The 144,179-nt window shown below is 39.6% G+C and overlaps 1 protein-coding gene across 1 annotated transcript; it reads left to right on the top strand.

Annotated features, from left to right (window-relative positions):
- The first annotated feature begins 32,592 nt into the window (after window positions 1-32,592).
- Window positions 32,593-101,030, top strand: LOC126482324 (U1 small nuclear ribonucleoprotein 70 kDa). Its single transcript, XM_050106370.1, has 10 exons — window positions 32,593-32,893; window positions 32,988-33,105; window positions 45,995-46,059; window positions 63,104-63,166; window positions 88,213-88,294; window positions 93,684-93,785; window positions 95,308-95,539; window positions 95,616-95,852; window positions 100,597-100,658; window positions 100,754-101,030. The coding sequence occupies exons 1-10, from the start codon at window positions 32,750-32,752 to the stop codon at window positions 100,903-100,905; spliced, it is 1,257 nt and encodes a 418-aa protein (XP_049962327.1). The 5' UTR covers window positions 32,593-32,749; the 3' UTR covers window positions 100,906-101,030.
- Window positions 101,031-144,179: the final 43,149 nt, after the last annotated feature.

Raw genomic sequence — 144,179 nt, forward strand, 5'->3', positions numbered from 1 at the left:
CATTTCTGCATGTGCTGAACCATCTTCTGTATGCGTGCATTGTAGAACTCTTCTGCTGCAGTACAAAGGCAGCTTAAAAGTTCTTCTTTCAGTTTCTCTCTGGTTGTGAAATGAGTCCCACCCAGGTGTTTCTTCAGTTCGAGGAAGAGATGGAAGTCACTTGAGGATTTGTCTGGGCTGTATGGCGGGTGTGGTACAGTATGCTGTTCAAATTTGTTGATGAAATTGATCGTGACACAGTTGATGTGCGGACGTGCGTTGTCCTGATCGGAACGCATTCCCTTTATCAACGTGCATCTCCTCTTGTTTTGGATCGCGCGGCGAATGTTCAACGTTTCACAGTAGCGGTCCACATTGATTGTTGTACAGGCAGGCAGGAATTCACACAACAATAACCCCTTCCTGTCCCAAAAACATTCGCCATCACTTTGCCAACAGACAGTGTTTGTTTAAACTTTCGCATCTTCAGCAATGTTGGATGTTTCCACTAACAGGATTTTTTTTTTCTTTCCAGTGCTGTGTAGTGGATCCAGGTCTCGTCCCAAGTGACAATAGAGTCCAAGAATTCCTCACCATCAGTTGCATAGGCCTGAAGAAATTTGTGGGCCAGTCCCACACCTTTCCGTTTATGGTCTTCCGAAAGCATTCTCTGGACCCACCTTGCACAAACCTTGGCTTATCCTAAATTATCTCTCAAAATTTTGTCAATGCTGGTCTTGTTGACATTAGGGATCATCCCGCAGAGCTCCCGAACCGTCACCTTCGATCTTCCAGAATTGCTTCTTCCTCTTTCACAACCTTTTCTTCCAAAACCGATGGCCGTCCAGAACACTGTTCGTAATGAACGCCTGTACCTCTGTCTTTGAATTCTCTGAACCATTTGTGCACATGCTGTACACTCATACCAGTTTCTCCATAGACTTCACACAGGTGGGAATGAATGTCTTTTTCGTACACTAAAAACGAATCACAGACTGTAATTTGCACATGGCGTGAGACGTGAGTGAGAGCTCAATCTCTAGCGTCGCAGACAGTTCGCCGGGGCGGGAAATGAGAGAGGAGGAACCAAGCTACACGCCAGTGTTGTCGGATTCCCAGTAACAGAGTTAATCAGGACTGCAAGTCCTTGGGTAGCTTATTTTACAGACAACCCTCTTACCAAAGCATCGTTTAATAAATGTAGGACCTGCCGAGGTGGCGCAGTAGTTAGCACACTAGACCCGGGAGGACGACGGTTCAATCTCGCGTCCGGCTATCCGGAGTTAGGTTTTCCGTGATTTCCCTAAATCGCTCCAGGCAAATGCCAGGATGGTTCCTTTGAAAGGGCACGGCCGACTTCCTTCCCTAATGCGATGAGAACGATGACCTCGCTGTCTGGTCTCCTCCCCCAAAACAGCCCAACCCAATAAATGTTGGAGATAACTTTCTGCAAGTGAAGTCACGTATTTGGTTCCTAGGAATGATACCAGACAATTAACGTACCTGGGCGGCGCGTATTAGCACCATACTTGAAACTCGTGATTTATTTATTTCGAGTCAAAAACATTACAACAATATTTACAATATATACAATATAACAAATCAGGTCAAATCATAAAAGAACAGACTAAACGGTATTAGCCCAAAATTGTGCAACGGCAGCAGCATTGTCTGAAACATCAACAAGCTCTTGTGTGGAACATGATACAGGACATCTAGGACAGTTAATTAAATGTTTGGTTGTCTGTTCTTCTCCGCAGTCACACAAGGTGGAAGATTCCTTCATGAAGCCCCATTTAAGCAGATTGTCCTTAGTTCGTCCGACGCCACTCCTGAGCCGATTTAGAGACTTCCACACTGTCCAGACTTGATTTCCACCAGGAGGAAGGGTCTCAGAAGGAGTCATCCAATCGTTACTGTCAGATTTTGCTGTCCACTGAGATAGTCTGGCTGCTCCAGTCCGACCGGTGAGGGGTGTAGTAGTTCTCATGAAGCTCCTCCTAGATTTGAGTCTACTAATTGGTAGCTGGTATCCATGTAGCAGGTGATCGGTGTTATGATCTGCTTTATGTCTCTCAAGTTTGGCTGCGACTTCACGCCTTATGTCTGGAGGAGCAATACCTGCTAGTTTATGGAGTTTATCAATAGGTGTAGCTTTGAGGCATCCCGTTACTGTCCTGCAGGTTTCGTTCAGGGCCACATCAACCTGCTTTGCATGAGATGACTTGTACCATACAGGACATGCGTATTCAGCTGCGGAATAACACAAGGCCAAGGCTGATGTTCTTAGTAGTTTGGGATCTGCACCCCAAACGCTGCCAGTGAGCTTCCGCAGGATGTTGTTACGAGCAGCAACTTTCTGCTTGGTGTTAGTGCAGTGTTTTCTGTAGGTCAACGTTCGATCTAAGGTGACACCCAGATATTTGGGGTAGAAACAATGTTCAAGCTCTTGATCTTCCCAAAACACTGTAAGTTTTCTATAGGCCTCTCGATTGCGTAGGTGGAAAGCACAAACTTGAGTTTTAGCAGGGTTCGGTCTTAAGTTATTGACTCTGTAGTACTCAGATAGGTCCTTGAGAGCAACAGTAAGCTGGTTTTCTACTGTGTCAAAATCTCTGGCTTGTGTGACTAAGGCAAGATCATCTGCATAGATGAAACTCTTTGTAAGAGAAGGTTGAGGCTGGTCATTTGTAAATATGTTGAACAATATGGGGGAAAGGACACTACCCTGAGGCAAGCCATTCCTTTGACTTCTCCATCTACTCTTTCTTCCTTGGAACTCCACATAGAATCGCCGGTTTTCCAAAAGTATCTGCACAGTTCTGGTGAAATTAATGTCTCTAGTGATGTAATAGACTTTGTGCAATAATTGTCGATGTTGAATGGTGTCATATGCTGCTGTGAGGTCCACGAAGACAGCCCCGGAAATGTATCCTTTCTCATATCCCTCTTCAATATGTTCAGTCAGGTTAAGGACTTGTGCTGTACAATTCTTTCCAGGTCGGAAACCTGCTTGTTGAGGTATGAGTTGTTTTTCAACAATGGGAGTGAGTCTATTTAGCAACATTCTTTCATAGATTTTATACAAATGGCAAAGGAGCGAAATCGGTCGGTAGTTCTTGGGATCAGCTGCACCCTTTCCAGGTTTTAGTAAGGGAATAACTTTAGTTTTCCTCCAGATGGCAGGGATCTGTTTCCGCTTCAGACAACCATTATAGAATTGCAGAAGCCATCTTTCCGTGATAGGACCAAAACGTTTAATTTGCTCAATCATTAGGTCGTCTAGACCAGGCGCTTTACCATTTTTGCATTTCTGAATTGCGGTTCTGAGTTCTTGTAAGATGAAGTCATTTGATATATGGTTGTTTTCACGTTCAGGATCTCTTTTGAGTTTTGTTCTATCTTTAGAACAATTGACCCTTCCATTCTGAACTAGATGATGAGCAATTTGATCTGGTGCAATGTTTGCATGGCCATGATTGTGGACAGGGTCGTTGTTCAGGCGTCGCAGCAACTGCCAGGCTTTCTGACTGCTTTTAGACATATCAAGGTTCTCGAGTAGCTCTATCCATCGTTCTTTTTTGGATTTGGCTAAGGCTGAGGATAAATTTTGGCCAGCAGTTAAGGTTTCAATGCTGTAAGGATTATCATTGAAAAGTTGGATATAGTTATGTAGATGCTTCACGGATTCTTCTGTCAAGCCAGGTATGTAGTTAACTCGACAGCCTCTGGGAGTTGAGAGTCTTGAGCATCTTTTCACGGCTTCTACAAACTCATCATAGTTGGAAACTGAGGGTTCTATGCGTGAAACTTCTGAGTCAAGGAGATCAGCAAACTTCTGCCAGTCTGCTTTCTTGAAATTGTATCGCCTTCGGAATGATGTGATTCTAGGAGTAATGGCTGCAAACACTTGGCAGCCTATGGGGCGGTGTTGAGTATTTGGTATCGGATTTAGAACAGTTTTTCTGCATTGGTGAGCTATGTTCTCGCTAACAAAAATTAAGTCGGGGTTATACCCACGTTTCCAACGCCCACTGTTAAAAGATGGTGGGAGTTTATTATCATGGACAAGATTAAGATGGTTGGTATCAGCCCAAGTCAAAACTGCTTCACCATTACTGTCGTCCTCAGCATAACCCCAAACACTGCTATGACTATTGAAATCTCCAACAATAAAGTGAGCTTGTTGATTGGTGTAGTTGTCTGTAGGTGAAAATTGGAAATCTGCTCCTGGGGGTTTGTAAATTGACGACACAATACAACCATTCAGTTCTACAGACAGTATTTCAATATTGTTGAATTCTGTAAGTGAGGTAGAGAGAACAGCTATATCGTTCCTCACAAAGATAGCACTGCCATATTGTCTATGGGGTCGCTCAACTGCCAGTTTCATCCCAGATGCTTAATATAGTTAGATCTGTCTCTGCTGCGTGTTGGGGGCCTATCCATCAGTGTTGCTACTCTTGTACGTCCTCCCATTTGATACAGACTAGGTTCAAATGATTACTCTACAAACATTCACAGAGCAGATTATTAGAGAAATTAGATAGATTCTAATACTGCTGCGTGCACACCTGTTTCTGGCAGATGAAATCTACACAAACCAATACTCTATTGATTGAAGCACATTCCTGTATATGCCATCCTATACATCAGATACTAAGATCTTGCCGTGTACCGGGTACCCCATGGAAAATTGGGCATAACACCCTATGATTTCATTTTGGCACACAATGAACCTGCAAGTATGTACAGCGAAATTGCTTTTACCTCACAGTTTATTGTGTCTTCATATGGTACCTCGTTTTCACAGACTGTATCTTGCTCCACATGATGGAAAAGCTGCCTTTTTGGAGGTAATTAAAGCACTGCACGTATATGTTCAGACACTACAGGCAAAAATAAAAAAGAACGCACGATTTTCAATCCCCAGGTTCGTATATTACAAACATTTCAGTTCCCAGCAACTATCTCGATTTTTTTGGCTGACTCTATCGCAGTCTTGAAAGCAAAACAGTGTTGCATAAATCTGAAATATTCCCCTTTGTAGCTCTATAAGATTCCAGCACTATGGGTCAGCTGTATAATTTCGGGATAAATGCATGAACAGTTAACCGGGATTGTGAGTTTCATGATGCCATTTTATTCCTTAGTAAGTTATTCTTGGAACAGCATTCCCGTCCAATTACGTTGGCACCAACGACAGAGTGTGCTGGGTATTTTTGCACTCATCGTTCATATTTATAATATGAAGACGATCTCTGAAACCTAGCAGCCTTGTTGACAGCTTTCAACTGAGAAGTGCAAAAGGCTGCTGGCGAAAAAACTAGCCATCTATGCTGCTGCGACTGTAACGTTGACAAAGAGACGTTTACGAAATCGCATTACATTATTGGTTGAGATAGGTACACATAGCTGCTGCATCCAGCCCACTGTAGCCGTCAGGGATCAACTTACTCAACAATAGTTGACAAACGCAGAAACAGCGTGATTAGTATGAGGGACAAGCTTTCCAGATTGCAAAACTATTCGCTTGAGGATACTTTGAGACTGGCAGATGCTGCAAACGAGTTCAAGAGGATACCAGCAAACATAAAAACTGAAGTGGTCTCATGTAATGAAAAGATTAATGCAAAACATTTAACTAAGCTTGTAAGCTATTTTTAGGGATTACTGAAGAATGGGATACAACCCATCGGCTTTGACTAATACGTCAGATTCAACAGCAAAGACGAATGATGAGAAACAAAGGAAAGCAGGGTAAAGAAAACAGATGGTAGACGTACACTATGTGATCAAAAGTGTCCGGACACCCCCAAAAACATACGTTTTTCATATTAGGTGCGTTGTGCTGCCACCTACTGCCAGGTACTCCATATCAGCGACCTCAGTAGTCATTAGACATCATGAGAGAGCAGGATGGGGCGCTCCGCAGAACTCACGGACTTCGAACGTGGTCGAGGGATTGGATGTCACTTGTGTCATACCTCTGTAAGCGAGGTTTCCACTCTCCTAAACATCCCTAGGTCCACTGTTTCCGATGTGATATTGAAGTGGAAATGTGACGGAACACGTACAGCACAAAAGCATACAGACCGACCTCGTCTGTTGACTGACAGGGACTGCCGACAGTTGAAGAGGGTCGTAATATGTAATAGGCAGACATCTATCCAGACCACCACATAGGAATTCCAAACTGCATCAGGATACACTGCAAATACTATGACAGGCGAGAGGTCAGAAAACTTCGATTTCATGGTCGAGTGGCTGTTCATAAGCCACACATCACGCCGGTAAATGCCAAACGACGCCTCGCTTGGTGTAAGGAGCGTAAACATTGGACGACTGAACAGTGGAAAAACGTTGTGTTGAGTGACGAATCACGCTACACAATGTGGCGATCGGATGACAGGGTGTTAGTATGGTGAATGCCCGGTGAAAGTCATCTGCCAGCGTGTGTAGTGCCAACAGTAAAATTCGGAGGCCGTGGTGTTATGGTGTGTTCGTGACGGGGCTTGCACCCCTTGTTGTTTTGCGTGGCACTATCACAGCACCGGGCTACATTGATGTTTTAATCACCTTTTTGCTTCCCACTTTTGAAAAGCGATAATGGGATGGCGATTGCATCTTTCTACATGATCGAGCACCTGTTTATAATGCACGGTCTGTGGCGGTGTGGTTACACGACAATAACACCCCTGTAATGGACTGGCCTGCGCGCAGTCCTGACCTGAATCCTATAGAACACCATTGCGATGTTTCGGAACGCCGACTTCGTGCCAGGCCTCACCGACCGACATCTATATTTCACCTCAGTGCAATACTCCGTGAAGAATGGGCTGCCATTCCCCAAGAAACCTGACTGAACGTATGCCTGCGAGAGTGAAAGCTGTCATCAAGGCTAAGGGTGGGCCAGCATAATTTGAATTCCAGCATTACCGATGGAGGGCGCCACGAACTTGTAAGTCAGTTTCAGCCAGGTGTCCGGATACTTTTGATCACATAGTGTACATTCATATTGCGAACATAATGTTTATTATATCGCTTCTTTGAGTCCTAATATCCTATTCTTCAGTTGGCCCATATAGCTGCCTGAAGAATGGGACACTAGTGCAAAAAAAGAATGAAAGGGAAAAAAAGGTACAGAAGCAACATTAGCATCGAGTACCTCAGTTGACACGGTGTCGTGGGGTTTCCTACTGTGGGGTTTCCTACGAGCAGTGGCGCACTAAACCTGTCAGAGGCCCGCAGCGGCAAAACAAATTGAGGCTCCCCTTGCTGCCCCCTCGCACCCTCCTCACCACACAGGTAATCTCGTTGCTATTATTAATAGCTATGTTCCCCTTATACTACAGAAATCATTACATGATTTCTGTTGTTCGAATCTATTATTTATGTTTCGCAACTAAGTCGTCATAGAGCGATTGGGGTGTATAAAAATGGTTCCCTATTTCGCAAATCAAGAGGAAGGTCACTGTCTACATGAAACTTCGATCAGTGCTTGGTGGAGGGTACTTTAGTTACGGGTTTCAACAAAAGCCACAGTGTTGCATCGATCTTGATGGAATTTTGTACATTTGATCTTCAAAACAGGGAGAACCTCGCCGTCTACGTGAAATTTCATACTGTGTATGGCGGAGGGTACCTTATAACAGAATTACACACCGTTTGACTCATCAGCTTGGGAGTTGGCTAATGTATGTATGTTTTCGTGGTGAAGGCATTTATACAAGCCAATGTATGCTGGATGGCGGAGGGTTGGCCTACCTTTAAACAAATTCAACGTAGTTTCGTCAATCAGCATGAAAGTTGGCAGACATACGTATTTTTGCATAGATGGGGAAAGAGGAGATGGCGTAACGGAGGCGGACGTGGAGATATACGGAGAGAGGTGAACAGGGGCGGGGAGGGGGGAGGAGGTGCATCCAGAGAAGTGAGAGAAGCAGATTAAAAGAGAGAGGGAGCAGCAGGTAAACAGAGAAAGAGGGAAAGTGGTGAATGACTAATGGAACACTGTAATAAATACATAAATTAGGGGCGTTCTTGTGAATTTGATGTACTATTAGAAAAAGCGGAGGAGGAGGTGGACAGAGACGGGAAGATGGATGGAGAAGGAGAGAAGGATGGAGAGGAGGAGGAAGTGTGAGAGAGAGGGGCAGATGGAGGAGATGGAAAGAGAGACGGATGAGAGGAAGGAGAAGGTGGATAGAGAGAAGAAATAGGACTAAATGGTCAAGAGAGATGAGGGAAAAGGGAATGAACTGACATAAAACTGGGATGAATAAATATCCGGGCAACGCCGGGTTCACTGTTAGTAATTAGATAAAGATTTACGCGACAACAGGCATGTTCATCTGAAAGAAATTACAGAATATTTTCCTATGGTTAGATGCGGCGTATAAAGTCTCGATAACTAGTATTGTTCTTGATGTCCACAGATGATAAAATTCGTTGCTTAATATAGATGATTCCACCAAAGTTCGTCTAGTTGAAATTTCATCTTTATAAAACGAACTACATAATAATCAGCTGAAAAATGCTCCTATTGGAGCAGAATAAAGGCAAATATGATAGTGTTTAAAAGACTCTGACAGAAAAGTGGGCAACCCGCTGTCTGAGTCCTCATTCCGCCTTCCTCACCAAAAATTCTGGAAGCTTCACAGGACGAGTGACCATACTATATAAGAAATTTACCAAGTAAAATGTCAGTTTTGTTGAGTTAAAAATTCAATAAATAGCAGATTTTGTATTAGAACTTTAGAAATACCGTTAAAAGCGTACTTTTGTGAATAAGATCCGCCAAATGCATATAATTAGTTTCGTATGACATATATGACGAAACTCCAGAATCGGCAAGTTAGCTTTGCGAAATTATTGATACTGGTAAAATGTGTGTTGTATTTACACATACCGTTTTGAAACAACAATATTTTTAAGCAAATCACAGAATTTTTCACACAGAACACCACGGTAAATTTTTTATCATCCAACTTTTCGAATCTCTAGACCCCCTCCGTGGAGACGCTCGTGTTTCCGTCTACAAATAAATGTCGTAACCGTGAACTTTCCGACTGATATGAAAATAAAAACATCCCTTCAGATTTTATCCAGGCTTAGGACCGGCTATACACGTAGTACATAGGCATGTCTAAATGTTTTTTTTTCATATTTATATATTTTTGTTGTTATTGTTGTTGTTTATTTTTTGTTGTTATTGTTGTTGTTCAACATTACAGTAGCAAATTGATAACCTCTTTTTCTTAGCAATCGTAATTTCTTATTTAATTTTTTGTAAAAAGGCTAGAGATTTTAAACACCTTTTTAAATCTCCAGAGTCTTCATATGTTTTCATAATGTCTTTTAATTTTTTTTCAAGATCTATATACCTTTTCTTTCTTTTTTGAAGAGGTAGGCCAATGGAACCTTTTTGAATTTCAAAAATAGCATTCACTGCCTCCTCCTTCAGCTTCTGAATCAGAAAGTACACATTTGGATGTTTCTGATTTATTGAGGAGTTCAGTTTTTTATGCCAACCTTCGACAGCATTCGTCGTTCTGTGTCGTTGGTTAAAAACATTCCACATTTCAATAGGTACATTAGAATTTTCCATCCACTGATCAACCATATAGTCTGTAAACGCTGCGATCTTCGCTCAATTGGGCATTTGTTCCATTATTAAAATTCACGCTCCATCGACAGTGTTAAGTGGAAGAAGTGACACTGCAGCACACATGTGACAAAACAATCGGACTTCCTCCCTGTCCCAGTAGTCTTCCGTTAATCAAAGTTCCTGTATCTTCTTCCACAGACACTGGTTAATGTGAAAATTACAACCGGAAAGTTGTGTTTCAGATAACACTAAATTCATTGCTTTAATTGTAGCCATTTCAAAATCTAGCACTGCAGTTTTTGGTGACCACCCAGGCATCTTAGATTTCAATCCAGAAAAAAGCCTTTCATATGAATTTTTGGCTTTTACCTGGCAGCAAAGCAAATAAAACAGGAAATATCTTAGTTGCCTCTTCTATACTTCCGATGTCTACATGGATTGTGTACAATTGTCAAATGTCCCATCCATAAGCACAGTTCCATTGTCACAAAGGATTTTCTCTGCTTCTTCACAAGCAAATACTAGAAGTATCTTGCCTGGAACAGAGCCATCATCAATCTGCAAAAAACTATACCTTCCGTTAATTTCAAAAGGTCTTCGCTAGGGTGAATTTCCGAACTAGAGCCAGGGTTCTGGATTGTCCCAATAGCTCCTCTTCTCGCCTTACACAATTGAGTCTTGGAGCTGTCATAATTCTGAATATATGCCACGAATTCTAATCCTTTATTTTTCAAATCTTGAAATTCCTGCTTAAAAATTTGGGCTACAGTCACTGTCTTTTCTTCACGAACTCTTTTTCTGCAATTATGTAGTCTTTTCTTTATCTCAACATCTGTTTTGTCAGGCGGACAAGAACGTTGCTCTTGAGCAACGATTTCACCATTTGCAATTGTTAAACGGCCTTTGCACCTACTCCATTCATAATTGACGCACATACAGTTCGAATATTCTTCATTTTTCCTATAAATACGGTAGCGATGACCATCCTTGGTAAGACACGGCCTCCCTGTCATTGTTATTATCACTTCCATCGTGTACACTGCATAGAACAGAAGTTGTATGGAAAAACGCACGGAACGAAAGCTATCGACGAAGACACTGTCTGAGAAACGGTTACAACACCTGCACTGAGGGTGAGCGACTGGGGTAGACAAGCAGTGGGCGAGGCTCAGTTCGCAAACATCTCGTCAGGGAACCGGTTGTTCGGGACAGCTTCGATACCTGATGCACCCTTGTAGAAAACCCCACGATTTGAAACCCCACGTAGCCGTTGAGGCATATGAATTGTATCCCAAACTTCAGCTGATCTGTATACGTTAACTGCAATATGAGATACAAATTTAACGTACGTCGACCTTTTCGTCTTCTCTTGCACTAGTATCCTATTCTTCAGTTGGCCTATGTAGAAGTATGGGATACAAATGTTAGATGTGTTGATTGTTTCGTCTCTGCTACTACAAAAGTTCGCATCGTGTAGGAAGGCGGCCCAATTTCCAGACTTCTGCGCATCCCCTTCCACTAGCCACGGGTAGCCAATAACATTCATTCTCTTTCCGAGTGGCTAGCAGCGAGTTGCAGCTGCAGAGCAAGAATCTCCCTCCTATATGCTGCACTGTTGCCGCACTTCGCGACAACCGAATTATTCCTTCAACTGTCAGTTTTTTTTTCTTTTTTTTTTTCTTGCAGCAGTGTAGCTGTGAATATGTATCTGTAAATGTTTAAGTGCGATTTTAGAAAAAAATTCAAGTGATGGTAGTAAATGTGAAGTGATTCACAAGCAAACGAGGGGGATTATTTACCGCGTTCATAACTTTTTCAAACGTGAATTTGAAAGCAGGTCTCGTACTGTTGACTTTTGAAGACACGAAAACGGACTCCAGAACCATGTGGTGTCGGCAGGAGGACTGTGAACGATGGTGTCAGCGCTGTAGGAACCGTTGAAGACGTTGGTTTCGTATCGCCTGGAAATTATCGAAATCGCAAGGAACCTGTAACACAAATGGATGGTTTTAACAACGGTGTTTTAAAGTGCTCCATGTGAATGGTGAATGCCTGACATCACAAAAACGTGTTACAGCTGTGCAGGAGAAAATTGGCTACAATGATAAGTGCTTCGTCAATGTAAAGAATTTTAAAAGACATTGGTTCCAGATATGTTAAAAAGAGCGTTTTTAGTTCAAAGTAGTGACAGATGCAGCACGAACTGCATCCCATATGAAGATTCGAGGTACAATGAAACATGGCTCAATTATAATCATTCCAGGAAGGTCATCTTGAAAATGAGTGATGATACTGGCGGTTTAAAGTTCTCATAGGAATAGGTTCTCGGATAATTATTCTGTATGCTGACTCTTTTTCTGGTTTTGTTTCTGAGAATAGACTTGTATTTACGTGTAACATAAAGAGCAGTGACTACCTTTCGAAAACGAATGATGTCAGCTTCATGACGTTATTCGCAATTCTTGTCACACCTTGCTTCAAAATCGGTCATTGCCAGTTATACTTCAACTATTACAGAGAAAACGCCAAGTACAAACACCAGAAAAGTGGATATTTTTCCTGGCTTAAAAATAAAAATATTAATCACAATGTAAACCAGACTCGTGCTGATCTCCTGCAACTACTTAATTTATACAAGTCATGTGACAGAACATACAAACTTGACTTCCTTGCACGTGAATGGGGTCACACAGTTTTTCGTTTACCCATGTGTCACTGTCAGTGTAGCCCCATACCACTATGTGGTAGACAAAAACAAAACATTCAGTATAACATACACTGAATCGCTTGTGCATCTGTAGCGTAGGCACAGTCTGCGTGGCATGCTGAAAATCTTCAGAAATAAGAATTTGACAGGGAACCTATCATCGTAAATTTACAGTCAGATTGTTCAGAAACAGACTCATATAGAAGTGATGATGATATTACGATGTCGACTTTGGAGCAAAGTAATAATATTTCTTAGTTTTAAAGGCTCATGGTTTAAACAATGCTTTTGTCCCACCATGTTGTATGCTCTTACAACACACGAGAGTGCTGCTGGATAAATTCGTTAAGTCCGATTTTTCCACATGTGAATCCCTGTCATTTTCAAGGCACAAACTGGATAAGGCCCTAAATGACATCAACTGTCGAGATATCGGAGATTTTTGATTTTCGATGGTATCGGTCAGCACCCCCTGGGGTTATTTGCAGATGATGGTTAACTGTTTGCTTGTTCAATGGCTTATAAATGAGGTCTCTCACTGTAATGTCGAACGAGTTAATTTATGCTCATACTGCCCTTTAAAAGCGAAAAATCTCACAATTTACTGATCATTTTTACGATAGTCTTTTACGTCAGTCTTTTCTACCACCAATTCTTTTTTATGTGCAGTGATTCCACTACACGCAACAAGCGGCTACACGGGTACCAGGGGTTGTGTGGCGTGGGCTGGGCGGTTTTTTAGGTTAGATGGCCTTGGGCAAGTACAGAAAGTGCAACAGCCTCAACGGGTGCGGGGCAAAGTCAGGACATGCGGAGACCAAGCAGCAATCGGTATTGTAATTGTAAACTGTCGAAGCTGCGTTGGTAAAGTACCGGAACTTCAAGCGCTGATAGAAAGCACCGAAGCTGAAATCGTTATAGGTACATAAAGCTGGCTGAAGCCAGAGATCAATTCTGCCGAAATTTTTACAAAGGTACAGACGGTGTTTAGAAAGGATAGATCGCATGCAACCGGTGGTGGAGTGTTCGTCGCTGTTAGTCGTAGTTTATCATGTAGTGAAGTAGAAGTGGATAGTTCCTGTGAATTATTATGGGTGGAGGTTACACTCAACAACCGAGCTAGGTTAATAATTGGCTCCTTTTACCGACCGCACGACTCAGCAGCATTAGTGGCAGAACAACTGAGAGAAAATTTGAAATACATTTCACATCGATTTTCTCAGCATGTTATAGTCTTAGGTGGAGATTTCAATTTACCAGATATAGACTGGGACACTCAGATGTTTAGGACGGGTGGTAGGGACAGAGCATCGAGGGACATTATACTGAGTGCACTATCCGAAAATTACCTCGAGCAATTAAACAGAGAACCGACTCGTGGAGATAACATCTTGGACCTACTGATAACAAACAGACCCGAACTTTTCGACTCTGTAAGTGCAGAACAGGGAATCAGTGATCATAAGGTCGTTGCAGCATCCCTGAATATGGAAGTTAATAGGAATATAAAAAAAGGGAGGAAGGTTTATCTGTTTAGCAAGAGTAATAGAAGGAAGATTTCAAACTACCTAACAGATCAAAACGAAAATTTCTGTTCCTACACTGACAATGTTGAGTGTTTACGGAAAAAGTTCAAGGCAATCGTAAAATGCGTTTTAGACAGGTACGTGCCGAGTAAAACTGTGAGGGACGGGAAAAACCCACGGTGGTACAACAACAAAGTTAGGAAACTACTACGAAAGCAAAGAGAGCTTCACTCCAAGTTTAAACGCAGCCAAAACCTCTCAGACAAACAGAAGCTAAACGATGTCAAAGTTAGCGTAAGGAGGGCTACGCGTGAAGCGTTCAGTCAATTCGAAAGTAAAATTCTATGTACCGACTTGACAGAAAATCCTAGGAAGTTCTGGTCTTACGTTAAATCAGTAAGTGGCTCGAAACAGCATATCCAGACACTGCGGGATGATGATGACATTGAAACAGAGGATGACACATGTAAAGCTCAAATACTAAACACATTTTTCCAAAGCTGTTTCACAGAGGAAGAACGCACTGCAGTTCCTTCTCTAAATCCTCGCACAAACGAAAAAATGGCTGACATCGAAATAAGTGTCCAAGGAATAGAAAAGCAACTGGAATCACTCAACAGAGGAAAGTCCACTGGACCTGACGGGATACCAATTCGATTCTACACAGAGTACGCGAAAGAATTTGCCCCCCTTCTAACAGCCGTGTACCGCAAGTCTCTAGAGGAACGGAAGGTTCCAAATGATTGGAAAAGAGCACAGGTAGTCCCAGTCTTCAAGAAGGGTCGTCGAGCAGATGCGCAAAATTATAGACTATATCTCTGACGTCGATCTGTTGCTCGAGTATCATGTCGTTTTTGGAAACCCAGAATCTACTATGTAGGAATCAACATGGATTCCGGAAACAGCGATCGTGTGAGACCCAACTCGCTTTATTTGTTCATGAGACCCAGAAAATATTAGATACAGGCTCCCAGGTAGATGCTATTTTTCTTGACTTCCGGAAGGCGTTCGATACAGTTCCGCACTGTCGCATGATAAACAAAGTAAGAGCCTACGGAATATCAGACCAGCTGTGTGGCTGGATTGAAGAGTTTTTAGCAAACAGAACACAGCATGTTGTTATCAATGGAGAGACGTCTACAGACGTTAAAGTAACCTCAGGTGTGCCACAGGGGAGTGTTATGGGACCATTGCTTTTCACAATATATATAAATGACCTAGTAGATAGTGTCGGAAGTTCCATGCGGATTTTCGCGGATGATGCTGTAGTATACAGAGAAGTTGCAGCATTAGAAAACTGTAGCGAAATGCAGGAAGATCTGCAGCGGATAGGCACTTGGTGCAGGGAGTGGCAACTGACCCTTAACATAGACAAATGTAATGTATTGCGAATACATAGAAAGAAGGATCCTTTATTGTATGATTATATGATAGCGGAACAAACACTGGTAGCAGTTACTTCTGTAAAATATCTGGGAGTATGCGTGCGGAACGATTTGAAGTGGAATGATCATATAAAATTAATTGTTGGTAAGGCGGGTACCAGGTTGAGATTCATTGGGAGAGTCCTTAGAAAATGTAGTCCATCAACAAAGGAGGTGGCTTACAAAACACTCGTTTGACCTATACTTGAGTATTGCTCATCACTGTGGGATCCGTACCAGATCGGGTTGACGGAGGAGATAGAGAAGATCCAAAGAAGAGCAACGCGTTTCGTCACAGGGTTATTTGGTAATCGTGATAGCGTTACGGAGATGTTTAACAAACTCAAGTGGCAGACTCTGCAAGAGAGGCGCTCTGCATCACGGTGTAGCTTGCTCGCCAGGTTTCGAGAGGGTGCGTTTCTGGATGAGGTATCGAATATATTGCTTCCCCCTACTTATACCTCCCGAGGTGATCACGAATGTAAAATTAGAGACATTAGAGCGCGCACGGAGGCTTTCAGACAGTCGTTCTTTCCACGAACCACACGCGACTGGAACAGGAGAGGGAGGTAATGACAGTGGCACGTAAAGTGCCCTCCACCACACACCGTTGGGTGGCTTGCGGAGTATAAATGTAGATGTTGAACTGTAGTCAAACACTTCCACACACAGACACCTTACACATTTCAAAAAATTATATGGAGTAGAAGTAGTTTCAAGCAAATATAATGATTTCAGTTTGCCAGCCGGAGTGGCCAAGCGGTTCTAGGCGCTACAGTCTGGAACCGCGCGACCGCTACGGTCGCAGGCTCGAATCCTGCTTCGGGCATGTGTGTGATGTCCTTAGGTTAGTTAGGTTTAAGTAGTTCTAAGTTCTAGGGGACTGATGACCTCAGAAGTCGAGTCCCATAGTGCTCAGAGCCATTTGAACCATTTTTTGATTTTGGTTTGTGCTTGAAGTTAATTTTGTTGTAGATTAAATTTTCGCTTATGATACAGTTCATATCGCAGTAAATGATAATTATTGCGAGCAGTTTCAATGACCTTGTCGTTGGATAATTGTCATTTCGAGAAAAATTGTACTTCACGTTTTTACAAAGCTGTATCAACTACTCTCGCCTCCCGTCGTCACACAGAGTAAATCTGTGGAGCAGTGGACTGTGGTGTGCATACTGTAAGATCTTCAGTACACGCACCATCAGATTATTTGACTTGTCGCTCTAGCAAAGTAGGCGAGTGTCAGCAATATGTCTCGTGGTCTTATCGTGGCGTGTTTATTTTCTGCCGTTAGGTCAGACGATAGAAATGCCACTTGCACGCTTAGAGTAGCAGATTGACGGTGACCAACTTTAAACAGAACTTGATTAATTTTCACACACATTTATTAAAATAATAAAAAACGTAGACATTATGTAACTTGATTCTGGATGCTGTTTACAATTGACAATCTGAAGTTCCTTTGGTCTTGGTACGTTAATCTTATTCTCACATATCTCTGATACTGGACAAAGTGTCTATACATTTATCTTCATGGCTATGTACAGGAATACGGTAATCTTATTAGGCGCAAACTGAAACTTGACTACAGACTAATGCAGACTGACTAATCGGAGGTCTGTACAGTCGTTATAATACCTCGTGCGTTCAGGTATCACAGCGTGAGTGTGATCCCCGAGGAGAAAAGGTTCTACTTTAGCAGCAATCTCATTGGCTGCGTTACGTATTAATACGCGGATCGGTGGAAACAGAATTTGGTCCGCCTCTAAGACAGCGCCATCTCGTAGTGCGGAGACGGACGAGCGCTGCGCCTGCACTGTTGTGCTTAGTGGGGCGTGCTCTAGTGGGAAAGTTGTGTACGTGCTGACTACGCGGAACTATGTACACAACATGGACACAATTTCGTCAAGATGTCAATTAATATTTCTCTTGTGACGATTGATCGAAATTGGTTTTATAATTTACTATTCCCCTCATAGATTTGAAGTTTTTACTATGTACCATAGGCAAACAAGCCTGACTGTTGTCCACAGCAACACAGTTCGGCAACGTGGACTTTGTTTGCCAGCTCCTCTGCTGCCGCGCGTGAGCAGTTCTCACTCCCCACCCTTCTGCACTACCTTCCTTCTCTGCCTCTATGCACAGAAGGGCCGTGTGATATTGTTTGTGAACTGATACTGTCGCATATTTTTTCCATCCTTTATTCAGAAATTTAGAAAGTTCTCTTACTGCTGAAACAACAAATACCTGATCCTTTAACTTATTTCAAGATAGATCATTACGTTATACATAAAAATAGGGCCAACTGAAGAACGGGATGCAATGCATCAGCTTCGACCAATGACATCATAGTTTACTCATAGATATTAATGTCTTTATTTTCGAACCATGGATAATAAATTAGTTATCTTCTGTGGTGAGGTGTCATTATTGTAAACTGAAATATATAGATGTGTTCCTAAAAGAAAGGGCTAGACACTGTATACGACTTTTGTCACTTATTAATTTAAATCATTTGTTTGTTCCAATTCATTTGGTACTTGCTTTTATTCTTAGTGAGTTTGAGATATTTTGGAAGAATTGTTTTTCATTCTGGACAATTTTTACATTTAAATTTTAGTTTGTGGGTATGGATTCATCTATTCCTATGGATATGGAAGACTTGAAGCAGGGTTCATCAATTGCAGTATGGAATATCAATTTTACAGTTGTCTCTTTTTTTCGTCTTCGCTAGCACTAGTATTACTATGATATTTTTCAGTCGATACTAGTACTATCGAAGGTGAAAACAGATGTACGAAAAATTTGTATCCCGAACTTCAATTGACCTATATAAATCAATGAAGAATAGGATACTAGTGCTAGCAAAGACTAAAAAAGCGACATATCTAACACTGGCTCCCTGTACCTCATTTGAACTACGAAGGTTCTGTCCTTCAGTTGACCTACATAGGTCAGCTGAAGTATGGGATACAAATTTTATGTATACGGAGTTTTTCGCCTTCTCTAAAACTAGTATCCTATTCTTCAGTTGACCTACATAGATCAACTCAAGTTCAGAATACAGATTTTACTGTTGTATTTTTTCTACCATCACTAGTAGTACTTTGATAATTTTCAGTCAAGACTATTAGTATTGAAAGTGAAAAAAAGTGTCTCCCATGTTGCAGTTGACCTATATAGGTCAACTGAAGTATGGGATACAAATTTCATGTAAGTCCTTTTTTCGCCTTTGTGTAGTTCAACTGAGGTACAGAATGCCAATGTTACTTATGTCGATTTTTTTCGTCTTCGCTAGCATTAGTATCCTATTTTTCAGTTGAACTAGAAGACGCACTTAAATATTATACCCAGGGAACATAGCAGAGGCTACAGACTGGTGGTGGCCTGTATGTGGAACATAAGTTCCAAGCTGTGATCACTAAAATACACAACTGGCTTAAGTTGTCAAAGAAACGATGCCATAGTCAGTTAGATTCAGATGCTACATTTTTAGGTAAGATGATTTTCCATCAAATGTATCTGTTTGGTAGATGAATTGTAAGTAGGCACATACTATAGTAGCAATATTGAAATGCAATATACTTTGAGAAATAGACGATCTTTTCAGAGTGTCCAACAAACTGTGACAACATAGTCATCATGGAGATTGATTTGACTGACAGTTCTGAGATGAGTTATTCAGTGGTCAGCCTGCTGCTGTATTTATATCTTAAACAATTAATTCATTATAGCAGTAATCAGTGTTCTACAGAAATTGCATTTGTGAATTACTGAAAACTGTTTGCACTTCCTCTTTTGCAGTTCTTGGGCATAAGCAAATTCTGTTTCTATGATTTAAAGGTTATTAAAAATTATCTGGGGGGGGGGCATATATGGAGAATAAGTTGCCAACTTTTATTATGAACAGCCATAATCATCTATATAGTACTGGGGTAGAAATGTAGCTGTGGTAACATTCAAACTGGAGGGCATTGTTATTGTATCTCAGATAAACATTTGAGTAACAGTAACTATTTAATACATAATTTTGGCTTGCACAGTCTTCTCTAGCAGCTATATGTAGTCTGAGAGGAACTAAGTGGAGATGTAATACCTTCACCGTGGGTTTCCTTGTTTTGTACAAGTGTTTCAGCATAAAACTGTCAATTTTGTCTTCAGAATAAAAATACCTAGTCTCAAGCAAGAAAGAATTACCAGAGTTGCAGATGCTGTTATTTCAAAAATAGAATGACAATTACCAGAGAAGGGAGCTAGAACTTTATTGGAAAAAAATAGCGAATAAGTCAAAACTGGCATTAACAAAGAAAAATTAATACAAATTATTTCAGAATAAAACGTATGAATCCATACACTTTCATTTATTTTATCTTCATTTAGTTACAACAGAGAACTGAAATAATTAACAACACCGTCTCTTGTGCATGTTTCCCTATCCCGTAATCAATACCAATGAGATATCCTTTAAACAAAAGGAAATCACTAGAGGCAAAGAAGCTGAGTGTCAGTACTAGATGATTCATTTGTGGAACACGCTCATTTGTGAAGGAAAGAAGGAATTACATGAAACAATTTGTGTTATGTTTCAAAAGAATTTTAAAAATATAGCTTGCCAATGACTTCTTCCACAAGTTATGATTACATAAATTCAATAACTGCAGAGTGCTGTTAGCTGAATGATAAATACCGATACTTTCATAACACAGAGATGACTATTATTTTATGATGAAAATGGATGTAGTTATGTGGATATTACAAATAATTGAGGAACACAGCAGCTGTATTCTGAAGCAGAAGAAAGATCTTCTTTTTCTTTTCTTAAAGAAAGAAAAGAAAAGAGGAAGTACTGACTTTCCTGTTAGTTTCGTTGTGTTAGATGTAGCTTGATTAAGCACTAATAGGTTACATGTCCAGAGATGCATGCAAGATTAGACTGGCTGGCTGTGTGAGAGGCAGGCGCTTAAATACATGATCAGGGGCACCGCTATTAACCGTTAGGACCACGTGTTCCACTGTGACGCCCTCGCACTAAACGCGGGCAAGGAGGCATGTGCTGCTACAGCTTACAGCGCTATGGTGCAGAGGCCTCTAGGGGTCTTCGACCTTCATGCCGTCTGGCGCAGATTCAAATTCCGTGGTGCGCAGTACCAGAGGCTCCTAACACTTGGTTTAAGAATTGTGAAAGAAAATAGTATATGTGGAAGTAGCCTGGAGACACTGGAAGGTTTCAGATAGATTATATAATGGTGAGACAAAGATTTAGGAACCAGATTATAAATTTTAAGAGATTCCAGAGGCAGATGTAAACTCTGACCACAATCTGTTGCTTATGAACTGTAGATTAAAACTGAAGAAACTGCAAAAAGGTGAGAATTTAAGAATATGGGACGTGGATAAACTGAAAGAACCGGAGGTTGTAGAGACTTTGAGAGAGAGCATTAGGGAATGATTGACAAGCATGGGGAAAAGAAATACACTCTTCATCAAGAATGGGTAACATTAAAAGATGATAGTGAAGGCAGCATAGGCTGAAGTAGGTAAAAAGACGAGGGCTAGTAGAAATCCTGGGGTAACAGAGGAGGTATTCAATTTAATTGATGAAAGGAGAAAATATAAAAATTCACTAAATGAAGCAGGCAAAAAGAAATAAAACGTTTCAAAAATGAGATCGACAGGAAGTGCAGAATGACTAAGCAGGGATGGCTGGAGGACAAATGTAAGGATGTAGAAGCATATATCACTAGGGGTAAGGTAGATATTGCCTACAGGAAAATTAAAGAGATTTTTGGAGAAAAGAGAACAACTTGTATAAAAATCAAAAGCTCAGATGGAAAACTAGATCTAAGCAAAGAAGGGAAAGCAGAAAGGTGGAAGGAGTATACAGAGGCTCTATGCAAGGGCGATGTACTGGAGGACAATACTATGAAAATGCAAGAGGACATAGATGAAGATGAAATGAGAGATATGATACTGCATGAAGAGTTTGACAGAGCATCGTAAGACCTGTGTTGAAACAAGGCCCCGGGAGTAGGCAACATTCCATCAGAACTACTGACAGCTTTGGGAGAGCCAGTCATGGCAAAACTCTACCATGTTGTGAGCAAGATATATCAGACAGGCGACATACCCTCAGACTTCATGAAGAATATAATACTTCCAATCCCAAAGAAAGCAGGTGTTGACAGATGTGAAAATTACCAAACTATCAGTTTAATAAGGCCCCGGTTGTAGACAACATTCGATTAGAACTGCTGATAGCAGGGGTCAAAAACAGGGAACGAAAGGCTGTCGCATTAAATCAGGTGATGCTGAGGGAATTAGATTAGGAAATGAGACACTTAAAGCAGTAGATGAGTTTTGCTATTTGGGGGTGCAAAATGATTGATGATGGTCGAAGTAGAGAGGATATAAAATGTAGACTGCCAATGACCAGGGAAGCCTTTCTGAAGAAGAGAAATTTGTTAACATTGAGTATAGATTTAAGTGTCAGGAAGTCTTTTCTGAAAGTATTTGTATGGAGTGTAGCCATGTATGGAAGTGAAACATGGACGATACATACTTTAGACGCGAAGGGAATAGAGGTTTTCGAAATATAGTGCTAGAGAAGAATACTGAAGATTAGATGGATAGATCACATAACTAATGACGAGGTACTGAATAGAATTGGGGAGAAGAAGAATTTGTGGCACAACTATACTAGAAGAAGAGATCAGTTCAAGGGATCACCAGTTTAGTTTTTCAGAGCAGTGTGAAGAGTAAAAATCATAGAGGGAGACCAAGATACGATACACTAAGCAGAGTCAGAAGGATGTAGGTTGCAGTAGGTGTTTGGAGATATAGAAACTTGCACAGGATAGGGTGGCATGGAAAGAAGCATCAGACCAGTCTCTGGACTGAAGACCGCAACAACAACAACAACAAAAAGAATTTTGAAGTTTCCTCCCAACTTATTACTTCCTTGCCATGTGTTTCACATATCATTGGCGCAGTGCCTCTGGATGTGCAGAACTGAATACGTTGGGCCTTTTTAAAAATGAGGATGAGACAATTCGCAGAAAACCAGTCAATGATACTTTTGAGAATTTTGTTTACCATTTCTTCTTTTTCTGTATGTATGATTGGACTGATTACAATACTAGTGTCATCTGCAAAAGGAACTAATTTTGCTTGTTGTATACTAGACAGAAGATCGTTTACATACATGAGGAACTGTAATGAACCTAACGTTGAACCTTTGGGAACCCCATATATGATATCTCCCCAATCGGAATTATGACCCTGGACTATGTTCCTTGGATTACTAAGTACAATTTTCTGCATTCTTTTGGTTAGATTTGACATAATTCATTGGTTGGCTATACCATCAGTCCTACAGAATGTTAAATTATCTAGGAGCATAGTGTGATTCATGCAATCAAATGCCTTAGAGAGGTCACAGAAATACCAGCCAGTGATATTTTATTATTTAATGCTTGTAAAATTTGTTGAGTGAACGAATAAATAGCATTCTCAGTAGAGCAACCTTTGAAACCCTAGCTGTGATTTGGTAAGGATACTATTGTTGCTAGAATATGTCACATTTTCAAAACTTTTGGAGAATGATGTCAGCATTGAAACAGGTTAGTAGTTATTAGCATCTCTCTTATCAGCTTTCTTATAAAGGTGAGTAACAATAGCACATTTCAGTCTCTCTGGGAAAATGCATTGAGTTAGTGATGCATTACATATTTCAGGAATATTGGGCTTACTACAGTGGAATGAATTTTTAGTACACTATTGGAAAAATCATCAAAACCAAATGAGCTTTTATTTTTGAGAAAATGTATAATTTCCTTAATTTCAGACAGAGAAGTTGGTGATACATCCATATTATAAAATTTTATGAAAGTTGCATTTTCGATGTACTGCTGTGATTGTACTTTTGAACTGTTTGTCCCTATGCTTCCTACTGTATTTAATAAATATTTATTAAATGCATTTGCTACCTCTGACTCATCATTTATAGCCCTTCCATTCAGTTCAATAGTGCATTGTGTTGTTCTCTGGCTGGTTGTCCTGTCTCTCACTTCAATACATTCCATATTGCCTTAAGTCTATTGTCATAAGTACTGATTTCTGACAATATGTGCATGTTCTTTGATTTTTAATAACCTTTTGTTGTAAGTTTGAGTATCTATTGTAGTGTGCAACTACTGCAGGATCCCTACTTGTTCTTGCCAAAAGATACATTTCCCTATTTTCCTTTCACAAGATACTTTAATCCCTCTAGTGAGCCATTGTTTCTTACCTGGCTGTTTAGTGCCCTTCCTGACTATCTTATACAGAAAGCTATTTTCAAATAATAATATGAATTTACTGTGGAATAGATTAAATTTAGTGTTAACATTTCTTCATTACAAATTACATCCTATGTCATCTCCTGTACACTATTCCTAAAATCATTTGTCCTGGAGCCATTAATTATTTTAACTGATTTCCATTGAGGAGTGTCCACAGTGTCAGACGCTATGTTATTCATACTACTAACTGTGCATCATTATGAGAGAGAGCATTTGTTACTAGGTCAACAGTTATTTTCTTATTTTGAGATGGAAAGTTGTTCTCTCAATGGGAAATAAGAATGAACACGATTTTCTGCTATAAATGCAATGTGGCTGAGTTATTTGTTACATCAGTATTCTATCCAACGTTTTGCTACACAAAAAATCGTAATGTTGTTGTCTTATACTGAAAACTGTGTTGATACAAATGATGGTGTCCAAGACTGGTGTTTTTTTTCGTTTGCTTCGATCTATTTTGGTGCTGTCTATTAAATAAAACCAAGTAGTTCTTTCTAATACTACAGCAATTGTAGCCCTTACCTGATAAATGAGACTCTTTTGGCATGCATGGTCATTTCAAGCACCAAGTTTATATAAATAACACAATGGTACATCGTTCAAGAAATACCGACATCAACTGCGTATTACATATTACTACAAATAAACAGAATATGTTGAAAAACACCGAAGCAGTCTAACCTTTCCCTCATATGCTCCAGTTTCTCACTTGAGAGATCTTAAAGACAAAGTATATTCCCTTTGAAGCATCTATTTCCCCAATGTTGTTCTTGTTCTTGAAGATAGTGCAAATAGATATAGGCCGATTGTATGTGCATGCTAAATCAGCAACGCTCACACCACATTCGCGTTTTTCAACGATTTCACATTTCATTTCTAAGGTAATTTACTTTTTCTTGTGGTTGTCTTCTTGCGGTTTTATCTTCAGGAACATTTCTATGAAGATTATTAATATTTGCACATAAAAAACACTGTGAACACAAGTTTAGAAAAATGCTTGCTCACAAGCTGCACTAAGACGGTAGCAGGAAGAGCGCTAAACTCAGACTGAGGTACATACTGAAGACATTGTTCTTATGGCGCTGCCGACAGTGAAAAGTGTTTATATTGTTGAACATTTCCCCCAACATGTATGAATGGCTGGTGACATCACACTAAATCGTCGTCACTCGTTATGCGAAATGTAGCTCGTCAAGTGAGTCATTTTTTATTACAATTTGTTTTCCTCTTTATGTGAATTGCACATTATGGGAAGTACTCTATAAGTGATGTTCCACTGTATCGACATATCACTCATAAAAGGAACACTGGACTCGCATTCGGGAGGACGACGGTTCAATCCCGCATCCGGCCATCCTGATGTAGGTTTCCCGTGATTTCCCTAAATTGCTCCAGGCAAATGCCGGGATGGTTCCTTTCAAAGGGCACGGCCGACTTCCTTCCCCGTCCTTCCCTAATCCAATGAGACCGATGACCTCGCTGTCTGGTCTCCTTCCCCCAAAGACCACCACCACCATAAAAGGATGCTCAGTACCTAGGAGATCGAATCATCTACGAGATCACAGATTAAAGGATGTGGTGATGCTCTATTCCAACCATAAATCCCATACAGACTATAGGTACAATCTATTAATGAACCCTGACAAGCTTCATCTATTTTGATTGATTGATAATTCAATCCCACGCCTGTGGTAGTTATGATACAACATATGGCGACACAAATTACATCTTATTCCAGTGCCGGACGTATCAAGAAGACAGGACCCATCTTTCTAACAGTTATCAACAACTGTAATACCTCATAGCCAAATCGGTTAAAGTCCAGTTCAGACTAGATATCAACGAACTCGAACTTCACGCAAAATCAGTGGTGAAGAGGACCTACTAGGCAGAATATCAACACAATGTCAGTTCACTTAGCCAAGTACCGAATGGTGAAAGTGAGGTTATAAGATATCATTTGTGATATGAAAGTCTGAATAATCAGAATTAAGGAACTAGTAATTGTATATTACCTGAAGGCCGAACTAAACTCCATAATGGATGTTCTTGAGGAATTTTGTATGGTTTGTATACATTTGCTAGTGCTGGATGTTCTTGAGGAATTTTGTATGGTTTGTATACATTTGCTAGTGCAGATGTATACAAACAAACCTATCAAATAACATTTATAAGGAAATACACAAAGTTCCTTCACCTGTTGTTTTTCCCTCCATACCATATAATGTCAGAAATAAGAGTACTTTTCTATTTCAGTAGAGCTGAATTGTTAATTTAATACAGATTATTTAAAGCAAATTGAATCTAAATTCTTATTAATACTCAGTGAAGAAGTCAGTTCTGGTCGTTTCCCATAAAATATTTTTCGATTACTGAAATCTTACATCTCTTGTGGAAGAACACTCATTGTTGAATATATCCAATTCTTCGTTTAACTTTAACAGTGTATCACAAAACAAAGCAATATAACAAAATAAAGACTAAGAAAACGCAGAAACATAAAGTCCACTACCATAAAACAAGCGAGTGAGTGAGTGAGTGAGTGGTTATTTGAAAATAGATTAACTTCCATTTTTAGCAGATGATAATATCGTTCCCTCCATCAAGGCTAATGTCAAAATTTATTGTCGGGAAATCTTGACCTTGGCGCCCCATCCCAATCCTTTTCATTTACAGCCTGTGCTAATGTTCGATTTGAGATGCTTGGTGGAATGTTTTGTCAACCCATTCCATGCCGTTCCGTCTCATCAAGCGAGAATCGATCTTAAAGGTGCGTGTCCTCATGAGAGAACTCAGGGTCAACTTGAGAGTTATTCTCTGTGAGATTTACTATGGGGAGTACCACACAACATCACTAGAGTAAAATCAAGTTTCTACAGGCATGAATTTTTTACACGTGCATCCCCCCACCACTCCCTTTACGTGCATGTTAGCAGTTCCACACATCAAAGTCGGAAATGCTACTTACTCGACCTTCAAGAGGGCGACAACTGAAATTATCTGTACCTGAGTTGTTCACATTTTAGTCTAAAAACTTATAGTTACACTGACGAGGAAAAAACGGACCCACAGATATTGGTTATGGAAATGGACATCTCACAGGAATGGTTTGGGAAAATCAGATACGCAAATAAGGGAGTTACCTGGCAAAAAAGACGTTTCGTTCGAAAATAATTTTCAAATGAGAAAAATTAATTTTGAAACTTTTTTGAGTCATGTATCTGGTTCAGTACAAAAGTCTAAAACAAGTGTGTGAGATGTGGTGTCAGGTCACATTTAATTACAAGTAACATTGAAATATCTGGAAATGTATTGCACACCAGTTTCTAAATTTTTATATTATTTGCAATGCACAGACGTTACATTGGGAAGTAAGATTATTTTCTACAGTTCAGCTTTGTTTTAGTTTCAGACTTAATGACTGTTCTGATAGGTCTCAGGTGGTGAAAATATACATTTGTCTTACGTGTGCAGTAGTTAGTTTTGCAACAGAACTTTGTACTGCTGCACAGAGCAGTCATTACTCAATGATAGTGCGAATACGAACACAGTTAAATTTACATTGGATTTCAAAGCAACAAATAAATTTCCATTTCATGGTAGCATTTATATTTGAAGGCTACAGCAAAAAGTTATCATCATTATGCTGAAAAATACCCTTTTAGTATTGACCGCTCTGAAATAATATGAATCTCAGCAAGTTCACACTCTGAGTTTCAACACTTTTTAATGCATTTTGTGGCTTCATACGTGCTAGAACGATATTCCTATCGCAAAGTTTAAGAACACTTTACCACTTTAGAAAGTATTTATTTACTTCGTTAAAAGAAAGCTCATTATTTTGGCATGATACTAACTTTTCAAATACATAAACAAACGATTCTCAATCTGTACTGTACAAAGAATCAGATCTGAATGAGAGCAGGTTCATTGGCAGCTGCCGTACCTTATAGGCAATCATGGCGGAAACGAAATCATACAAGAAATTAGTACCTCTTTTTTTTCTCGTAAGCTGGCATGACAGTGTGCAAATTGTGTGTTTCTACATGTAAGTTGATTTACACAAAAACTGGTATAAGAAATTCATGCCTGCAGAAACCTGGCTTAAGAACTCGCTGTAGTCCTCTCCAAACAGTGTCCACTGTTGTTGCAGTCACTAGCGATGATTAAAAGCTAGACCAAGAAAATAGAAGTGTGGATGAGCCAGCTGCACTGCAACCCTTCTCAAACGATTTTACTGAAACTAACGGGTAAAAACATGAATTCTCTCAGCCTGATTCATCAGCTTCATAATGAATTGACTATTATTTCGTTAACTGTCATAGTTGTTGTGATATTAGGAGGAGTAAGCCACCAAAAGAAATTCGAATAGTTTCCTATGGAAAATAGGGGTCACTATGAGTTAGTGTTTGGTGAATGTTAAGTCACATAGTGCTGCATACGAAATGTAACCAACATATTGAATTATTCTTTAAACTTTGGAGAAGATCTATATCTCCCTCCATTCTCGAGAAAAAGGATTGTGTGCAGTATACTTAGTTCAACCCATATCCAAATGATAAAGCGAGAATGAAATATACATAACATCATTTGTGTCTCATAAAAGTTTTAAAGTTTCTAAGCAATATTCTATGAAATAACAGCATACCAAAGGATAACATTTTTGCACATGGTTAACATGTGAAACTTCCTTACATACCATTTGTTTACTAAGAATACCCTGCCCACTTTCACAGTAATTTAAGTAAGGCTGAAATTACGTGTAATAAAGTAATTCTCGAATTAACAATTTGCTTTGAACTTTCACTGCAAAACTCGAAAATTCTTCTCCATCCTCCAGAGCCTAATTTTCTTCCTTTTGCGCATTCATCCACTGGCTTAACATACACTAGTAATGAAACCAAAAAGTGATGCAGAATGATTTTTGCGTTATCTGTGTTTTATACAAAGCAACAAATAACTTTTTGCGTGATTCTTATGACAATCTGCAACACTTTTTTATGCCTAATAAATACTGTACTATTGGTAAAAATCACAGGGATCTCAAGAATGGGATTTACCAGGCAACATAATTACAATCACTAGTTACAAGACAGACAATTTTTTATTAAGACCAACGTGAGGACAGCATAGTATCAATTTCAGTACATGGCTCAAGTTTGAAATTCATCCAATGAAATGCATATTGAATTCTGAAGTGGAATTGTCTGCAGAAGTTTCCAATGAAGCAGAAAGTTATTACATGCACACATGCGACGTTGTGGAAGCTCTAGCTTTTGTATTGTTCGCAGAGTACTGTTCATCCTCATGAGCTACACTAATTAGAGCTTTCCTTATTTCATTTTCCAGTTTTCCTCAAACACTGTCAGAGCGCAGTTTGCTTTATTTAGAGGCTACATAAATTCCAAAAGTCTCATATACATCAGGTGCACCTTTCGCTAACACTTGGAATACAGCTCTTACCACCAGGCCATTGTCTTCATCACATTTCCTTTTTTTTAACTTTATACCACATCAGCTACTCAGTATTGGTGTAACATCCTGTCATGTCCTTGGTAGTCTCTTCTGAAGTGACTTCTCATGATGCTCCAATCTGTGAACTTGTATCTGCATGAAATTGATCATCAGAGCTAGGGATGATTACAGACACATCACATTAGTATTTTGAAAATGGTATTATAGATTTGAAACAACAAATAATATGTCCTACACCACCATGGTGCAGACAAAACAAATTTTTTTCTTATTCACAAATAAGAAATGTGGGAGATAAAATCTAGACATTATTTTAATTCTACCAAGGTCAACGTTTTTTTTCTTCATTACTAACACGTCGCTTTGTGCCCCACTTCTGGTTCTTATCTGCTTAATTTTATTCAGTTATTGAACTCTTAAGATACCTTAAATGATGACAGACTAAAAGCAATATTTTGTTTCTTGACTTACCACTCTCATTATCAATCACACATTAACAGTGCCAGCAACCGTTATTTGATTTCATGTAACCATATTGTTTACAAACGTGCAACACAACTATTTAATTGTAATTCAGTTTCTATTAACAATGTATATTGATACCTAATTTCTAAAATTTTGAGGTTTTCCCTGAATGACTTATCCAGTACATAAACTCTTCAGGTCCATTTCTTCCAGAAGCTTGTATTTCTTCGTCCTGTCCCTATATTTTGAACATTTTATATCCCACAGGCATTTATTTGCTTTGTAAAGTTGTATTAGTTCCATAATTTTTTTGCCTTATTTCAGCTTCTTGCGTCACACAGCTAATAGAGAGCTAGTCGGTGAGCAGCTGTTAGATGCGTATTTACTCAGCCAGGAATCATTTCCCAGTGATATAGTATTTGGCATAATTTATATAACGAAAGTAAATAGCCCAAAATACACTGCTGTAACACAACATGGGTCACAACATACTCTCAGACCAGATGTGAGACTTACTTGATCCATCTGTTTCTATGTCGCAGGCAGCTGTGTACAGGATCAAGCTGCGTATATCAGGTCTCTGTCGATGGAGACAGCACAGAATGACTGATGTTGAGCTAAGGCAGTAGATATGGTGATGACAAGGAAATGAGACTCTGGGTTGCCTTACCAGTCTGCATTTTACTGCTTCTTCACTTGTTTGCAATGAACACTTAGTAGGGTGCAGCCACTAGTTTATAACTAGAGTATGTGTAAAACATAGCTGAGGCTTACTAGATTCTCCAGTCAATTACCAGAACAAATCGCCACCCCAGCCCATAAATTTCTTAAGACTTGGGTATACATAGCAGCATATAGTACTACAGACCAGGAACAATGGATGTGGCAGATTCTATTGCTCTAACTGAACCCTTAAGTTCAAGTACTCGTCACACTGAAACTGACATACAGACACAGGTACATGTGCACAAATGCACGATGGAAACCAGTAATTCTAATCTATAGGTACGCACAGGCAAGCTTTGCAAGTCCTTTTTATTGCACAGGCGTAGATGAGTATAGTGCCCACTCGTATGGTATCTGCTACAGGCTTCTTTATCCGAGACTAGATGAAACTCTTCTCTGTATGGAACTCTTCTGCTTGCTGGAACTCTGCCCAGCTTCACGTTTGAGTGTCTGTGTATAAGGCATTTGTGGCTGTTTGCTTACAGATGGTATGCAACTGCATCATTTTTTACTTGCAACACACACTCCAATGCATGTGTCCTCTTAATGGACTGACGAAAGCGGCTTGCACCATGCATCTCTACCTAAGTTACAAGGCTAATATTCATACTTGATTTCTTTTCTCTGGTTACCCTTCATGACACAATCATTACAATACATACACATAGAATATATAAGTATGTTTTTATGTGGATAGGATAGGTGCTCGGCAATGATATCAATAACAGAACTATCCCAGTATTTATCTGCAGTTATTAAGGAAAATTACTGAAAAACCTAAAAAAGGATTGCCAGACACAGCACACTGTATCTGCTCTAAATGAGATCAGTGTGTCAACAACTGCACTGCCTCATTCAGTTGGTTCCTAGTGTACAATGTTTTTTCATGTACACACCATTTGCTTCAGATTACTGACGTTGTAATTCACAGTTTTGCTCTTCATCACTCCACATATTAAGAGCACCTTCTGATGACTCCTGGACAATGAACATACTGCTATACCCCTTGCACCAAATGTAATACATGCAGAAAACAGGCTTTAGGCCTGCAGCTATGCTTAATACACACCTTCATATCTTCCCCTCAATCCACCTGACAAACTGAGTCAGCCTTGCATCATGACGAGCGAGATTTTGAACCCAGAGGAATAACGGGACATTACTATCATGTATTAGAGATATGGACACATGATTTGCTTGTATACACATTACCTTATTGTGACTGGATGTTTTGTTATCTCCTTCCATCATTAACCGCTACTCAGAATCCTCTAAGTAAATTTTAATTGTGTAGTATACAAGAATGTTTCAGCAACCTTCTTAAACAGATGTAATTTAGTAATTCTCTGTGACAATGGTTTGCTTTCCTTGGTAAAAGAAAATGCAGATTACCTCTTGTTCCATGAATATATAGAGAACTATTAGTGAAATAGGGCAGTTGATGTCTCACTTGGTGCAATGGTGCTGTAAGGATACTCAATTTTTTAAAGAGTTCTTTACAATGTGTCCAATGACTGTTTCTAGTTATTATTTTTACAGTCCTCTCCTGTAGTCTAAGAAGTGTCTCCAAATTTTGTGCCATCAATCCCCAAAAAGAAAACCATACTGTGAGGGCTCATATAGCCTGGTCGATCTTCAGTTTGCAGACCTATGACCTACCTTCCTTCGTGCTTCTACACCACACATCTCTCTCCTCCACTTTGATACACCACTGGAACACAATTTATCCTTTTGTACAGCTCTACTGCGTTTAGATGTGGTACATACATTTAATTTTTTTTAACTCGCTCCATTTAAAGATAAACGTTAGTTTTATACGGATAGATTAACATTTTTAATCTGCGAAACTACTAGTTGTAGAGAAAAAATGATAGGAGCTTTTTTGTAGGAATTTTAAGCCAGTTTAATTTTACACTGACAAACATTTTCCCTAGAAGCCGCGGTCCTAGAGTAATTCGAGAAAAACCATAAAAAGTTACATTTACACCCACACCCACCCCAACGCTCACACCGCACCGGTCAGGATTTTTAGTATGTCGTTCAGATCATACCTTCCTGGCACTGTACAAGAATTTGCAACTACGCTATTTTTTCTCCCTAATCCACCTGTTTTGGTCTTCGTTGATTGGGGTACTAGGTGAGAGGTACGTGCACTTGGCAACGGATATTAATGACTATTAATAACAAAAATACTGAAATCTGTTTGTAAAGTATCGCTTATTACACTGAAAAGAGTAAATGGCATAGAAATGAGATCAAGTAAGTAAATTTAAAGAAATGCTTTATATCTGTGGAAGTTATCTTTGCAATGATCGATTTCAGCGTCCTTCAGAGATCACTTAAGTGTTGGTATTCATGGATAGACGGCCATTTTCATGTTGGTGGTAGTTCAGAAGTGGTGTTTGCGAATGTGATGTTAATTTGACAATTCTACCTCTGTCGGTGAAAAACCCGTGTTCATATTAATTTGTGGTATTGTTGAGTTCGTCACATACACAGCAATGACGCAGTATTTGCCACCAAATTTGTTAGCACTCTTTGCTCCTCGTGATCCCGTCCCATATTTACCACCCGTTGATAAATTGCCACATGAGAAGAAAAACAGGGGATACATTGGCGTTGGAAATTTTTTGCAGTTTTTTGAGGTAAGGCAGTTACGCGTTCATGTAAGTAGACAGTCCTGCAAGCACTTCGGTGTTGTATCTCTCATATTTGGTGTTTTTGAAAAAAATTCCGCAGGATCCCAAAGACACCCCACCCCCTACGAGAGTGGAAACCAGAGAAGAGCGTTTGGAACGCCGGAGAAGAGAACGTGCTGAACAAGTTGCCTACAAATTAGAGCAAGAGATAGCTGTTTGTAAGTGAATATTTAAATTTGTAAATTTCATTGTGGATTTTAGGAGAGAGTATACTCAGTTTTTGTTCATGTGGAAACGTAGCCAGTAACAGATTTCTTTATTTACTTCATTCGCATGTTTTCCATAGGCCTACCCCCCTGGTTTTGATTATTCATTGCATAGCCCCACAAACGAGGGGATCCTCCTGGGAGTGGAACATGTCCGATAAACACATTCCAAAAATGTAATTAGAAAAATTTGTTTCATTAATTTTAATGATCCTTAGTCAATAAACAGTAAAATTATGTGCATGCATTAAAATTAAACTTCCACTATTTACAGATTTGAGACATAGATGTTTTCCTTACACCAATCATTCACACAGTATGTAGTTACTTGGCTGTTACAACTAAGTATTGTCAAAAATTAAAGTATAATAAATTTTCATTAAAATGGTCTAGTGCACTTGTTGAGAAATTCATGGATGGAATAGGAGTTGGCCACCGAAAATTCGTTTAAATTGTGCCTTGTCTGAAACTAAACTCTTATTGGTTACTGGTAACTTATTGGAAATATGTGTTGCTGAATACTGGACTCCTTTTTGGGCAAGAGTAAGTGATTTTAAGTCTATATATATATTTTGTTCTTATTCCTAGCATTGATACTGTGCGCTAAACAGTTAGTTGGAAAAGGAGATGTATTATTTACAACAAACTTAATTGAGGAATAAATATACTGAGAAGCTGTGGTTAGTATTCCCAGTTCTTTGAATTGGTTTAGACATGATGTTCTTGGATTTACACTACTAATTATTCTTATTGTATGCTTCTGTACTCAAAATTGTTTCTTGAGTTACCTCAGAATATGATACCATCTGACATAATGGAGTGGAAATAAGCAAAATATTGCCAGTTTTTTTATATCTATATCTCCTATGTCTAACATCATTTTCATTGCAAAAACAGGCTTGTTTAGGCACTTCAGAAGCTCGTTAGTATGTCGCTCCCAACTAAATTTATTATCAAGTTGTAATCCCAAGAATTTTACACTCTCAACTTCTCCCATTTCCATGTCCTCATATTTTATACACACACTAGAAGGAAATCTCTTGGAAGTTCTGAACTGCATACAGTGGGTCTTTTCAAAGTTTGACAGTGAATTGGCTATGAACCACTTGATAGCTGCCCTTTCTAAATGTATATTTGATTTACTGCTTATGGCAGTGTTTGTATCAATTGCAAATAAGACAAACTTGGCATCTGGTAATGTAACAGATGACAGGTCATTGATTTACACAAGAAAAACTAGTGGGCCTCGTATAGAACCTTGGGAACACCACATGTAATTTCTTCCCAGTCAGATGATGTCGGATTGCCTACTGCTGAAGTAATACGTAATGACACCCATTGTTTTCTATTAGTAAGATAAGACTGAAATCACTTTGCAGCACTACCAGTGATGTCATAATATTTTAATTTACTTAAAAGAATGCTGTGATTCACAGTCAAAAGCCTTTGATAGGTCACAGAATATGCCAGTTGCCTCTAATTTGTTGTATAATGAATGGAGGACATTTTCACTGTAAGTGTAAATAGCCTTCTCAATATCAGAACCCTTAAGAAACCCAAACTGTGACTTTGACAGTATGTTATTTTCACTAAGGTGCTTAAGTAGACATTAGAACATAACCTTTTCAAAGATATTTGAAAAAGCTGGCAAAAGTGAGATTCGTTGGTAATTTGTCGGCATTTGTTTGTCCCCCTTTCTTGTGGAGAGGTATAACTTCAGGATATTTAAGCCAGTCTGGGAATGTTCCTGTGACAAGTGATTTATTACACAAATAACTTTAGATATGACTAAACTAACATGAACACTCTTTTATTAACTTTGTTGATATGTTATCATAACCAGTAGAAATGCTTTGATTTCAAGGACTTTATGCTGGGTTCTATTTCTTTGGATGAAGTAAGTGTCAATTCCATTTTAATGAGATTGCTTGTGTGCACTGGTCTCAGATATTCCACTGCATAATTTACTGAACCTGACAACCCCATGCTATCAGTAACAGAGACAAAATACTTGTTTAAATGGTTTACAACACATGTTACCAGGGTTTCGTTTATTTTTGGAGCTATTTGTTCCTCCTCATTTCTGGTTCTACCTGTCTGACTTAACTATATCCCATATTGTTTTTATTTTATTGCTGGATGTATTTATCTTCTTCTCATGATGCAGGTGTTTGGATTTCTGGATAATTTTCAATATTTTGCAGTAACTTTTGCAATGAGCTATAATTGTAGTATCAAAGGTGTCCCTACATAAGATTGTTTCCTTTTTGTATCTCATGATATCTTTATCCCTTGTGTGATCCATGGCTTCTTGTTAGACTTCTGCTTAATTTGAGTTACCGTCAGGGGAAAAAAATTTTAAAATAAGGTGCCAACTTTATTAATGAATGTAAACATCTATCCAATTAATTTCTATGAGCAATCTCCAAAATTTATCAGTTTTTGACTGTTTTATTGACCTTCTGTACTCAGTTCTGGTAGATGTTTTACCCCGACAATTTTCAAATTTAATGTTAGGTGTTGCATGTCATGGTCAGATAGCCCATTTACTACTGGTTTGTAATGTGGCTTAGTTGCCTAGAATTGTCTATAAAGATATTATCAATGGCAGTCTTAGAACACTTGTATATCCTAGTTGGGAAATTTACAGTAGAAATTAAATTGAATGACAATGTAACTTATTTCACAACTGTTCACTGACAGTGTTTTTCAGGGCATCTATATTAAAATCACCAGCAACCATTAGTTCTTTGTTTTTTAATTTTGGGTGAGATGATAAATCATAGACTGTTTATAAACAGGTTGAAATTTCGTGAAGGTGCTCTGTGTATGGCTACTATTATAAAGGACCTATTATGAAATTCTATCTCTGTTGCACATGCTTCTAAGTGCTGCTCTAAGCAAAATTTATTAATATCAATATTCTTAAATTTAAAACTGTTTTTAACAAAGTCATTGAGTTACTAGTTTTTCTGACTTCCATTTTGTACTTGGTAAGGAAGTGATAAAATATAATTTATGCAGACTTCATCAAGATCCAGAACTACTAAACTTTTAAACTATAGAAGAATCAGTATAAAATATATCAGTATAGTAGTATCAGTATGGTGTTAGTATCATTTAAATATGTAGGCCTACTTATACTATTTACTCATTAGTAGTCTTCTTGATTTTTAGAAGCACTGCTTTTGCCTATACCCAGCAGATATTAGCTAATAAATTGGACAGTCTCTTTAGAGTAAGGCCTACATTGAGACATAAACCCAGTGTTTTAACTGTTGTGTTCATAAATTGCCATCTAACACAACACAAGAACTTATATATTATGACAGAATTTATAGTGAAACGGTAAATTGCATTTAATTTTCTAAACTTTATATTGTGATCCTGTACCATATGTGACAAGTCATGTTTTGGGCCTGTATTGAAAACTTTTTGGATTTCTTCCAAATGGTGCCAAAGAAAAGTTTTCAGTAATTTGGTGTCCAGATTGGCCAGCAGTTTTTGTTGGTTCTTTACGACTAGTGTGGTATTGTATCCACCTGAAATGCTCATTCTGGTGACGATGATTTGTAGTGTAGTTAGAGGTAGGTTATGTTGAGAGAAGAAAATTCAGTTGTGGGTAAGCAGAGTCCGTGAATGTGATTGCTAAATAAACGTTGTTGACCTGTAGCATAACTTAACGTTTATATTGATGTCACATTCAAACACCATGTTGTAAAACCTAAAAGTAGAAAACATGTCCCCCCCCCCCCCCGTCAGCTATGGTTGACATATATAGGTCAACGGAAGTGTCATATCCCAGTTTTTGTTGTTTCAGTTGTTGGTTTTGTGATGTTGATAGATGCTGTGAGTTAGGTCAGGGGAAGTGTCAGATTCCAATTTTTTTAGTAGTAAGTTTTTTGTGGTATTGACACTTGAGGTTAAGCTATATAGGTGAAGGGAAGTGACAGATTCCTGTGGATTTTGTGGGTGTATCGGAATTTGGGATTATTTATGTATTTTCTTGTGTTGTTTGGGATTGTGGTGTGTATCCCCACCCTAAAATCCCCAATTTCCCTCGCTTGTCCCATTGATTGTGATTATATTTTTGGAGGGAGATGTTATTGTCATATTTATATGTATTTTCATGTTTGTTGTGTTTATGTGGTGACGTCATAGATGCCATATTAGAGACGTTGAGAATGGTCATTTCTTGTCAAGACTTTCAGGGAGAAAGATTTCTGCTTTGTTAGCCTTTCCTTCTACCTTTCTATTTTCAAAGGTCTCTTATTATTTAACAGAATCCATTTTTCCTTGATGCTTGCTGGTTTTCTTCTGTGTTCTTTCAAAACTGAATTCACTTTGGCTGACCTCATCTAATCTCGGGTGGTAAAGAATACTGCTTTGATCTCACTGTGTCCTCCATTTCCTAAATTTAAATAAGACCAATTACAGCACTGATAAACTCTAGGTTGATAATTAACTAAAAGTAGGAGAACTGATAATTTTGACTAATGTTTTACACACAATTCTGTATTAACACCATAAAAATAAAATTGCGAAAAATTAAAAAAAATAGTGTTGAATTTAATGCACTTCAGACACTTCGAAAACCTTCCTCAAAGATAGTTATGTACAAAGGATGTCGTGCTTTGTTGCATTACAGTTTAGGTTCGAATTTAATACCTTTTGCATTTAATGATATTGTACAAATTGTCACATCTGTCAGAATCTGCTTGTCTCATCCATCAGCATATTTTCATGTACAAACAATTTGAATTAAAATATAATTTACAGAGTTCAATAGTTCTTGACCATGCCTCATTGAAAATAAACTATTTGACAGTATTCATGAAAAGCTACTCACCATATAGTGAAAATGCTGAGTCACACAACAGAAAGACTGCTAAACAAGTATTCAAATGACCTCTCTCTGGCTGACAAAACCTGCCTGCTAAAGTAACTTAGAAAACACTTGTCAATTTTAAGATTTTAGAGGTTTAGTAGAAAGCTTGCTCTACTGAAAAAGTGTAACAATGTACTGTTGGTGATAAGCAAAACAAAAAAGGTAAGTTCAATGTGTTAGGACTTCGTTGAAATTACTCAGCCACAGCTTTTAGATTTTTAAATTTTACTCACAGGCTCACGCATGGAATGCCAGATCTGTTATTAATGAATGTAATAAATTGCTTAATTCAAAAGTGTATCTAGGGTGCAGTTGAGATTCCTACCTGTATGAAGTAAGTAGAGCTACTGCAGGAGAATGTTGTATATTGCTTTAAAGCAAATCACTGTGGCATATTGTGGTGTAGTTGCTTGCCACTCTCCTTCATTCCTAATAAATTTAAAATGTGAAAGCAATGTTTTATATTGTATAATAGACAAATTAGTTAAACCTGCAAAAAGTTTTTCAATGAGAAAGTAGTTTTGGTAAGTAAACCTTTTGCTAGTGACCTGCAGTAATGTACTATTGAGCAGAGAGGTGATTAGTTACAGCTGGCAACTGCTGTTAGGTAAAACTTCTTGGGTTTTGCGTGAAAATTGACAAGGAATAGAGATGTCCTGAGTAAACACTGCTTTAATAGCAACAGTCCATACCAGCTAATGCTGGTAGTAGCAAGCGCTTTGTTTTAAACCTGATGAAGATAGCTTAATGTGGCAGACACTAATAAGAAGTTAATCCAAGAGTATCAGTTTTCTTCATTAAATAACAATCACACTTACTCCTGCAACAAAATGCTGCTTTTCTGTAATTGTTCCGTGGTTCAGGATTCTGTCTCTTTGTTGGGCAAACAGTAGTGCTGCTGTGTGTCCCATGATGATTTATTTTGTTCAAAATGAACACTTACGGTGCCAAAGCATGTGTGTTAAGACACAGCTTAAGATGCAATATAGCTGCTATTCAAGTTTGTGGCGAATTGTGACCTTCGTGTAATACATGCTGATGGAATGACAGAAATTTTTTTTCAGTTAAGTGATGTATCAGTGGGCCTCAAAAAAAAAAAAAGTGGCACCATAAAGATTTTGATATAAAAATTGATTGGAAGTTATTAGTGCCAACCATTATATTGGGGGGGGGGGGGGGGGGGGGGAGGAAAAGCCAACATGCCGCTATTGTACCTTTTTAAATTTTCACATGTTAAAAACGTTGTCTTGATCTTAAAATTCTGATGAGTTTTCTAATAGACCAGCTGCATTGTGCTGAAGTGAGAATCTTTTCATGAGTAGAAGTGTACAGTTCTTCTTTCAGTCCGATGACAATATTACCAGAGCAGTAAATAATGTCTTTACCTAAACCAGTTGGCTGTTGTAGCTTGTAAGGCTCAACGCCACTGGCCACTAGCAGACACCACTTGACTATTCATTAAGCTTCAGATGTTTGACTTGCTGTTTAACATAAACTGTGTTAGCTGATCCTCAGAATTTTAAGAGGGGCAGCTTCAAGAGAGCTGTTGTTAGGGTTATGACTTGCTCACATCCTCACATTGTCCAGACCAATGTTTCTGTAACAGCAATAGAACCATTTGTTTTCATGTTCTATGTAACAATTAACACAACTTTTGTCCAACTGAATCATGCTTGTTGAGCTTTTTCAGCTTATTTGCCAATTTTCTCCAGAGAAAGTCAGACATTTTGCAACCATTTGCTGAAGTTACATCTCTGCAAATGACACCTTCAAGCATATCTGTTACCAAAAGTGCACACAGGCATTTGCTCTCACCGTAACCTGTGTTCTCATGTTGTCTGTATAAATTACCATCCACAATTTGCTTTCATACATTGCTACATTTTGGGTAAGTACTTATAGAAGAGACTTCATTACACATTTATATTCCATTGTTACAAATTTCTCTTTCAGGCAAGCTTTTCTTGCTGCTGCTAGTCTTCTGTTCCCATTCTTTTTTATTCTTACCATCATTTATTTTGCTGGTTCATTAGCTAGACTCTTCTTATTTCATTTCCCATTCTGATTGCCTCAGAATCACCCGACTGAAGTAAAGTACACTGTTACCTTTATTTTACTTTTATTTATGTTGACCAAAAACATCTTTGTAGGACATTTCAATTAGACGCAATTGACCCTCCAGGTTCTTTGGCATCTGACAGATTACATCATTGACAAACTGCAAAGTTGTTTCTTCTCCCTGAACTTCAATTTCCTTTCAACATTGCTTGTCAGTTTCCTTCATTGCCTGCTGAGTGCAAGGAAGAGAAGAACAATCGGACCATTTTACATCCTAAATGAACTGCAGGAAAAGTTGTCACCCTTGTGGCCACTCAACTAAAATAGACCCTCAGTCCAGTTGTTAAAATTGAATTGTGAAGGCATGTCTTACATCAAAGGTTGAGTGCATTGCATTAATTGCTGAGGAGGAGTGCACTGACATCATCTGCCTTCAGGAGCTTCATATAAAAAATACCAAAGAGCTGAATAACAGGGCAAGAATTGTGGTTTGCAAGATAGCAAACTATGCCTTGTTAGCGCACATGGTTTGGCAAGCTACATAAAAGATTATCTAACTGAATGTCGTGCAGAGCCTGTGGTTTGCACTGAAGATGTCCTGGAAATCTTAACTCCAAAATATAAACATTGTTTAGTTACACAAGATGGCCTGATAACATCACCACCTCTGTGCCTCACTCTGCTGTATACATAGATGACTTCAACAGCCACCATACTGCCTGGGGATACGCATTGAACAGTGAAGGTGAGACAGTGGTGGGATGGGTGAAAGCTAACAACCTGTACCTACTATGTTATGCCAAAGGCAGCAAAACTCTCTACTTGGACCTCTTATTTCATCATTAGAGACCAGTTTGACAGCACAATACCCTTTTGCCATAAAGTGTTCGACAGTTTCCCTAAGAGTCAGAAGAAGCATGTCTGCCTCACAATAGGCCTTAAAGTGCCAGTCATTAAAACGACCAAACTAAAATGATGGAATTTTAGAAAAAATAGATTTGGACATCTTCTGTAAAGAGGTCAAATTGAACATTCAAAATGTTCCTTGTACTATAGGAAACACATTTGTAGCCATTCTGAAGGAAACAGCCGAGAAGAATATAGCTCGGGGTTTTCATAATGATTATGTGCAGAGTTGGTTGAGGTATACAGAAGTATTGCTACAGAGAGAGGAAGAAACTGGAGGTCCATGGACTGGAAACCATATAATAGAATTATTAAATTTTTAATTTTAACCAACATCCTCAGTTGCAGTGTTTACCTAGGTTTCAGTCGGAATAACCAAACCACCTTCAGAATAAAAGTAACTACCATTTGTCCATAGTGGACATCGTCAAGCTAAAACTATAAATCCATAAATTATCGTCCGGCTGTAAAAACTTATCTGAAACTGCCTCAGCCCCACTTAGCGACTGCGATGCGGCAGCCACGAGTGCTGTACTGAGTTTTTTCTTAGTGCATGTGTTCGGACTAAGTCTATTTCATACCCAGTTTAATTGTCTTGAGTGCATTCTATATAACTGTTTATTTTAATTATCATATGTCTTCTGTAATACCTATGTACGTAACATGCCTCTGCTTGGTGCTACTCGTTGTTATGTAATGTTTTGTGTATTGTAATTTTTTCCTCATGTGAAATATATTTTTAGAACTGCAAACTGACTTCTGTTCTGTTAGTAGATAATCACTTGCCAACTGTACTTTGTGATTTCAACACTGATAATTTCAGAGAGTGTGTGTGTCTGTATTTAGAAAAGTATTTTTCTAAATCTGCAAATGCTTATAAGGGCTCAGTACTACCTTGCATGTCCCTATATTTCTGCAGAACCCTAGCTCACCTTCTTAGAGGTCTGCTTCTGCAGTATGTCATTTCTTCTATTAATAGTTTCAGTGTTGCCACAAGTTCTGGAAATCAGGGAAATTTGAAAAAAATCTTGTTTGTCTCAGTAGAGGAAATGATTTGTTTACTGAGATTTCACACATTGTTCCTGGCTGGGCACAGCTGAGTATGTGCACTGCTTCCCTATGCCCTCATTATTACTGCTTCTCCCCTTCCTACCATTCCCCTCAGCTTATAGTCAGTGTTGCCACCACTTCTTGTCACTAGCCAAGCATCTGCCAACGAGAGGCAGAAAGGTGAGAGGAGTGGTCTGAATCTGATTCTTAGACTATTGACATAACAGCCAGAGACAGCAGTCATGTGAGCTCGAATTGTCTTGAGTGATTGTGTGAAAGTGTGTGTGCACTCCCGTTTTCTGACAATGCTATGGCTGAAAATTTGTGAAAGCGTGATTCATTTCTATGTGCCTGTCTGCAGATCAGTGATCATCTTTGTGGTGAGTTGCTACCTATCCTCATTAGTTTTGATTCTCAGAATATTGCGCAAGGTATTTGTTGCTGGGATTGATCACTGTGGTTTCATTTAACCATTGTGGTGTCTAACATGAATGGCTGGCCACTCCAGTGGACATCCATGATGGGTCAAAACTGCAGGCCATTTCTGTGGATATCTTTAACGAATTGGGCCTGCCGATCTGAAGCCCATCATTTCCCACAGATGTGCAGGCCCTAACTGTCGGATCTAGTGTCACCGATCGCCCGCAGGTCGAGCCTGTCTGTGTGTGGCGTAATGTGGCAGATTTTTGTCAAGGACCCAGCACTGCAATGCCCCTAAGTAGGCCAGAGGCCACAGGCAGTGGATTTCAGGAATTAAGACTGTCTCATCCCAAGTACATTGTAGAGTGCAGCATTTTATAGACATGTTCTTTATTCTAGTAAATTTTGGCACTTCGAAAGTAGTCCATACATTAGAAAGTAGGGCGATAAGAAGAAAATTGTGGCATTCACTGGTGCTTTGTATGGTATGTACACACTTTTCTTGCAAGGAAAATCACAATACCTGTAAAATGAAATGACGATTTGACACAGATGGCCAAGAGGCCCCATCCAGGGAATTTCGACCACTGGGTTGCAAGTCTTCGTTATGATGCCACATGGGCAACTTGTGTGTCAGTGATCATGAAATAACACAACGCCCAGTCCACAAGTGGAGAAAATCTCCATCTCAGCCAGGAATCAAACCTGGGCCTGCTGCATCGTAGGCAAATATGTTACCACGCAGCTAAGCAGGCGGACACCAATACCTCTAAAATAAGACGTTACACTGTGGATAATAACGAACGTAGTAGAACCAACATTTTATTTTTGGTTGCCTATAGTGCTGGTTTACGCAACTTTTCCCTGACTTATTCTCTTAAAGAGGCCTACTTTTGTCTGATATTATTTTTGAAGTCAGTGGAAGTATTTAAATCTGTCTCGCGACTCCAAGAAAGTGTGTATTTGTCACCAAATGTATTTTGTTTTATTGAAATAAAATTGCATCAGTGGTCTTAATGATACACACATACCATTTGGCTTGCTTTCTCCATCTAAATACAATTCTTTACAAAAGATTTTGATGTTAGTACTTAAGCTTTTTGTTCACTCATTTTGAAATAAAAAAGTCACTACTTTTTTGTCAACTTCCGTCTTTACTCACTCTTGATATCTCTGAATTTTACCGGGAAAAATGTTAACACTTGTCTGGAAATCAGGGAAATATCAGTGATTTCACTTGGGGAAACTTTGAGCAACCCTGAATGAATTTGTTAGTACTTCAAAATCAATAATAATTAAACTTCTGGTTTAGTGGTATTTACAAGTGCCAACACATTCCTTATTTGGAATTGGGTTTATATATCTCTTCAACCCAAATTGTTCTTCCCTGTGGTTGGCGTAGTTATTCTACTCTGTGGTAATTCCTGTGTTATGGGAACACAAAAATTACAAAACTTGCAGGCTTTATAAACAAGCTGTTAGGTTAAAATTTCACAATTAGATCTTCCTAAGCCAAGTACATGAAGAGATGAAGCTACTTAAAATTTCAGAAAAAATCGCCAGAATTTATTACAGATGTGATGCCACTTAGAATAAAAAGTGACCCAAATGAAGTAAAACATACAGAATGTTGACACGGTAAGATGTTAATAAAGCCTGACATTATTAGGAATGTAGAAAGTGTTTTTTAATAACCAAATAATACCAGAATCTTTTAATGGCTAGGTCCCAATCATGTAAGGCAACTAAAATACTACTAGTAGGTAGATTTGCTTGTAAGTAACAGCCATCCTCAGATTGTCCACATATTAATTAAAAGGCAGTTTGAACATAAATTGAATGTACCAGTGATTATGCAATGACATTCCTTTTTTTAATTCATGTTGCTTTCTACAGAAATGCCTGTCACTATATGACTACCATTACTCTTACATCTTGTTTGTTTTCCAACTACCTTTAATATGTACATGATCTGAAGATGGTTGTTACGTACAATCAGATCTAGCCAGTCATAATATTTTAATTGTCTTATGTAAATGACATCTAGGCATTAAGATTTATAAAAAAATAATTTTCATGAAGTGAACTGAGATTTTCACTTTTACTGCAATAATTATTCACTGATTCTCAACCTTTCAAAGACAGCAAAGAAATTGTCACTGTGACATTTTGATATATCCTCTCTTAAAAGGCTCCCATAGGGTCCTTCAAAAAACATAATGGCTTTGATGTATTCCAAATTACAAACTTCGTTTTAAAAACACATTAAAAGAAATACCTAAACATATTCACCTCCATTCTCTTTTGAAACGTGGAAAATGCCTGGCATTTGACCTCCTCTGCTGTGCTGGCAAGCAAGAACTCTGAAATTCACTATGACTGCCCAAAAAGACTCATTAACTCTTGGCTGCTTTCTTATTTATTGATGCACACCAATGATTTGAGGTAACCTTAAAGAAAAATCACAGGAGGTGGCCATCTTTTAGAAAACGACTGCCAGTGATGCTGTCCACACAAATCCACATACAACTGACACTTACTGTGGCTGCATTCATTTCCCTATCTTGAACCACACCAGGATTTTGGCTCCCAGAACCAGTAGTTCTGTTTATTCTCAATTCTTCCATGTTTATTCTTAATTTCCTTAAATGAAAATGGACATTGTTACTAAAGGTGATAACGCTTCTCGTAGAACTCTTATCAGGAACCTGTCAACACATTGTTGTCTTCTCATAACTAGCATCTTTCAGCTGCTGTGTTAACTGAATTCTGTGCGAATGGTAATGGAGATCATACTATGTGAGAATTTGCTGTATTGAAGCATATTCTGTGCCCAGTTCTTGAGAACAGCAAAGAGCAGACTTCACTGGATTGACAACCACACTGTCATCAATTGCTGCAGTGTTTCTCACAGATCCGTGAGAATGAGGGCACCCAGAACTTGTTACATTTCATTGTTGGACCCATAATATTGAATTTCACAATAAGTCTGTGGCCTGTTGATTCATTCGGTGCTTCATTGTGTACTAGAATAACACAAAAACTCTCACAGTTATGCAATAACTTTCTTCGTTCTAATAGTGTTCTCAATATTAGCTCATCCTGTGCAGTAGTAAACTGATCCATGGCTAGACACTATGGAGAAAGTCGGAAATTTGTGGAAATCGAAATTGATCACAACAGTGTGGTCGACTAATAAACAGAAATATAGTATACAGTTCAAAACTGATGCTATTTGTTCGGAACATTTACTTGCAAAGTATTATAATCCTTGGGCTAGAAATTTGGAAATCTTCCTGCATTTGTGTAACAAACATACGTGTTCAACCAGAAATGTCTACCAGATACCTTCGCTAAAACTACTCCACTGTGCAAATTGTATGTGTAGTCAACAAATTTTATTTGATGTGATTAAATTACTGGATTTTGTTATTTTTTAATGTTAGATGTGATCAGTTACAAATAAAATAGTGTGTGTGAAACAATTATTTTCATAACTCATTTGTGCAATTTTTTCAGGGGATCCTCACAGTATTGCTACTGCAACAGGTGATCCATTCAAGACACTATTTGTTGCGAGAATTGTAAGTACACATTTCATCAGCATTTTCATTCAGTTTCTGAAAATAAACCTCGTAGATTTGTATTTGTCTCTAACAACAGGGTTATAAACACATAATCAAATAGGGGTAATGCAGGAGTAGGTTTAATAATGAATAGGAAAATAGGAATGCGGGTAAGCTACTACAAACAGCAGAGTGAACGCATTATTGTGGCCAAGATAGATACGAAGCCCACACCTACTACAGTAGTACAAGTTTATATGCCAACTAGCTCTGCAGATGATGAAGAAATTGAAGAAATGTATGATGAAATAAAAGAAATTATTAAGATAGTGAAGGGAGACGAAAATTTAATAGTCACGGGTGACTGGAATTCATCAGTAGGAAAAGGGAGAGAAGGAAACATAGTAGGTGAATATGGATTGAGGCTTAGAAATGAAAGAGGAAGCCGCCTGGTAGAATTTTGCACAGAGCACAACATAATCATAGCTAACATTTGGTTTAAGAATCATGAAAGAAGGTTGTATACATGGAAGAACCCTGGAGATATTAAAAGGTATCAGATAGATTATATAATGGTAAGACAGAGATTTAGGAACCAGGTTTTAAATTGTAAGACATTTCCAGGGGCAGATGTGGACTCTGACCACAATCTATTGGTTATGACCTGTAGATTAAAACTGAAGAAACTGCAAAAAGGTGGGAATTTAAGGAGATAGGACCTGGATAAACTGAAAGAGCCAGAGGTTGTACAGAGTTTCAGGGAGAGCATAAGGGAACAATTGACAGGAATGGGGGAAACAAATTCAGTAGAAGAAGAATGGGTAGCTTTGAGGGATGAAGTAGCGAAGGCAGCAGAGGATCAAGTAGGTAGAAAGACGAGGGCTAGTAGAAATCCTTGGGTAACAGAAGAAATATTGAATTTAATTGATGAAAGGAGAAAATATAAAAATTCAGTAAATGCAGCAGGCAAAAAGGAATACAAACGTCTTAAAAATGAGATCGACAGGAAGTGCAAAATGGCTAAGCAGGGATGGCTAGAGGACAAATGTAAGGATGTAGAGGCTTATCTCACTAGGGGTAAGATAGATACTGCCTACAGGAAAATAAAAGATACCTTTGGAGAAAAGAGAACCACTTGTATGAACATCAAGAGCTCATATGGAAACCCAGTTCTAAGCAAAGAAGGGAAAGCAGGAAGGTGGAAGAAGTATATAGAGGATCTGTACAAGGGCGATGTACTTGAGGACAATATTATGGAAATGGAAGAGGATGTAGATGAAGATGAAATGGGAGATCTGATACTGCGTGAAGAGTTTGACAGAGCACTGAAAGACCTGAGTCGAAACAAGGCCCCCGGAGTAGACAACATTCCATTGGAACTACTGACGGTCTTGGGAGAGCCAGTCCTGACAAAACTCTACCATCTGGTGAACAAGATGTATGAAACAGGCGAAATACCCTCAGGCTTCAAGAAGAATATAATAATTCCAATCCCAAAGAAAGCAGGTGTTGACAGATGTGAAAATTACCGTACAGTCAGTTTAATAAGTCACAGCTGCAAAATACTAACACGAATCCTTTACAGACTAATGGAAAAACTAGTAGAAGCCAACCTCGGGGAAGATCAGTTTGGATTCCATAGAAACACTGGGACACGTGAGGCAATACTGACCTTACGACTTATCTTAGAAGAAAGATTAAAGAAAGGCAAACCTATGTTTCTAGCATTTGTAGACTTAGAGAAAGCTTTTGACAATGTTGAATGGAATACTCTCTTTCAGATTCTGAAGGTGGCAGGGGTAAAATACAGGGAGCGAAAGGCTATTTACAATTTGTACAGAAAGCAGATGGCAGTTATGAGTCGAGGGACATGAAAGGGAAGCAGTTGTTGGGAAGGGAGTAAGACATGGTTGTAGCCTATCCCCGATGTTATTCAATCTGTATATTGAGCAAGAGTAAAGGAAACAAAAGAAAAATTTGGAGTAGGAATTAAAATCCATGGAGAATAAATAAAAATTTTTAGGTTCACCAATGACATTGTAATTCTGTCAGAGACAGCAAAGGACCTGGAAGAGCAGATGAACAGAATGGACAGTGTCTTGAAAGGAGGATATAAGATGAACATCAACAAAAGCAAAACAAGGATAATGGAATATAGTCGAATTAAGTCGGGTGATGCTGAGGGAATTAGATTAGCAAATGAGACGCTTAAAGTAGTAAAGGAGTTTTGCTATTTGGGGAGCAAAATAACTGATGATGGTCGAAGTAGAGAAGATATAAAATGTAGACTGGCAATGGCAAGGAAAGCGTTTCTGAAGAAGAGAAATTGGTTAACATCGAGTATAGATTTAAGTGTCAAGAAGTAATTTCTGAAAGTATTTGTATGGAGTGTAGCCATGTATGGAAGTGAAACATGGACAATAACCAGTTTGGACAAGAAGAGAATAGAAGCTTTCGAAATGTGGTGCTACAGAAGAATGCTGAAGGTTAGATGGGTAGATCACATAACTAATGAGGAAGTATTGAATAGGATTGGGGAGAAGAGACGTTTGTGGCATAACTTGACCAGAAGAAGGGATCGGTTGGTAGAACATGTTCTGAGGCATCAAGGGATCACCAATTTAGTATTGGAGGGCAGTGTGGAGGGTAAAAATCGTAGAGGGAGACCAAGAGATGAATACACTAAGCAGATTCAGAAGGATGTAGGTTGCAGTAAGTACTGGGAGATGAAGAAGCTTGCACAGGATAGAGTAGCATGGGGAGCTGCATCAAACCAGTCTCAGGACTGAAGACCACAACAACAACTCTTGTTTCCAATCTCCTGATACTTGCCTCAGAAATTTCATACTGCTCAAATTGCATCAACCTGTTCTGGAAGAGTTTCACTATGCTTAGATTTTGTGTGTGGATGATTTTGAACAGTTCATGAGAATGCATTTTTTATGTTACCCAATTGTCAGCGTGTGGGGAAACTTTTTGTTACTGAAGAAGTTAGGTGAACACATTACGTAATGAACAAAAAGAATGTTACATTTTTGTCTACTCCAGACCAGAACTCTGCCAGAGTTCAACAAGAGATAATTTGGGTTAAATATGACAAGTGGTTTCTTTACCAGAAATAGATCTCTAGGCTTGTAATAAACCACCTGTTAATTTTTATTGTCTGCCTGCTTGTTTCTAACATAGAAAAATAAATGATTTATGCTGTGAGAAACCATCGACATCTGAAAATGTCTGTGGCAGAGTTCTCTGGTGTACACGCAAGTCTTCTCCTACACCAGTTTGTGAAACCTGGATCTGCTAAATAGCACAAAAATGTTTGTTTTCATTTCGTTTGAAATGTCACCCCCTTCTTCTTCACGATGGGTGAAGACTGTAAGTTTGCCAGACAAATAATGTTTTATTGTTCAATCTGTAGATATGCCTTCAGTTTCTCTCTTCTGTGTTTCTTGGGGTTACATATCTTTTTTGCCTTCCAAGCAGCATAAGTTTTTCAATTTTTTACCAAGAAAATTATAAAACTGCCTCAAAATAATTTATTCAGCTCAAAGTAAGCTACAGAACTCACTTCAAAAACTGGAGAATGTTATCAACTCAAGATGAAGATGTCTAGTTTTATTCATATGAAAACTGAGAATGTTTTTCGCATTGAGCAACATTCTCAGGTGAAGTATAATCTCTGGCTTGTTTTCTTGGGAATGTCTTCGAAGATTCTGAGAATAAATTACATTCTCTGTTTTATTCATACAACACAGTGGTTGCAGTTTATTAGTTTTGTAAACAGTCATCCCATGCATATGTGCTAGTTCATGTGCATTGTCACCTTGCTTACTTGTTTATCACGACTTAATGCTTTTATGCTATAATTGTCTTTCTTGATATCATTATGTATATTGTAGCTTCTTTTCCATTGTATTCATTAAACAATTGTTTTGACAGACAACAGCATTTTGGTTTTATTTTTTATATTTTTGACAGTCACATTTGATACGCAAGTATTCATGTGATGTCCTGACAACAATTGAACATTTTTTCATTACATGTCCCCCCCATAGCATCTGAGGTCCGCAGTTCATGGTCTGGTGGTTAGTGTTGCTGCCTCTGGATCACAAGGTCCCAGGTTTGACTCCTGGCCAGATTGGGAATTATCTCTGCCTGGGGATTGGTGTTTGTGTTGTCCTTAACCAAATGTTGGTTTCAGAACTCTGCTTTTCTAAATATGGTCATATTGGAGGTCATTATACCTTTTGCATTCTGACGACATTTGCAGACAGTTATTAGGGAAGGGTGATTTATGACCTGCAGTTTGTGGACTTTGAATTATTGGGTAACTTCACATTTTTTTCTATACACATCATTCGCTGATGTTAAAGTTGATTAGTTATGGGAAAAAGTTCTACGACTAGCTGAGGATTAAGAGTGTGACGTATGGGAGTTGGAGTCTCTGTGCCACACACAATACTATAAAACGAATATAAGCATTGGAGGTGTTTGAAGCTTCCTAAACATTGGGACCTGTGTTTGTTGCCTTTAAGTTTAGTGAGAAAAGACGTGAGGAGTCATTAAAGGTAAATGTTTTTTTATCAACACATTACTCCAAAATAATTCATTGGGAAATAATAAGTTACATGGTAAAATTCACTCTTCTTTGGACTAGGGGGTGTAAGTCCAGAAATAGGAAAAAGATAACAAACTACAAATAACAAAGTAAGCTTATTTAGGATATAGTACATTAATCAGGAGAATTCTTTACGTGCTCTAACAAGAGAGAAAAATGACTCTCATCTAGATGTTTTAGTTGTTCTAAGTGTACTGCAAAGGCATTGATTGTCTAATTTTTTAAATGCCGAACTGGTTTGTCATTAAGATTTTTCTGTTCTTAATTGCTACCCGGGTTGTTATGAAGGGGCTCATAATGTATTCCTCTGGGCAGCTGTGGTAGGCAACCTTGAAATTATTCAGCTTTGTACATGTGTATTTTCACAAGTTCTCTGCACTTTTACTTTTTGTTGTTTTTCTAAACTCTGCCAAGAATTTATCTATAGATGTATTAAAAAGGTGAGTAGAAAGGTAGTGACATTACTATGCCACAGCTCATAATTTTGAAATATCACACATTTTAAATATGTCCTCTACTGATTTCTAGCACTTTATGCTTGCTATTTGAGTTTAGAGTCCAACTTTACTGCTGTTCCATTGTTTGGAACAACTATTACGTTTTCTCTATTTGTATTTCATTGTCAAAGATAGATATATTACAGTGAAACCTTAAGAGCTGGGGAGAGGCCAACAGAGGTTAAGACCTATATCCATTGTGGGGATCTACCAGTTTATATATGTGTTACCATGGTGTAACTTACTACCTGCTGGTCATTCACAAAGTCTCTTCCCTTTTCTCCCAGTCTATTATTGAGCATTTCCTTCCATTGTAATCCTCTGAGTCATTTCCTCCCTCACTTGGTCTACCTTGTTCATGGTCTTTTTTCAGATTCTGTCCATTCCACAGTAGTAGTCTCTCTTCCCTTTCTGTTAACGTGGCCAAACAATTTTAGCCTATTTTTCTACATATTTTCTTTTATGGGTCAAAGTTGGCTGATAATGATTTTTGTATCATTATTTCTGCTTTGACAGACATTTTCCATTGGCTAATTATGTCTGGTACAAAATAATAATTTTTTAAGCTATTTTTCTATCCTTTCAGAAATTTCTACCCTGACTTCCCCTTTTTGGTTAGCCTACTTCCTAGATATTTGAAAGAATCTACTTCTTTGATAATTCTCCTGTTGCAACTTAGATCCTTCATTTTTTAATTTCCCTACTGATGTTCATTACCTCACTTTTTGTTAAGCTTTCTTCTGGTCTACTTGTTCAGTTACCCTCCACAAGTTTAGTTCTTCTAGTTTCTGCTTGTTGTCTTCCCATATCATCGTGTTGTCTGCTTATGCTATGCTTTTTGTATCACCTATTGTTGACACTTGACAAACTTTCCTTATGTTGAAACTTCCTGGCAGATTAAAACTGTGTGCCGGACCAAGACTCGAATTCGGGACCTTTGTCTTTCGCGGGCAAGTGCTCTACCAATTGAGCTACCCAAGCACGACTCACACCCCGTCCTCACAGCTTTACTTCTGCCAGTATCTCGTCCTTAAGTTGTTGTCCGTGACTGTATCAAGCACAGGTGAGAGCTCTGATTCTGAGTTTCATTCCTTTTGACAATTCCAGTCCATTGAGACCTTGCCATATATCTTCTTACAGTGTCTTAAGCCTTTTGTATATCTTAGGGTAGTTGTGCAGAGTTCAGCAATGTTGGAAAAATGCTGAAAATTAGTAAAGGCACTGTACATACAGTGTCCCATCTAAATTCCACCTTCCCCCTCGGTTGCTGTTGTCGGCTACTGCAGAAGTCAGCACTGATGCAAGCCAGGAAGGAAAGAGGTTGCTATGGCCAGTAGCAGGAATCCAAACTTATCCGTATCTAACTCTTGCAGATTAATACATCTTATTTCTAAAAAGGAAGGAAACATAACTTCACTTCTTGTTATGAGGTAGCTTGATGTGCTTCCCGTGTCTCCTACATTGAATTACTCTTACACACTATTACCACTTGCAGAATGCAGGCTAAGTATCATCAATCATCATCTTGTTACTCAGTATTGATGCTCTAGATGTCGGAGACCAAACTGAGCCTGACTAGTGATGGGTTAAGTCGGCATTGACAGGGGGTGCTGAACTCTGTCTTGCTGGAGGTGTGGGGCTGCTCAGTCTTTCCATTGGTGTGTGGGTCAGTGCCTTCTTGATGCTGCACTGATCATGTGCCATCAATGCTTTAGGACTGCGCAGTTGCTTCTTGCCTGGGAGCAATTTTGTGTGCCCTTGTGGGACGTATTGTCCTCTGATCTGTCTCGTATTGTCCTCTGATCTGTCTCGACCTATCCTTTAGACCGAAGTGCTCTGTCGACCCCATGGTTTCTTGCTGCGTGTTCCTGGCTGTCCTTGATGCATTGGTGGGCTTAGAAGTGATATGCACAGGTGGCTTCAAGGTTGACGAACAAACTGGTTTTGCATTTGCATGTGCGAGGTCAGTGAACTGTGCTCCTTGCTGAACGTATGCAGTGTATTTACTGCAGAATTGGTGGCCACCACGAGAACCCTGTCATGTTGGTTTTTGTACCAATGAGATGTTCGTAATTGACAGCGATTCTAGTAGTCTTCAGTAGGTGTTGACCAGTGTCACCCACGACACCCATTGATGGACTATCCAGTATCTCCTTTTTTTACCTTCATGAAACTGATCGGCCACCCTTGTTTGGACCCTAAGTCATGTTGGGATCTCAGGGAATGAAGATGCGGACCAGTTGCCCAAGTTGGATGCAGACTTTGGAGATGGGATACCAGATTCAGACCTTCTGTCTACACTATGCCATAAATTGTTGGAGGCTTGGACCATGATTGATGGGCCTTGGCTTCTCTGAATAAACAGTGAGGAATAAAGGGGACCAAAGCCATGTGTCAGTCGTCCCTTGGTGCTTCTCACAGGGAATCTATTGTTCAGTTTCCTCGGAGCAACTGTCAGACATCTTCAGGTAGTTAAACCTTGCTGGTGGCTCGGTACAAATGACAGTATCCGCATAACACCGCCTCGTTTCTAGAATGCGCAGGTGCGTAAATCGCACATGCGCAATGATATGCAGATAGATGGTGCCATACTCAAACCGAAAATCGCAGAGCAGCTCTCCTGTGCATGCGCTGTATGCTGCGTTTACTAAAAATGCAGCCAGACGTCGCTCACCAAAGACCGTACTAGAATAATGTTATGACGGGTCTGTTATCAAAAAATCTTGATTTTTCGCGTTGTGATTGTAATAGCAGCCAATGCAGGGTTCCAGGCTGTGCTCGCTTGAAATCCTGCATCCCTATTGGTGATTATCAGCTGTACAGATATGTATTGCTTTCTTAATGACGCAGTCCCTGAAAGATGTCGGGGATAAAACTTCCTTCTTTTCATAAATCATGCGATGTCCTGTATTCAGTGTTCTGCAATTGCCAACTTTTCCAGTTGACGAAGGTGTATATGATCCTTATGTTCATCACAGCGTTCTTGTACTGTGCAACATGTCTGGCATATATATGAGGCCCCACATTGACAAGGAATCTTGTACACACCACATTTCCTTAGGCCAAGATCATCCTTAACTGAACCCAATAGATTTCTCTGTTTTGCAGATGGTTGAAAACACACTTAATGCCATATCTTCAGAGGACTCTTCAGATTCTTTACAATGTGGCACCAAAATATGGCAAAAAGACCAAAGTGGTGAGTGTCTTCGTATCTTCATTCTGCTCCATACATTGAACTCGCTTGAGTCTGAATACATTATGCATCTGTCTCTCAGAATAACCGTTTCTTCAGAACACCTTCTCCAAATGTTGTATTTCACTCGACAGGCTTTCAGGATCAGATACCACATGTTATCTATGATCTAACGTACATAAAGCACTACCGCATTGTGCAGGATGATCGCAGCTTGTGGCCTGCAGATATAGATCTGTATGCATTGGTCTGCGGTAGACACTGTGTCCCAAGGTTCCATCTGCTTTCCTTCGTGCCGAAACATCAAGAAAGGTGAAGTGCCATATTCGTCCATTTCCATTGTGAAGTTTATATTCAGATAAAGCGAAGAAACATAGGTAGAGTATAAAGTCCTTGTAGCCGCACCACAAACGTATCATCCGCATACTGCAGAAAGCAAGAGGGTTTGAGAGTGGCTGACAGTACTGATTTTTCTTCAGTCCTCCACAAAATAATTGGCCTCCACAGGAGACAGAGGGCTCCCCATGGCGACACTGTCACTGTCCACTTGTTCAAAATATTGGTCATGAAATAAGAAGTATGTTGAATAAAGCACATGTTTAAATAATGCTACTACGTCCTCTAACTTGTTGCTAATGAGCTCCAGAGAGTCCTGCAAGGGCACCTTTGTAAATAAAGACGTCGAAACTTACTGAGACACCCAACGATTGCAATCTAAGAGTTTTCAGGTGACCTATGAAATCTTCAGAGTTTCGAATATGATGGTTGCACTTGCCTACAAGAGGTCCCAATAGTGATGTCCCTTATTTGGCAACAAAATAAGTAGGGGCTCCTATGTTACTCACAGTGGGACTTTCCGACAGAAAAGCTTGATGAGTCACATCATTCAATAGTTGACATGTGGTGAGGGCTTACAGGTCAGAAAATAAGATACAGAAAGCTGTAAAGGAACAAAGAAAGAAGTTACTGAAAGTTTGAGACTGAAGAAATTAATGTAAATTAGTCAAGTGGGTGGTGATAAAACAGTAAAATTGTATCGCCATTTCCCACTTGCATAGTTTTGAGAAACTGTTGTCGGAAGAGAATCCAAATGGCATACATACGTAGTGAAACAGGCAACAGTCACGGCTGTCATGTTGTTGAGAGTGGTCTGCAAAAGATATTGTGTGTTACCAATATACATCCTCTGTCTATGCCCTTCTCCTAACTGATAACTTGGTGACATAGAAACCCAAACAGTATTTACATAACAGCTGATACGTCATTTCACAGGAGGGGATGTTGGGAGTAAGGATGAGTGGGCATAGACAAAGGGTGTATATTGCCCAAATACAATATGCTGTTGCAGAACCTGCTCTATAACATGACAGTTGTGACCTCAGCTCCTGTTTCACCAGTTATGTCATCAGCAGGAGTGGCACCTCGCCCGACACAGTTTCTCATAACTCTGCAGATGGGAACCGGAGTTAAAACATGTCCTTGGTTTTCTTCACCCACCTGGCCTTAATTTACATTAATTTATTTGGTTTCAACTTTTTGTGTCAGTAACTATTCCTTTCATCACTCACTTTTAGTTTCCAAATCTTTTATGATCCGACCTGTCTATTCCCTCCTCCTACCCACCTCTGTCACGTCTGCTTTTCAGGTTTTTAAATCTTCGCTGGTGCAGTTCCCAACAGTCATTCCTTCTCCTCCTGTCTGGTAACTCTCCACGGCCCAAGGTTATGGGCGACCTTTCTGTAACTATCTCCATTTCCTAACCATCATCAGTTCTTTTCCTATATTCCTCTTCCTTTCCCTTCATCCTTCTGCCAGGAGAAACCAAAGGCTCCAAAAGCTAGGATATTCCATTAATTTTTGTGCGCTTTTTCTCCTGCCACCACTTGGCGAGTAGATTTTAATCATTCCAACTATATTATGACTGAGTTTTACATTTTTACCAGTGAAGGTGGTTCCTACTCCTCTGTGGTAGGGCAGGTTGGCCTTGTCACTCACTTCAAGGTTTGGAGCAGAATTTAGTTGCTTGCTCCGACTCGGCTCATGGCTGCCCTTGGTCAGTGGTCTGGCCTAGTTCCTTTCCTCCTAACATTTTTAATTCTTCTTATTCTTATTCCATCTATCATTGGTTAACTGTCTCATGGGCATTGTTCTCTTTCCTGAGATTTTGTCATAGTTTTGTTGTGGTAATTGAGGATGAGGAAACACCAGTCGAATGCAGAGGATCTCTCTCCCATCATGTAGCATGTCCTGGGGGTCTCCAGCTGCTTTCTGGGTGGAGCAACTTGCCCACCTTCACCCTCTTACCCATATTTTACTTCTGCTTATTCCATACCTTGGTTTTAAAGACCACTGGTTATAATTGGGTTCATCAGGGTTTGTTTAGTGCCCTTCCTCTCTGAGGACTCTTCCCGGCTTGACGTGTATATGTTGGAGGGATGTGGTTTGGTCACTTTAACATCAATCACTGTAGTGATAGATTTAATAAAACTGTGCGATGTTTACACTTTGAATGGTGTGCTCAGACTGCCTGTGGGCTCGTGTGCAACACAAAGATGTATGTACTATCACAAAAATTACAAAATGGTAAAATGTTGTACTATTAAATTACTCCCCGCCCCGGGTAGACAGGTAGGACACGTACGTACCCCCGGGTAACGGCGAGGCCCAGGGAGGGGTGATTACCCGAGCTGATACCTTCCGAAAGTGCGGATTGGTCCCTCCATCCATTTCTCGGGAGGTGTGACCTGAGGTGTGAACAATCACCTAAGGCGGGAGTGCCCTCAGAGAGGACCCCCACAAGGAAGGAGCGCGCCATTGGAGACACCGGTAATCATGGGGGATATTTCCGCAATGGTTTCCTCATCATCTACTCTGTCTGCTCACAAGCATAAGTTCAATGAGTCTCAGCCACAGACAGTTCTTCCATCGTTGCCACAGTTCCTTGTTGTTTCTCGGTCGGGCGAAGGTCACGACTTCTCCACGGTCAACCCTTTCATTATTCAGAAAGGAGTCGACGCAATTGCAGGTCCTGTAAAGTCTTGTTCCAGATTACGAAATGGCACCTTGTTGTTAGAAACAGTCAGTGCCCTCCAGGCACAAAAATTGCGGCGTACTTCACTGCTACACACCTTCCCTGTCCGGGTGGAAGCGCACCGCACTTTAAATTCCTCATGTGGGGTCGTTTATACACGCTCCCTCGACGGATTGTCCGACGAGGAAATTCAATACTACCTGTATGACCAGGGCATCACGGCTGTTCATTGAGTCATGAAAAGGGTTGACAAGAACATTGTTCCAACCCGCACTGTCTTCTTGACATGTGACAGAGTTCAACTCCCGTCGAACATAAAAGCGGGCTATGAGAATTTCCGTTCGCCCTTACATCCCAAACCCTACGCGTTGCTATCAGTGCCAGCGGTTCAATCATACCAGCCAGTCCTGTTCCAATCCGGCCAAATGTGTTACATGTGGCAAGGATGCCCATGAGGGTACTTGTCCACCTCCATGTCCTCGTTGCATCAACTGTATGGGTGACCACGCTGCTTCCTCTAGAGATTGCCCCATTTTTAAAGAAGAACGGCTCATTCAGGAAATCAGAGGGAAGGAAAAAATGTCAACCTTTGCTGCTCGAAAGTTATTCGCCAGTCGAAAGCCCATTGTGCCTCGCACAGGTAAATACAGCACTGTCCGTGCCTCTCCTCGGCCAACAAAGGAGGCAGCCACTCAGACTTGTGATCCCACCTTTAATGCCACGGTTATCAGATCGGCCAGCGCAAAAATCGCCCGTTCAACCTCCTCACTCTCACCTGCTCACTCTATGGCTCACCCTTCAACGGGTTCTGCTAAATCTCGAGCCCCAAAATCAGACACTCGGACTTCCAAAAAAGAGCTTACTCGTGAAGATTTTTTACGTACTCCAACATCTCAACCATCGGTTCCATCTTCATCTCAACGTTCTGTTTCCAAAAAGGCTAATAAGAAACCCAGTTCCTCTCCTTCTCCGCCACGGCGTGTCTCATCCACAGCACTGCCTGGCGGTAACCGCCCTCAGCCGTCTTCTGTGTCGCCGAGGCGCACTGCTGTTGGCCGATAAACTGGCCGGGTGCTGGTGGCAGGAGCTGCTCCCGAACAACCTATGGATCAGGGTCTTCTGCCTTCGGCTGAATGCAGTTCCACGCTGTCGATCACAAGCTCTGAGTAGTCGTTGAGTTGAGGGCAACCTTGGTCACGTTTTTCCATTTTCTGTCCACCCTATGTCCATTATCCATTGGAATATCCGCAGCATTCAAGCCAATCGGGATGAATTGTCAATCCTCTTACGATCCTACTCGCCGGTTATCTTCTGTCTTCAGCAAACAAAGGTGCGTCCCCACGACCGCTTTGTTTTCCCCCATTTTCAGTCAGTCTAATTTGATCTCCCCTCTGTTGAAGGCACTCCAGCACATTGACTACTCAAGATTCTTCTCCGTGATACTCTCCATTATCACCCAATCCCCTTAAACACTTCCTTCCAAGCTGTCACTGTCCATCTTTCCCTTTCTGGATACACCTTCTCTCTTTTGTACTGTATACATTCCGTCGTCCACACCAATGGCACTAGCTGATCTCCTTCATCTTCTTGGCCAGCTTCCGCCCCCCTATTTGCTGGTTGGGGACTTCAATCCCCACCACCCCCTTTAGGGATCTCCGCATCCTTGTCCGTGCGGCTCACTATTGATAGACATCTTCCACGAAGCGGATCTCGTTTGCCTCAACACTGGGGACCCTACGTTTTTGTCTGTCTCCACGGCAAATTTCTCTCATTTGGACCTTTCGGTCGGTACTGTTCCGCTAGCTCAGCGCTTCGAATGGTTCGATCTTGCTGATACACACTCGAGTGACCATTTTCCGTGTGTCCTTAGATTGCAGACACAGCTGCCATATATGCGCTCGAGACGCTGGAAGTTTGCCCAAGTTGACTGGACACTTTTTTCGTCTCTAGCGACATTCGATGATCGTCACTTTCTTAGCTTCGACGATGAGGTTACTCATATTACAGAAATTATTCTTACAGCTGCGGAACGTTCAATACCACGCACCTCCGACTTGCCCCGGCACCCCCCTCGGTTCCGTGGTGGAACGACACAGGCAGCGACGTGCTCTTCGCATTTTCAGACACCATCCTACTTTGGCCGACTGTATCCGCTATAAGCAGTTCCAAGCGCAATGCCGTCGCGTCATCCGCGATAGCAACAAGGCAAGCTGGGACTTCTTTACTAGCTCCTTTAACACCTTCACTCACTCCTCAGAAGTTTGGAGTCGGATTCGGCAGTTATCTGGAGCGCCTAGTTTCTCCCCGGTCTCTGGGCTGACTGTCGTGCATAATAAATTGGTGGACCCCGTCGCAATTTCTAACTCATTGGGTCAACGCTTTGCTGAGATTTCGAGCTCTTCAAATTACCCGCCAGCGTTTCTCCCGAAGAAACGTGCAGCGGAAGTGCGACCTCTTGCTTTCTCCTCTCAAAATCGCGAAAGCTATAATACTGTTTCCTTCATGCGAGAACTCCAACATGCACTCTCTTCATCTCGCTCTTCCGCCCCAGGACCGGATGGTATCCACGTACAAATGTTGCTGCATTTATCGCACCATAGTCTGCGTTACCTCCTTCGCCTTTATAATCAAATTTGGACCGACGGTACTTTTCCCAGACGATGGCAGGAAGCTATCGTCGTTCCTGTTCCGAAACCTGGAAAGGACAAACATCTCCCCTCTAGCTATCGCCCCATTTCTCTCACGAGTAGTGTATGTAAGGTTTTGGAGCATATGGTGAATTGCCGTTTAGCCTGGTGGCTGGAGTCCTGCAGTCTTTTAACACCTGCCCTATGTGGTTTCCGAAAGCATTGTTCTGCAGTTGACCATCTTGTTGCTCTCTCCACTTATATCATGAACAATTTTCTCCGGAAGCCCCAAACAGTAGCAATATTTTTTGATCTGGAGAGAGCATACAATACCTGTTGGAGGACAGGAATCCTCCGCACACTATTCTCTTGGGGCTTTCGAGGACGGTTGCCCCTTTTTCTTCGCGAATTTATGGCAGAGCGCACATTTAAAGTGCGGGTGAACACTACTCTCTCCTGTACCTTCTCCCAAGAAAACGGGGTACCCCAGGGCTCCGTGCTAAGTGTTGTACTGTTTGCCATTGCCATAAATCCAATTATGCATTGTCTTCCTGATGTGTCGGGCTCCCTCTTTGTGGACGATTTTGCAATCTACTACAGCTCTCAACGGACCAGCCTTCTTGAACGTCGTCTTCAAGGATGTCTCGATCGCCTCCACTCTTGGATTATCGAAACCGGCTTCCGCTTTTCTCCCAGTAAGACTGTTCGTGTTAATTTTTGGCGTCGTACAGAGGCCCTTCCGCCTTCCTTACATCTAGGCCCTGTCAACCTTCCGTTCGCAGACGTCGCTAAATTCTTGGGTCTTATGTTTGACAGAAAGCTGTGCTGGTCCTCCCACATTTCCTATCTTTCGGCTCACTGTTTGCGATCCCTCAAACCCCCCCCCCCCCCCCCCCCCCCCGTGTCCTGAATGGCACCTCCTGGGGAGCGGACCGAGTGGTCCTTCTCCACCTCTATAGCGCCTTAGTGTGCTTGAAATTGGACTACGGATTCATAGTTTACGCCTCTGCTCGACCGTCTATTCTTCAGTGTCTAGACTCTATCCACCACCGTTGATTACGTTTAGTATCTGGAGCTTTTTACACCAGCCCTGTGGAAAGCCTTTATGCTGAGACTGCTGAACCTCCGCTGTCCAATCGGCGGGCAGTCCTTCTGAGTCGTTATGCTAGCCATCTGTCTTCCATGCCTGCAAATCCGGCCCATGACATTTTTTCGACACCTCCTTGGATTTAGGGTATGCTGGCAGCCCTTCCTCCCTACTACCACTGGGAGTCCGCTTCTGTCAACTGCTCCATTCTCTTTCCTTCCACTTTCCTAAAACTTTGACAACTTGGGGTACAGCACCCCCTTGGCTCCGGCCCCGGATCTGCCTACTCCGTGACCTTTGTCAGTTTCCCAAGAATTGTACCCCTTCTCTTGTTTATCGTCGGGCATTTGCTGCTCTATGTGCACAAATGAAGGATGTCACATTTGTTTACACTGATGGCTCAAAAACATCGTTAGGTGTTGGGAGTGCCTATATTGTTGGCGACACCCCAAATCGATTTTGGCTTTCCGACCAGTGTTCGGTTTATACTGCGGAGCTTTACGCTGTTCTCCAGGCTGCCAATACATCCGTTGCCATCATCGGATACAGTATGTTATCTGCTCAGACTCTCAGCTCTCTCCTCAGTCTCCAAGCTCTCTACCCAGTCTACCGGATTCAGGACTGCCTCCACTTGCTCCACTTAAGGGGCGCCTCTGTGGCGTTCCTATGGATCCCAGGACATGTTGGTATTTGTGGAAATGAGGTGGCCGATATAGCGGCCAAGGCTGCAGTCTCTCTTCTTCAGCCAGCTATTCGCATGATTCCCTTCGCCGATCTGCGGAGTGTTTTATGTTGTCGTGTTGCTCTTTTATGGCATGCACATTGGTCAACACTTCCCAATAATAAATTGCGGGATGTGAAAGCTCTTCCCTGTGCTTGGACCTCTTCCTCTCGAACGTGTCGTCGGGAGGAGGTAATTTTAACTAGACTCCGGATAGGACACTGTCTTTTTAGCCATCAATATCTTTTAAGCAGCGATCCTCCCCCACTCTGTCCCCACTGCTCTCAACTGTGGACGGTGAGACACCTTTTACTTGCATGCCCCTATTTTACTCCATTACACGCCCGCCTACAGCTGTCGCCTGATATATCATCCATTTTAGCAGATGACACGCGCTCAGCCGATCGCGTTCTCGAGTTTATTAGTGCCAGTGAGATGACGTCAGTCATTTGAAGCTCTTTTTGGGGACAAACAACCCTCTTTTATAGTTGTTTTTTAAGCTTTCCTTCTGTTTTTGGTTTCCCCTTTTTTTGAGTTTTGCTCCCATTGCTGCTGGTTTCCAGTTACGTTTTTTAGCTTTTCCTAAGTCACAGACCGGGCGCTAATGACCATAGCAGTTTTGCACCCAAAACCATAACAAGAAAAGGCACTGAATTTTTGAAAGGATGCCATCTATTGACTGGAATATTCTGAAGTACAAAAATTTTGATTATGAATAACTTCTGAACTGTTAGGTTTCAGAAAAAGTAAAACCTTGGTTGAAAGAGAATGTGGACTTCAAAGTAACATGTGTGAATCTAGAAACAGACTATTTTCGGTGGGTTGGACTTTTGACAAGTATCAGTTTACATGTATAGTAAACTGAGTAATTCTTAGAGTAAAAGGTTTCATTGTGAACTATTTACGTTGTTACAAGCAGACTGTAAATCATGTTGTGATTAATAAAATTTAGTGAAATATTGCATGAATAACAATATGGCAATTTCATGTACACACACTACATGCAGTACTAATGAAAAGATGGTGAATGAATGAAAAAAACATTATTAGCATGAGGAATGGGATAAAAACAAGTAGGAATACTCAGACATTGCTCCTTCAGGGGGCTAATGTGAGAGTTTTTTGCTGTATTAATCGTAGTGGTGATTTTGTTTTTTCTCATGTACAAAACTGAAGTAAAATTTCAGTTTTAGTGGAGATTAAGATTCTTTGTTAACACTAATGTATAAAACTCAAATCACTTTGTCCTAATATTGTAAAATTTATTTATTTTTTTTTTTTCTAGAATTATGATTCATCTGAGTCTAAGCTCCGCCGAGAATTTGAAGTTTATGGACCTATTAAAAAGGTAAGTGGAAGGGCAGTGTAACATTGACACATCACAATGCCACAGCTTATTATTTTGGAGCATCATAGGTGTGTGTGTGTGTGTGTGTGTGTGTGTGTGTGTGTGTTTTGTAGCACATTTCTTGTTTTGGGGAAACCTATTTTGTCTGGTGTCAGGGGGTGTCAAATGCAAAAGGGTAATGGTCTATTGACGGCAGTTCAAACATAAGGCAAATGATGGTACTCCTTAAGGAAATGACAGCAAGTGACAGGAAAAGACACCAGGTGCACTCACTGTTTATGCCTGGAGCCCTCATCCAGATGTTGAAGAGGCTATTCTGACAGCCATTGAGAGAGCAGTGTGCAACATACTGCAGATTGTGGTGTGCATTGGAACAAATGATGCCTTCCGTTTGGGCTCGGAGGTCATTCTTTGGTCATTCCAGCAACTGGCAGAGAAGGTTGAGATGGCCAGCCAGCCAGCCTCCGAAGCTCACAATTTGCAGCATTGTCCCCAGAACAGAACATGACCTTCAGTTCTGAGTCGAGTGGAAGGACTGAACCAGGTACTTTGAAGGTTCTGTGACAAGGTTGGCTGCAACTTCGTGGTCTTGCACCATAGGGTTGAGAACTGTAGGATCCCCCTAAATATGTCAGGTGTGCACTACACATCAGACTGCTACTCAGGTAGCTGACTGTGCGTGGAATATGTACAAGGTTTCTTTAGATTAGGCAACTCTCCATCCAATCCAGATTGCAATAGCTGTAGGAAACCTAGAAAGATCACTGTTAAGTTCAAAAGAAAAGTCTCCTACATGTGAGTATTAAAATCCTAACAGTAAACTGCTAAGCATTCGTACTGCCAGAATTTTAAGTGCTCATGAAAAGCAGTGAAGCTCACATCATACTTGGTACAGAAGACTGGTTGAAACCTGAATTTGATGGCAGTGAGATTTTTGGGGAAAATTTAAGTGTATATCAAATAGATAGGCACAGAGAAAACATTTCATTTGTACGTAAGTTCCCCAATTGTACTGTACAACAATTAGTGGGTAAATTACAGTTTCATTAGTGGTGGGCATAAGACATCCTGTAAAACTTTACTAGATGCCTTCTCTGAAAACTACCTAGAACAGGTAGCTAGGAACCCCACTAACAATGGAAATATGTTGGATCTAATGGCAACCAATACACCTGATGTCTTTGAGGGTGTCGACATCGAAACTCGTGTCAGTGACCATGATGCTGTTGTGGTATCAATGATCACTGAAGTTCAAAGGACAACTAAAACTAGCAGAAAGATATATAAGTTCAGTAAACTAAATTAAAAATCGGTAGTGTCATATTTCAGTGAGGAACCTGAAACTTTCAGCACTGGTCAGGAGCATGGAGAGAAACTCTTGACTAAAGTTTAAAGGAATAATTTACCACGCACCAGATATGTAGAAGCCCAGTAGATCAGCAGGGGAATCTCCAAGGTATACATCACAGTGAAAAACATTTAAAGAAACAGATTACTGCACAATAGGTGTAAAACAAAGCGTAGGGCTATAGGTAGAGATGCTAAATGAAATGTATTTGGCTGTGAAGAGAGCAATGCATGATGCCTCCAATGACTACTGTAGCAGAATATTGTCAAGTGATCTTTCGCAGAACCCAAAGAAATTCTGGTCATATGTAAAGGCTAATAGTCGCACGAAAGTTGGTGTCCAGTCCCTAGTGAATGAGACAGAAAACTGAAATTGTAGGTAGCAAAGCAAAAGCTGAAATGCTTAACACCATTTTCAAATGTTCAAAGGACAACCCAGGAGAATCACCCAGATTCCTCATACCACTGAAAAGATGAATTAAATAAGTATTACTGCCAGTGGTGTTCAGAAACACAGCCTGTCAGGTTCTACACTGAATTTACTGCTGAGTTAATTATAACCTATTGTGGATCCCTCAAACAAAAAAAAAACAGTGCCCAGTTCTTGGAAAATGGCACAGGGCACTCCCAGGGCCATCTTTAACATGTTGTAGGCCCTGGGCACATTAGGATAATGGGTCCCGTATTACCTTGACAGAGCACTGTTTTGTTAGAATACACAAAAAGTAGATAAGTGAGGTTCTTTATATATTTGTATTTCTTTAGTCACATTAAATGAATAGGTAATATAATGTAATCCACAAAAGTAGCTTTTGCGTTCACAGGTTAATACTTAAAAATCTATTAATAGAAGAGGTCTCATTCTAGATTTGAGATGGGCAAAATAGTTAATCACTTCTTCAAAAGCTATTTTTTGAGCATATCACATTCTATGGACATCAGTGATAAACTAGTTCTTTCTGAAGCCTTGTACTTTTTTATTCTTTTCAAGTTGGAGGAGCATTCCGCACTGCAGTTAGTTACCGGCATGCTTAAAAAAATTCTCAGTGCGATTTCTAAATTTGTTTTTTTCAATTTTGTTTTCTTTCAAAAGATGATAAATTTCCAATATACTATTAGTTCACCATTTGCAGAGACATCGAAAACCTGTGGTGAGAGCTGCTACATTTTTTCCTTGAGGTGGGGCCTTGTAATCAGATTCCAGGTTTCTTTCTTTGGTGGACAATTTGAAATCATCAAATTTATCCCTGAGATTAATGATAAAATCATAGTGAAGCAAATAAATTAGTTACAATATGTAAGGTTATTGTTTCTTTCTGAAGATAATTACTTTGTCTATTCTTACCAATATATAACTACAAATTTCCATTAGTATGATAAATTCTAGCTTTCCCATTTTTCTGGACAGACTAAGTGCTTCATCTCTAGTGTCTCTTGCCTGTTCTGTATCTTCTGCAGTGGACATCAAAGTTTCTAATTTATGACCTTCGTGCGAGGTGCTTACTGCATCAGCCCAGGCTGACCATCTGGTTTGTGAAATACTTAAAACACTTTTTTTGAACCTAAATATTTTGTCAATATATTCCACCAGTGGGTAGAGCTCAACAAAAAGTTGTACATTTTCAGAACCATTTGAAAGAACTTTGTGTCTGATACACACCCAGCAGCTTGGACTACAAAGTTCAGTGAATGTCCCGCACATGGTACAAAGGTGGCAGATCCACATTTCTCCTTGATTCTTGCTTGTAAACGAGTATACCTCCCTAACATATTTGAAGCATTGCCTTAGCTTTGTCCTCTGCAATCTTTTATGAGAATATCATGATTCTCTAAAAAATTCAAGATGGTTTCTGCTAAATACTCAGATCTGTGGTCTTTTTTCAACGGGAACATGGTCTTTTATGTATAGAATTATAAAAGTTAGCTGGTCAACATGAGGCAGATCAGGTGTACTGTCAACACTAATGGAAAAATATTTTGCTAATATAACTTCATTTATAATTTTATAGGACCTGTTTTCTCATTACGTCAATAAACTCTTTACATTTATGATAAATAACAAGTGTTACCTTTCCAGGATTCCCAAAGTTTTGTAAGTGATCTGCAAGAAATGGATCGAATTCACTCAATAATTCCACACATCCCGAATAAGTTCCATTGTTGGGAGATCTAGGGTTTCATTGTCACTACGAAATTGAAGCCCTCTTGATGCCAAAATTTTACAACAGCTGCAATCTGTTTAAATACATGTCTCCAGTAATCCACTTCTTTTTGGTGTTGAGATAAGTCTATATCTATTCTACCAACTGCATTACTTCGTGCCAGATAATTCATCATAGATTGCCAGTGTGCTGGGCTATTTTCACGTGTTAAAATTTTGTGATTAATGTACTTACAATCATTACATCCACTTGAACAGTGTAGATTTACATCAGGAGGATTAAATTAGTAGCATGAAAAAGAAAATACATGGTTTTTGGACGACGAGTAAAAAAACTATTTTCTTTCGATGCTTTAATTGTTCTTTAATTTGCAAATAAACAATAATTTGTTGAAATACCTAGTTACTGATTTATTATGATTTTTGTAGGTTCTGGAGGCCTTGGAAAAGGCAGAATCGTTATTTTTAAAATATACAGGACCCTTACGAATCAAAATTTTGCGGTTTCTGTCTGTAAAATGTTCATGAAAATAATCAGTGGGATCGTGTGATATTCCTTCTGTGTTGGAAAACTGTTGTTCAACCAACACATTTGTCGATGTTGGTGTAATTATTGAAGTTGTTGCACATTCATCTGATTCAAGCTGTTCTCCTAAATTGGTAGAAATCTCAAATTGGTGTAGAATATGAACATTCAGAAATTCCCAAAATTAGTGATACCCAACTCATCATGTGGAAATTTATTATTTGTTGCTACTTACAGAAGTTGCTCCATTAGTAATAGTAAAATATGCTGTTAATTTTGGCAACTTTTTAATTACTTTCTTCAGATGTACAGCTTCTTTCCCTTTTTGAGGATCCACTAGGATATGACGATTTTGACATTTTGTATTATATTTCAGTATTTTTACACAAAAAACTTTCTAATACAAAACAGGTAAATGACAAATTAAAGAAAGAACACCTCAGATTACAGTTGTTAACCACTACAAACAAAAAAACATCACAGCAGCACAGACAAATAGAGGGGAATTCCCAATCGAGTCTGTTTATTTGAGGCAGTTGGTCACATTTAATTTTAAATCGCTATTTGCACCATGCAGAACTGTGCACCGTGCAAAGCTAATAAGCAAATGAGTATTGTAGTCGGTCATTATTGTCCAATTTTTAAAAATAAATTTCTCATTAATAAATACCAGTTATAGTTCGGTGATCTGGCAAGAACTAGAGGGGCCCTATTGATGCTTTGGCCCTGGGCGCATGCCCAGTGGGACAGAGGGGCCTGGTCACACCTGTCTACAAGAGTGGTAGTAGAAGTGACCTGCAAAACTACCATCCAATATCCTTGACATCTTATTTGTTGTAGACTCTTAGAACATATTGTGAGCTCAAACACAATAAGGTATCTTGAACTGAATGGCCTCAATGCCAATCGGCATAGATCTTGAAAACATCACTCATGTGAAACCCAACTTGCACTTTTCTCACTTGACCTCCTGAAAACTTTGGAGCAAGGCAGCCAGGTAGATGCAGTTATTCTTGATTTCCGAAAAGCATTTGGCTCAGTACCACACATACACGTATCAAAAGTATGAGCATATGGAGTATCAAGTGAAATTTGTGACTGGATTGAGAACTTTTTGATAGTATCTTGGATGGAGACTAATCTTCAGGTTTCACCAGAGAATGGTGTTGGGACCCTTGCTGTTCATTATATATTAATGATCTCGCAGACAATATTGATAGTAAAATCAGGCTTTTTGCAGATGACACAGTTACTTATAAAGAAGTACAACCATAGAGAAACTGCATAAGTATTCAGTCAGATTTTGTTAAGATTTCTATGTGGTGAAAAGATTGGTAACTTGCTCTAAATATTCTGGAACGTAAAATTTTGCACTTAACAAAACGAAAAATGTAGTATCCTACGACTAATATCAGCGAGTCACTGTTGGAATTTCCCCCTGTGGGTCCGGGGGTTAGAATAGGCCCAAGGTATCCCTGCCTGTCGTAAGAGACGACTAAAAGGAGTCTCTCACTTTTTGGCCCTATAAGTTCAGGTCCCATTTCATGGTGTGACCTGCCACTTTCCAAATTCTACAGAAGTGCAGGCCATATGGGGAAGGATGCCTTACATAGTACACGAGTTATCCATAGTGCCCTTAGATTTGATCTCCTGAACCTCTTGTCATGGCTCTGCATCTCCACCTGCAATTCAACTGTTTGGGGGAGGACAATTTTTGGGGTATTTCATCTTCTTCCATTGTCTCGTTTCCTCTTTCGTCCCCATGACAGTATTGGTTTTCTCTGCGCCCAATATCCAGTATGGTAGCCAGTCTGTTGTGTTGGGGCCATCATGTACCCATTTGGTGGTACCCCCGACAACACAGGGATTGCACTGCTGATGCCTGAGCTGTAAACTCCCCACGTATGCCGAGTAGTAGATGCCTGTCTTCCTTGGGCATCAGGACTCTCAGCAATGGCAATCATGCCAGGTGGCCTTTGCTGTGGCTGGGTGGTGCCCGTGGGGAGAGCCCCTGATTGGAGTGTGTGGCATCAGGGCGGATGACCCACAATGAAGCGGATTAAGTCATCTCTTGCTGGTAACTGTACAGCTCCAGCAGTCCCTAAGGAGTTAAGACCGAGTACAATGCTAACAGATATGACCCTAAATTGTTTCCCTCCCTCGCTACACCTTGGGAGGAGCGTAGGGCTACAGAAAGAAGAGCCATATGCGCCTTGGTTTTTAGTCTGTAGCAGAATGGACAGGGCCTCCTTTCTGCCTATGAAGCCTCAATTTTTTGTTGAACATCTTGAGGATAAATTTGGGGAAGTGACAAGATGAGAAGCGGCGCAGTCTTGATTCAGACAGTATCCCAGCCCAATCCCAGGCGTTACTTGATTGTGATCGGCTGGGTGATATTCCTGTTTCTGTCACTCCCTGTTAAAGCCTCAACATGGTCCAGGGGATGATTTTCCATCGTGACCTCCTCTTGCAGTCTGACGAAGAGCTCCATACCAATTTAGAACGGTGGGGTGTTCATTTCATCCTGCAGCCACTGTACTAGATGGCTGCGTGCCTTTCTGCAACGAATGTAATCTCGTAATAACTTGCTGCGTTACAAAATTCCACATGTCAAGATTGCAGATGTCCACTGCATCTAGATACTCCCTGTGCGCCTCCTCTCACTTGTATCAACTGTGGAGAGCAGCACTCCCCTGCTCATCAGCTTGCACGGTAGTTGAAGAGGAGTGGAAAATCGTGGAGTAAAAGACCGTGGACTGGTTGGCATACCAAGAGACTAAAAGTAAATTTGAACAATTGCACCTTGTTCGGTTGACATCCACATAATGCTGATCACAAGTACCAGTCGTACCACACTCTGTGCCACGAACAGTGGGCCCTCTGGGCCTCCAGAATACATCTGCCCCCTTGGTGGTAGGGGGAAAATATCCTTTCCTTGCTCCCAAGGTACCTACTTCGGGAGCAGGGGCCCTCCAAACACAGAGGACACCAGTCCCCTCCACAGCCAGAGAAGCAACAGCCTCCTCTGGCTCCTGTCGTGTGGAAGGGGTCCCTTGGGACCCTCTCCCCCAAGGTCTCCACTAATGCCACAGCGGACACTCGCAAGTGGCTAAAGAAGCCAAAAGCTGCTGGACGAAGAGCTTCATGGTCTTCCTCAATGCCTGAAGCTAATTCGGAGAAGTCCTCCAAGCAAGCTCCTAAAGAGAAGCGAGAGGCCAAGCAAACCAAGAAGACTGCTAAGAAACAGGACCCTCCAGTGGCCCCAACACCACCACCACTCCGCACCAATCCTGCACCTGCAGATGTGGTGGAGATCTGTGTCCCCTGAGGAACTGGATCTCACTGATGCCTCATCCACAATACGAAGGGATACATATACTCAATCGGTGGCAGCAGGTGATTCTGGGGCATAACCTGCCTCCTTGTATGCTTCATGCCTTCCCAGCCACACAATAACGTCATCCTCCAGTGGAATTGCTGCGGTTTTTTCCACTACCTGGCTGAACTACGGCAACTGTTCAGCTTTACACCTGCTTTCTGCATTGCCCTCCAGGAAACCTGGTACTTGGCAATGTGGACCCCTGCCATTCGCAGCTGTAGGGGATAATACAAGAATCGTAGCGACTTAATAGTGTCAGGTAGAGTTTGTGTCTGTCCTGAACTCAGTATGCAGTGAACCTGTGCACCTTCAAACACCTCTTGAAGCTGTGGCAGTCAGGATAAGGATGTTGCAGGAAATAACTGTCTGTCATGTATATCTTCCTCCAGATGGTGCAGTACCCCTGAACACATTGGCTGCACTAGTTCGTCAACTCCCTAAACCTTTCCTCTTTTTGGGAGATTTAACGAGCGTAACCCCTTGTGGTGTGCCACTGTGCTTACTGGCTGAGTTAGAGATGTCGAAACTTTCCTGTCTCAATTCAACCTCTACCTCTTAAATACTGGGACCTCCACACATTTAAGTGTGGCTCATGGCACTTACTTGGCAAATGATTCATCCCTCTGCAGCCGAGGACTTCCATCTGTCCACTGGAGAGCCCACAATGGCTTGTGTGGTGGTGACCACTTTCCCATTTTCTTGTCACTCCCCCAGTGCCATTCCCTTGAACGTCTACCAAGATGAGCTTTAAACAAGGCAGACTGGGAAGCTTTCACCGCTGAAACTCCCCCTCATGGTGCCATCACTGTTGTCGTTGATGAAGTCACTAGAATGATTGTTTCTGCATCAGAAAATGCGATCCATTGTTTGGGGTGCCCCCCAGCGAAAGTCAGTACCTTGGTAGTTGCCAGAAATCGCTGAGGCCATTAGTGTCGGTGAGCTCTATAGCAACATAAGCGGCACCATTCCCTAGAGTACCTAATAGCTTTTAAATGGCTCTGTGCCCACATTCACCAGTTTATAAAAAGGTGGAAACAGGTGTGTTGGGGTAGGTAAGTCTCGACCATTGGGTGCCATAGGTCACCTTCCCAAGTCTGAATGAAGATCAGATGTCTTTTTGGGTACCAGACCCTGACATTTGTTACTGGCATTAACATCAGTGGCGTGTTATCTACCGACGCAAATGCAATTGCCGAGCACTTTGCTGAGCAATATGCTCGAGCATCTGCTTTACAGAATCATCCCCCAGAATTTCGCACCCTCAAACGGCGGGTGGAAAGGAAAGCCCTGTCGTTTGCTGAACATCACAGTGAACCCTGTAATGCTCTAATTACAGAGTGGGAGCTCCTCAGTGTCCTTGCACATTGCCCTGACACAGCTCCTGCGTCAGATCGGATCCAAAGCCAGATGATCAAACATCTCTCGTCCAATTACAAGAGACACCCCCTTGCCATCTTCAACCAGATCCGGTGCGATGGTGTCTTTCCATCGCAATGGCAGGAGAGCACCATCTTTCCAGTGCTCAAACCCAGTGAAAACCAGCTTGATGTGGATAGCTATGGGCCCATCAGCCTCACCAACATTCTTTGTAAGCTGTTAGAACGTATGGTAAGTCAGCAGTTATTGGGGTCCTGGAGTCACGTGGCCTAATGGCTCCATGCCAGGGCGGTTTCCGCCAGGGTCACTTTACCATTGATAATCTAGTTCCCTAGAGTCTGCCATCCGAATAGCCTTTTCCAGACGTCAGCACCCAGTTGCTGTCTTTTTTTATTTACGAAAAGCTTACAACATGACCTGGCAACATCATATCCTTGCCACATTATATGAGTGGGGTCTCTGGGGCCCGCTACCGATTTTTATCCAAAATTTCCTATCGCTCTGTACTTTCCATGTCCAAGTTGGTGCCTCCTGTAGTTCTCCCCACATCCAGGAGAATGGGGTCCTGCAGGTCTTTGTATTGAGTGTACCTATATTTTTAGTGTCCATTAACGGTCTAGCAGCAGCTGTCGGGCCATCGGTCTCACTTTCACTGTATGCAGACGACTTCTGCGTTTCATACCACTCCTCCAGTATTGGTGTTGCCAAGCAGTGCCTACAGGGAGCCATCCACAATGTGCAGTCATGGGCTCTAGCCCACGGCTTCCAGTTTTCAGCCGCAAAGTCATGTGTCACGCACTTCTGTCGGTGTTATACCGTTCATCCGGAGCTGGAACTTTACCTTAATGATGATGATCCACTCATTTTAGTGGAGACATATCGATTCTTAAGACTGGTTTTCGATGCCCGATTGATGTGGCTTCCTCATCTTTGTCAGTTGAAGTGGAAGTGCTGGCAGCACCTCAATGCCCTCCACTGCCTGAGCAACATCAACTGGGGTGCAGATCGCTCTACACTGCTGCAGCTCTTTAGAGCCCTTGTTCAATCTCGCTTTGACTATGGGAGTGTGGTGTATGGTTCGGCGGCACCCTTGGCGTTGCATTTACTTGACCCAGTGCACCACTGTGGCATTAGACTGGCAACTGGAGCTTTTAGGAAGAGTGTTTTGACCAGCATCCTGGTGGAGGCCGGAGTCCCTCCATTGAAGGTTAGGTGTGCACAACTGCTTTCCAGCTATGTTGCACACATTCATAGTTCTCCTGAGCATCTGAATTACCATCTCCTTTTCCCATCCATGGTGGTTCATCTCCCGCATCGGAGACCCAGGTTAGGGCTTAAGATTGTGGTTCATGTCTGATCTCTTTCCGAACTGGAGTCCTTGCCTTTACCACCTATACTCGAGGTCCATCCACGTACACCTCCATGGTGTACTTCAAGGCCGAAGCTTCGCCTGGACCTTTTGCGTGGTCCTAAGGACTCGGTTAACCCATCAGTTCTCTCCTGTCACTTCCTCTCAATTCTTGACATGTGCCAGGACCATGAAGTGGTTTACACTGACAGCTTGATGGCCGATGGTCACGTTGGCTTCACATATGTTCATGGAGGACATATTGTACAGCACTCATTGCCAGATGACTGCAATGTTTTCACTGCAGAGCTGGCGGCTATTTCTCGTCCTCTTGAGTGCATCCGCTCATGCCCTGGCGAATTGTTTCTTCTCTGTAGTGAATCCTTGAGCAACCTACAAGCTATTAACCAGTGCAACCCCCGCCATCCTTTGGTAGTGACCATACAGGAGTCCATCTATGCCCTGGAACGGTCCAGTCATTCCGTGGTGTTTGTATGGACCCCAGGACATGTCGGAATCCCAAGAAATGAACTTGCCGACAGGCTGGACAAACAGGCTACACAGAAACCGACAGGCTGGACAAACAGGCTACACAGAAACCGCTTCTGGAGATCGGCATCCCTGTAACTGACCTGCGATCATTATTATGCCGCAAGGTTTTTCAGCTTTGGGAGACGTAATTTCATAATCTCAGTACGCGCAACAAGCTGCATATCCCTCAAGGAGACTATGAATGTGTGGAAGACCTCCATGTGGGCCTCATGCAAGGACTGTGTTGTTCTCTGCCAGCTCCCCATTGACCACACATGGCTACCTCCTCTGTCATGAGACCCACCTTGGTGTCGCTGTGACTCACATATGACTGTCGTCCACATCCTTCTAGACTGCCCACTTTCCGCCGCTCTGCAGCGGACTTTTAACCTTCCCAGCACCCTACCTTCAGTGTTGGCTACTATGCCTCAACAGCAGATTTAGTTCTACGTTTTATTTGTGCGGGAGATTTTTATCGTACCATCTAAGGATGGGCATTTAACCTTCTCTCGGAGGTCGCCACCCTCCCTCCATTTTAACTCTGTCGCACTTTCTTTGCATTTGTCTGTCTTGGTGGTCGTCTTTTCCCTACATGTGTTCATCTCGCCTTGTCTTTTTGGGGTGGACATTTTAATGTGTTGCAGAATGACTGGCTCATACTCTTTTATTATTGTGATCAGTCAGCCCAGTCCATATGCTGTGTGGTTTTAATACCTTCTTCCAGTTTTCCTTGTGGTGTATTGTAGACTCTTGAAGACAGATGTAAACTATCCTGAGAAAGTCTATTAATAAAGTTTCAAGAACTGGCTTTAAGTGATTACTCTAGGAATATACAACACCCTATGTACTGCTGAAATAGGGGTCATGAGGATAAGATTAGAATAATTGCTACATGCATAGAGGCATTCAATCATTCTTCCTTCCCATGCTCCATATGTGAATGGAACAGGAAGAAACCCCGGTAAGTGGTACAGTCAGATGTATCTTCTGCCATGCACCTCACGGTTTCCAGAGTATAGATGTAGATGTAGATCACAGTGTGCAAGCTGTAAAATACCCTGCAGTATAATAGTGTAGTTAAATGTTCAGGTTGGGGGGAGGGGGGGTTAGGTCTAGGTCCTTTATAAGTTTTTGAGACTTTGACATTTTCTTTCAAATAAGGTACCAGATACTGAAGACATCCCTCTTGTCAAGCCTGTTGGTATAGATCCATTCACTGTAATGCTTTAATTTTAATTCTGTTACTAACTTTAGTAATTTATTGTTAGAATTCATATCTTGGAAGGCAATTTTATGCTGTCATTTGCAGGAAAAGGAAAGCTTGCTTTAAATTTTACATGCATTGACAGAAAATGTAAGCTTTCTAATATTTTAGAACCTTCTCCTAGGATTGTAAATGACTTCAATTTTATTTACAATTTCCTTGAACTTTACTTAGGGTTTCTGTGTTATTGAGGCCATTATTTTATTTCAACACATCATTGTAGACTGATTCTTTCGCCTTGTTACAGTGTGTGCTCTTCTTGGATGGTTAAAACTGTTTGACTGGAACTCAAACCTAAATCCTTCATTTTCATAAGTAATGTTCCTACCAACTGAGTTATCCAGGCATGGTTTGCAACCAACCCTTGCAATTTCACTTCCACCAGGAAGTTGCATGTACAATCTTTGGGAAGGAATGTGCTTGGGGTGCAGGCATTGTAAGGACTACGTGAGGGTTTTGTGGTTGTCGTCATTGGCTGCTTGTCTTGACAACAGCTATTGAAATAACCACATTGCTTTATCTTTATGCAACACTCCTCCTTCAAAGATGAGAAGTCCGTCCAGCTGGAAATTATCTCCACGGCAAATTTCTCAAAAATTACAGCCTGGCTTCTTTTTCACTTACATGTTACACTTTCATTGCCATCCATACAGTCATGTTAGTTAACTATTGTGTAAAACTTACAAAGCTGGCAGTACAGTTTCGTCCTTTCCATTTGCACTCTGTATGTCAACAATTGTGTGTTTCATTTAATAAGTAATGTCGTCGTAATAGTCATGCCCTGTGAGGTTAGGTGGTTCACAGTGAATCTCTTATGTGGGTCGGTGTTAATGTGGAATAACTGACCTAGCCTGCAGGTGTCTGAGTGCAGGAACACAGATGCCCGTCACCCTGCCTTGCAGATAAGCTGCGTCCACCCTCGCTTTCATGACATCAGCAAAAGGACAGAAAACTTTCACACACAATATACGCCCTAAAATCAGAAACTTACATACTAAGAACACAAGATCATGACCAGCCTGTGTCAGGTAGAGAGAGAGTAATGAATCACCTTTGAAGTGATAGGTTATACCTCATCTTAGACATACGTCCTGGTTGCTGGCCAGCTGCTGCAGAAACCAGCTCAGTCATCCACTCAGAAGTGCCAATGAAACAAGGAATTAACAGCTGATCCCTAACGAAAGACATCTCCTTGAACAGTGGGCAGTGTGAACATATAATAATTTGTGTGTATAGTTGGAGCCATGAACAGTGGTAGTTCAGGCTCGTTCTGCGCACCTGATGTGATGTCATCCTCAGACAGCCAGTGAACATTCAGTAGTTTTCTCAATACTCTGCTGTGAACATCTGGGTCAGTGCAAGTGTTAAATGTATTTGTGGCAGTTATTTGTTAAATTTTTATTCAGTTTGTTGCGATTTATCATGGCTGATGGTGGTGGTAGTAAGTGACTAATTTTCCATAACCAAGCGAGAAATAATTTATAGGACACACTTTCATCAATTTTTAATGGAACATTGTGATATCGCTGCTTCAAGGGTGCAGTTTGTTAGACGTATTCTTGAAATAAGAAAATTTGGCAATCGGAACACTGTCTACTTGGTGGGTAAACCATAATCATAAGGAAAGCATGTTGAAAACTGAGTGATAGTTTGGGTGGTTTTAGAGTACCAGTTGTTAAAAGGGGGACAAGTAATTGTGCTTCGTAGTGGTTCTACTTCCAGATTCATTCCAGAAAGCAAATTAGTGTTCCGGGCAAAAAAGGGTAATTCAGGTGATTATCGTTCTGAAATGAACTCTGACAAATTTACATTGTGATTTAGGAAACAATTTCTGCTTTACTTGTCTGCAAACTCAGCCGTTGTTGCGGACAATGCAAGTTACTACTCAGTTGTTGTTAAGACTCCCACAAGTACAAAAGAAAAACAGATACTATGCTGTGGCTTGCAAGTAAGATGATTCCGCACACTGCCAGTCACTTGGGCTGAATCGTTAAATCTTGCAGGGCTTCATGAGTCTCGTGTGAAAGCGTACGAAATTGATTGTATTGCACAGGAATATGGACGTAGTTTAAAGTTTGCCACCACATCATTGTCAGTACAGTCTGATAAAGCTCATATGGGCACAAGTAAAAGGATATGTCTCAGAACGAAACACAACATTTAAAATTGCGCACGTAGACACACACACACACACACACACACACACACACACACACACACACACACACACACACACAAAGCGCTTGACAGCATAACAACTTCAGCATGGGCTGAATGTGTTAGACATGTAGAACGGCTGCTGCAGGAGGACATAGAGAGAGAAATTTTAATTAATATGCTTAATCCCATCATCATCATCATCATCACCACTCAAAGACCAGATGAGACAGACTGCAGCAATGTAGATTATGACGGTCACAGTGATTGAAAATATTGAGATACATTTTGCCTTTTGTGACTGTAATAAGTCTTATTTATACCAGCTGCTTATTGATTTATTTTGAGGCACCTTCGGTGGACAGTATTTTGGCTTCTTTACTGCCACTTGATTACCTGTTGTAGTTTTGTGCATCACTGCAGCTGTAATAACACTCAATAAATTGTAGTCTTTGTTTTTATGAGTCCGCAATTACATTCTATTCTTTATAAACTTTGTTTTAATCGAGGTGCTTTAAAAAAAAACGAAATGTGCCTTGTATAAAGAAAACTTTAGTCACAGTTGCAAAAAACGGAATATTTTCTAACATTGCATACAATATTTTTGTGGTATTAAAATTGTTTCGTGCAGAATTTGCGGTAGACTGTCGGTGTTAGAACTAGTTAAGCACTGCACGTGATTCCACCTTATTGTGCCAGACATCATTGCATGTCTCATTCCTTTCAATCCGACTATCTCCCAGTGGTGTTCGTGTGGTGGTGGGAGCTTAACACTCTGACAAATCGTAACAAACTGAATAAAATTTCACCGAATAACTTCTCCGCTGTCCGCTACCCGTTAAGGTTGCAAACTGTTTGCCATCTACATCTCTATGCACATACTGCAGCTATTGTTCGCAACCGCCAATGCTGCAGTTCCCGTTTGTGCCTCTATACTGTGCGCACCTGCGCAGCACACTATTGTTCATGGAAAGAAAAGTGTTTTTACGCTACAGACTTCCCTGCAGGGATATTTCCAGTGCAGCTGAAATTTTTGTGAACAGCAGAGAAGCCTTCTGATTACAGTATCAGAAAAACAACCAACAAAACTGAGTTTCGAAAGTTATACCTGATGCACTTATTCACCTAATCCTGTGCCATCAAGTTGCACATTCCCCCGTTTATCAAACAAGTGTCAACAAAATGCCTTTCCAGGTGAAAAGGCACTTCAAACCAGGTTTGATGGCATCTTTAACTCTGAACAAATAGGTTTCTAAAAGTGTAGAATCGAACTCCCACAGCATTGTCAGACTTTCAGATAATGTAATAGTTGCACTCTTATGTTTACTCAGATAGTGTAAGTGTCTTTCTTTCTTTCTTTCTTTCTTACATTTTTGTGGTGATGTTGAGTAAACTAATGGAAAAATGTTGTTAAAATGCTAATACTGTGCTAATGTACTAATAAAAATAAATTAAAATTTAAGATATCGTTATGACAAAGGTCTGTTTTAATAAAACAAAGTATCTGTAACACGAGAGTGCCTAAATTGGCATGCATTAGTAAAATGTTATGCACTTTAGACTTTGAAGCAGTCTGTTTGTGCTGCCGTAACATACTGAATTAGAATAGAAATCTGGCAATAGGGGTACACACAGAAAGAAGCCCAGCTAAGAAATTATTCAGTGCCACAGTTTCATAAATAAAATTGTGGTCACAAAAACTAAAAATTATGTTGGCTGGCACAAAAGGCATTATAGAGTCTGCAGTATCATAAATTTGCCATTAATGTGCTGGGTACTGGAAGTAGCAATAGGATCTATGATTCAGAGATTTCTTCTTAAGATTTCCTTATTGGTTTTAGATATGGTTGATGGAAGCACTGTCATGAAATATTGGGTGCATAAGTTTGTAGTGTTTCTGTTTTGCAATTTGGTATACCTGTGGGTATGGGTTTATCGATTGTCATTTTTTATTTATAGGTTACCATTGCTATTTTACATATTGTCATTTGGAGATAGTGGAGCTGTATATGCTAGAAAACAGAATGTCAAGTGGAGAAATCTGAACATTTCTGGCTTATTCTTCTGTTTGAGTTTAATAGAAGAGTAACAACAGTGGAGGCAGCCAGAAACATTTGCGCCATGTTTGGGGATAATGCCATCGGATAGAGGATGGCAAGAAAATGGTTCTATTTTAGTTAGGATAGTTTTGGCATTAGTGACTCTCCATGTTTAGGAAGCCTCTCAGGGGTTTGATGAAGATCGTTCACACACATTAATCTGCAGTGGTCCATGTTAGCATACCTGAGAACTGGCAGATGTGATGAACTGTGATCATGCAACCATCGAGCGACATTTGTGTACAGTGGGGAAAGTTCAGAAATCGGGTGTGTAGGTACTACATGCTCTTACCAGAATCAGCAGGTGGCCATTTATTCATCTCTGCTTACTCTTCATTTGGTCATGTATGACAATATCGTACATATCCAGTATAATTAATGGTTACAAGTAATGTTACCTTTATGCTAACATAAGGAAAAGAAAAGTAGTTGAGCCCAAACAAAGCAGCAACTTCACTTACAAAGACCTGCAAGCACCCACAAATGGTAATGTTATGCATCTGATTGTGTACTACAAATTACATCCACAAGGTGTAACTATCAGTTGACTTATATTATCAACAGCTGAGACGTTTTGCAAACACAGTCCAAGAATAACCACCAGGAAGACTATGTGAACTGATGCTACTGCACAATGATGCCCACCTGCTTTCTGGTAGACTGACAAAAACTATTCAGGATTTCGTTTGGAAAGTCATACTGCGCCCACCTTATTTACGCCATCTTACGTTCTCAGATTTTCACCTTTCACACTATCAAACAATCTTCAAGAAACTTCCTTTGTGGCTGAAAATATGCACCGAACGTAGCTCAACAAGTTCTTCACCTCAAAACCATGTGATTTCCAGTCATGAAATTGAAAAATTACCAGTGTTCACAGACCATTGTAAATCATGAAGGATAATATGAGAAGGAAAGTTGCTACCCATCTTATAGTGGACATGCTGAGTCACAGATAGGCACAACAAACAAACAAAAAGACACGCGCAATAATAGTGTTCGGCTGTTAAGGCCTTAGTCAACGACACACACACACACACACACACACACACACACACACACACACACAATGCGTGCGCGCGCGCAGTCTCAGGCAGCTGAAATCACATTGGTAACAGCAGCACCGCACCAGTGCATGGTGGAAGTGGTGATTGGGGGGGTTAAGGAGGCTGCTGTGGAGAGGGAGAGGGATAGTATGGTGTGCGTGGCAGGCAGTGAAGTGCTGCATGTTAGATGAAGGGAAAAGGAGAGAAATAAAGACTGGGTGTGGTGGTGGAATGGCAGCTGTGTAGTTCTGGAATGGGAACAGGGAAGGGGCTGAATGGGTGAGGACATTGACTAGAAGACTGGGGCCAGGAGGGTTAGGGGAATGTAGGATATATTGCAGGGAAAGTTCCCACCTTTGCAGTTCAGAAAAGTTGGTGTTGATGGGAAGAATACATATGGCACAGGCTGTGAAGCAGCCATTGAAAGGAGGGGCATCATGTTTGGCACTTTGCCTTCAAAGGAGAAGTAATTGTTGGTGAGGATATAGTTGGTCATGGTGACTAGGAAGGAAGTTGTTGGTTTGGAATCCGCCGGGCGTTGGGAAACATAGTGTTCAGTAGTGTTAAGGCCATGGGCATTAGGAATGTTGTATTGTATTGTATGTTAACCGGGGACCTAGAAACGACAGATAGGCTCTGTCCCCGATGCAGCCACAGTGGTCCACAACCCCACGATGACTTCTGCAGTCCACTTCACCCCTCCGCCGCCCCACACTGAACCCAGGGTTATTGTGCGGTTTGGACCCGGGGGGACCGCCCCCTCAGGGAACGTCTCACACCAGACGAGTGTAACCCTTATGTTTGTGGTAGAATAATGGTGGTGTACGCATACGTGGAGAACTTGTTTGCGCAGCAATTGCCAACATAGTATAACTGAGGCAGAATAAGGGGAACCAGCCTACATTCACCGAGGCAGATAGAAAACCACCTAAAAACCACCCACAGGCTGGCTGGTTCACCGGACCTCGACACAAATCCGCCGGGCGGATTCGTGCCGGGGACCAGGCACCCCGTCCCGTCCGGAAAGCAGTGCTTTAGACTGCACAGCCAACCGGGTGGGCTTTTATTAGGTAATCATGGTGGTTCAAAACAGTGGTGGAGCCATTTTCCACAGGTAGGATTATAAGGTCAGGATCAATTTTTAGGTGGTGGATTGTGGTTCGTTCTGCAGATGTAAGGTTGGTTTGCATGTTCAGGGATTTGGGGAACTATGGTGAGGCAAGGCTCAAGGTTAAGAAATTCTGGAAAGTTAACAGGGTGTGATTTGGGAGCAATGGGGTTGGATCATGGTTGGATGGAGGAGTGAACTGAGTTAGGCAAGGTTCAATATTGGTCTTTGGTTGAGTCTGATTGGTAGGGTTGGTGGCCAAAAAAGTGTTTCCACTGTAGGCGCCGGGAAAAGGAGAGAAGGTCTGTAACAAATCCTGCATGATTGTATTTGGAGGTGAGGCAAAAGGTGAGGCCTTTGGAAAGGATATTTCTGTGAGGCTAAGACTTCTGGACGAAAGGTTCAAGGCTTTGTTGTGGGTCTGATTAGGTTCTGGATTGTGTGTGGTGATGGGAGTGAGTTTTGTAGGGTGGGGTGAGTGTAGTAGGTCTGCTAGAAAGGGTTTGTCAGGTATGAGTGGACGTGTGGGAGGTTTGGAGGTTCTTGTAGAGGTGGTGGACAGTGGTACTCTAAGGTGGGGAGTAGGAGGAGAGCAGGATGGAGAGCTTTTCGACATGGCATTGTGCATGTTGCTAAAGTTCCTGCAAAGGGAGAGATTAAATATATGTTATTGGCTCCAGAAATTTGGAATTACAAAGCAGGAGAATTTTGTGGATGGAGAGAAGGTACTGCAAGGAGGTTTAGGCTTTGTTGATATGGTTTTGCAGAACTATGTTGGTGAGGGCTAAGGATTTATCAGAATCTGAACAGGTGGAGGTCATTGTGGAAGGAGGGAAGGCGGCCAGAGATGGGTAATTTGATGGTAAGGCCATTAAGGGGATTCCATGAGCCAAGCAACAATGCAGGAACAGTATGTGGGACTGGGATCTGGCTAGCAACTCCCTCAGATTTCAACTTGATTCCCCCTTTTGCATCCATTTAATCCTTGCATTTTCACACGTATTTGTATTTTTGCAAAATTTTTTGGATGTAATTCTACATTATTTACATTATTTTCTCGCATTTTTCCACCACCATGGATCCTTGCTCCTTCCATTTGTGTCAATACAGAAAACTTTCCTTATCCATAGCCAGAATTTCTTAACCTCGAACCTTGCCTCACCATCATTCCCCATATCCCTCAACATGCAAACTAACCTTACATCCGCAGAAAGAACTGCAGTCCACCATCTAAAAACTGATCCTGACAAGGATTACCCAGCAGAAGGACTCTGCCAGCTGTCAGTTACTTCCACCTACAAACCTTGCCACAGTGACCCCAATCCACTAATCCAGCAAGATCTCCAGTCAGTACTCAAATCCTTCGGCCCATCACAGAACCTCTCCCCGAAGTCCATCTCTCTGCTCACCCTTACCACTCCCTGCACTCCGACCTTCTACATGCTTTTTAAAGTCCATATATCTAACCACCCAGGACGCCCCATTGTGGGCGGTAACTGTGCCGTCACTGAGAGAATCTGTGCTCTTGTAGACCAACACCTTCAACCGATTACACGGAACCTGCCCTCCTATATAAAAGATACCTACCATTTCCTCCACCAACTCTCAAAGTTCCTGCCCCTGTACCACACAGTGTCCTGCTTGTCACTACTGATGCCACATCCCTTTACACTAACATCCCATACCACTATTGAACACTACCTTCCCTAATGCCCGACAGAATCCAAACCAGAACTTTCCCTCCAGTACAACCTATGTTCCTGTAACCCTCTTGACCTCGTTAGTCATTGTCCACACACCCCCCTCCGCCCCCACGTCTAACCTGGAGCACGTCACTGTCCACCACCCCCACCATACTATCCCTCCCTGCCCTGCCCTGCCCTGCCCTGCCCTCTGCCTTAACCTTACCCAGTCACCACTCCCATCATGCACTGGTGCTGCTGCTTGCGGTGTGGTTTCAGTTGCCTGAGACTACAGTTGTGTGTGAGAAGAGCATGTGCATGTGCGTGTCTACGTCTATTGCTGCCAAAGTCCTTAGTGGCAGAGATCTTTGTGACAGTCTTTTTGTTGCGCCTTTCTGAGACTTGGCATCTCCACTATATGGTGAGTGGTCACTTTCCTTTTCATACTGTTCTTACATTCCAAATGGAAAATGTTATATATAAAGCACTTTTCTTGGCAAAGCATCAGCAGCAGTTGTATTACCAACTGTATGATCTGAATGGTATCGGTGCTCAGTGAATGAATGAATGAATGGTGGGGTAGTGTTAAGATGTATAATGACCTTCAATGATGTTAGTGGTGGTTCATGCCATGGCATATTCCTGTTCTGATAATGGTTTTTGTGCTTTAAAGTTAGTGATTATTTTGATACTGTGAATGCAATTATTTATTCCTGTTCTGATAATGGTTTTCGTATTTTACAGTTAGTGATTATTTTGACACTGTGAATGCAATTATTTTGTTATGAATAATTAAATGTCTACAGGAGCAGAGATAAATTTTGGCTTTAGCTTTGAACTGTGTCAGCTCTGGCCAATTGACTTAAGCTGCAATCATCATCATTTGGCTTTCTGGGAAGTATACATTTAACTGTAACAAGACATTCTATAAACTGACAAACGAAAAGTTAAAGAGCTATGACAGGCATTAAAGTGAAAACAGAGCATATGGAAAGAAAGTGGATTGTGTATTTCAAGTATCTGCTGTAACTTTTAATATATTTATATCACTGTGACATCAGTGCCTTCATAGGAAAATGTTTACAGTTGCCTACAGAATTGTGATTGTATCCAGGCATGCACCTCTTTTCCAGAGAAAGGCAACTACTAACATTTTACTACCAAGACATTGATATCTTGTCAGTGGGATAAATGTATTGATAGTTATGGTGATTTATTTTTAAATAATAAACAGTTTGCTTACTTTTCCCATGTCTCCTTTTCATTTGACTTCTCTTTGTGTGTAACGTCCATAATTATACACCTGTTTGCATGTTACTTCCTGAGCAATTGCAAAGAAAAGTTCCATCACACGTTTACAATTGAATACTGGAAGAAAATATTTAAAATTGTTTTGTGTAGCTGCAACATTCACTTATACTGCAGTATAGTCAAAAACATACTTTCAGATCATAGCTGCTATTTTCATAAAATAGGTAAGTACTGTAAACAATACTACTGAACACAGCTTGCGTCATCCTTTATCTTGGTTGTAATCATTACTGACATTGTTATGCATCTCCTTTTGTGAACAATATTTTTACATGTTACATGACAGACTAAATATTGCTCAAGTCAAGTCATTCACCACTGGTGGCAAAAAAAACATCTCAAGATCAGTTTAAAAAACAATATCTTTGATGTGGCATGAATTTGAATAATCTGATAACATAGTCCTCACTCCATGAGCTGAACTGAACTGCTAATGATACAAAATGGCAACAGAATTCATTGTTGCATTTATACTCGTTCAGCAGATAATTACAGAACAATATTGTCTGCTTAGAGTCACTAAACAGATGCTATATATTATTGTTAGATGAATGTCAACAATGTATGCTGGATACTTCCATCTAATTTTGATAGAATATTCCGAACAAATCTTGCATAATGCAAGACAGTGAGTTATAAAATTTTATTTTACAACTGCAAGGTGGTTATTTTATGATTGAATTATAATTTGTCACCTTTCACTTCGTGAGGAATCTGCCTCTTTCTGCCTTGTCCACTACTACAGCATTGAGACAGTGTTAGTTATCGGTGCCTTACTCACTAGTTGGGTGATGCTGAAACAGTAGCCATAGATTCAAATCTTGCTGGAAAAGTGTATTTTGGATATTTTTCCTCCTCCTCCTCTACTGTAATTTAAAATTACCACGGAGAAGTTGAAGAATCTAAGAAACCCTTAAGTTTATACTGCAGTGCTGTGTAGATAAAGGCAACCATTTGTAATTTCAGGTAACTGATTGTTGGACAGACTTCACTAATTATTACGAAATTATTAATTAGTTCATAGTTTCTTTTGTCACTGATTTTTGTTGTTTATTGAATAGAAGACTGGAAACATTGGATTTTCACCACACACAACAGAATATTTGTATTTATCGTAACTTTCATCTTGAGAGCAACAGTAAATTACTATCAGAAAAGCTGTCAACAAGTTGCAGGTAAAGTGGGTATAAATCTGTATCTAGTGTTGAAATTTGAGATGTCCACATTAGATGTCTACTTCTCCCGTCATTCTTGATTTGGAAATTCATTATTTTTATTTTATGAAGTCCCTCTACGGATGTTAGTTTTGCAGTTAATGTTGTGTTGGTGCCTTTCCATATGTGTTCCAGAATGGACTGATGACTTTCAGGCGAAAATTTATTATGTCACCCCTTCGATTTTTGTTGCTTTGGATTAGAACATGCAGTAATCCTATACCCGACATGTGTACCTAGTTGATTGAATGCAAATGTCAGGCTTCATGTGTCAGTTATTAAGACTTTTTGAAAGTGGATAATTTTTCTTGAAACAAGAACATCCTTGTCCGACGTCATGTCAGATAACATTAACCCCACACACGTTACAAATGTTTATAGAGTTCCTCCTCCTATGTGTACCTCTCCATTAAACCCAATATGTGTTGCAAATGTCTTACATTTTTAGACTTCAGGCTACTTTGTAATGCTTAAACAACTTTCATATGACAGAAGTATGCTGAATACAATACACAACTGCATATAAATAGTAGAACTTCAAATAAGAAAATAGCGCTCCCTAAATAATCATAGCAACCTACAAATCTAGTGTAACTGCATGGTTTTCATTCAGTTTATTGAATTGATTTAGTGTAGAAAATAAGACTAAAATAAGAAACAATATTATGTTAACTGTACAACAGCAGAAATGTGCCCAAGTGCACTGCAACTATCTGCTCGGATGGCAAGGTCTCAAGGCTTCTGGTGGTTGCTGTAGAGCAAGGAAACTCAAATAGAGCTTGGTGTTCCCATCTGGATGCAGACCCATTTCCTTTATGGAGTTTTGATGTTACTTGTGGGTTAGAAAGTGAAGCTGATCATCATTGTAATTCCAACTGATTGATAACCTTAGCAGACAGCCAGAATCTGTTTTTTAAAAAACGGTGGGGTTGATTTGAACGTAAGGCTGTTCCTACATTGCACAATGTTTACTGCTATGCCATGAGCAGAAGACAACACTTATTATATACGTGGCCATATAATACTGTGTTGCCAGATCGTGCAGACTGCTGGACTTAAAATTTTGAGGGACAGCCATAAGTGAACAACTGACACTTTGTCTCTATGGCTGGTGGCTAAGTTTTATGTGAGATACTGCACCTCTAACACAAATTCATACTTGTTTGGTGACATGGTAGAGTTCTTTAGACACATTTTCTATTCCTTTGGACACCCTCCACTTGCTGCCGTTTTGTTAAAACAAAACTTCTTAGCCTTAGTTCATGTAACTTCCTGTGCAGATAATTCTACCTCAGAAACTGCAATCACCTCATACACTGAGGTGACAAAAGTCATGGGATACCTCCTAATATGTCAACCTCCTTGTGTGTGCACAATTTGGTTTTTGTGCCTTACGGCCTCCTGGATGTTCATCTTCACAAATCTTACTATGAGCATTTGATGTTAAATGTACACAACAGTAAGATTCACTCTTTCATTGTCTTCACATTTATTGATACTATTTGCCATGAAGATTAGCTTGCTGGTAATGTACTAATATTGGTTTCTCAACACAGATCTGTAAGCTGCACAGACCGATCGGTTTCACATAATTTCATAGTGACAGAGATAGAGAAACAAACTTAAATCATGGCAAACACAAATGTTCACATATTGAATGATGGACAAGGATTAACTCCTATTTTGTGTGTGATGTCTATATAAAGATGTGCATTGTACAGAAATGACAAAATGTTAAAGCAAGAAGCAATTACATTTCAGATATCATAAGTCAGTAACAGCAATAAATATGAAAACAGATTAGGCAGTGAAGTTGTCTTGATTAACTAATCAGAAAATGACAAAATAATGGCTACTGTTGTATGATGTGGAAGTTCCTGGAATTTTCATGCTAAGAATTTTCTTGAAAATTGTGTAATTTGAATATTTCATAAACTAACATGTTTTAGGAAAGTTACATATTTTTGTAACCCTAAAAGTGATAGCCACAAAATTATAATGGTAGGCTTTTAACATAATCTCATTTTAAGATTCCAGTATTTTGGATAACAATTGTGATTTTGGATAACAATTGTGATTACTAATAACTTTTGAAGTACACAGTTTTCAGAAGTTAAACATTTGTTTTCAAATAAGTTTTCGTAATTTTGAAACTGTTATTAATGTCAAATTTTAAGAGTACAAGGCTTGTAATAATCATACATTTCAGAATAATTCTTTAAATAAAATATTCCAGTATAATGGTATTAGTTGTAGATCTGAAAATAATCCCTAAATAAAGCAGTTTAGTGAAATGCAGTTTGAATAAGAATTTAGCAATTGTATGTAATCATGGTACATGCATTTTGTAGAAAGAAAATGGAAGTCACTTTTCAGGTGGAATTGTAGCAAGTAGAGATGTTCTGCCTTGCTACGTCTGTCAGATACTTTGTCATTAAATCTTAGTCAGTTCAAAGTCTTACTCCTAAATTAGATTGTTTCTTTTTTACTTTTCAGATTGTGGTTGTACACAATAAAGTGAATGGGAAGCCAAGAGGATATGCCTTCATAGAGTATGAACATGAGCGAGATATGCATTGTGAGTAAGAAAGTGATAATATATGATTTAAAGATTTAAAATATAAACTCAGTGTTCAGTGTTGAGGTGTCATTAATTCTTGCAGTGTGCTACAGAAGTTTGATTTATATTTCTATGGTATTTGCATACCTTGTTGAGACTTTCTTCATTGCTTAAACTGTACCTAACATGTAGGAGACTGGGGGCTGACTCATATTAAGCTGCAGGTACATAGAGGTTAAATGTTACAACCCCCATGTAAATATATGTTGAATCCCCATATTTCCTCTTTATCCATGTCCATGTTCTGTAATTTGTGAGCATATAAACATGCTCTTTTTAGGAGAGGGAATCAGTTATTTCATATTTTGTGTTAACGCCAGCTGAAGACCTTAAAGATATATTAATACCACTTTTTATCTTGTTCTTGATACAGCATGGCGGGCAGCTGGCAACTAGTGCCCCCCATTTGTGTGCAAAATCCAAACATTGCTGGCTAAAATAGGTTTGTATGTGTGGTAAGACCCAACATACAAAGGAGGTGTAAAGAAGTTATTGTTATGTCTTGGAAGAAAAAAAGGAGCTTCCCTCTTAACCTTCTATCATCTTCATCACATTATGGTTTTATTGTGATGAATAATTCCAAAGGTTTTTAATCCATTTTGATATTTTCACATAATTTTATAGGAATAGTAACTTGGCATTTGTATTCTCTTGACCTAGAGAAATTATGGATAGAATATTCCCTTTGCTTAAAAACTCTAGATTTGCTTTAGTGAAATATAAATTGTTCAGGTGAGTGAAAACAATGAAGAAAAAATATGCTGGGCAAAAATGCCAGATTTGTGAATGCATATTAAATTTATACCCAGAAGTTTCTTACTTGAAGGTCTTGGTCCTGCAATTCTCTTATTCAGAGAAGCTATTGGAAATGGTCAGTAATGGTAAAGCTAATTAGGAAGAAATGGTCATAAATTGATTTCAGTATACTGATGTTTCAGAGTTTCACAAGATTTGCTGCTGTTAATGATAACCCATTAATGCACTGGGTACGGTTTATCATAGTATTGTGATGGATGTTTTCTTGAAATTTTTTGTCACACTGCATAGTTGTATGGGATGTACTGCTGGAAGGAACTGTCACCACCATGTATCTTGATAAAAATCAAGAACTTATTAACTACTTAACAGTTGTAAAGGCAGTAAGTAAAGTAAATTGCTGCCTGAAATTTGTCATTCGAAGTTTTATGAGTGTACAATTTTTGAGTTTTTGTGTGACCGGAGAAAAAAGAAAAAATCCTAACTAACAATTGCTGTTAATTGCAGTAATTACCAAAGTTATAAGCTGTAAATATTGGGCTGGTGGCGAAAACTGATTTTGCCAAATTTAGGAATCTTACAGGTATCTCTCAGTTTAGACAACTAAAATTTCAGTTTTATAACATAACAGATTTATATTCTATATGTTTCCCTAAGCAGGTATGTTACAGCTGAGTTTGAAAGTTGTTTAGTTTTCTTTGAAACGCACAACAAATTTGACAAAACTATGATAAAACTGGGTTCTCCCTTGGCTGGCAAAAATGAGATGAGATTGGGGGGGGGGGGGGGGCGAGAAATTTTGATATACTTTATTGATGATGTAAGAAAAGTTAATCATTTAGGGATTCCAGTTTTCTTAATAAACAGTCTTTGATGGGCAGCATCACTAATTCTTGCTTAATATAGTACAGTGTTGAGATTTTTCTGTCGGTATGTAATGTATACTTGTAAATCTCCAGTGAACATAAGTGAAAGATTGAATAGAATGATTGTACTAGTGACTTCTTACCCTGTAGAGTATGGCAAAAATTCAAAGGAGCATTATTTAACTGAATTGATTAAACATTCAGGTGGGTGATTTCAGTGTTAAAGATCTTCAGTTTAGCACCTTAATTTTCTGTGTTAAACATATCCACCATTATGTAACAAAATAGTCTAAACAGAAAGTTCTGTGAAATGTTATCCCCATTGGTGAATAACACTGTTGCTTGTGCATGAGAACTAAAAAACACTCAATCTCACAGGCATTGAGAGGAAACTGTGCAACCAAGAAAATAAAAATAAATCTATATATTTAAGTCCTCCAAATGGAGGAATCAACCAGGATGAGGGACAAGGGGGAGGACTGATTGGCATGTTAATAGGTACACGGAGAGTTGTTTCTACTAAAGTATTAGAGCCATTACATGCTCAAGTGTGAGGCTACCACCAGACTGATTAATGGAATTGTTGCTAACACAGGAAAAAATAAAAAGCAGTGAACAAGGTAACAAAACATGGCCCAAATTGCAGTAGACATAGGAAAAGGTGTAAAATGAAAGATACTTGAAGAAAAACTAAATATGATATAGAAAAATTACATTTGTAAATTTTGTGGTGAGTATGGAGGTCAGAGGTTGGCTGACAAAATGGGCAAGAGTCCATACAAACAGCTAATAGAAAAGAATATCCAGAAGCTAGTACTTTGTTTGTACGCCTTTAGAGCCAATGCGTAAGTAGTCTATATGCCTGAAGTAGAAATGGATAATCAATCTAGTCTGGCGAGTTTCTCTACTTTCCTACTGGAGAATGGAGAATTGTGCTAATTCTTTTTGTTTTGTGATTTGTTTCTATATATATTCCTAATGGAATGTCAAATTCTTATTATTAAATGTTCCAAAATGGAAAGCAGTACAGTACAAAAAAGCATTTAGTTTCAGATTTAAATTAGTTAATCTTGCATAGTGTTCAAATGTCATGTCATATGTGCTTGGTAAGTTTCCTGGAAGCAGTATTTTGCATTTGATTGTTTCTTCAAATGATTGTAATATCATGTGATTATGTTAGCAGAGTTCTCACACTGCATTTGTGTTTCATATCTTCAGACTGTTTGAATCATTGTATATTCCATAAAAATTCAAGACTAATGGAGGTTGATAGGAATCGAAAAAGATCTCTCATTAGGCTCATCCATTCTTTCAACTAAGTCTTTATTTGAAATATCTGCCACTGATATTGTCTTTGATTGAAACAAACAATAAGTTTGCTGCTCAGACTGTGTAGGGCCCAACATAGTGTGTAGTACTAGCTTGTTTTAAACTGTATGTTGTAGTTTAGTCAGATTGAACATAATCTTGCAGTGTTACATGGACATTTCAAAATAATCATTTTTCACATTGGTGGACACAAGTCTTGTAGCATCAGGATCATTGCAGGCACTATAAACACAGAGAAAAGTGCTATCGCATTTAAATTTATGTTCATTTTTCTTAGTATGATTTCTTACCCCATCACAGGAAAATTTAGTATGGGATATAAACACAACAACAACTTGCTTTATTTTAGTAATTTTGGATGTTACGCAGTAGGCAAGAAATTCATTAGGTACAAACTGCTGTTGCATATTTTCCTATGGTCAATTATCTACAAGTCCCATTATTTTACAGCAATTGGATGAAATGAGCCCTTTTGTGTTTTTGTTAAACTGATCTCACCTCTCCCCAATAGTAGTTAACTGTCAATGTGTAGTTTCTTTTGTTTTCTATTACTGAACCATAGTAGAACTTCAAAAAAGATGCAATGTATTCAGTATGAGGAAAAGGATAATCGCTACTCATCATAAAATGACACATTGAGGTACAGACAGGCACAATGAAAAGACACATTTAGATTTTGGCCAGAGGCTTCAGAAGCAGCACACATGGGCGTGCATGCGCGCCCACACACTCACGCACACACATGCACACAACTTGCACGTGCACACATTCATACAAGCAAGCACGCAACAGAATCCAGACTGCCACATCTGGCATTTCAGACCAGACCAAACCACCCGAGATGGCAGTCACATGTACGTAAGTTGTGCGTGCTTGTATGAATGTGTTTTTTCTTTCCTGAAGAAGGTTGTGGATGAAAGCCAAATGTGTGACAGTCCTGTCATTGTGCTTGTCTGCAACTCAACATGTCATTCTGTGGTGAGTAGCAATCTATCCTTTTCCTAATAATGTTGATATTCCAACCTGGAGTTTACATTATTTGAAGATGTAGTGTAAATTTGACAACAGTGCATATAACTCTGTGCCTTTTGTTCTTTTAATAAAAAGCTCAAGATTTAAAATTATTTAGTGGAACTCATCAGCCATGTCATGCTACACAGAACTCTCCTACTTCTCATTTATATTGTCATGCAACTCGTCATCATTGCACATTGATTGAATAAAATGAGCCATATTATGTGTCTGCACAGTTGGACTCATTTTTAACCTAGTGTATTGAAGCAAAACAAACTGGACACTAAGAGTATAAAATTATTGTTAATTGCCCGTTACCTGAAACTGTTACAGGTAACAGTAGCTGCATGTTTTTCCATTGTATATGATAAAAATGCCTTTCAGGCATCTCATTACTAAATCTTTTTCAAACTAATCCAGATGACACTAGAAATGGCTACTCAAGGTTTATCCTGATAACACCCAACACTTCAACTTTGTATGTAGAGATATGTTGTAAAATACATTTTCAGTACACTAGCTCAGGAATATTACTTAAGTGTTATTTGAGGGGTTTAATTTTATAAATGCGCGGGTTAACGTAAGTAAATAGCGCACCAGGTAATAATGGGAACCTGAAAGGATGAAGATTTCATCACATGTTCCATCTTTCTCTTGAGAAACTTCCTATACAAGCATAAAGATTCGAAATTTTCACGTTGCGTAAGTAATGTGTGGTAGGTATGAACCGTTCTTTTAATTTTCAAGGTACTTAGTAAAACTATCTGTAAAATTAAACTCATTGCATGTAAATGCATTCAGTTCTTTTTTGTCTTTACTGCAGTTTAACTTCCGAATATGCAAGACTACAGATGTAAAGTATTAAAGTGTGTTGAATCAAAGCTCGCCATCAGAGGACTGAAATGGGTGGGTATTCCAAAATTATTAAACATAAATATTTATGACCTAGTTTACATTCATTTATCAGTGGGTGGGTAAATGCATCTTTGACACTTACAACAGTTGGCTCCAAATAGCCCATACATATGTATCCAGAATTTCACACAAGACAGAATATTTCTTTTCCTGGATAATCATTCATCTAAAAGAAAAAGTAATACTTTCTACACAAAACATTTACTATCCCATAAGCAGGTAAGAAAAGTTAGCCTAATCTTTGTGTGCATTTGTCTCTTGTTTCTTAATAGTACAGTCTTATACTGACGAAATTTTTCTTCACAAGTAACCTCCCCTAAAGGACAATGGTCAATAAATATGTATTGAACATTTAGACTAATATAGTACGTAACCTTTCTCCCATGTTATGTAACACAGATGTCAGTATGGGACTGTACTGGAACTTGTTACCAAATTTTTGTTTCATGGTGAAAATAACTTTACAGCTGCATATAAACATGCTGACGGTAAGAAGATAGACGGAAGAAGAGTGCTGGTGGATGTTGAAAGAGCCCGAACCGTAAAAGGCTGGCTACCCAGACGATTAGGTGAGTTCCCATATAGATTAGAGTTACATGCTTGAATTACTGACCGAAGAGATTTGATCACAATGGAAAATACAGTACTGCGTAGTGCCTGCCTGGTGACCATTTGGAGCACTCCTATAATACTTTGTAGAATTGCTATATGTGGAATTTGACTGATGCTCCTTGAAATTGCTCATTAACACTTCGGAGAGCAGTTACTTATAAGAATATTCATCCTACAAAACCATCCATTTACTGGCATGCATGTAATTGATTTATCTTCTAGAGTAATATGTGCCAAAAAGTGAAGCTTAAAGATTTATTCTTCACGTTTACTTTATTATGTCCATAGATTGCAAATTTTAAAATAATTTTGACAGAAAGTATAATATTCTCCCCAGAAAGTGCAAGGTGAGTTATTGAGCAATTTCTTCCTCTTGAGCTTCCAAAATTTCTTGCTCACTCAACAAACTTGATACATTTGTTGCAGAATTATGGCAAACTTTGAAACCTAAAGAATACATAGACAAAATTACATCCATGTGATCATATTGGCTAAGCTGTTTGTGACAGCAGCTATTACATTCGCTAATATTTCTTTCAAAATAATAATAGAAATTTTTAGAACACAGCACTAGTAAAGGGGCAGGTAATGAGATGTCTGTACATTATTGTTGTTTGAAATGAATCCAGGTTTTGGACAATAAGTGGCTCGTGCAGAAAATTGTGGCCCAACTTACACTGGGGCAAGATCTCTTTCACACAATGTTGTGACCCCCATCTGTGCTTGGGATTTGTCTGAATATCTCGATTTTGGTTGGAGGAAAAGCAAAAATCACAATTTTGTATCATCAAAATTATATTTTGCTTAAATTTGACATAACTTAAAATAAATTATACAAGTTGTTCAGTAGACTTTTTCATAGACAAATGAATAGATGATGAAATAAGAATCAGGTTTTACTTTGGAGCCATTGTTTTAAACTTCAATTTGAGATTATTATAAACAAAGTAACTTCATTCTCAGATTACATTCAAACCTACTTTTTTGCCTATTATTTTGTCATCGGTAGCAGTCTTTTTCCCCGAACAGTGTATATGAACCTACTTGCCTTAACCACAGTTCAGCAAAGAAGTTACCACAGCTTGCTTTTTAATCCATGAAAAACTGGGCGAAAAATGCAGTAGAGATGTGTGGTATTTTGACCATAAATTATAAACAGTTTCATAAAACACCAGTGAAGCCACTCAGGTGCATTGTTACAAAATTAGTAGTGACCATCTTTTTGTAGTAAAAGCAGCCATTGTGGAGAGCCTTTCATTTAATCACAAGTACTAAAATTTATGGTAAGACCATTAAATTATACTTATCAGTTGTGATATAGTAAAATGTAAATGTAGTTACACGGTGTTTATCAGACAACTTGGTGCATGCCATCTCAACTATTTATGCCTTATTGTAGTTGATGGTATATATTTGACTGAGTTAGCATTGTGAGTAAAAGTATGTTTATGTAAAAATGTTCTAAAACTTCTATTTTAGGTGGTGGCTTAGGTGGAACTCGCCGAGGTGGACCTGATGTTAACATTAAACATTCAGGACGAGAAGACAATGAAAGGGAAAGAGAAAGGTACAGGCTTGAAAGAGAGAGAGAATCTGCAAGAGGTAATATTGACAGAGATCGCGATAGAGATAGAATTGAAAGAGAGAGGAGGAGGTCTCGTAGTAGGGAGAGGGAGAGGTTGGATCGAGATAAGAGAAGGAAATCCCGAAGGTAATATTTGCTATCTGAAAAAATGGAAATTGTATACATAGAGAATGGTTTGTTTATTGGTTATTTGGTTTTTCAGCCGTTCACGTGACCGGAAACGTAGACGAAGTCGTGATAGAGTGAAGGAGAAAGATCCAGATATTGAAGAAATTGACAGAGATGAACGATCGAGGGACGAGAGACCTCGAGACAGAGATAGGGACAGGGATCGTGACCGCAAGAGAAGACGGTCACGTTCAAGGGACCGAGAACGTGATCGTGATCGTGATAGGAAGAGGGATAAGAGAGAGAGAGATCGTGGAGAACGACCAGAAAGGTAAGCAGTACACATTTTCCTGAATATGAAAGCAATCATGTGCAACAGCTTTAAGGTAGACCAGCATCAAATGAAGCTTGTAAGTAACAATATAAAGGAGCTATTGGTACGCACGACATCAAGGTGTCATGGTGACACAGGCATAAAGTACATTTAAAGTAGGCTCAGTATTGGATAGTCTATGCAGTGTTATGTGGCTTTATGCTTAGTTACAGACTTAATATTCTATCAGTTGATTTGTTTACACCATGCAACGCCTGCTGTGTACGTCCTTCGTTGCTGAGCGACGTATCACTTTTCGTTCTGATGCCGCAACTCTTCCTTTCCTATATCTTTACTTCTTTTTATCTATATAAATGATGAACTACTGGTTTTGCCGTTTAACAACTTTTTAGTAAATGTGGAAGTATTATAGGCATCGTGTCCCACCTAATGTCGCCCACCTATACGTTTTACATGAACCTTTAAAGACTTGATCGATCTGTTTACAAAGAGAAAGCAGAATCTCCTTTGACGTTGTCCAACAACGACCTAGGAAGCTCGATGCCCTTGCAGCCCAGACTCTTCCATGGCTCGCACTAGTTTGCAGCATTCGTTTTATTCCTTGCCCACTTGTCGCTACGTTGAACATTCGTGGTGATCATTGGGCAACGTCTTCCTTGTATCTGCAACATAAATAAACTTTCTTTCCACAGTATTTCTGAAAACCCAAAAACAAACTTAAAGAACATAATAATAACTGTTCTTACAATTACTCATATAAGTCTTGGTTGATTTAATGAGGGGTGGGACAGGCCTAAGCCTTGTGACACCATATCTATCATTTTAGGAAAACACCCCCATTTATACATACATACATGGTGACTGACATCTGTGGGGTTATTTTGATACAATGTGTACTTGTGCATCAAGGAATAGTTACTTTGGCAAAAATGGACAGAACTGGTAAAGTACAAAACTTGTACAGAGACCAGGGATTGAATACAGTAAGCAGATTTAAATGACAATAGATTGCAGTAGTTGAAGATACACAGGACAGATTAGTGTGGAGAGTAGTATCAAACAAGTTCTTGAACAGAAATCCATAAGGCAACCCTTAACAGTTTTGTCAGAAATTTAACTTTAAAAACCAGATTTGTACAAATAATTTACTTATTAACATCATTGTAGAATTTTGCAAAGTTTTTATCATCTGTGACAACCATGATTTTCATTGTTTTGATTTTCAAATATATTTCTATTTGTAGCAAAACCTTGAAAACCACCAAAATTTTTATAAAACAGTAAACCTCCCTCTTGCTTATGTTGCCTTTGTCCTGTAGTTTGATATGTTAGATATATAATTGATTCAGTTGAAATACCTCTGTAACACATGGCAGATGATTGTACTATTTGTAATGTAATTAAGATTTACTAGTTTTGTGATCATGAGTACTCTGCTTTTACCACTAGTATACCTGCACTGGTGAAACATTGCACTTGACAGTTCACATTATGTCAAGTTACGTTGGATATACTGTACTAGCAGTGTCGCAGCAGCAGCAGGGAGGGAAAGGACAAGTATACACTCGGGGACACACACACACACACACACACACACACACAGACAGACACACACAGACATATTTAAAGCAAAGACTCTTTGCCTTTAAATATGTCTGCTTGTATCTGTATATGTGTGGATGGGTATGTGTGTGTGTTCGAGTGTATGCCTGTCCTTCTTTCCCCCCTCAGGTAAGTCTTTCCGCTCCCGGGATTGGAATGGCTCCTTACCCTCTCCCTTAAAACCCACATCCTTTCGTCTTTCCCTCTCCTTCCCTCTTTCCTGACGAAGCAACCGTTGGTTGCGAAAGCTTGAAATTTTGTTTGTGTGTTTTTTTTATTGTGTGTATCTACCAGCGCTTTTCCGTTTGGTAAGTCACGGAATCTTTGTTTTTAATATATTTTTCCCATGTGGAATGTTTCTTTCTATTTTTCCCATGTGGAATGTTTCTTTCTATTTTTCCCATGTGGAATGTTTCTTTCTATTTTATTTGTTACTAAAATAGATTTATACAAACAAGTTTATTGCCAAAAATACTGGCCTGTGCTTTGTGTGTATGCTTAACAATCTGTATTGTTTTCACTATGGCTGGCTGAGATCAATTGCATCTCTTGAGATTGCAAAACATATGTCCTTCATACAAGTACATGCAGCACTGGCATACATAAATGAAGTAGTCTTTTAGAAAACGATATGTATTATTTTTCTTTCACTCATGCAACTCAAAATTGTTTCACAAAGGAATTATTTCCAGGAGAAAAGCCTTTTACAACATTTTATACTATACCGTGGCACTATGTAAAGTCACTCTGGAGATTAGATCAGTATAACTGACAAGAGACCAATATATTAAGTCACTACTTCTTTGGAAAGCAGCTAGGTTAACACATGTGAGTGACAGGTTCAAAATGCAGATTTTTACCTATCATTAGTCTCTGTAGATTACTTAAAATCTCCTGCTAGGTTAGTCCCTTTTCTTTGACTGAGGTTCTTAGTTTGTAGTAACCAGTGACAAGTTAACTGTAGTTATCCCCTGTAGCTTGTGATGAAGGTATTTCAATGTCAGTTGTGAATGTAATTCGAGATATTATGTTATATTCTTTCTTGTGCCACAAAAGAAATTTATCTTAGACATTCTTGTACTTTCACATTCACATGAAGCTTTCACCCAACCCCTTGCCCTTGCCTCCCTTTTTATGCCTTTTATTCTGGATGTTGCATTTGGTTACACTTAAAACAGTTATTTCCAGTGGTCTGTGTGTAAAAACTGTCATGTTAGTCTTATTTCATTGTTAATATTTTTTCATAATATGCCTTATACAGTATAATCCTCATTTTACGTTCCCAGAATTAACGTTTTCCCATCGTTTGACATTTTTTATTGGTCCCATGAAATTTCCTATGCCCACGATGTTAATTTCCACCTGATTTTGTGTCAACATATTAATAATAATCCCACTATTTATGCATTACAAAAAATGTCCCTGTAGAAAATATGATGCTGGCATTTTGCCGTCTAGTAGAGTTATCAGAGTTCACAAATATTAAGTTGTTAAGTTTCTTGACACCAGGGCACTCTAGCGAATTTGAACCGGTAAAAGAGTAAAAGTAACAATTTGTGCCGTATCTCCTGCTGCTGCCAAGCTCTACTTGGCATGGTGGCTGACAGGAGCTACTAAGTTCGTTCGAATGAAGATATCATGACCAATCACAATCATTTCCAAACTGTCTCTACTGCGCAAATGCAGTTTCGTGATTGTTGTAACACCTGTGTCGAACCCCATTCAGCATGTTTCAGTGTATGGCCACGTGGAGTGCTAGTTCACACCATCATGCCCTTTGCATTGCTCAAATGTTGTTAGTGTAAACACAGTGTCGGTTACGTAATGTATTCATGCTGAGCAAAGCGTGTTTTGAGAATATACGTATGTATTTTTTGTGATGTTACACACACAAATAATGTGAGTGATTGTGTGTGTGTGTGTGTGTGTGTGTGTGTGTGTGTGTGTGTGTGTGTGTGTGTGGTTTTCTACTCAACTGATGTGGGACAGTACCTGATAACCTCAAAAACACTACAGTGCAAGATATGCAGAATAACACATTCAGACACCACACAAAATACTTATTTACATATTTGCCCTTAACACCAAGAAAAAAATTCTCTGAACAGTCATGCCAAGCAGGAAAAATACATAACTAGTGCAGTATTTTATTATTTAAATAATGAATGACAGCTGGAGGCTTTCAAAAACATCGATTATGACATGAAATTCAGACAAACATTCGTGCTTACCAGACAGTTATCAGTTCCAATTACATCAGCAGTTTTTATTAGATAATAAACCTTCATTAGATAGTAAAAAAGTCCATGACAAGTCTTTTGATGCCTATTGTGTACATATATCATACATAAAGCGCAAGGGGGTATCCTATATGTAACTTTTACAGCTTCCCACATTTTCCATTTTCCCACTGTTTACACCATTTTTTGAAGTCTCTAGAAAAGTGTAAAAGCGGGGTTTCACTGTAGTTTGTGACTTATCAGCCTCCAATTTTGGACCATGCACCCAGCCTGTTTACTTCTCTCCATTTCCACTACCCACCTCCTCCTGCCCTTGTCTAACCTCCCGACTGCACATAGCTGCCCTAGCCTCTCTCCACCTCGTGCTCCACAGCAGCACTTCACTGTCCCCCACCCCTACCCTCACTAGTTCTGCTGCTCGCAGTGTGACTTCAGTTTCCAGAGACTGCAGTCGTGTGTGTGTTGAGTGTGCATGTGTGTGTCGTCTATTTTTGACGAAGGCCTTGCTGGCCAGAAGCCTATTTGTGACAGTCTTTTCATTGTGCCTATCTGTGACTCAGCGCTTTCCTTTTAATAATATTGTTACACCTGTTTCAAATTATCAAAGTGAAGTCTGCTAAGATGTGTAGGGTCTGAGCACACTGATTCAGTGTAAAGTTGTTAACTGGATGTGATTTGTTCATTCCACCTGTCTGTAAAAAATAACAGAATATCTGACAACTCAATCAATTTATTTTTGTTATCAGTGTTGCAGAGTAATATTTTGAGAAGCATTTCAGTTGTACTGACATTAGTGTGCTTGATGTTGTAAGCTATTCTGGATTCAGTCTGAGACAGTTTATTTTTGTGATTATGATGATGAAGGCAGTTTACAAATGTGTGTTGTTGCATGTTTCCAGGGAGAAGGAACGTAGGCGGTCAGAAGAGAAGGAAGTCAGAATCAAATTGGAGCCTCCAGATGGTGAGATTATTTTATACAAAGATCCAAAAATTATACAGGGTTTTCCAGAATTGAATTTGCAGTGTTTTCTGTATCGCATCATTTTTTATTTTCAGATTATCCTGATTATTCAGCAACAAATTATGATGAAACTAATTATGAAGAAAATGCTGTCAAATTTGAACCTAATGAGGGTTACCAAGAAGCAGAGCAAGGAGAAGCGAACGGCAGACCTTTCAATAATGAATATGCAGGAGAGCAATATTAGACATTGAAGCATTTGCTTTATAATTTTTAAACATTAATTGTATGAAATAATCAGTGTCTCACTTTTTAGATATTTCTTATGCATTTGCTTGCAGTTTTTAATAAAACATTGCTGTAAAATTGTTACATTTTTAATTTATTGAAAATATATTGTCAAACATAAATTGTGGTTATAAATGACCCTGAGATGAGAGGATGTTCAAATGTGCAATATTCATTGTATAAATAGTGATCATCTGAATTTCAGTAAAGCATTGAGACAAAAGTGTGTGTGAATTCAAGATATACACGATGATATATTTCACCCGGCAGGTGGAGCTAGTAGGAGACCATCATTGAATACAATACATCGTTTTTTTATTTCTGTGTTTTAAGATTTTTGCAGAATTGTAGAGGTTACTTACAGTGCTCTCCAATGGTTAAAAAGTCAATAGAAATTCTTCAGAGCCTCTGATTTTCTGAAGAGTCTGTGCACTTGTTAATGCATCCAAACTGCTTCCACTTTGTCATGAAAATTTGTGGCTGATAGACTGCAGGAACTCTGTAGTAGCTAGTATTCTATACTCAGTATTTTTGTTCACTAACACTGGTGCTAAAGAACTCATTAACTGAATATTAGTTACTTTTTAATTTAGTATTCGTGCACTATTACACAACTTCATTCACTCAATTTTCACATTAATGGTGTCTTTGTCACATAAAGGCATTTTTCACCATCAGCTCACCATATCCAATCCCTAACCTAATACTCATGACTGTTACAGCATGTATTTAAAAGAAACCAGATTTCATCTTCATAATGGCACCACTAGCGCCACTTGTATGCCACTAGCGCCACTTGTATGCCACTGACGCAAAATTTGAATAGATTTTTTAGCTGTAGAAACAGTTACCAACTTTCATTTATGTTGCACAACTCCTCCTCCCTGGTGTTAAGATTTTTTTCTCTGCCAGTGTTTTATTCACCTCTAAATATCTTCACACGCAGTCATTGTCATCAAAGTAAATCATAACTACTACATAGACAAATGTCACTAAGTACAAGAAAATGATAGAAAATATACACCACATAATTAAGCAGCAATAAAAATAAATAATTATATAATAGAGCGATTAAAAGATTAATGCACAGCATAGTTAAGTTAGTGACAAAAATAAGTAATTAAACAGTTAAATGATGGCAAGCACATAAGACAGTAATAAAATAGTCTGACACGATTATAAAAAAATTTATTTTCATTCATTCTTATAAGAAATGTGTGTCATTTGTCATACTCAAGAAACTCTTGAACAGAGTAAATTCTTTTACTTTTCATCCATTTCACAAGACTGATTTTAAATTTATCTACTGGCATTGCGTAGGCATTTTGAAATGATTTATTGAAGTAAATAATGCGAAGTCATTTGTAGCTGTAGGGATTTTGGCCAATGTAGCCTATGACATTTATTTGCACGCCCACTTGTGTTGTGACCATGAATTGCCCTTCTTAGGTCAAATTTACTTAAGTTGTCATTAACAAAAGCATTTATAGATGTAAACGTTGGGAACTGTCATATTTAGTTGCTTAAAATTCTCTCTACATGATTCATATGGGCTGAGTCTTGCTGTGCACCGTATAGGAATGAAAGAATGCAGAATACGCATATAACAGAAATTTTTTACAGGCATTGCCCCTAAACTTGTACAGCAGATTGATGACACACGCTAATCTGCCACATAATTTCTGTGTGGGTATCCCAGCTGAGTTTTTGGTGTATGTGAAATCTTAGTTTCACGTTTTTTTATTACAACTAGGAGCATTAAGACTGAGTACAGTGTCTTCAGTTTTACTGTATTGTTTTTGCAGTACATTTGCTGCTAACTCAAAGAAAGTTGTACATATCTCCATTGCTACCACCATAGTCTATTACACATTTTCAGGGTTGATATCATATCTGATGAATTTAGTCATCTGCATAGAACACTGCATCATATGGTACAGCTGTGGGTATATTGTTTATCTGAATAATGACAAGGAAAATCCAAGAACAGGTGCCTGAGGTACACTTTTTACACTTGGAATACATTCTGATTTCTTAAATCTTTACAGTTATCTACTGTTGAAGTAAGACTGCATAGAACATTCGCTCTCCCTACGCAGTGGCAGAGAAAATAATGTGAAATGCTTTCCTGAGGTCTAACAGTGTTGCACACACTCCCCCCCCCCCCCCCCAAAAAAAAAAAAAACAATTGTATAAAAATACTGACTCATCCTTCTATGCATGCAGTATTCTATTGTTTCTGAAATCATAGATATTTGAAGATTTTATTATTTTAGTCAGTGATATTACAATTAATTTCTGAAACATAATTTTAGAGACCATAGTATTCCTGTGTTCTACAATTAGTTTAGCTAGTGATTCATTGACCACCTTCTCCATAACACCAGTCTAGTGAAAACTGTCAGTTTATTGTTTATTTCTGGAAGTACCTCTGTGATATGATAGTACTTAACGAAAAGTAGTTCTGTAAGTAATGCCAGTTGAGATATGTAAGCTCATTCAAAGTATTAAGAAAGAAGTAGTTCATGGTGATGGTGATGTCTCAGTAGAAATCGTTAAAAATGGAGAAAGTGTTGTATAGAGGGAGCTTGCAACAATTTAGAGGAAGTGTGTGAAAAATAATTCCCAAACTTGAACAACATAATTATTGAAACTTCCTGGCAGATTAAAACTGTGTGCCCGACCGAGACTCGAACTCGGGACCTTTGCCTTTCGCGGGCAAGTGCTCTACCATCTGAGCTACTGAAGCACAACTCACGCCCGGTACTCACAGCTTTACTTCTGCCAGTATCTCGTCTCCTAATCTGCCAGGAAGTTTCATATCAGTGCACACTCCGCTGCAGAGTGGAAATCTCATTCTGGAAACATTCCCCAGGCTGTGGCTAAGCCATGTCTCCGCAATATCCTTTCTTTCAGGAGTGCTAGTTCTGCATGGTTCGCAGGAGAGCTTCTGTAAAGTTTGAGAAGGTAGGAGACGAGATACTGGCAGAAGTAAAGCTGTGAGTACCGGGCGTGAGTCGTGCTTCGGTAGCTCAATTGGTAGAGCACTTGCCCGCGAAAGGCAAAGGTCCCGAGTTCGAGTCTCGGTCGGGTACACAGTTTTAATCTGCCAGGAAGTTTCACATCAGCGCACACTCCGCTGCAGAGTGGAAATCTCATTCTGGAAACATAATTATTCTTCTTTACAAAAACAGAAACCAAGTCATAAAATTATCTACCAGTCGGCCTCCTCTTTGTAATGTACAAAATATTCACTCAACTTACTGCCAACTGCATAGAAAAACTGTTACATTTTAATCAGACAAATGGACAAGCTGATTTCATAAATAAATAGCACATAGGACCATTTGCAAGTTGAAAACAAAATTATACAACGGAGCAATGAATTACCTTCGCCTTGAAGTTCATAGATTTAGACATAGCTTTTGACACAGTTTAAATCTAACCTGTACCAGTGATCCTCTAGAAAGAAGTCATTGGTTTGATCTATGTTAGTAAACCAAAGAATGTATACGTCAATGGTACAGCTTCCATTAAATTTCATCAGGATACTGGAACATTCTAAGTTGAAAGAAGTCGGACAGGGAGACTTCGTATTGCAGAACTGTTTGCGGCAGCTTTAGAGGATGTTTTTCCAACACTAAATGGGAGAACCAAAGAAGAAATATGCATTAATCATACATACTTGAACTACCTTCATTTTCTTGATGACATTGTATAGTTTCTCTCATGCAGGTAAAAATGAAGAAGTGGAAATTTTAATAGCAGCAGTTTGGAGGTATGCTGAATATAAGTAACAATAAGACTTAAATAATGTGTACTCAGTATACTAAAAATAAACCATTTGATATGTTTTTAAATTTAGAGCCACTGAAGGGCTGAATGTACAGCAGTAGAAATGTGAGCAAAAATGGCCATGAGTACTTTCGTTGTACTAAATAAGGTTATCAAAACTAAGGTTCTGATGTCTGACTAGGAGAGTTGACAATTTGTGTATGTTACCTGTTCTGACTTACCACAGTGAGGTATGGACATTTCATGTGGAAGCGATTAAACGGTGTGCAACAGAGCATGGGAACAACTGGCAGGAGGGAGATCAGCGGGTGCCACAAAGGGCGTCACCACAGCATATGCATAGAAGGATGTACGTTACACAGAGGATGATGTACATTACACAGAAGCAGAGGTGTGTAGTGCTGTGCTTTCCTCAATAGAAAGGGTTTGTCATCAGCTGGAAGAGGTGGTGCGTGTTGGTGGGCAGTGTCTGGCTCAATCGTGGGAGGACAGTGAAGGATTTGGCTGTAGCAAAACCAGAGGATGACACCAGGACTGCAGACAGCACACTTGGCAGCAGTGAAGTGTAGCACGACCCTGTTAAGGGAACGCTGGCCATGGCTGGATGAAAGCAAAGGTGCTGAAAATGAGCAACATCGAGCATGACTGGGAAAAGGCAGTGAGGGCAACAGCTGAATCATAAAGTGCTGTGTTCAGAGACGGCCCTGCCTTTGGCATCGTGACTGTAGCATCGGGTGCAGCCAGAAGGAAAGGAATCGGGGGATGTCGGTGCTACCCTCATGAGGAAGGTCAGGTGTGGTTGTATCCTCACAACCAAGATGCGGAAGAATAGAAGCACTGTCAGGCTCGCAGCCAAATTCTGGGAATTTTTCATTGTTTTAGTTTTCAGTTAAATTTTTGTAACTGACTGGTAAGAACCAATAGTCTAATAAAGAATATTACTGTACCTTGCTACTACAGAACAATACTGCAGCAATAAAAAACGAACGAGAGGAAAAAAGAAAATAAAACTTTAGTTGCAGAGGAAATGCACCAAATACAATAAAAAAACACAATGCTCATATAAGCGTCTGCCAACAGCAAAATGTGCCAAAGGCTTTAGGAAGACTATGCAATGTTTCACAGCAACAAAATGCCTCCGATGAGTGTGACGTCACAACTTTTTACATTAGATTCGTTTGAGTGGTTGCGAGCGAGTTTATGTGCATGTGCAGTTGAGTCACATACGAGTAGTACCTTCTCCCACTACTGGCTACAGAAGTGTGGCAGTTTGATGTATAAGCAATAGCAGCAAGCAGCCAGATGCTATCCCGAAACATTTTACTGGTGCGCCTAAGCTGCCAGATTCAGGTATGCGTAACAGGCCTGGAACTAGGGGGTGGGAGCAAGCCTGGGTACTGCCCCGGGCAGCAGTTTCGGGGGAAGGGCGCCAAATTCATATTATTGAGGAAAAAGACCTTGTTTCACAAAGCGCCTAGCGTCCAGCGCACATTGGTCTGTCAATTACTCATATGATTTTGAACACATCCCTGCTGGTTTTTGAACATTTTAGAACAAATTCTAAGTTGATTTCTGAAAGAATCGTAAGTTGATTTTTAAATGTGTGCATAGTGAATGTGATGTCTCTGCCAGCGGAATCCCCGTCGCATCTAGAAATAAACTTTCCTGCAGACAAATGGGGATGGGTCTATACGAGCTGAGCGGAATAGAGCCGAACGGGTGAATGCCGATCGCTGTTTGTGGTTGACTGGGTTTGCAAATGATCAGCGTTGCTATAACTAGTAGTGAATTCCATAGATTCATATTACCAGAGTCGAAATAAACAACTAACAGGCAACAAAGATTGCGTATTGTCTCCTCCGTGTATCTGTGAAAATGAAATTTTGCCGGAAAATTTTTGACCAGACCGCTACACCACTAAGGGCCAGTTATACTGTTCCCAGCTAACAGCGGCTTAAGTTCTATTCTGGGAGTAGCGTGGAAAATGCATTGTAGGAACACGTAATAACACCTAACCGGAGAATAAATGCGGGATAACTAAACCGGTGATTGTGGCAGGGTTATTGAAGTTAACCAAAGAATAAGTTTTGACACTGGCAGGAATAGTTACAGAATTAGTGATGACAAGATTGTCTGAAATGAACCATGGACCTTGCCGTTGGTGGGGAGGCTTGCGCGCCTCAGTGATACAGATAGCCGTACCGTAGGTGCAACCACAACGGAGGGGTATCTGTTGAGAGGCCAGACAAACGTGTGGTTCCTGAAGAGGGGCAGCAGCCTTTTCAGTAGTTGCAAGGGCAACAGTCTGGATGATTGACTGACCTGGCCTTGTAACAATAACCAAAACGGCCTTGCTGTGCTGGTACTGCGAACGGCTGAAAGCAAGGGGAAACTACAGACGTAATTTATTTTTCCTGAGGGCATGCAGCTTTACTGTATGATTAAATGATGATGGCGTCCTCTTGGGTAAAATATGCCGGAGGTAAAATAGTCCCCCATTCGGATCTCCGGGCGGGGACTACTCAAGAGGATGTCGTTATCAGAAAGAAAACTGGCGTTCTACGGATCGGAGCGTGGAATGTCAGATCCCTTAATTGGGCAGGTAGGTTAGAAAATTAAAAAAGGGAAATGGATAGGTTGAAGTTAGATATAGTGGGAATTAGTGAAGTTCGGTCGCAGGAGGAACAAGACTTCTGTTCAGGTGACTACAGGGTTATAAACACAAAATCAAATTGGGGTAATGCAGGAGTAGGTTTAATAATGAATAGGAAAATAGGAATGTGGGTAAGCTAATACAAACAGCATAGTGAACGCATTATTGTGGCCAAGATAGATATGAAGCCCACACCTACTACAGTAGTACAAGTTTATATGCCAACTAGCTCTACAGATGATGAAGAAATTGAAGAAATGTATGATGAAATAAACGAAATTATTCAGATTGTGAAGGGAGACAAAAATTTAATAGTCATGGGTGACTGGAATTCGAGTGTAGGAAAAGGGAGAGAAGGAAACATAGTAGGTGAATATGGATTGAGGCTAAGAAATGAAAGAGAAAGCCGCCTGGTAGAATTTTGCACAGAGCATAACAGAATAATAGCTAACCTTGGTTTAAGAATCATGAAAGAAGGTTGTATACATGGAAGAACCCTGGAGATACTAAAAGGTATCAGATAGATTATATAATGGTAAGACAGAGATTTAGGAACCAGGTTTTAAATTGTAAGACATTTCCAGGGGCAGATGTGGACTCTGACCACAATCTATTGGTTATGAACTGTAGATAAAAACTGAAGAAACTGCAAAAAGGTGGGAATTTAAGGAGATGGGACCTGGATAAACTGAAAGAACCAGAGGTTGTACAGAGTTTCAGGGAGAGCATAAGGGAGCAATTGACAGGAATGGGGGAAAGAAACACAGTAGAAGAAGAATGGGTAGCTTTGAGGGATGAAGTAGTGAAGGCAGCAGAGGATCAAGTAGGTAAAAAGACGAGGGCTAGTAGAAATCCTGGGTAACAGAAGAAATATTGAATTTAATTGATGAAAGGAGAAAATATAAAAATGCAGTAAATGAAGCAGGCAAAAAGGAATACAAACGTCTCAAAAATGAGATCGACAGGAAGTGCAAAATGGCTAAGCAGGGATGGCTAGAGGACAAATGTAAGGATGTAGAGGCCTATCTCACTAGGAGCAAGATAGATACTGCCTACAGGAAAATTAAAGAGACCTTTGGAGATAAGAGAACGACTTGTATGAATATCAAGAGCTCAGATGGAAACCCAGTTCTAAGCAAAGAAGGGAAAGCCGAAAGGTGGAAGGAGTATATAGAGGGTCTATACAAGGGCGATGTACTTGAGGACAATATTATGGAAATGGAAGAGGATGTAGATGAAGATGAAATGGGAGATATGATACTGCGTGAAGAGTTTGACAGAGCACTGAAAGACCTGAGTCGAAACAAGGCCCCCGGAGTAGACAACATTCCATTGGAACTACTGACGGCCTTGGGAGAGCCAGTCCTGACAAAACTCTACCATCTGGTGAGCAAGATGTATGAAACAGGCGAAATACCCTCAGACTTCAAGAAGAATATAATAATTCCAATCCCAAAGAAAGCAGGTGTTGACAGATGTGAAAATTACCGAACTATCAGTTTAATAAGTCACAGCTGCAAAATACTAACACGAATTCTTTACAGACGAATGGAAAAACTAGTAGAAGCCAACCTCGTGGAAGATCAGTTTGGATTCCGTAGAAATACTGGAACACGTGAGGCAATACTGACCTTACGACTTATCTTAGAAGAAAGATTAAGGAAAGGCAAACCTATGTTTCTAGCATTTGTAGACTTGGAGAAAGCTTTTGACAATGTTGACTGGAATACTCTCTTTCAAATTTCTAAAGGTGGCAGGGGTAAAATACAGGGAGCGAAAGGCTATTTACAATTTGTACAGAAACCAGATGGCAGTTATGAGTCGAGGGGCACGAAAGGGAAGCAGTGGTTGGGAAGGGAGTAAGACAGGGTTGTAGCCTCTCCCCGATGTTGTTCAATCTGTATATTGAGCAAGCGGTAAAGGAAACAAAAGAAAAATTCGGAGTAGGTATTAAAATCCATGGAGAAGAAATAAAAACTTTGAGGTTCGCTGATGACATTGTAATTCTGTCAGAGACAGCAAAGGACTTGGAAGAGCAGTTGAATGGAATGGACAGTGTCTTGAAAGGAGGATATAAGATGAACATCAACAAAAGCAAAACGAAGATAATGGTATGTAGTCGAATTAAGTCGGGTGATGCTGAGGGAATTAGATTAGGAAATGAGACACTTAAAGTAGTAAAGGAGTTTTGCTATTTGGGAAACAAAATAACTGATGATGGTCAAAGTAGAGAGGATATAAAATGTAGACTGGCAATGGCAAGGAAAGCGTTTCTGAAGAAGAGAAATTTGTTAACATCCAGTATTGATTTAAGTGTCAGGAAGTCATTTCTGAAAGTATTTGTATGGAGTGTAGCCATGTATGGAATTGAAACATGGGCGATAAATAGTTTGGAGAAGAAGAGAATAGAAGCTTTCGAAATGTGGTGCTACAGAAGACTGCTGAAGATTAGATGGGTAGATCACATAACTAATGAGGAAGTAATGAATAGGATTGGGGAGAAGAGAAGTTTGTGGCACAACTTGACCAGAAGAAGGGATCAGTTGGTAGGACATGTTCTGAGGCATCAAGGGATCACCAATTTAGTATTGGAGGGCAGCGTGGAGGGTAAAAAACGTAGACGGAGACCAAGAGATGAATACACTAAGCAGATTCAGAAGGATGTAGGTTGCACTAGGTACTGGGAGATGAAAAAGCTTGCACAGGATAGAATAGCATGGAGAGCTGCATCAAACCAGTCTCAGGACTGAAGACCACAACAACAACAAGATTGTCTGTTAGGAGGAAGGAGAAGAAACGGGGACTCTCACAAATTACAGAAGAATATGAAGATTACAAATTTATGTAAAAATTTCGTACTACTACTTTTTGATCTCGTGCTTCAGAAGCTAGAGAGTATGAATGAAATATGAAACTATTTCCTAACGTAAAACTTTCTCATGTAGTAGACCTAATAGGTATTTTGATATTGGTACTTCGTGGATTATATTCTGTCTTGTTGTAAAAATGACCATTTGTGCTGAAACAGTCTCATTTATGTGGTGTGTGTAACAATTGCTGCAATATTAGACAGACCTATTTTGTTTTATCTAGCAGTGACAAAATACACGTAATCAGATCGAGAAACCACACCAGACTTGAGTACAATTTGTATTAACAGCTTTTCTAGTATGAGACGACATTTCGTTTCTTCATGTAGCAAAACGTTGACGAACTTTGATGAGATAATAGATTCTTTCCCAGAAAGGAAAGTACGCTGTGGCAATATTAGAGAGAAAAAAAGCTAGGGCTTAAGGATTGAAGAAATGTGTGCTGTCTTGCTTGTCTCTTGTCCTTACTCGTTTTATGTATCCTATATTTAATTTTATATCACACAAAACGGCAATTTATTAGCTAACAGGCAGTAAAGACTGCAAATTTCCTGAAGAATTCTTTTCTGCCAGTTACAAATAACCCCATTCAGTATTAATTGCGAGACCTTTTAAAAGAGGGGCAGGATGTCAAACTGGAAGTAGGAGAGGCACCACAAGACATTTTAATTTCCACTGGCGTGAATATAGTTTGATGGCACCCATTACAAAATATTACGTGGCTGAATTCCACAGAGTGAAATCAGAGACGTGATGGAAGAATGTTGTGAGTAGGCGTGGCACTGCACTTTAGCACACTTAAGACCAAATAACATGTGTTAAGTTTCCTCAAACATATATGCTTTATGTATCGGACATGTGCTGCAAAATCAAGATTTTTTGAAACTCTCATGTCAAATGAAAACAAAACGGATTTCTGTGGCCGGGAGCTATCAAGTGAATTAAAATACATTCACATAGTTACGGAAGGCCAAAATATGTAATTAGTTACAGATTTTATTTTATTTCCGCCTTTCTCACAGTCGAGCGTTAATCGCCTTGCAGAACAATGAAGTTATTTTCCTCGGTTTGTTGAAGAAATTTGACTTTTATTAATCTTTTTTGCTGGGGCAGTCAATTTATTTGGAACAAAGTGTTTAGTTCTACACTATTGGCTAGTTTCAACTGTTCGCTGCATTTCAAGTTCACGTTTACATCTTCTAGCACGTTTGGCATTATGCCTAAATAAAGAACCAAACATGAGATAATACAGTACTGGTACTCCAAGAAAATTTACATATGAATCTGGACACAAGAATGTGCACTTTAAGCCGAATGATGTATTTTAGAGTATAGTTCACAAAATTCCCATGCTCTTGGAGTATCCTCTAATGTCTTTTTTTCTTTCTTGACATGAGCTACGACTGGCTTTCAGAAGTGCATCGCAATCTCAATTTCAATCCTTTGTAAAGTGACATGCGGTGTTTGGTGGAATTCGAATTGATACTTTCGTAATATGAAAATACGCAGTGTACATGTTGCTGCATTTCAGACATCTTTCCAAAACTGTTTTTTTTTTCCCCTGAGTTTCATTTTGTAAAGTGCCGGGAAATTCTACGCCGGTGTGTAAAACCACAACCATTGAAAGGATTGATAAGTTTTACAGTCCTGAGGAAAAGTATACTGTTACTTAACATGGAAAAAGTGTATTTTTAACCGGGAAAAATCCGGGAATGTTTTTTTTCTCATCCACGTATACACCTTGTGGCAGAGCAGCATCGGGTGCAGCTGAAGAGGTGGTGTGGTGGTTGTGCGGGACGACAGTGGGTGAGGACCCCTAGAGCTGCCGTGTTTGGACTCAAACGTAGTTATCAACAGATGTACGGGTGATGCCAGCTAGGAAGATGGGCCAACCATGGCTACAGTGTGCAGACTAGGCTGGGTATGGCTGGAGGTAGGCAGCAGATGGCCACTGTAGGAGATGTCATGGCATAAGAGTTAGCAAAGACCCTGGAGCCAGAGGAGAACTGGTGCTAAGTCTACAGCTGTAGCAGCTCTGACACTGGACAAGTGTACCAGCTATTTGTGATGAAGTGTCCCTCTTTACTTCGTTTCATCACAGACATGTGCACCAGTGATGAACTGTCCCATGTGAGTGGTTTTGCCACTGGCAGTAAGCTGTGAGAACACAATAGGAATAGCAAAAACACATGGTATTTTACACAAGCATGTAGTAGTCACCCAACAAGGTATGTGGTAAGAACAATAAGCAGTGTCTCCTATCATGAGATGGAAGCCTAACAAAAAGCTATTTATATCTTCCTTGCTAACTGCTACAACCCAGTTTGGGTGGTGCATGTTTTAGTGAATGAAGATTTCAGGGTGAAGTAAGGACTACACTATTCAATCCATAAGTTCACAATAAAGTTATGTTCAGAAAGAAACTGAATGATCATTTGTAATCACTTGAAAGTGACAGAAACTAAGTACACTGGCATTATACCAATTCCAAGAGGAGCCTCATCCCAGAGGGCCACGCAGTGTGATCTACTGTGAAGCTCAGTGGAGATGGTGCAGTGTAGATTGGAGCTTCTGGGCTTGTTTCGGCAAGTTACAAATGACAAGTTCTGAGGCGTAGCTGGCTCCTGGCCTGGAACTGAGCCAGCAATTGAACAATACCACTGGAGGTGGAAGTATGTCCATGACCACATGATGTGCAGCCAAAACTTATTTCCTAAATAGCAGCTCCGCTGGTTTCCTGATATGCATGCTACTTGAAAGCATGTCCGTTACCTGCTGGTGGTCTTGTAATAATTGGTGTATCAACACACTGTTTATACAGTGTCATGTCCACAACACATGATGTCCTTGTGGAGTTTGAAAGTAGGCTCTGCAGGAGGCATGCCTGCAGGCCAAGGGTAAGCAAACCACCAGAGTGAAGACATTGTTCTGGAAGTATAATTTAGTCAACCTACAGGCCAATATACAAAAAAGTTATTGATTCAGCCTGTGTTAGTATACGGGAAAGGATACACAGTCAACAAAACGAAACTTTTCACTTGTCTTTATAAGCTCGGCTACCTTTAGTTGCGTACAGCTCACACCAGTGGTAGCGCAACACACGCTGGCTAAGTGGCAGCATCACCTGTAACACACTTTCAACAGTGTATTTGGTCCCTTCGTATTGTAATGACTGCTTACGATCTGATTTTCTGTGGTTGTGTGTAAGTACTGCTAAATTAAATTTATCAGTTTGAGAAGCTTCTTGCTCGAATAAACGAAGAAGAGAAAATCTGTTTAGTTAAATGGTATTCACATGCCAGCTTTCGGGGCTCTGGAATTCCATTGAATTAATTAGGGTTCACATTCACTCAATACCATATTTTTTATATGTACAGTGTACTGTTTGTTAATGTGTTGCAAGCATAACTTGCTGTGCCGCTGACGTGTAGGTGACAGTCATCGTGTGGTGGCACTCGTCCAGATACAAGGGTTTCACAGCAGTGAAGTCACAGCCAGGTGTGGTATTCAACCTCGCTGTATCCTGAAGTGGATAAACCAGTGGGCAAGACGAATAACTAGCCAGCTTAAAGGGTCAAGTTTAGGATAGGTGTTGCCTCAGAAAGCCAGCATATTAGTTGACATCTGTATGGACATCCATTTTTAAATGCTGTCCAACTCAAGAATGACACCAATTTTCCTGGATGCTCGCAAACTGTTCGCATCCACTGAAGAGATGCTGGTCTTAAACCCATAGGGCTGCTAATAAAGAAGCCCTCTTTGATGATTACAGGTTGGCTGTCACTGAATTGAATGTAGACTTTGAATTTCACCACATCATCATCTCAGATGAGTTGCTCAGTGAATGGGGGTTCAGTGATGGTCTGATAGCTGTAGAACGCTACAACCCACAGTATGTGGAACATAATTTGCATGTTGGCCTCAACAGAATCTTGTACTGATGTTGCGCGTCTTCAAGTGGGGCAGGGTACTTAATTGAATTTGATCAATTTGCTGTGGATCAGTATGTTCACTTTATTGAACACTATGGAGCAGAGTTTGAGGATACACCATCCCTGTGGAGTGATCCAGACACTGCTGGACCAGTCACTGGTTCACAAAAATCTAATCATTCAGCAGTGGTTTTCACAAAATGCTGATGTCCACCTGATTGACTGGCCTGTTTGTGTGCTAGACTTGAATCTCACTGAAAATTTGTGGGCCAAAATGAAGCGTCACATGAACTTCTACTGGCTGACATCAGCACAATGCAGACCGTCCAACTGTGGTACCTAGTGTCCAATGCATGAGAGAGTCTCATAGCCAATAAGATTTATTTCCAGACAATGTCCACCTCCATGCCTCATCGGATGAGGTAGAAAATTTATGCCAGTGGTGGGTCGACTAGCCTCATCCCTGAATGAAACTTTCCTTTTCTCACATTACTAGACTTTACATAATCTGATATAACTGTATGTTTGCTAATTGGAAGTCAGTGATTTTAATGCATTTTAAATTTAATTTACTGAGTGTATGCTACCTAATACATGTAAATTTGAAAAAAGTGCAAATAAGTCAATTTGAATGTAAATAGAAATTATATTCTAATAGGAGACAGGCACAGACAACTTGTAACTATCAACCAACATAAGAACAGGTAAAGCCTGAAATAATAATCTCCCTCCTATTGTGTCTCCAACATTTTCTGCATTTATTACGTAAAAGAAGTTAACATACTTTGGCACCACAAGGATAACTTCCCTTGGCCTGTACCCATTTCTCCACGTTAGTCTTCAGAGAAATGACCTCCACAGAATATGCATTCAGTATCTCCTCCTCCTCCTCCTCCTCCTCCTCCTCCTGCATCTTCTTCTTCTTCTACTACAACTACTACTACCACCACCACCACCACCTCCTCCTACATCTACATCTACATTGATACTCCGCAAGCCACCCAACGGTGTGTGGTGGAGGGCACTTTACGTGCCACTGTCATTACCTCCCTTTCCTGTTCCAGTCGCGTATGGTTCGCGGGAAGAACGACTGTCTGAAAGCCTCCGTGCGCGCTCTAATCTCTCTAATTTTACATTCGTGATCTCCTCTGGAGGTATAAGTAGGGGGAAGCAATATATTCGATACCTCATCCAGAAACGCACCCTCTCGAAACCTGGCGAGCAAGCTACACCGTGATGCAGAGCGCCTCTCTTGCAGAGTCTGCCACTTGAGTTTATTAAACATCTCCGTAATGCTATCACGGTTACCAAATAACCCTGTGACGAAACGCGCCGCTCTTCTTTGGATCTTCTCTATCTCCTCCATCAGACCGATCTGGTACGGATCCCACACTGATGAGCAATACTCAAGTATAGGTCGAACGAGTGTTTTGTAAGCCACCTCCTTTGTTGATGGACTTCATTTTCTAAGCACTCTCCCAATGAATCTCAACCTGGTACCCGCCTTACCAACAATTAATTTTATATGATCATTCCACTTCAAATCGTTCCGCACGCATACTCCCAGATATTTTACAGAAGTAACTGCTACCAGTGTTTGTTCCGCTATCATATAATCACACAATAAAGGATCCTTCTTTCTATGTATTCGCAATACATTACATTTGTCTATGTTAAGGGTCAGTTGCCACTCCCTGCACCAAGTGCCTATCCGCTGCAGATCTTCCTGCATTTCGCTACAGTTTTCTAATGCTGCAACTTCTCTGTATACTACAGCATCATCCGCGAAAATCCGCATGGAACTTCCGACACTATATACTAGGTCATTTATATATATTGTGAAAAGCAATGGTCCCATAACACTCCCCTGTGGCACACCTGAGGTTACTTTAACGTCTGTAGACGTCTCTCCATTGATAAAAACATGCTGTGTTCTGTTTGCTAAAAACTCTTCAATCCAGCCACACAGCTGGTCTGATATTCCGTAGGCTCTTACTTTGTTTATCATGCGACAGTGCGGAACTGTATCGAACGCCTTCCGGAAGTCAAGAAAAATAGCATCTACCTGGGAGCTGTATCTAATATTTTCTGGGTCTCATGAACAAATAAAGCGAGTTGGGTCTCACACGATCGCTGTTTCCGGAATCCATGTTGATTCCTACATAGTAGATTCTGGGTTTCCAGAAATGACATGATACTCGAGCAAAAAACATGTTCTAAAATTCTACAAGAGATCGACGTCAGAGGTATAGGTCTATAGTTTTGCGCATCTCTTCTTGAAGACTGGGACTATCTGTGCTCTTTTCCAATCATTTGGAACCCTCCGTTCCTCTAGAGACTTGCGGTACACGGCTGTTAGAAGGGGGGCAAGTTCTTTCGCGTACTCTGTGTAGAATCGAATTGGTATCCCGTCAGGTCCAGTGGACTTTCCTCTATTGAGTGATTCCAGTTGCTTTTCTATTCCTTGGACACTTATTTCGATGTCAGCCATTTTTTCGTTTGTGCGAGGATTTAGAGAAGAAACTGCAGTGCGGTCTTACTCTGTGAAACAGCTTTGGAAAAAGGTGTTTAGTATTTCAGCTTTACGCGTGTCATCCTCTGTTTCAATGCCATCATCATCCCGTAGTGTCTGGGTATGCTGTTTCGAGCCACTTACTGATTTAACGTAAGACCAGAACTTCCTAGGATTTTCTGTCAAGTCGGTACATAGAATTTTACTTTCGAATTCAATGAACGCATCACGCATAGCCCTCCTTACGCTAACGTTGACATCGTTTAGCTTCTGTTTGTCTGAGAGGTTTCAGCTGCGTTTAAACTTAGAGTGGAGCTCTCTTTGCTTTCGCAGTAGTTTCCTAACTTTGTTGTTGTACCACCGTGGGTTTTTCCCGTCCCTCACAGTTTTACTCAGCACGTACCTGTCTAAAACGCATTTTACGATTGCCTTGAACTTTTTCCATAAACACTCAACATTGTCAGTGTCGGAACAGAAATTTTCGTTTTGATCTGTTAGGTAGTCTGAAATCTGCCTTCTATTACTCTTACTAAACAGATAAACTTTCCTCCCTTTTTTTATATTCCTATTAACCTCCATATTCAGGGATGCTGCAACGGCCTTATGATCACTGATTCCCTGTTCTGTACATACAGAGTCGAAAAGTTCGGGTCTGTTTGTTATCAGTAGGTCCAAGATGTTATCTCCACGAGTCGGTTCTCTGTTTAATTGCTCGAGGTAATTTTTGGATAGTGCACTCAGTATAATGTCACTCGATGCTCTGTCCCTACCACCCATCCTAAACATCTGAGTGTCCCGGTCTATATCTGGTAAATTGAAATCTCCACCTAAGACTATAACATGCTGAGAAAATTTATGTGAAATGTATTCCAAATTTTCTCTCAGTTGTTCTGCCACTAATGCTGCTGAGTCGGGAGGTCGGTAAAAGGAGCCAATTATTAACCTAGTTCGGTTGTTTAGTGTAACCTCCACCCATAATAATTCACAGGAACTATCCACTTCTACTTCGCTACAGGATAAACTACTACTAACAGCGACGAACACTCCGCCACCGGTTGCATGCAATCTATCCTTTCTAAACACCGTCTGTACCTTTGTAAAAATTTCGGCAGAATTTATCTCTGGCTTAAGCCAGCTTTCTGTACCTATAACGATTTCAGCTTCGGTGCTTTCTATCAGCGCTTGAAGTTCCGGTACTTTACCAACGCAGCTTCGACAGTTGACAATTACAGTACCGATTGCTGCTTGGTCCCCGCATGTCCTGACTTTGCCCCGCACCCGTTGAGGCTGTTGCCCTTTCTGTACTTGCCCAAGGCCATCTAACCTAAAAAACCACCCAGCCCACGCCACACAACCCCTGCTACCCGTGTAGCTGCTTGTTGCGTGTAGTGGACTCCTGACCTATCCAGCGGAACCCGAAACCCTACCACCCTGTGGCGCAAGTCGAGGAATCTGCAGCCCACACGGTCGCAGAACCGTCTCAGCCTCTGATTCAGACCCTCCACTCGGCTCTGTACCAAAGGTCCGCAGTCAGTCCTGTCGACGATGCTGCAGATGGTGAGCTCTGCTTTCATCCTGCTGGCGAGACTGGCAGTCTTCACCAAATCAGATAGCCGCCGGAAGCCAGAGAAGATTTCCTCCGATCCATAGCGACACACATCATTGGTGCCGACATGAGCGACCACCTGCAGATGGGTGCACCCTGTACCCTTCATGGCATCTGGAAGGACCCTTTCCACATCTGGAATTACTCCCCCCGGTATGCACACGGAGTGCACATTGGTTTTCTTCCCCTCTCTTGCTGCCATTTCCCTAAGGGGCCCCATTACGCGCCTGACGTTGGAGCTCCCAACTACCAGTAAGCCCACCCTCTGCAACTGCCCGGATCTTGCAGACTGAGGGGCAACCTCTGGAACAGGACAAGCAGCCATGTCAGGCCGAAGATCAGTATCAGCCTGAGACAGAGCCTGAAACCGGTTCGTCAGACAAACTGGAGAGGCTTTCCGTTCAGCCCTCCAGAATGTCTTTCGCCCCCTGCCACACCTTGAAACAACCTCCCACTCTACCACAGGTGAGGGATCAGCCTCAATGCGGGCAGTATCCCGGGCAACCACAGTCGTAGTCCAATCAGGGGATGCGTGGGACGAGCTGGCCGTCCCCGACAAACCCCCATCCGGACCCCCACAGTGATGCCCATTGGCAACAGCCTCAAGCTGTGTGACCGAAGCCAACACTGCCTGAAGCTGGGAGCGAAGGGATGCCAACTCAGCCTGCATCCGAACACAGCAGTCACAGTCCCTATCCATGCTAAAAACTGTTTTGCAAAGAACGTCTGAACTAATCTACAGAGAGCGCAAACAAATCAACAAAATTTAAACGGTTATTAAAATACAAGATTGCCTAGTAAATGCAGTAATGCTGCTACTTGCGCACTGCTGACACTGCTCGGCGGCGGAAGGAGACTAAGCGAAATTACACTATTCAGGTACTAAAACGTGATGCTACACTCTCAAATACTATAATACGCCCGAAATTTATGAATTCAACAATGCAAGTACCAAAAACACGCAAAGAAATTAAGAATTAAACTATGTAACAAACGAGTGAGCTAGGAGTATACGACTTGCTGCTCAGCTGCTTATCCAACGGCGGCAGGGAGCACACTGACTGTGACCAACCAATACTGGCCGTTCAAAACAAAAACAGTAGACAAACGACTACGCGAATTTACACTATTCAGGTACTAAAACGTGATGCTACAACTCTCAAATACTATAATGCGCCCGAAATTTATGAATTAAACAATGCAAGTATCAAAAACACGCAAAGAAATTAAGAATTAAACTATGTAACAAACGAGTGACCTAGGAGTATACGACTTGCTGCTCAGCTGCTTATCCAACGGCGGCAGGGAGCACACTGACTGTGACCAACCGACACTGGCCGTTCAAAACAAAAACAGTAGACAAACGACTACGCGAATTTACACTATTCAGGTACTAAAACGCGATGCTACAACTCTCAAATACTAGAATACGCCCGAAATTTATGAATTAAACAATGCAAGTACCAAAAACACGCAAAGAAATTAAGAATTAAACTATGTAACAAACGAGTGAGCTAGGAGTATACGACTTGCTGCTCAGCTGCTTATCCAACGGCGGCAGGGAGCACACTCCTCGTTGTTGTCCTCATCATTCTCCTCCTCCTCCTCCTCCTCCACCTCTCCAGTGCGTCCACCTGAAGCATTGTTTTCCATTAAATTTGAATCAAACTCAATTGTATAGGAATAAACCATCTTGAACCAGTTGGGAGGTCTACATGTCCAACTGGATTTTAGTAAATATTGTCTGACTTTTTAAACTTCTTTTTCAGATCCAGTAGACTGAATAATTGAACTAATTTTTCCCAGCATGTTTATAATTTTACTTTGAGGCTAAATTTTATGAGCTTGTCGTTAATCACTTATCCTCACGTACTCAATTTCATCTCAGTGGTATTTTCTGCTTCATCTGCTTTTCTGTTATCTCTTGTTCCTTCTGTCAGTAGTCTTGCAGGCAGACAAAACACTCTTATGCAACTTAATTGGAGCTGATTGTGTTCCAAACTGAGAGTGAATAGTGAATTTTAGTGTTCCCCAATACAATGGCAAAAGGACTGTTATTGAGCTTGGCATTTGTATTTGAGTGCATAATTCAAACAAAGTACATTGTTACCAGTTTCATTCTGCATTTGAAATAGATTTGTTAAAGATAAAATTTGCTATATGTATGGGTGATCTAAAGTCTTTTACACTTCAATACTCCCTCATTCCTACAAAATGAAATTTTTTTTTTTTTTAATTCTAGGAATTTCATGATACAGTTTTTCTATGGTAGTTCTCTTAAAGTCTTCAAAAACTGGCAATATGCACTAGTGTTATACTCATCGGGAAAAGAGAAGCTACCACAGAAAGGCGGTTGGCATCTACCACAAAGGAGAAATAAAAAATATTCGTCAGATGACAGACTCACTGTGATTCAATGAGTGACAGCCAGGCATTTTGACAGCCACTTGCACGGTGTCACTAATACCTCCTTGGGAACACATTTAACACTGCCAGTCAAATCACTACACATTCTGCAATTGCTGTTGACACCCTATATTACCACATATCTTTCATTGGTATTAATTTCCTATGTTGTGTGTAGAACATCTTGGTAGTATGATAAAATGTATCCACTATAACCTAACAGGGCTAATGCGTTGCAACAATTGGCGACGTGGTGGAAATCACCAAGAATGCCCAGTGTAGGACTTGCGTCATTTCTCATGCAAACAGTTTTGTGCTATTGGCTGTACGTGAATGCTTCAGCTTCCATTACACTTCTTAATGGTGGTGGGAAATTCAAAACAGAAAGACGGATCGGACAATATGATTTCATACCATCATCAGAACTATTATTAGTTCTTATTAACTCTGGAGAAAGTTTTCAGTTTCTTGAACAAAGAAAATGGAGGAGGAATATATGTTTTTCTCCTGGGATTATGAAACATCAGAATTGTATTGCTTACTCATGTGAGATGTGAACATTTTGTGTAGAGTATGTCACTTTTGATTGATATTATCACAAATAATGGTCTTTACAACCATTTCAAAAACATTCTCACACTTTCACATGAGATAAAACTAGATCCTCGGGGAGAAGGGGTGGTGCCAGAAAGCACATCTGACCACCTTTTACCAATAATATTGCCAAATCCAGCATAACGTACTGACCCCATGAAGATGCAGGATAAGGCAAGGAAAAAGTAGTTGTCTTTTTTTATGTAAAAGTTATAACTCCAATGAGAACCCACAGCCTATTGATACAAGTTGCAAGACTATTAAACAAAAACAGCAGTTTAGGTGGAGGAGAAATTGTAAATAAATCGGCCTGAAAATTCAAGCAGATTGCTTTTTGATCATTGAAATACTTGTTGAATTAAATGCTGCTGAGAATGACATCAACTGTGAGGAAATTACCAATTGCAGTATTTAGCTGCAGAAAATTGGTTACTAGTGACCACTTGCAATTCCAGGAAAAAACCTTATTACTTTCAAAGCATCAACTTCACTATGGTCTTCCCACACATGCAGTGCTACATATTAGGAGCATACATCTGTAGATGACCAGCACCATTTTGAGACATCACCTGCAGAAGGTGCTTAGCCACAGTGTCAGCAGTAGCCATTGCTAAATGTGACAGATTGGGTGCAAGGACGTAAATTTCAGTTGTAGCACATCCAGTGAGGCAACTTGACATGTCCTGTGTACAGAGAGTGCTGTTTATCAACTACATTCATGTTGCCAACTATTAGGTATTTTCTGGAGGAGTTCCAATAAGCCAAAAAGTAGTTGCAAATAAACAAAAACAGTTTACTTGTTATTCAACCTAAAAAATGAAATAGTTCTACCAAAAAGTAATGAAGAATCCATAAAATGGTCAGGCCATTATGAATGTTGGTGATAAGTGAATAGAAAGTGATGATAAAAAGTAGGTTTTACTAAGCAGTGATATAGGTAAGTGTTGTGGGGAAATGGTTTTTGTGTTAAACAAGGTTTTGAAGCAGTAACAGCTAAATTAGTACTTCAATCTTTCCAATTCTTCACTGTGTGTGTGCGTGCACTTGCACTGGATAGTGTTTTGGGGAAGCTAAACATTGGACACAAAACTGTAATTATGTCATCGTATTTGAAGACCTGAAACTCGATATGTTACATGATGGGCAGTGAAGCAAACATTTGAGGACTGCATCTGCATCAACGTCCATACTCTGCAAACCATTAATAACTGCATGGGTAGGTGTATTTGTACTGTTTATAGGTATCTGTGATTCAAAATGGCCACTCTGTGCATTCTTCCTTTCTGCATAATCTTTTTGTCATCTAGTACTGTGCATTTTATTCAGGAAGGTTCACTTTTATTGACATTTATTTTCTGTAATGGAATAGTGATATCTATGTGCCAAGCTAAAAGTTCTGAAAACACTTTGTATTTGTTACTAACACCATCCGATTTACACATTGTTTCCCAAGATTCTTGCCTCAGACTGTTTCTTAGCATATCCGTGTTTTCAGGTAATATTTCCTTTGTTCATATTTCCTGTTCCATGAAGAGCTCACTAAAATATGTGATACATGCAACATTTCAATACATCGCAAGGTGACAAATTATGTAAATTTTGTCTCAGCAGATGGGGATCATTTAGGACAGACAGAAGTGACAAAACATATTACTTAGTTTAAACAAAATGGAAAATATGTACATAGGTGAATTATCTTACAGCAACATTGTCGTGCAAAGGAAAACTGAGACAAAAATCTTGGTAATCAGTATGTAGAGCTGATGGTATTAACAACAAATGGAAAGCATTTTTAAAACTTTTAGCTTGGCACATTGATATTATTATCCCACTAAAGAAAATATGTCAGCAACGCTGACAAAACAAAAGTAGTAGTAGTAGTAGTAGTAGTAGTAGTAGTGGTGGTGGTAGGTGACAAAACGAATAGGCTGAAAGGAAGAATGGCAAATGTGTATAGCTCGTACACTGTGACGAATCTAGGGTCACACAAAGAGACCTATAAACAGTAAAAATACCAGATTCAAGGAAGTCAGTAGACTAAAAGCAGAACATGTTAGCCAATGGATACAACGTTGTGACAGTCTTTCAGGCACACACACAAAAAAAAAAAACATTATAACTAAAATTAATTATACAGGGTGTTTCAAAAAGAATATTCACATTTCGAACATACACATCTATAAATCTCTCAAGTTTAGATTACAGATGTTCAATATGTCCTCCACCAGCAACATGAACACTATCACATCAATACTCAAATTCCAAGCAAACTCAGTTAAGCACGTCAGCCATCACTGATCTTATGGGCAGTAAGGATCTGGTTCTTCAACTCTTCTAATTTCAGTGTTGGTGCATAAATGTCCTTAATGTAACTCCACAAGTAGAAGTCACAGTGTGTCAAATCTGGTGACTGTGGAGGCCAGCTAAGAAGTGCTAAGTCATCGGCTGTTTGATGACCAATCCAATGGCTCAGTGGAGTTTCATTCAGATAATCATCCACATGACGACTCCAGTTTTGTAACATAGCAAGACACTGCGAAACATTAACCGTATTTCCATCAAAGGAGAATAGGCTGTAAACAGACGTGGGATATCACACAAAACACGTTGTCTTTGCATGAATCTCGTGCCTGTTCAGTGTGTGCAAGTGGGTTCCATAGGCCCCAAATGCGTACATTGTGTTTGTTTACTTTCTCACTGTGGTGGAAAGTCACTTCACACTGAACACTGCATGTTGCGCAAATTGTCAATAGCATTCCGGAGCTCGTCAGAAAATGCCACACACTTGCATTTGTCATCAAGATGTCACAGCTGTACTTGTGTGGCTTCATAAACAACCATTGTCTCAAAACACTTCAAATAGTTGTTGTAGGCCTTTGTAATTCCCAATTGGCACAAAGAGTTGAATTTGTAGGACTCTGCTGGAAAATGATTTGAATTCGTGTGACATTTTTGTCACAAACCTTGGGGCACCAGGACACATCCTGTGTGTACAAAATGACAATACTAACCATTTCAGTACATCAGCATGAAATGTCCTTGCACTGTAAATCATAGAATGACTTTTCACAAACTCGAGAACACAAAATCATCTCTGCTGCGGAGTAGCCTTTTCACAACACATGATGATAAGCTGAGCAAACAGGTAGCAGCAATGAATGTAAACTATACAATGTATTCGTACCTCCAATAATCTAGGCATGGCGCAGCAATCAATATTTTTGAGAACATAATCCTTTGTAATAAATACCGGGTAATCAAAAAGTCAGTATAAATTTGAAAACTGAATAAACCATGGAATAATGTAGACAGAGAGGTACAAATTGACACACATGCTTGGAATGACATGGGGTTTTATTAGAACCAAAAAATACAAAAGTTCAAAAAATGTCTGACAGATGGTACTTCATCTGATCAGACCAGCAATAATTAGCATAACAAAATAAGACAAAGCAAAGATGATGTTCTTTACAGGAGCTGCTCAATATGTCCACCACCATTCCTCAACAATAGCTGTAGTCGAGGAATAATGTTGTGAACAGCACTGTAAAGCATGTCTGCAGTTATGGTGAGGCATTGGCCATCATACATTCCAGCAGGTATTTATCAGCCAGGCTGGAGATGATGCGATTCTGTAACATATCGGCGTACCTCTCACCCGTCACGGTAGCAGTTACAAAACCAGAATCACGCATTTCCTTGAAGAAAAAAGGCCCGATAACGGTAGCTGTGGTAAATCCAACCCATAGGTTCGTGTGTAAGATAGTCATGTTTTTGTTTTGCATGTTGGTACTCTGGTTGCTATGAGTTTATTTATTGATTGTTATTTTTTATTTGTAGTTCACTGTTGCCATTTGAGTTTATATATTGTCATTTTGTGGTTTGGAGATAGTGACTGGCACCAAACCATTATAATTTTAATAATTTAATTTATATTAATAATTTTAATAAGGCCTTTACAAATGTCTGCTTGTGTCTGTTTATGTGCGGATGGATATTTGTGTGTGTGTGTGCGCGTGAGTGTATACCTATCCTTTTTTCCCCCTAAGGTAAGTCTTTCCGCTCCCAGGATTGGAATGACTCCTTACCCTCTCCCTTAAAACCCACATCCTTTCGTCTTTCCCTCTCCTTCCCTCTTTCCTGATGAAGCAACCGTTTGTTGCGAAAGCTTGAATTTTGTGTGTATGTTTGTGTTTGTTTGTGTGTCTATCGACCTGCCAGCACTTTCGTTTGGTAAGTCACATCATCTTTGTTTTTAGATATATTTTAATAACTTCATTTGATTTAATAAAAGTGGTATGAATACGTTCTCCATTTGGCACTATTATGAAACGTTTTTGCCCTCCTTAGTCGAACACTGCACTCACACTTCTTATCTAAGATATTCTTAATATAAAGTCTTCAATAAGATCAGGTGTACTTAGCCATCCATGTGCAAAGGTTGTTTTTTCAATAGTGTAAATTAGCAAAGTTTCATTTTTTACTACCTTACTGTTCTTTTTGTTGCACCTTTCATTTTTACACAAACAGCCATTTCGATATATTCTATCCACTATTGCCCCTTCAGTCAAGATAATAGCTTGATAGAGCTCTGTCAGGGGTGGCATAGGACTCTGGGATTGACTCGAATAAAGAGATAAAAGTGCCAGCAATCCTCTTCCTTTATTTGCCACACCAAAATAGTGTTTATTGTGCAGCTTCACTCCATGTGATTCTAGTAAATCCAACCAGTACCCTTAAGCACAGACGCAGGGCAAAATGCGTTCTTGTACCTAAACATATACAGGGTGAGTCACTAACTGTTGCCACCTAGAATAACTCCGAAAGTGTGATAGTAGATGAAAAGTTTGTGGGACAAATGTTGCATGGCACAATGGGGTCCATAATATGACATTGGTTTCTTGCTGCTAGGTGGGGTCACTTCAGAGATATGAAGGTCAACTTTTTTTTTTTTTTTTACTGGTATGCTTTAGTTTGGTACTTATTTTCTGATAGTGGCTATCAAGACAAATCCAGTGATGTGTAACAGTATGGTCTTTGAAGGTCAACGAAGGTAACAAAGGTGGCATGAATGTCCATTTCCAAAAGGTGTTCGAAGTGATGACCATTGGTATCAGTGCAGTGCTGCAATCTTCTTATCATGTATTGAGTGGTATTCCTTATCACTTTGGCACTTATTGAAGTACATGCTCTAACAATTCTCTCTCATATATCGTGCAAATAGTAAATATTTGCCAAATACAGCGTATCCGTCTAACGTCCCATCGACATGTAAACACCATTTGACAGTTTCACAATACAACAGTAATAGGAATGGTAAGACTAGTATCATCAAATCAAGCTATCATGAATGATGTATTCCCTCGAAGAAGAAGTCAATATACTTGTCATTTATAGAGAATACCAACAAAATTCAGTGAGAACTAGAGACTTATATACTGAAAGATATCCTAACGTACTCACCCTGCACATCATACATTTAAATATGTGTATGATAAATTGAGAACAACTAGATCTTTAACGCATCGGAAACATATCCAGCAAAGGAAAGTTATTAACGAGGAAACGGGAATTGGTACCCTTGACACTGTGGTTCGAGATCCATGTGTTAGTACGCGTCAAAACGCAAGGGAATCTGGCATGAGCCAGAGTAGTGTTGTTCCTGTTCTGCATTGCCATAAATATCATCCTTACTATATCAGTCTCGACCAAGAATTAACCGGTATGGATTATGTGCGTCACATTGAATTCTGCCGATGGGCTCAACTTCAGATTCAGAGGGATGACACATTTATTAATTTGATTTTATTTACTGATGAGGCTACATTCATGAACAAGGGAAATGTTAATTTGCATAATGTGCATTATTGGGCAACTGAAAATCCAAGTTGGCTGCAGCAAGTTGCACACCAAAAACTGCAGTCAGTGAATGTAAGGTGTGGGATTCTGGAGAACAGAATTATAGGCTCCTATTTCATCAAAGGAAATCTTAATGGTAGGAAGTACACCACATTGTTGCAAGAAACAGGTCTGTTATTGGAAGAAATACCTTTAGGAACAAAGAATAGAATGTACTATCAACATGACGGGTGTCCGGCACATTTTTCGCTGATGACTAGAAATGAGTTGCAGAGACAATTTCCAAGTCATTGGATTGGACACAGAAGAGATGTGTCATGGCTGGCACATTCACCAGACTTGACGCCTCTGGATTTTTGTTGTGGGGATTCGTAAAAGACGTTGTTTATAAAGACGTTCCAATTACACCCAAAGATATGCGAGAGAGAATTGTCAGAGCTTGTGCTTTGATAAGTGCCGATGTGATAAGGAATACCACTCAATCCACGATAAGAAGATTGCAGCACTGCATTCATACCAATGGTTATCAGTTCAAACACCTTCTGTAAATGGACATTCATGCCACCATTGTGACCTTCGTTGACCTTCAAAGACCTTACTGTTACACATTAATGGATTTGTGTCAATAGCCGCTATCAGAAAATAAGTATCAAACTATAGCATCCCATTTAAAAAAAAAAAACAAGATTGACCTTCATATCTCTGAAGTGACCCCACCTAGCACCAAAAACCGAATGTCGTATTATGGCCCCAGTTTTCCCATGCAACTTTTGTCCCACAAACTTTTCAGCTACTATCATACTTTCAGAGCTATTCTTGGTGGCAATAGTTAGTGACTCACCCTGTGTACCTCCAAAAATATTACAGCTAAAACAGTAAACCTTGAGACTATTGTGTACGACATAATATTTGATATTCTGCACTCTTCCTAGAGTAATCTCTTCCCCTGCCTCGTTTGCCTAGGAAACTTTTGCATCTTTTCTTCTGCTGCCTGAACATTGTCCAGTCATGCTTCAGCCATGGTACTGAGTATCTCCAGTGTGAACACACCACGATGGAAGCCTAGTCTCTGCTGGTACTTAATCCTGCCTACATTTCCACTACTGATGAAAATGCTCCAGACATACATTTTATAAGGATTTGAATGTTTAATTACTGTTGTTACTGTAATGTACCTTTTCTCATAAACTAATCTAACAATAAAACTGGAAATTTCAGTTTACATTTGAGTAAGAGGCTAATGAAATATGTGGCACAGATTTTTGTTTAAGGTCACAGTTGCTTTGAAATCAATTTTTCAGTTTTGTGTTACCCAGGACTGCCCTATTTTACTCAAATTTTAAAGGAGAACTTTTCTAAGAGAAAAGATAGCAGAAAAGTGCTGCACAAGATTATTCAGTATGTAATTCTAAAGAACTACACAAAATTTCAGGATGTTATCTTTTATAGTTCCTGGGAAAAGGTACAGTATAGCTCAAAAAAGTCAGTTTATGGCAATTCATATTTAAAGTCTTTATTTCAATTTTTGACAATATTACCATACCTCTAATGGCTAATGCTGTACATATCCACAATCTTTATTCTCTTCCTCATCTTCCTAGAGTAATCTCTTCCCCTGCCTCGTTTGCCTAGGAAACTTTTGCATCTTTTCTTCTGCTGCCTGAACATTGTCCAGTCATGCTTCTGCCATGCTTCTGAATATCTTCAGTGTGAACGCACCAGGATGGAAGCCTAGTCTCTGTAGGTACTTAATCCTGCCTACATTTCCACTACTGAACACTAGGAAGGTGTCACTTGCAGCTATTTTTGCAACAATTTGGGACACAAATACTGTTTTTGGACAACACATCTATATAAGGTGATTGTAGCTCTCATTTATGTTATGTGTTTTCTGACACACATTTTTTCAGCAGTTCACGACTGGGTAGGTACAAGAAAGTTTGGTTTTATCAACATCTAAAACAGCAAGTGGCAACCCATGTTCATGGGTCTATGGCTTTTCACTGGCTCCTACCTGAAGATATTTGCACCACAATATGTCACAAAGGGAATGTTGAGGATTATCATCTGTGCAAAATTTGTGAAAGAATATTGTCCACATGGCTTACTACATTGTTTTCACACCATGTAAGTTATTCCTGATAACTGTTCCATAATATATTCGTAAAGTGTTAATTTCCTTGTCTGTCAGTCTGTTAATACCTCCCAGTGGCTTTCCATCTTCTAATTTCTTGCCCTTCCTCAATCTGAGAAGTCTACCTCCCATTCACTTTTTAACATGCCAGACACACTCTAGTTTTTCAGCTTTAGTTTGTGAGCCATTAGGATTTCTCTCTAAAACAGTCTTAAAAGCACTGGAATCTCCATCACCTAGATACTTCACATACCTAACACCATATAGTTCCACTGATCTTTGGAATATTAGTTTCATCCCAGCTGCTTCCATCCCATCACTTGACACCTGGTAATTCTTGCTGCACACTTTCTTGTGTTCCTGCTGCCACTTTTCTTCTTTACTGCAATCATCATTGTTCTTTCTTGTGTCACACTGAGTGCAATATTTGCTCATTACTTGGAAGCTTAAGATTTTCCCTGTATCCACACTAATGACAGAAGATACATCATGAAGTTATGTATAGCCCCTCTTCATCCAGTTTCCATCACAAAAGACACACAGATCTGCCTTCACTACACAGTGTCCTTCTTTCCCATCATTGTTACTATCTACAGCTTCCTCAATAGCTGCTTTGAAGTCCTCCTTGCACTCATCTTCAAGAGCACTGAGGAGCCTTCTGCTGCAATCACCGAATCTAGCCATTGGCGCAGGCATCTTCATCAAACCACAAAATAAATTTTTGCCTTCTCTGCCTACACATAAGCATCTCATGGTGTAACACAATCTCATATTCACCTCATACATGGAGAGTAGAAGTCTTGAACTGAATATCATATTTACAAGATTTACACAAAATATGTACATATTACTTACAAGGCCAATTCTGTCACTGTTATTGTACAGTCTAAGGCCCTTTGACCTGCAGTTACCATATGCACATGAAACATTAATCATGTGGGCAAGTATTTCTAAGCCAATTAACCTAAATACACTGAAAATCTCATCTTTGGCATTGTGTTCTTTCACTGATTTTCTTTCATGAACTCAGTGACTTCGTCGAAAATTGTTCTTCACACTTACGAGCAGCATTTGAACACTGTTACTTAAATTTCCTGTACCTTTTACACATGAAATTCAACATTTATGTATTGTGGTTACAATGCCACATTTTAGTAATCATATATATAAGAAGAGGAGGAATATAGGAAAAAGAAAATTAACACTAATACCCATTTGTGATGCTGTAATTACGGAAACAATGCGTTCTTCTGCTAAGCAACACATGGCTGGCCATAGCCCTGAGACACCTTCTAGGAAGAAGTTGACTGGTGGAAGTGACAGATTTTGTGAATGTTTGAGTGACAGTGACAATATTAAAGAAGTATTGAATGCTGGACTCTTATCTTCTGTGCTGAAAGAAAGTGTTCCGTGCAAAATTTTTTCAAGTGTAGGAATGGGACTAGAGATAACAAAGCACTTTGGTTTGCCTATGGATCGACGACCATACACAAGTCGAATATTCACATCTAACACTCTAGATTTCCCATTTTCACCAAAGGAGACTGGCACGTGAATTGTAGAATTCATGTGCCAGTCTGTTTGGTGAAAATCGGCAATCTAGGGTGTTAGATGTGAATATTCAACTTGTGTATCGTCGTCGATCCATAGGAAAAGGGTCTGCTGTTGGTAAACTGTTTGGTGGTATTATGAACTTGCCATCACCTCCAAGCAAATTTGGGTACTACTGGTAGGATTCTCTGTTGAAGATGTGGCTTTGAAGACCATGAAGGAAGCAGTGGAGGAATCTCTAGAAATGAACGTTGTTTCTAGGGACTTGGTACTGGCATTAGATGGTTCCTGATAAAAGAGGGGTCATAAATCCCTGAATGTGATCATACAGCTACTTGTGGTGATAGTGCAAAAGTGATAGATGTTACAATATTGTCAAAACATTGTGGGTACAAAAATAAAATCAAAGGAGAGCACAGCAGTAGCTGTGAGGCAAATTTTAGTGGAGCAATGTAAGTGGAAGGAGTGAAACAAATTTTTGAATGTTCAGTTCCCAGATACAATGTTAGGTACAAATACTACCTTGGGGATGGTGACTCCAAAGGTTTCAAGACTATAGAGAAACTGAAACCATATGGAAATGAATTTTTAGTTGAGAAGTTGAAACGCATTGGGCATATGCAAAAGTGTATGGCTGCACGACTCCGAAGGCTCAAACTTTGGGTCCAAGTAAGCTCAGTGATGGAAAATCAATAGGATGGGGAGGCAGGCTTACTGATGAAGTTTTTGAACGTCTACGGAGATACTATGGGTATGCAATAAGGCAAAATACTAGTAATGGTAGTGACATTCAAAAAGCGGTGTGGGCATTGTTCCTTCATACTACCTCTTCCAGTGAATGCCCTCAACACAGCATGTGCCCAAAAGATTCCTGGTGCAAATATGATGCCAAAAAGGACTATGATCATGAGCATGGTCTGCCACCAGCTGTGATAAACACAATAAAACCAATTTTTCATGACTTAGCACAGCCAGAATTGTTACACAAATGTCTACACGGAAAAACACAGAATCCTAATGAGAGCATTAACAATTTAATTTGGACAGTGATTCCTAAAAGAGTGTTTGTAAGCATAAAAAGAATGCACTTTGGGAATAGCAACCTACAACCAAGAGAACAGTCTGAAGTGTGAAGTATTGAAGGCATTTGGATTTCCAGCTGTGGCAAACACTGTACGAGCACTAAGAGACATTGACAGATAGAGGATAAGAGGAGCAGAAAGAAGAGAAAGGGATATGAAATATGATGGAACAACAGGCCAGAAAACAAGACCAAAGAGGAAGCTTCTGGAGGATGAAGAAGACCCTGATAATACATCCTATAGTACAGGAATGTATTGAGAAACTTTGACAGTAATTTCCCGTAAATTATAATTTTTCGAATGTAAGGAATATTTTCTCAAAATCCACTCAAACTAGGGACAAGAAATTTTTATATAGCACTCCTAGTGGTCAAACTTACATTATAACACAACCATTTGGCAATATGTTTAGTAGTTTCATTTCAATTGGACTAAATAAAGCAATTTTTTTGTAAAAAAGTTGGGTTGTTAATACAAAAATTATTGAAAGGAAATTAGTAAAGATACTCCAGTATCCCTCCATCATAACTGCAATACTAAACCACTCTATATGTTGAAAAAATTTCGAATTTTTCTTTTTCGTAGATTATTCATAAATGTTCCTCAAACTTAGTGATTTTAATGTAGGCAGCATAGGCATCTCCAGCTCCCCTTAAAGCCTGGAGTTACAGAACTTCTATTACAATATGTCTTTAGCATTATTGGCTTGCCATGTTTTTGTTTATGGATAATAATTTAATGTTCTACAAGTTGCCTTCTGACCCAGTTTTGTATTTTTGATTTAAGCATCTCCTTAGTGATGATCAGGACAGGTCCTGGCCCAGTAAATGGAGTCGTTGCACCTGTCCTGGCAAACTGCAGTGTAACCACCTTGCTGGACAGAAATGTTGTCAACAGAAAATAATTAAACTAATTGTCTTTGAAAGATATTAATTTTTTAGGCTGTAGCTGAAACAAACATTGTTAAAGTTTGGTGGATGTAACTCAGTTTGTTCAAAATGATAAACATTGAGCGGATCGTATCTTCATTTTGATGCTTTGATGCATTAAGTAAAGATGGGCCAGAGAATACCATGGTTCTCAATAGGCATGAAAAGTCAGTCAGTCTTTCAGGGATACAATTTATTACGTCACACAGCGCTGCCCAAGAGCTTACAATGCACTGGTCCGCCCACACAATTTAGGGGTCTCATATAACCACCTTAATAAATTATGTATTTTTGCATATAGTAAATTTGCTAATTACAATTACAGAAGTCAACGATCATTACGAAAGTTGTTGGGGGCTCATTTGCTCTTCTTAACGAATCATGTATTTTTGCTCATAAGAAATTTGTTAATTGCAATTGCAAAAGTTGATGACCATTACAAAAATGTCGTCATCCAGTAGTTACAATTGAAATACATGGGAAAAAATATGAAGATAAATACAGATCACTTGTTTTCATGGAAAAGTAAGTGGAATAATATGAATAAACAATGCTGATTACATTTATGTTGGTTACACTTTAACTACATTATGCGAAGTATTCCTACAGTATTATCTGTTTCAAGTATGAGTACATCTTTTTTAGTGTGAACAGAGTTTCAATGTATGTTTCATGAATTACAATAAATAAGGTAATTAGATGTTGTTGTGGTAGCAAATAACATAGCGAGTGAAGCTGAAAACTATAAAATGTTAAAAAGAAGTATAGAAAAACTATACAACAAGCAAAAGTAAAAGTAATTGACACCACCATAATGAACTCAAAAAACAAGGCAAAGGCAGCTTGGAATGCAATTAATGCTGAAAGACTGGAAAAAGATGGGTCAAACAAAGAAGAAGGTATTAGGTCAATTAAAATAGACAACACAGTAGTCACAGATGGTATGGAAATAGCAAACATACTGAATAATAACTATATCAGTGTAGTAGAAAACTAAAAATTGGAAAGAAATAGTCAAAAACAGAAGAGCATTAAGGTACCAAAAAGATCATGCAGTACTATGTTCTTAAGACCAGTCACGGAAGATGAACTACGGAAAACTATACAGAAACTGAAGTCCAAGAAAGCTGGTGGTGATGAAATATCAAATCATGTAATAAAGCTGGGAAGTAAGCAGATAATAACACCACTGCTGAACATTGCAAACTGTTCTTTCAGAGATGGAATTTTTCCAGAAAAACTGAAGATAACGAAGGTGATGCCAGTGTACAAGAAAGGGGATAAGGACAACCCCAACAACTACAGACCAGTTTCACTTATATCGGGATTCTCGAAAATCCTAGAATTGCTTATGTATACCAGATTAGTTAATTATTTGGACATACCATAACATTCTCATACCCTCACAACATGGTTTCAGAAAGGGTAAATCTACAGAATCAGCAATTGCCAGTCTAACAGAATACATTTTACAGTCCTTAGATGAAAAAAAGGTTGTCTCTGCAATGTTTCTGGATCTTTCAAAAGCATTTGACACCATTGACCATGAAATGCTGATACAAAAATTAGGCAACTATGGCATTCGAGGGCAACCAGGTGAATGGATAAAATCATACTTGTGCAATCACAAGCACTATGTATCATTAGGAAACTCATACAATCAGAAACCAAACCCATCAAATATGGAGTGCCGCAGGATTCGGTAATGGGGCCATTGTTATTTGTTGTGTTTGTTAATTATATAGGTGTTGAGGAGGAAGAAAAGAAAATACTGTATGCTGATGGCATGACAATACTAAATAGTGACCAAAATATGGAACAGCTTGAGAGAAGAGCATACATATCTGCAAATGTCACAGCTCAATGGCTGTCATAAAATGAACTGGTTATAAATCTAAAAAAGATTAGTATGCAGTGTTTAAAAACAAGGACAAGGCTGTAGACATGGATTTAGAGGTTGATGGAACAAGGCTGGAAGAAGTAGAATCTGCTAGATTCTTAGGTATTCTTGTGGATAATGAACTGAAATGGAAAAAAAAAAAAACATATTAATAATGTCTGTAAGAAACTGAGCTCTGTCACATTCTTAAAGATGCAGCTATCACAGTATTCAGACAAGAATCTTATGTGTACAATGTATCGTGGGCTTTTCGAACCATACTTACAGTATGGAGTGACGGTATGGGGAAACTAAAACAAACAAGAGACAAAACGAGTGTTCGCATTAAAAAAAAAAAAAAGCAATTAGGACCATTTTAAGAAGAAAGACATCTGAAACGTGCAGAAACTGTTTCAAGAATTTAGGTATCTTAACTTTTTCATCATTGTATATATCCGAAACAATAATGAACACCACAAAAGGTAGTGAGGACCAGATTACAAATGCTAGTGTACCCACCCACAATACAAGAAGGAAGAATGAAGTGCAGAGCATACCCCACTGACTGGCAATGCTAGAAAAAGGACCCCAGTACTCTGGTATGAGACTACTAAGAAGTCTGCCTAAAAACCTGCAAGATAGTGTACTTGACAGTGACTTTCCAAAGAAACTTAAAGACTATCTCATTGAAAAAGAGTTTTACAGTGTTGCAGAATACTTACGCCATTAAATTTGTATATATTGTTATTCATTATCAATGATGTAAAAATGTAACCTAAAGGGGTAGAAAAATAAGTGATAATGAATGCTACTACTTTGACATGTCCTATATTACATGTACATTTACTGTACACAATGTAATTTTACAGGATCAAATAAAATTCAATTCAATTCAATATGATAAACAGAGTTGATACAGATTTCAAACATTATAATTACAGCATATTTGGTATTTATTTTTCTATTCTATTGCTCCCAAGTGAAAAGTCATACTGCAATTAAACAAATCAACAATACATGTTCCTACTAATGGATGGACACAATATTAGTGAGTACTTTGACATCAAGTTGTTGAACATTACATTACAGAGCTTAAAAGATGAAATTACTTATATGGGTCTTATGTGATGACATAACAGTAAATCAAACAATCCAAATTAACTTGGAAATTGTGTGAAAAATGTGCTGTTATATTTTAATACTTCCCCCACGCCCCCTAAAAGTATTGTAAAACCACAAGTTGGGCAAAACATTTGCAAGCAATTCATGAAACAGCAATCAGGATTAAATGACTCAAGCACTTATACTTACGACTACAAATACAATACAAACAATACATCTTCTATTACCTAATGGCCATGTGAAACAGTAATATCATGTATAGAGCAAAACTTTTTCAGTTTTTCTTTTACATATTACAAAATCAGTCTATGTTGATGACATATCTTATCTTTCAATAGTGTTGGGACAAGGCAAAGAGAACTAACATATCTCCTAAATTTCATTTTGAGGTAGTAAGCACAACCCATATCTCAACTTTTCACTTAAAATGTAACACATAGTGATAGTTCCAAGATCTCCCTATACACATAGTCAATTTACAGTATATTATATCTCCATGTTTTCTTTAATCTCTTCTCATTGTTGTTAAACCATGCACAATTGGCCCTCATTATTTACCCAACAAAATCATTTCTCCAATATGTTACACATCATCAGTTGAATGTGTTTCAACTTAACTGATTCCAGTATGTGTATGTAAACATTGAATAAGCAGAGATTCCCTCAATTTTTATACTCACATAAAAAGTCTAATGCCGATTTTATGCACAAGGCAAGTAATGTAAATCAGTAATGTTCATAACAGTTTGCTAGGGCACACTACAGATATAAATGATAATTCTGAATTCAACATACCTCATATACAAAGCCCAAGTAAAATTTCTGTTTACAGACACAGTAGTGTTGATGCATACCTCACGACTAGCAACAACAAAAAATCATTTAATAAATCAGCATACACATATATACATAACTAATACCACTCACATTTAAATCTTTTGCTAGTCTACCACTAAACATAATGACGTAAATCTTGCTGAAGTTGCTGCATGGTTACATAATGGAAAAGAGCTCATGCCAAAAATAAGCCTATTCTTCTCACCATTCCTCAAACCATATTTCAAATATTATGGGTGATGAAATAGCAGAGCCAACATTTCCTGTCTCAGTGTTCCTGCATCATCAAAGTGCAATGAGGAGTACAGAGTAGTGCAAGATACGAGTAGTCACCTTTGTATCAAGGAATGTGTCGACACTACTGTGTTATACATCTAGTTGAGTATCATAGTGCATTTCTCATAATGTAAAAATTTCTCACCATAGCATAATCAATGCCTCTTCTCCTCAATATTACACATAGGCAATAATACAGTTCATAAAAGCAAGCATGTATATACATGTTTCTGGTTACAGTGCTATCAATTCATTGAAGCTACTGGTTAAGTGCAGAATATATAATCATAGGAATAATGTCAGAATATCTGTATTGGTTTCATTCTCCTCTTCTCTTATGGTGAAATGAATAATGAACGTAACTACAAGGTGCCGTCCATGTTTAAGGCATATGTTGCAAATCATAAAACGAAACTATGTCCTTCACTGTAATTGTGTAAAAATTAGGAGTCATCAAATGAACATGCAGCAGCACCAAACCTACACTTTCTATCTAAATAAATGAAATGTGAATCAATGTGTAGTCTGGTACAGTTTAAACTAGGCCAAATATTAACATGAACAGTGTTGCATCGTAATTCATTAGGGAGTTGGGTACAGTTTTGACTTGCTAAAAGATTCCTGCATTCATTAAATTCTATTTTGTCTTCCACCTAACAGTGTGTTTCTCAAATTGCAGCAGTATAATTCACAACTTCATTATCAATATCTCTTCTGTATGTTACTACTATAAGCCATAATTCATGATCCCCAAAACAAAATGTAAAGTATTTCCAGTTCTCATCATCCATGATAGTGTTTAAGCTGAATTCGATAGTGATCTGAACAGACAAACATAGCATAATCTCCTCCTCCACATAATCAGAGTGCTATAGTGCTGTGTAATAAACAATATCCATAATTATCTGTATGTCATTGTGCTCAACATAGCTGAATAAAACTTCCACTCATTACTAACTGTGTGCTCATGGTATGTATGTAAAATCCACTCCATAAGTGCTGAACTTTAAGCTATTACAACTGTAAATAGTTAATTATGTGAGTATGTAGTTCAAAGAGCTTTGAAACACACGGCTTAACAAGATGAATCCAATAAGTTTCTATTTGTGATACTGGTCCAATACTGTGTATCATTATGGTAGAAGTCTCAAATGGATGTACCAGGTAATTTGCTGGACATGTGGCAGAGTACAGTTAGTCCACACAATACAAAATATTCGTATACAGCATGCTCTAAAACTCCCCTTACAGACTTCTAGGACCTGTAGAGGTGACTGAGTAGACAATATATCGCATTGGAACCCATGTCTGGAAACATGTCTGTGCTACAGCTGTTTGAAAATGTGTTTGCTAGGTAGGTATGTAACAGGGTAGTTGTGTTGTGGGATGCTTATGCCAGATATACTGATGTCGTCTGACGTCTATACTACCTCTCGGACCTGGCTTGAGCCTCATTCATGTGCCTGTAAGTGTTAGAGAAACATCACTGAGTACCCTTTGCAGAATAAACTGACATGATCCTTCTGAATGGCAAAGCTGACTGTAATTAAAGAGCTGCTCATCCCCTTTATCAAAATCATTATCCACAATGTCTCACTCCATTGCATACAATTATGCAACATTTTCAAAAAAGATGTGAATGTGGTGCTCCAGAGATATGCTGCTCACCCAAATTGGAAGAGACCATACTAAATCACATTGAAGAGGACCTGTCAACAAGTACACAAGAAGTTGTGCATGCAATGGATGCAGCCCTGGAGCTACTACATTTCCGAACTGGGGCGATCACTCGAGCATTTGAGATAGGCTACCTAGAATGCCAAAAATTAAAAAAAAAAATTTCGAGTTTTCAAAACTATGTTCATCTTGTAATGCAAATCTTTCTAAGGAGTTTGATATATAAGACATATATGTTTTTGGAAATATAACACATGTTATTTGGTCTTACATGTGCCAAAGTGCAGTGCCATGCCTGTTCACCTGTCATTCTTCTATTGCATGTTGCTGTATTTCACTCTATGAAATTTATATTTAGAACAGTGGAAATTAACATGTACTGTGTCGCTTCTCCTATTCCCAGTTGGGTGGTTTGACGTCCTGCATCCTACATCCTTAAAAAAAACATCACAATTAATACTGGGTATTGTTATTTGTGACCAGGAGATAAGAACTCTTTGGAAAATATGCACTCTTCATTGCCTGTTACATCTACATCTACATGATTACTCTACTATTCACAATAAAGTGCCTGGCAGAGGGTTCAATGACCCACCTTCAAGCTGCCTCTCCACTGTTCCACTCTTGAATGGCACATGGGAAAAACGCACACTTAAATTTTTCTGTGTGAGCCCTGATTTCTCTTATTTTATTGTGATGATATCATCTCCCTATGTAGGTGGGTGCCAACAGAATGTTTTCACAATCGGAGGAGAAAACTGGTGATTGAAATGCCTTTGTTTTAATGACTAACACTCTAATTCACTTATCATGTCTGTGGCACTACCTCCCCTACTTCACGATAATACAAAACGAGCTGCCCTTCTTTGCACTTTTTCGATGTCATCCGTCAGTCCCATCTGATGCAGATCCCACACCACACAGCAATACTCCAGAATAAGGCAGACAAGTGTGGTGTAAGCAGTCTCTATAGTAGACCTGTTGCAACTCCTAAGTGTTCTGCCAATGAATTGCGGTCTTTGATTGGCTCTACCCACAACATTATTTATGTGATCCTTCCAATTTAAGGTATTTGTAATTGTAATCCCTAAGTATTTAGTTGAATTTACAGTCTTCAAACTTGTGTGACTTATCGCATAATCAAAATTTTGCAGTTTTCTTTTAGTACTCATGTGAATAACTTCACACTCTTCTTTATTCAGGGTAAATTGCCACATTTCACACCATACAGATATCTTATCTAAATCATTTTGCAATTCGTTTTGGTCATTTGATGACTTTACAAGACGGTAAATGACAGCGTCATCTCCAAACAATCCAAGACAGCTACTGAGATTGTCTCCTATGTCATTAATATAGATCAGGAACAATAGAGGGCCTATAACACTTCCTTGGGGAATGCCGGATATTATTTCTGTTTTACTCGATGACTTTCCGTCTATTAGTATGAACTGTGACCTTTCTGACAGGAAATCACAAATCCAGTCACACAACTGATGCGATATTCCATAGGCACGCAGTTTGGTTAGAAGATGCTTGTGAGGAACGTTGTTGAAAGCCTTCTGGAAATCTAAAAATATGGAATCAATTTGACATCCCCTGTCGATAGCACTCATTACTTCGTTAGTATAAAGAGTTAGCTGTGTTTTGCAAGAAGAATATTTTCTGAATTCATGCTGACTATGTGTCAATAAATTGTTTTCATCGAGGTACTGGTATTTCATAATGTTCAAATACAGTATATGTTCCAAAACCCTATTGCAAATCGACGTTAGTGATATGGCCCTGTAGTTCAGGGGATTACTCCTATTTCCATTTCTGGGTATTGGTGTGACTTGAGCAATTTTCCTTTCTTTTGGTACGGATCTTTCTGTGAGATAGCAGTTGTATATAATTGCTAAATATGGAGCTATTTATCAGCATACTCTGAGAGGAACCTGACTGGTATACAATCTGGATTGGAAGCCTTGCTTTTATTATGTGATTGAAGCTGCTTTGCAACACTGAGGATATCTATTTCTATGTTTTTCATCTTGGCAGTTGTTCTTGATTGGAATTCAGGAATATTTGCTTCGTCTTCTTTGGTGAAGAAGTTTCAGAAAATCGTGTTTAATAACTCTGCTTTAGTGGCACTATCATCAGTGACTTCAGCGTTGTTATCGTGGAGTGAAGGTATTGATTGTGTCTTGACACTGGTGTGCTTTATGTATGACCAGAATCTCTTTGGGTTTTCTGCCAGATTTTGAGACAGTTTCATTGTGCAAATTATTGAAATCATCTCGCATTGAAGTACACACTATATTTCGAACTTCTGCAAAAATTTGCCGTGTTCCTTTAAATTTAGCATGCTTCTTTCGTTGTTTCTGCAACAGCAGTCTGACCCATTTTGTGTACCCTGGGGGATCATTAGCTAGTAACTTTCTCTTTTGCATGACATAAAATTAAATATTGGAAACTTAAAAGCTGTAAAGACAAAAGACAAGCAAGGCAGTACATTTCTTCAATCTTTAGGTCCCAGCATTTTTTCCCTCTAAACTTGCTACAGCTCCACACAGCATGCTTTCCTTTCTGTGAAATAATCTATTACCTCATCAACGTTCATCATTTTGCTACATGAAAAATCAAAATGTCATTGTCTAATACTGAAAAATCTGTTAACAGGAATAGTAACTGAGAGTGGTGGGGTTTCTCGATCTGATTACGTCTATTTTGTCACTGTCTGCTAGATAAAATGAAGTAGGCCTTTCTAGTATTGCAGCAATTGTAACACATACCAAATAAATGAGACTGTTTTGGCACAAATGGTCATTTTTATCTACCTCATTTACATAAATAACACGACAGAATATAATTCATGAAATACCAATATCAAATGCCAGTTAGGCCTATTACAAGCAAAAAGCTGTGAGGGCAGGTCGGGAGCTGTGCTTAGGTAGCTAAGTGATAGAGCACTTGCTCGCGAAATGCAAAGGTCCACAGTTCGAGTCTCGGTCCGGCACACAATTTTAATCTGCCAGGAAATTTCAAAAAGTTTTATGTTAGGAAATAGTTTCACATATCATTCATATGCATGTTTTTCAAACATGAGATTGAAACATAGCAGTAGTAGGAAATTTTCATATAAATTTGGAATTGTCATATTCTTCCATACAATTTGCATGATGTCTCCGTTTCTTCTCCTTCCTCATTCTAACAAACAATCTCGTCATCATTTTGTTGGGTACACCGAGAAGATAATAAGTAATCTCTCTTACCTGTTATTCTTGTTAGTCATTTATTTCCACTCAGGTAGTCTGAATCTATGGATTTTAGTTATAACAACACTGATCATTTGCACACCCTATCAACCAAATAAACAAACAGTTATTGGCATTCATCCATTCGCATTTATTCAGCTCAGCTCGTATAGTCCCATCCCCTTTTGTCTGTGGGAAAGTTTTTTTATTTCTTGATGTGAGGGGGATTCCCCTGGCAGAGACATCATGTATACTTTGCCCGCATTGGAAATTCAGCTTATGATTCTTTCAGAAATCAACTTAGAATGTGTTAAAAAATGTTCAAAAATCAGCAGGGACGTATTACAAAATCATATGAATAACTGATAGATCAACATGCGCTGGATTCTAGGTACTTTGGGAAACAAGGTTTTTTTTGTTAAAAATATTAATTTGGCACCCCCTGAAATTGCCGCCCGAGGCAGATACACAGGTTTGACCCCTGCTAGATCCAGGCCTGAATGGATGTTGGTATCAGCCCCATCTGGTATGTTCTGCATGACCAACAACTACATCCATACAACTTCCAATGAATATAGTCACTAAACCAGCTGATTTTGCACCAGGCAATGAGCAATTAAGTTTCCTTTTGTTACTTTACTTATTAATGAATGGAATTGTAAAACAAGTGATATACTTCATCATGCCTTATACATTACTTGCATATCAAACAAATGAAACTCTAGGTAGGAATATCAACAATGTAGGAAAAGATAGATGGAAGACATGTCAAGCTGCAGACAGGCATGATTAAAAGACACTCACATATAGCTTTTGGCCACAGCCTTCATCAGTAAAGAGGACACACACACACACACACACACACACACACACACACACACACACACACAGGCATGCCTCATGCACACATGACCACCAACTCCAGCATCTCGGGACCGAAATGCGACATCATGTGGGACACAAGCAGCAATATGGAGAGGGCGGGGAAGGGGAAGGGATAGTAATGTACTGTTGGAGAGAAAGACAAACACTGCCTGGTGGAGTGTGCAGGGACTAGACTGCTGACATTCACAGCATCAAGAGGTTGTGGGACAGGAAACAGCATCAAGAGGTTGTGGGACAGGAAGGTGAGAGGAAAAGGAACAAAAAAGGAGAGGAGTGGAACAAGACGGGTGGATGCATTGGCAAAGGGCTGCAGATAAACAGGGTGGGATACAAGAAGAGGGGGGGGGGGGGGAGGGGTGATAGGACAGAAGGGTTGGGGCAGTATGTTACTGTAGGTTGAGGGTGGGATGGTTACAGGAGCACAGAATGCATTGTAGGAATACTCCCATTTGTGCAGCTCAGACACCCTGTCTTCATTCCTTCACAACCTCACCTTCTCTCCCATCCACTTTACATGGTCCTCCTCAACCCAGTATGCCAGCTTACCAGATGTTGACCTCCTCCTCTCTGATGGCTCCATCCGGTGGTTGTGTGTGCGATCAAAATGTATAAATCAAATAGTCAAGTGTATGTATGTAGGTGTAAAAGATAGAGATAAAGGACAGTCTAAGAAATGTGTTACTATGGAAATAAATGTCACATGACTGGGGTCCTTGCATTTGCCACATGCATAATGTATGAATGATGTGCACCCCCATGAGGAATATTACTAATTTTCCTATTCTTCATCAGTTGTAGTTTCCTTTCCAACACTGTTCTTTCACAAACTGCTACTCTATGTGGCTTGTATTGGCTACAACTTCTTTCCACTATCCTCCACTTTCAACTACTTTTCTTTTACAGATGGGTACACCATACAGCTTAATGAAAACTGGATCATGAGGTTTCTACTTTAGTATACACTTACAATTCTTTACTCTAAATGGTCTCTCATCAAAGACATCACTATATTCCCCAAAAAAATTTTCTAGTTCCTCTTTATCCCCTGTCTGATTGTAATTACTATTATTTATCACCATAATATCTTTCTCCCCAAAAAATTCCCATCATAGGAGCAGTAAATGACAATTCTACCTCATTCCAATTAAACCTAACTTTAGCCTTGATAGTCAATTTCGTTCCCAGTATTAAACTTTCATTAAAATCTTCAGTCATGAAACATCCTTGCACAAAAGAAACATCATTTATTTTGAAAAACAATGAAACTTGTTTGGTGATCACTTTACTTTTTTGACTGGCACCTTTAATTTTGACACCAGTTACAGGAAACTCAGCAAAATTCTCCCCATCTTTTATTCTGTCTCTCAGTTTTTTTTATATATTCCACGGATAAGACCT

The sequence above is a fragment of the Schistocerca serialis genome, chromosome 5 (assembly GCF_023864345.2).
Source record: "Schistocerca serialis cubense isolate TAMUIC-IGC-003099 chromosome 5, iqSchSeri2.2, whole genome shotgun sequence".
NCBI classification, from domain to species: Eukaryota; Metazoa; Arthropoda; class Insecta; order Orthoptera; family Acrididae; genus Schistocerca; species Schistocerca serialis.

Excerpts from the sequence above, each read along its gene's own strand:
- LOC126482324 (XM_050106370.1), top strand. The coding sequence starts at position 32,750 with ATGACGCAGTATTTGCCACCAAATTTGTTAGCACTCTTTGCTCCTCGT. Across the intron at positions 93,786-95,307 it reads CTGGCTACCCAGACGATTAG|GTGGTGGCTTAGGTGGAACT; the intron begins GTGAGTTCCCAT and ends CTTCTATTTTAG. Across the intron at positions 95,853-100,596 it reads CGTGGAGAACGACCAGAAAG|GGAGAAGGAACGTAGGCGGT; the intron begins GTAAGCAGTACA and ends GCATGTTTCCAG.